Raw genomic sequence first — 119,721 nt, 5'->3', positions numbered from 1 at the left:
TCTAATAAATGCCGGAGCCTTAAGTTTAAAGAAGCGACGTGGTGCTTCCTGACTATAGTCCGGTCTGGACTCTGGACACCGGCTGCTCCGGAGAGCTTGATTAGCCAACTCACCGCAGTTGTGGTAATGATGCACCTAGCTATGCTGCGCTGAGCTGCTCTGCTCTGTGTCCCATCTCTTTCCTCCAGCTGAGAGCCGGCAAACCCCTGCCGCACTAAGCAGATGAGCGGAGCAGATGAGCCGAGCAGAGCCAGCACATGCACATGGAAAAACAGCATAAGTTACACAATGAGCTGCTGCATAATTTTCATGTTATAACGTGAAAAGTTTATCGTTATAACAATAAACTTTGCAAATTAAAATAATACAGTTTTGGCCTGGGAGGGAGGGAGGGAGGTGGTGTGTCCAGGCAGAAGAGCTCTCTGCTGGGGTGCGTGTGGAGCGAGGGGCTGGCGGTGTGGAGTGCACCATTTTGGTGCTTCAAGTTCCTCTACCACCTTCTCTTTCCCACATATGGAGGACTTCGATAGGACAGGTGTTAGCCAATCAGAGAGCTTGTTCCCATGCTAATTTGCAATGTTTTACCCAACCAACACAAGACCCCCAAGAGTCACAGAATGCTGAATGGAGAGGTGATATGACTTTCCAAATCCAATTTCGAATTGGGTCAAGGAAAGCAGCAAGGAAATGGATTTGAAAATGAAGAAGAAAGCGTGGGTCACATTCCAGTGACCAACCCAAGGTTCTCAATGTCAAGCCCAAGCTTCAGTCCTGGGTTTCCAGCGAGTGGCCAGTGCTATAGAGACTCAGCGGTCCAACAATCCAGACCAAAAACTGTTCAGGGCCACAATGCCTCAGCTGCCCAATACCCCAGATCCTCAGCTGCCTTCAGAGGTTACTCGCCTACGCCGTCTGCCTCCTGCTCTGCCTTTACGAAGGCGACTCGCTTTCGCCGTTGGCCTCCTGTTCTCAGCCCATGCTCGGTCCTTCAATTGTTTCCAAGTGGCAACCCACCATGACGTCACCCATTGACTTCTCGATGCAAGCAGCGGAGACGCCATCTGCTGGTCATCCCAGAAAATACGGGCTTCAGGCACTTCATTGGCTTCACTGTCCGGACCTGATGTAAATTTTTATATACTAGTCTATGGTTGTTTCCCTGTGACTCATTTCCATTCTTCTTCTTTTATATATATATATATATATATATATATATATATTATATGTCGATTACAGCAGCAATATCCATACAGGTGGAACATCTGCATTTGCTGAGATGTAGTATATGGTGGCAAAAATCAAACTTGATTGATCTTGGAGGTCATATATGATTAATATGCTGTAACAGTATCCCATCACTATTTTATTTTGAGTTTGTGAACAAAAAGCCCCATCAAGTGATGTGTCCAAGGGGAGTCTACATGGCTGTAGGCCAGGTGAGCGGAGATTAGAGCATCCTGGTGTGGGAGATGGAGTAAGGGAAGATGCAGGGGCCGGCTGTGGGATCCAGAGGAAGCAGGACTCATCCCCTCGGGCATCTTCTGACTGTGCCCGATTGATGGGGAAGAGCTGATGAGCTGAGCTCCCAATGTCACACTCCAATTAAATAACTCACAGCTGAACCCAACCCCCCCCCCCCCCCCCCCCCCCCCCCGCGATTAACCTCCCCATTCTTCTCCCTTTCACCTTTCCCTCTATTATCACCCACCCTCCCTCTGTGCTGCCTCCATGTATCCTTTAAGTTGAGTTCTTATTTAGTCCAGGTTTGTATGCTCTTCTCCCATTTATTTTGGCATTATGCACCCTTAACTCCCATCTATTTAGCTCCTTTCCCTTTTCCTCCCACAACACTATGCATTGTCCAATGTCACTAATTTCTGCTTTGCTGACTGCTCTTCCTGGCAAGACAGACAGAGGCTGCTCTTTCTATTAGTTTGGTTCAATGCTCCCTTCCTAGATTTCCAAATAGGAAAGACAAAAAGAGCAGCAATACTGTAAAGTATTCTGTCTCAAAAATGCTTTGAGCACTGACAACAATACTAAGACTGCATACTGCAGATACAGCGGGGGTCAGTGTAGGTCTAAGGTTCGATCCCCAGCTCCTCCAGCCAGTGTCCTTGGGCAAGACACTTAACCCTAAACTGCCCTTGACGGCTGTGCATGGTGTGTGAAAAAAAGCACTGTATATAGAACCATTTTATGAATATGTGTCATTGAGAATAAAAAACTACAATATAAATGCTAATTTCTGTTAGTAACTAGGAATATAACTAATAATGTTTGGTTTCCCTGATGTAGTTCAGCCTTGTGTTGCATTCTTCTTGTCACCACAGGAGCTCGGTTTGCAACAAATTTCTTCTAAGACAAAATCCTGAATAGAAATGGGAGCTCGGAAGGGCAATTAATAAAGAAATAAATTTAATGGATAATTAAACTTCTATTTCGAAAGTGTGAATTCTGCACGAAAAACAAAATCGAATGTTGAGTTCTTGCAAAATGCATCAAATGATTTTTTTTTAAATTTCCCTGCTCCATACCTTTCAGTATTTAATTAATTCTCAAGGTGAACAGAGGCTGAGGAGGATGTGTGTGTGAAGGTGTGAAGAATTTTGTATTGATTTTCTTTTCATTTTACAGTACATGAGCCATCTGCTGCCAAAAAACTTGGCAGGTTTGAAAAATTCGGTTCTACATCCCCTCTGCCAAAAACGCGGCGTGTGTTCCTGGCTTCTTCCCTCGCCAACGTATTCTGGTCAAGCTATTTCGACAGGCACTCCCCGCTCCAGTCAGCGAGGATTTGGCTCAGATGAGAGCCTTCTCCCGTCGCGTCCGGTGCTCTGGCTCCTCGCTGCTGCGCCCCCCTCCCCGCCGCTCCCTATGTTAGAGAGAGAGAGAGATACATGCCGAAACCCTGCAGCTGGGGTTCCCTGCACCGAGGCAGCACTGCGCAGGATGTCGAGGGAGAGGGAGAAGGAGAGAGAATCTCAGTTGCCACATCCCTGACACGGTTGAGCATTTACGCGCGATCAAATAGCAGATCTCCTGCAGCCCGGCTCTGCCATCAGGACTAATTTCATCGTCAAAACTTTTCAGTGCTTCATTCTGACACGAGCTGGTTTTATCCATTCGGTGCGTGGTGATGAAAAGGCTCAACTTTTACAAGCAGACACCATCCGCACGGCGGTCAAGTTATTCCATCTTCTTTTGGTGAGTGAGTCCTGTAGATTGTAAACGTGTTCAATCACGTTCTTGCTCCCACAGTGGTTCTTAGTGAATTAATGGTCTGCTTTGGTATTGCGTAAATGTTTGTCCCGTCGCTCATTCTGTAATTAGTATTCCGTGGACACGGGTTTCCTGCGGCGGCCGCGCAGGGATTATTGCTGTCGGTGTTTTGGTGCCACCCGAGTCCCATCATGTGCGTGTTTGCCACCATCCTCCGTCCGCTTCTCCTTCATTTCTCTGAACCCAGGCGCCAAGATGTTTAATCGATCTGCGTCAATGATGCGAGTGTTTGTTTTTTTATTTTTTATATTTTAAATTCACTAATTGTAGGAAAACGACTCGTATGGATTCAGGAACAGGTGATGCCCTGCCAACTTTTTCTGCATTTTGCAGCTATTAGCATGAGGGTCAGATTATTATTATTATTAGTAGTAGTAGTAGTATATGTGAAGTGGAAAACCCACACGCAGTGTAAAAAAAGCAAATTTAATTTAAGTCAAATAAGGAATTAAGGATTTTCAAAAGTTAAATAATGTGTCCTCTTCTCATGTTGAGAAGAGTTATTAACTGCAGAACTGTGTGGAAGCATCCCAGAAACTGGCAGAAAAGGTTGTAAAAGTTACACAATTTGGTCAGTACCCAATACCCATCTTATGAAGATGGATATTTTTTGCAAGTATACTTTTAGCAACATGCATGAAATTATTTGGGATCTCAAGCTTTGCAAAATGCTTTACCCGTACTGCTTGTATTTCTGCCTGTAAAAACCTGAATTAACAGAGTGAGTGAAATAGACAGATTCTTGCTATTTTATAATTTTGCTGCGAGGACGGGGACATTTTTTAATCTCAGTTTAAGGACTTTTTAAAAACAGTATTTCAGCAGCTCTTGTAAAAAACTAAAAAAAAACATTAACAGACATGGCCTTTGCTTTTCATCACAGGAAAGTTAATTAAAATAAGTGACCTTTTTCCTTTAGCAGTTAATTATGGCAGACAGCGCTTCATTCTACAACTCTCAGGTATTTTACAAAAATGGCTAATTCCTGTTTTTGTTTCCTGTTAAAATCACTGCCGTCTGCAGCTGCACATCTCTTAACAGTTATGTTTTCCCCACGCCGCGCGAGACACATACGCAGTGTTAGTCAGCTTCAGACCTACGAGTGAAGGATTCGAGATGAATTCAAATAAATGCGAGGTGAGGTATTAGAAATGTGTGAGTAATGACACCACCCTTCAACCAGAGGACTCAGGTTCAAGCTGCTGAGAAGGTGGTCTCCATGTCCTTGAGCGAAACACAGAAGACCCACCATCCCTTGTTATTGTCGCTGCGTACAGTAGTAGACCCCTGTGCTCTAATTTCACTACAGAGGCAAACAAAGAGGGACAATCCTAGATCTCAAAAATCGATGTAATTCAATTTCTTGATAATTTAAATTTAAAATACTAAAATGCTGCTTTTTTGGGGGATAAAAACAGAGCTTCAAATGTCAGTAAAACATTTATAAAAGTTGATGTTCCCGCTGGTTTCCTTCAGCATTTATTCTAAATTAATTATAGTATACTATATACTCTGGTAACTCCATTAAACTGCCTTATAGATTTTTTATTTTATTTTTTTAAACCAACAACTTTATTTCAAGCATGTGAAATAAAGTTGTTGGTTTAGTGTGTGTTGTGTTTTCTGGCCCATGAGTGACTGCACGCCAAACGATCACAATGATCAAGGAGAATATGGATTAGAGGAAGCATGTGATTGGTTACTGAGCTCTGTAGCACTGGTAATCCTGTTGTGTTGTGTGCGGCAAATGGGATTAGGACAGTGTGTGTAAGAGAAACAGAGCCCAGGGGACGACTGGGAGGCTTTACATCCACGGCTTTATCTCACATTTGCACTTAATTTAGTGCCATCACTTTGACGCCGGCCCACAATCAGTCTTCTTTCTTCACTCTGACTGTTTTGAAAGGGTGAATCAGCCAAATGGTGATTTCTGTCCTGATAAATGAATATTTTTGCGTGATAGGAAAAATCACCAGTGGGTTTTTTTCTCCCCATATCAACAAGGTTGAAAACCCACGAAAGCCCTTACTGCATTTGACACCAAAACATTTCCAGTGCTTTAAGGAAAAATGACCCACCACATCTTCTCAACAGAACACTAAAATGGACTTAAAATAAAGAAGTAAATACTGTTTGACATCTGGTTGAAAAAGCACATTACCTGTGTTTTCAAATGCGTGCCTTGAGGTTGCCCTTCTTCTTTACATTTCCTTTACTGTTTTGCCTGCACAGTACGTCGACAGACTTGGAGAGATCAGGCCTGCTTTGAATTTCGACCAAGTGAGATCATTTATCACAATGGGGCGCCTTTAGGGGGGTTTCTTTTTCAAAGTTTTTTTCTACTCCGTTGTCACATTGTTTGGGGTTGAGCATTTTCATATCAGTACAGAATTATGCTAATGCTCTGCTTACTGTCAATCACCTGACACCAACAGGAGGTAGAAACAGGAAAGTAGTTTCATGAAACGCTACTGTCACATCCATCTCTTTGTTTGCTGGTAGAGCAGCTAATTTCAAGCTAGATTTATTGCTGTACACTTTCCTTCGTTCAAATAATAAACCTTACAAATGTATTGAGAAAATGTACTTATCGGCAGCAGGAACTTCCAAATAATACACATCTGAAACTTGACGGTAAATCAGCAAACACAGATTTAATGAAAAGCCAGTATCTGCTGAGCACATTGCAACACCCACAGTCACATTAGTGTAATCTTCACGGTCTCTGTGTGACGAGAACTCACCTGGAGGAGAAATATATCTCACCAGGTGGGAAAGGCCCAGCAGAGACTTTACTTCCTGTGGAAATTAAAACAGTCTCCCACAACAACTGCTGGTGAATTTTTCCGGGCCACCATCGTGAGTCTCTGACACCTCCTGTCGTACTGCTGCACTGTGAGGTTCAGAAGCTGCTCGGTGGCAGGTGCTGCAGCGGGTACTTGGGACCACACCTCCACCTCTTAGTCACATCTACACCAGTCATCTGCGTAAGAAAGCCTGAAACTGGAGACTCATCCCACCCTGGACACTGCTAGTCCCCCCCACCCCATACACACACACACACTGAATAACTCACTGTGCACTTACATGCACTATAATATTAGGACTGTGGACATTTGTATATATTGGATATTTTTAAATACTTTATCTTGTTGCTGATATTTATGCAGTGTCTTTCTGCTGCTGCACACTAAAGAGCTGCTAACACACTTTCATTTTTAGTCTTATTGACCACTCAGTGAGCTTTACAGCACAAGTCCCATTCACACAGTGATGCTGTTTACCGCGCTTTTTCTGTCACATTCATACACTTCAGAGGCATTTTAGGGTTAAGCGTCTTGCCTAAGGACACATCGGCATGTAGACTGGGGGAAGCTGCGATCCAACTGCCGACTCTACCTCCTGAGATACAGAAGCCCAAGTCCAGACACTCAATTTTGATTTACAATGATAAGCAACAGAAAAAAAAATCAGGGAATCATCTAATTTTTTGAGGCTAGAATTTAACTTTGATTATTGAAAATAGTGACAGATTATTTTTCTGTCAAAAGACTAGTTGATTAATTGACAAATAATTTCTGTTTTATTCATACTTAGACCAAAAGCTTCATGCCCTCTTGGGTAAAGTTTTGTCTTAATTGTTCTATTGCTCCTTGACTGCAAATTAGAAAAAAAAACCTCTGTGAATATTGGAGCTGGACATTTTTGTCTAATTGAATGTTCAGGATGCTTCTCACAAACGGGCGATAATCATGCTGTTTTTATTCATTTCCTTGTTAATTGGCACCAGTCAGGATGTGAGGTATGCTGCTTTTATATTTGCTAGGGGTAACAAAGGGGAAGTAAAATGAGAACTGGAAAATCTGTGTGCAGGTCAATGTATGCCAAAGCAATTACCTCCCTCGTCAAGGATCCTGTCAATACTCTGAGTTGACGGGAAAGAAAGAGAGGTCAGTGAGGAAATAAATATATGTGCGGGGAAGCTCCAGATCCAGTTTCACAAGATCTCCTCAAGTTCACATGGCATTTCTGAGTCAGTATCGTCCCAAGGCATCACATACATTTACCAGCGAGCTTTGTTGCTCTTCATCTTCACTGATTTCATGTTGTGTCTTTACACCATCCTCTTCCACAATATTGGAATATTTTAGGGAGCTGCTGGAAATTATATGTCAAATGAGACTAATAATACTGACAAAATTATGAAGTTTGTTCAACTGTTTAACCACTGAAGAGTGGCAGGATGTGTTGTGACATGATGAGCATTATCTCTTTTTCTCTGCGTTGACGAGTCTTCATGTTCTGTCATCACGCAGCATGACGGCGAACAAACAGCTCGGAGTAGAGGTCAGGAGCGTTTGGGCCATCATGCTGCTGTCAACTCAAATTGATGTTTAATCTCGGTGATGAGAACCCGCCACACAGATCATGTGGCTTGTTGAGTGGCGGGCCCCACCGCCATTACACCATGATCTCATACAAGGAAAATGTGACAAACTGATGACCTTGGTGAGGTAAAGCCCAGATCATTGGGAACCAGCGGATTGGCATTTAATTGTTATTCTGTGCAGACACTATTCACATTCATTTGCTGTGGAAACTCTTTGCTTATGCACATTGAAAAGCCACCAGGTCATTTTCCCCCTCATCTTACCCTAATTAACATTCTGACCTCACCCCGATTTTGTGTGTAGGTGTGTACATGAAGGACATTATGTTGATTGTATTCATTGTCTATTCATTTTTGACCAATTTCTTTTTAATATGGGAAAAAAACGTCATTACTGTTGCATCTGCAGGCACATCATTTGATGTCCAAAGTGACAGAGGTCACAGGAAATCTTGCTGACAGTACTTTCTCTCCTCTCTCCTCTATATCTTTGTCTCTCTCTTTTTTCTCCCTCTCTCTTTTCTGATAGGTGCCAGTTATACAGCCTCCCCCCTTGCCATCGAGCCCGTTAGCCAGGTTTGATCTCAACTCCTTGGCTCCAAAGTGGAGGGAATTACCCCCACTTTGAGTCTCCAATGAGAAGAACAAGAAGAGCAACAGCGGGAAATGCAGAGCTTGACTTTTTTTCAACCCATTAGCTCTTTGTCTGACTGCTACTGCTTTCTGGTGAAATAGAGGGTCAGGACTGTCTGGATAAAACCCTGAGGGTTTTGACATTTCAGCTTTTCTGCCTTTTTTTGTTGTTATTATTTTTTTCTTATTTTTTAATCTTTTGCTCTGCTTCTGGCCTCTGTGCCTTTCGGAGGCTGCCCAGATGAAGGGGTGGTGTTGCTCAGGCATATGCAGAACCCTGGCTCTCCTGTCAGCCCTGTTCCCCTCGTGGGAAAGGTGCTGCCTGGGGCTGGATCCCAGCGCTGGGGATCTGGAGAAGTACCCACAATCTGATCCAGACCCCTGGGAGGTTTTGCACAGGCACAGACGCAGCTGGGTATGGAACCAGTTTTTCGTATTGGAGGAGTACACAGGAAATGAACCCCTCTATGTTGGCAAGGTAAGTGATCTGTGTCGTTGTTCATGGTTCAGGATTGTTCCATGCACAAGAGAGTGTATTTACAGAAACAATGATTTTGACTGAACCTATCTCTAGCAAAAAAAACATTACATTAATACCTATTTTGTCCCTATTTTTGCCGATTTGGAACCAGGATTATGTGCATCTGTACAATACAAATATCAATTACCTCACACCATAATGACCTGCAAAATCTGGGACAGCAGGGTGTATATCCCCAGTGCCTTATATAATGTCTGGGAAGGTATTCTTTATTTATTTCCAGCCAGACCGAAGTATGGGCATGTACAGATATGTGGTTTCAGTTCAGAGGCCAGTGTACCACATGGTAATCAGTCCTCAGGAAAGGTATATGTTACTCCAATGTATCTTTATACAGTAGGTGTTCTGCCAGAGTGCAAGCAGATAGAGCAAAGTGTAGTGGATGTAGTAGAGCTTTGGCAATAATCCATCCATCCATCATCTATACCTTTTTATTCTTAAAGTGTGGACAGAAGGGGGGAAAACCCTGGACAGCTTACCAACCCACCACAGGACAGCTAAACAACAACAATAATAATAATAAAAATGATAATAATAATAAATATAATAATAATAATAACAACAACACTGGTTGAAACAACAACACATTTCCAAAGCAAACTACATAAAATATGTGCAATAGATAAATACAGTAAAGGATTAAAACATGCTTATACTGTGTTAGCTTTCTACAAAACTATTCAATTCAATTTTATCTGTATAGCACCAAATCAAAACATCCATTATCTCAAGGCACTTTACATAGTGAGGTCAAGACCTCACAATATCACAGAGAAACCCAACAATTCCCACAATGAGCAGCTCTGAGACTGTGGAGAGAAATAACTCCCCTTTAACAGGAAGAAATCTCAACCAGAACATCTGCTGTGACTGGTTGGTGAGAGGAGAGAGATGGGGGAGAGACAATAATGATACTGACATAGATGAAATGATGTTGTTCATAATAATAATAATAGTAATGGATTTGGATCCTGTAGCTCTGGGGCCTGTACTACGAAGCAAGGCTACTGGCTTACCATGGTAAGTTCAGGAGTAGCTTCGTGACGTCGGGGGTAACTTCCAGGTTAACCCGTACTACGAAAGATGGATAGGTTTAACCTGAGGGATGATACCATGGTAATTTACCCTTGATCTTAAAACTGCTCCGAGCAGTTTTTGTTCGTGGTTAACTCAGTGTTTACCTGCATAAGCCCCACCCATGTGCACAAGGCAATGCAAGTTTATTTATATAGCACAGTTCAACAACAAGGCAATTCAAACAGCTTTACATTAAACCATAAAAGCATTGGGAGGAAACACATAAAATCACATTAAAATACAATAGTTAAAATGACAAAATAAAAACATGTTAAAGTAGAATAAGACAGGTGAAAAAATTCACAGTGCAGTACAAGAAATGCATAGAGAGTATTTACTGAAAGGCAGCGGCAAACAGAAAAGTCTTCAGTCCTGAGTTAAAAGAACTGAGAGTTGGAGCAGATCTGCAGTTTTCTGGGAGTTTGTTCCAGATATGCGGAACATAAAAACTGAATGCTGCCTCCCCATGTTTAGTTCTGAGTCTGGGGACAGATAGAAGACCTGTCCCAGACCATCTTAGACGTCTGGATGGTTCATAGCAAAGCAGAAGATCAGAAATGTATTTTGGCCCTAAACCGTTCAGTGCTTTGTAAACCAACAGTATTATTTTGAAGTCAATTCTTTGACAAACAGGAAGCCAGTGTAAAGATCTGAGGTCTGGAGTAATATGATCTACTCTTTTGGTCTTAGTGAGGAATCGAGCAGCAGCGTTCTGAATGAACTGCAGCTGTCTGATTGACTTTTGAGGGAGACCTGTAAGGACACTGTTACAGTAGTCGAGCCTGCTGAAGATGAATGCATGGACAAGTTTTTCCAAATCCTTCTTTAATCCTTTATATGTTCTTTAGGTGATAGTAGGGTGACTTTGTAATCATTTTAATGTGGCTGTTGAAGTTCAGGTCTGAGTCCATGACTACATCCAGATTTCTGACTTTGTTTGTGGTTTTTAACAGAACCGTTTGAAGCTGAGTGCTAACTTAAAATTGTTCTTCCTTGTCTCAAAAAAAAATTATTTCAGTTTTGTCTTTGTTTATTTGAAGAAAATGCTGATGCATCCAGTCGTTAAGTTCCTCAATGCATTTACTTAGTGCTTGTATTGGACCATTGTCCCCAGGGGATAGTTATATAAATTTCTTTGTCTTCGTCTTTGTAATTATGGTAACATTTTGTCGTTTTCCATGAGCTGAGCAAGTGGGAGCATGTAGATGTTAAACAGTAGAGGCCCGAGAATGGAGCCTTAGGGAACACCACAAAATTTTTGCCCGTTCAGATGTGTTGATACCTATAGACACAAAGTAGTCCCTGTCTTTCAAGTAGGATTCAAACCAGTTTAATACTGTGCCAGATAGTCCCACCCAGTTTTCCAGACGGTCTAGTAATTGTCAGGAAGGAGAACAGGAAGCAGCACCCAAATGCAGGATGTGGCAAAAAGGGATATTTAATACTAAAACGAACAACTCAAAAAATCCAAACAAGGGTGTCCACACTACGTAGTAAAAAGGAAAACTGGAGCCAGGGGAAAACAAAAAAAAATCACAGTCAACATACTCGGGGTAAACAGCAAAAACAGACAACAGGAACCGACCAGGGAAAACCACAGGAACAGACGACTCAGGACAGACTGGGGGAAAAACAACAGTCGATCTGACACAGACAAAGAGACTCAATACACACACGGTGGGCGGGGCAAATAGAACACAGGTGAGACACATTAGGAACAGGTGCAGACAATCACAGGTGCAGGAGACACAGGAAAAACAAAGTGAACAGACACGAGACAGGGAAACAGGAAGTACAAAAACTAATTCAAAATAAAAAAGGAAATACAAAACACAAGATCATGACAGTAATGTTGTAAACAAACCCAATTGGTGTCGGCATAAGGAATGAGAGAGGATCACTCTGCAGGGGAGAAGGTTTAGAGATCGTCAGAATCCATGGGGACTCCAATGATGTTCTTTATTAAACATATTCATTTTCTTTGATAACTTCTGGTCCCAGAGGTCCCCGATGCCACTCAGCGGAGTGATGCCCTCACTGTGTCTTGCTTACGGCTAATTTGCCACCGGACACTTTTATGTTTTCCATCGGTGATGCTGATCATGTGATCAATAATCTTGTATGATGTGGAGTTCGCGGACTGGATGCGTTTGTCGTGTTCTGACATTCACAGAAAATGTTCTCCCAGTCAATTAAGCTTTTTATGGAATCACAGACTTTTCAGTAAAAAAAGTCCAGCCTATTTTTAATATGCATAGTATAAGGCTGACATACACAACATATATTTTCTAAAGGATTCCCGAGAATGATTTGTGCTGTTGACAATATGACTCATAAAACATTCAACACGTGCAGCGAAAGCAAATATTTCCCTCAAACACCACAACTTGTGATCAAATATTTGCTCCACCAATCATTACGCAGTGATCAACAAAATACAGCATCAATATGAAACAGTTAAAAAAGGAACCTTACTGTCATTTGTGACATTTGTTACAGTCTGAGACAGTTTCTTTTCTCCCACAATGATTTTTATAAAACCTCCTGCTCTGCACCCACCTTCACTGTTTACAATTTTTAGTAAATGCTCAGTATGATATAAAAAAAGTAAAGTTTCATTGATTTGATTCTAGTCTGTAGGTCTTTATGTGACATGTAAAACCTACAGTTGCATCTAGACTACAAATGTGGACATTCAAATGTGGTTCAGCTTTTGTTCTGCACATTGTGACTTTTTGTCACATAGATTACTTGATTACATAGAGCAAGACAGAGGTGGAAGCTTTTTATAGTTGGATAAAGACTGAAGCTGAAGGAAGATTTGATCAAAGCAGCTTTACACAGGTGCATTAGAGATTCATACTTATACAAGTAATTTCTAGCAACTGTGAACAGATGTTTGGGATACTTGTGTGAGTTATGAAGTAAATACATAATTCAATTGAATTCAATTTTATTTGTAAAGCGCCATATCACAACATACATTGTCTCAAGGCACTTTACATAGTGAGGTCAATATTACAATATTACAGGGAAAATTCAACAAATCCCACAATGAGCAAAGCACTTGGCGACGGTGGAGAGAAAAAACTCCTTTTTAACAGGAAGAAATCTCTGACAGAACCAGACTCAGTTGTGGGCGGTCATCTGTCTCGACCGGTTGGGGTGAGGAGAGAGAGGAGGAAGAGAGGAGAAGTGGGCAGAAAGAGGGTGGGAGGAGAGACAGTAGGAGAGAAGAGAGAGAGAGGACAGTTGTACAACCGCCGCTGTAATCTCTACCAGACTGATAATACTACTACTACTACTACTACTAATAATAATAATAATAATGACAATAATAATGAGGGGTTTGGGTCCTGCAGCTCTGGGGTCAGAGATACACTAGGAGAGAGAGAAAACACAAACAGGGTTAGTGACATGTACTGTAAACATACAGTTTGGGGGGAGAGAGGAGTTGTATAACAGTTCCTTTAATCTCTACCAGACTGATACTTATAATTACGGAAAAACTGTCAATTATAAATGCAATGATGTTATTAATAATAATAATAATAATTATAATAATGACGGGTTTGCATCCTGCAGCTCTGGAGTCAGAGATCTACTAGGAGAGAGAGAAAACAGAGTAAGTGACATTTAATGTAAATACATGGGGGCAGAGAGAGAGAGAGAGGGAGGGGGAAGGAAAGAGATGCTTATGATATAAGTTCCCCCAGCAGTCTATGCCTATAGCAGCATAATAAAGAAATGGTTTATTAAACACCTGAGCAGCTCTAACTATAAGGTTTATCAAAGAGGAAGGTTTTAAGTTAAACTTTAAATGTGGAGAGGGAGTCTGCCTCCCTGGTTCCAGAGGAGAGGAGCCTGGTGGCTGAAGGCTCTGCCTCCCATTCTACATTTACACACACATAACACACCAGCATCATACTTGCAGAGTCAAAGAGCTTTATGGAGAATATCTTCACTCATTATCAGTTAGGAAAGGACTGATTTCAGAATAGTGGAGATGTGTAGACATTCACGTATCCTAATTATTTTCACACATTGTAGTCCGTGTGTCCTTACATCTCAATCTTATTAGTTATTAATTAAGATTCTAGGGTAAATATGACAAAAAACTACTTTTCTCATTCCCGGACACTGCTGGTGCCACAGAGTCATGTTTAACCGTTGCAGTTAATTTCAATCAGTGTGCACAAGTGGATGAAGACTAATTAATTATTAGAGATTTAACAGAATGATATGTGACATCGAGTCTTGATAGAGTCTTTGGCGCTTGGACTCAATGGGCAGATATTGTGGTCAAGGGCATCGGCCCTGAGCAGCAGCAGAATAAATCCCCCCCAAGGAGTCAGACACTGGTGTTGATGACGGTTGATTGACTTGCAGGGGCTGATGAAGAGATGAATCTGAGGATGCTGCGGTGTTGATGAGGAGGTGGAGGGTGTCTGTAACAGCAGCACGAGGGAGCTGAAGCAGGGAGAGAAGACACATTTAAAAAAAGACAGCAACAAGATGAGGGTCTCACAAGGCAGGTGTGTGGCAATGTTATTGGATAGGAGAGGACAGCTGTTGCACATTTCGCAACCTGGAGGATTCCACTGCACCTTTAGGTTCCTTAGTGAGGACGACGTCTGTAAACACTTGTGGAGGAGAGTGTGGTTCTGGCTCTCAGCGGGAGGAGAGAGAGGCGGAGCGGAGCGGGCTCAGTGGGAGCAGTGCCAGGTGGGCTGAGTCGGCTAATCATGCCCCCTCTTTGAGTTGGACTTTGGGCCGTGCACCGGAGCAGCAACTGTTGGTCTTTTCCTGCTTGGTGTCCAGACCGTAGTCAGGACGCGGGGGGGGGGGGGGGTGTTCACTCTCTCCGGGACCAGCCCACTCACTTTCCCCAACAGTGTGGCAAAAGACTCACCGAGACTTCTCTCTAAACTTAAGGCAATGCGGCATTTATTAGATTGAGACAGACTGCAACCGGCACTGCACATCAACTTCTACCGCCAACTCTCTCTCCCTCCGGGTCTAGCCAAACTCAAGGAACACTCTCTCTCTCTCTCTCTCTCTCTCTCTGTCTCTCTACCACACACACACACATCACGCTCACACTGTACACACTGCTTCCCGACTGGAGATACACCATTCATACAACACTGCGCAGCTCAGGGCACAGGAAGTGTCTGTCAGAGAATAAAGCACAGACTGTGAGTGTGCTTTGTGCCGAGGGAACTCACTGAGGTAATGACACTGGTTAAAACATTACATCGCAAGTTCTAGATATCTCTTTGGGAGTAGTCGTTTTCATTTTGGGGGACAGCTCACACCGTCGGGACGGTACGATGGGAAATATTAGTGGTTTCGGAACTGTGACTTTTTGATACCGTGGTAAACCTTGAAACCCGTAAACTGGCCCATGTCTCCCCACAGGACATTAACAGGCTGATTCCTTATTCATAAATGTGTAGGGATCTGCATACCCTCATGGAATTGACACAAATTCATTAGCTTGAGCTGTTTTTCTTTCTTCTGTATATACAGTAGGGTCTGAGACATCTTACCTGTTCACTTCAATGTACAGGCATGTAGCATGGTAATGTAAATCAATTGATATTGTATTTTTGGAGTTTTAGTGGTAGTATTAGCAATCTCGTGCAGACATAGCAGCAGCCATGTAAAAAGTCTGACCGGCTACTTTACTTCTGACCTCATGCCAAAGCTCGATCTAACCCCCGTCAGAAATATGAAAAATCTGATTAATTTACTCCCAGCAGGCAGAGTAGCTGGCTGGGAGCTTGAGAAGCTGTCACGTTATTTGTTCCTGTACATCATAGTTGTCACACAGTGTGAGTCTGTTTGGTGTCACAAGGGCACGCTGCTGCTGTGGGACACCCTGACCTCACGACTCAGTGTGAGCGACATGGAAGGTCCTGGCATGTTAACAAAATGATCTCACTTGATATGAATTCTTCATGTAGCTTCAGAAAAAAAAGAAGAAAAAAAAAGTAGTTTCTCTGAAATTTCTTGTAGATTATAGGGTAAAAAAAACATGTTTACATGACCAGTAATTTCTTTTGTCGGATGTATCCAGGTATCCAATACGGCAAACAATCGGAATCTTTGTCAAAACAAAAACATTTCTGCTGCACAATTTGATCCTTTGTTTGGTTGGAAGCAAAGGAAAATATGATATAATCAGTGGGGAATTGGAAATCATCACTTTGGCCTGGCTGCTCCTTTTGCATCTGCAGTCTGCTTGGTTTAATGCATTCTGTCAGATTCCGAATTTCACAACATAATATCTAGTTATAAGTGACTGGTTACGTGTGCTGGCCTGGAGTCAGCTGCAGTCACATTAAGGCAGAAGAAACATACATTAAAGAACCTCAAACTACACAGGCTGCTTGTTGATTCACATATTTTAAGGAGAGAAAACACTGGAGCCACCCAACCACTTCACAAGCACTTGCTGGTACACATAATGTGATTAAGGATTTCTGCAGGGTATCAATGTGACTAAATATTTGTGACAGTAAGTGTTGAGATACACTAATCTGTAGCTGAAAGGTGTCAATGTCAATGTCAATTTTTTATGAATAGCACATTTCATTACAAGTAAACCCAGAGTGCTTTACATTAAAACAAATCATGAATAGAAATAAGAATACACTACAAGCATCAACGCAACAAGACAATCAACAAAAGCAAACAAAACGCAAAAGTGCCACCATACAAATTCATACACACACACACACACACACACACACACACACACAAATCAATGTTTAGATATTTGCTTTGTTAAGGTACCAACACTCCTCACTTTGGACTATTTTTTTCCTTTTATTCAATATCAGTTGTATAGCTGCCGCTACATGCTAGTAAATAGATCTGTTCATTTTCAAGTGACTGGAGACATTCACAACCCCTGAGCCAGAGAGCTGCTTGACATCAAAGAAGGTACAAGTGCATAGACACAGACCTTATGCTAAAACCCACTTATTTACAGAGATGTCATCAAAAGTGGCAGTCTGACTAACCATCCGAGTAATGGATTGACTTATTTCACCTTATAATTCAGGCTGCATTCAGGGGCTATTAGCCCGCACTCACAAAGAGTACAAATAAAGTAACCTCAATGAGAAGCAAGGAAATGGAAAAACATCTCTTGATGGAAGAATCTCATAGCTTTTTCTGCCCCATCTTCAAGTGACTAAGATAAAGTAGATCGCATGTTTTGAACATTGTTTAGGAAAAAGGATTGTTTTTCTTCCTTGCAAAAAGTGCTATGCTTTATCATATTTATTGCACCAACCTTTAGATTTTTTTTGTGAGGATACATCTTGAGTCACTTCTGACCTGGTAGCGAGATCCTGCTATTGTGACTATTTTAGTTTAATAGTTAAAAATTGGGAGCATCGGCATCACAGATTGTCCTACGTACTGTATAATTACGATGGGTCGAATTTAACATGTTACTCTGCAAGCAATTTGATTAGCATTATATTAGATGTTCACTGTAAAATGGGTTAGAATTATGGTGCAAAGTTCAGTCTTGATAGCATCTGCTCACACTAGAGCCGCAAACATGACAGTGTAGATGGGGAGCGGTGTGAGCAGCATGTTGAGCCAGAGAGGAGCACAGGGGGAAATCATACACACCGTGCCCAGGGACAAGCGCTCTAAAAGGGGAGAACTCATGAGGCATCATGGGAACCTCTGTGATGGTGGGGAAGCCTTTATTTTAGCCAGGCAATCAAGGGGATTAAAAGAGCAGCATAAAGTAGACTAGAGGTTAGGGGAACAGACAGAAGACGAGTATTGTTCACACTTGCACTCTCTCGCTCACATATAGGGCTCGGGTCAGAGTCAACGTCAGCGGGGCAATTCTTTGATGAAGCCCAGTACAGTGCAAGGTAAAGTTGAGGTCAGACTGTGCATTTGAGGCATTACAAATGTTTGTCTCACTGAGATGTTGAGTTTCCCCATCTCTATTATTTCTCCTTTACTCAAGGTGCCTTCGGAGAGTTGCTCATCGTGTCAAGAGTTTTTTGAGATTGATTCATTATGTATTACCCCCTGCCGCTTGTGGGACCCTGGGTTGAAAGTCTGTCAAAACATCATTGAGTTTCATTCTAATAAACACTGAAGCTCCATAGAAATGTGATTATTCCACACTTTCAGCAGTAGTCTAATTTCATAATAAACGTCTGAGTGAGAAACCCGGTTTCCTTTTATATGTTACAGCAGGAAAAATAATCTGGTTAATATAACTAAATGTGTTTAGGTGAAACAGTATTTCTTCACCATGTATAGTTATCCTAGTTTCTTGGCATTGTAGCGTATAACATCATGTTGGAAAGCACCACTGAGGGAACACACTATGCCAGTTGTTCTGGATAAGGGAGGTACTTCTGTAATAATCAGGGGATACATGAAAGATTGTGGTAGTAGTTCAGCTAATTGGAAAAAATCTGGAGAGGTAATAGGATTTAAAAAATGCATACAGTATTTTTGCAGTATGCGATTACACATTTGTAATAAGAAGGGGGGGGGGGGGGAGAGAGAAATACCCCTACAAAGTGGCACAAGGCTGATCTTTAGTGTCCCAGAAACGGGCAACTCCAACATGCCTGACTGAGTTATAACGCCTTAAGATGACAAAATGTCACCAAGAGATGAAAACTGTTGTGAAAAACTAGATACTAGAGTAAGCAGAGATGTCTTATAGCTAGTAGAAATGCGTCCAAAAGTCAACAGAAAGAAGGTACAAAATCTGCAGTCATGCTATTTCCTCCATGAGTCTGTAGCTAAATGCTTACATAGCCATACTTAATTCAATTCAATTCATTTTATATAACATACATCTTCTCAAGGCACTATACATGGTGAGGTCTAGACCTCAGAATATTACAGAGAAACCCAACAGTTCCCACAATGAGCAGCACTTTGCGACTGTGGTGAAAAAAATCCTTTTTAACAGGAAGAAATCTTTAAAAGAACCAGACTAAGTCGTGAGCGAAACATCTGCCGCGACCGGTTGGTGAGAGGTGAGAAATTTGGGAGAGAGTAGTCCTACTGTATATATTCACAATAACAACACTAACATACGACATTTTTTAGAAGGTGCAATATAATTTCTGCTTTCAATTAGGGTCGTGTTTACAGCGTTCATTAGAACTGTTCATATGAAAGTGGTAAGTTAATTTTTTCTTGGATTGTAAGTGAATATAATCTGCTTTTAGTCATATACAGTTTGTCATTGGAATTTTATAATACATCTGAGGAAAATGTTGATATCCCAAATGGCCTCATCTTTGTTTAGTTTTTTGCCCCTTTAACCTGCCCCTGGACATACACACATGCTTTTTATGCAACCCAACCCCCACACTCTCCTCTAGACATTTACCATTCAGTGGATGAAGGGACCCTAATATGCTAAAACTGTGGATGCATCGGCCGCCTCTCTCTGTAATTAATTTCAGTCGTAATGAATCATAGCCCCTAATCCTCAAACCACCGATATTTCCATATTTCCACAGGGCGGAGAAATAACGTACATGTACTGGAAAAGCTGTTAGTACAGCCATTCTACTACAGCTTTCCTTCTTGGCATCTGCTGTGAAAGTATCACAAACAAAGACAGAACTCACTTTGAGCTGTGTGACATACTGTATGTATTTCTCAATGTTTTTGTCAAGTCTTGCTTATTTTTCACTTTCTGGTTTTGTGACTAGAATAACAACATGAATTTGCAATGGCCCATTGATTTGTGGAGAATAATCTGTGCAAAGTACACAATAGTGTCAGCAGACAAATGTTGTTGATTCATAAGGCACCTCTGTACTTTTGCTGGTGGAGGTGTATTTTATCATTTGCAGGCCTTGTTGGTTGCAGCCCAAGATACTGTCATTGGTTCATTGTGTAAAAAAAAACACTTTACAGCATACTTTGTCTTTTCTGTTTTGATTGGCCACAGACAGAGAAGTGTTGCAATGCGGGAAGTCTGTTAATTATGATTTCTATCTTTGTCTAACATGTTTGAATTGTTGTGTTGAATTTATTGCAGTTTTCCTTTTTTACGCAATTGAACAAATTCCCTAATTGCATCAGAGAATGTAAATATCAGCTTCTTATTCAAGCTTCTATTCCTGCCTAATTTTGTGTCTTCCCAATAAATCATGTGCTACTGGAAAACAGATTTTTCTTCTGGGTAGATTGGATGGTGTTTTTTGGTCTCTGCATGCCTTTTTGTTAAATAATTCCATTTATCCCTGGTATTACTATGAATGTATGTGTATCTGGATAAATGGAATCAATCAATAGTTCTTTGTTTTACACTAGGTATGAATAAACATTCTCACCACATAACTGTACAGTCTTAGTATGCAGGTAGTTAGGTGGGGCTGGTGAGCTGTTAACAAACAGATCAAGGGAACAAATTTAGACTTGTTATCTACTTTCACTACTTGTATAGTACTTACAGGCTTAAGCAAGCAGAAAGACGTAGTTAGGTGCCCCTTCAATCTCCTGGATCTGGTTTAAATGGGGTTTAAAGCCACATTCAGTAGCACGGTATGAAATAGTGTGTGTGTTTATTTGAATGGAGCCCGTCCCTTTATGCAGCAAGGGTACTAGCAAAGTATGACAACCCCAAGTTTCTGTGCAGGCAGTGTGAGAATAGCATGGTTGGCCAGACTAATACTCAAATGCATATTAGTCTGGGACCTCTCAGTTCATTTTCGATTTCTAAGAGGCGTTACCAACGGACGCAGAGTGGATAGACCTACAACCAGTGAGAGCAACGAATCATGTGACGTCTGTTGAGCAACCAAAAATGTCAACAGACCAGAGCAGGGAGGAGATGATGTGATGATGATTCCACAATGTCTGTGAACGAGTGTTGCCGTTTTTGTAGGAGAAATGGTACAAGCCCCGCCCATTATCAGATAATCGGTTGTGATTGGACTGGCAAGTTTTCTGCAGGAGAGAAATCACTTTCCAATGGAGGAGATCCATAGTCCATAGAGTTTGGCAGAGCAAATGAAATGAGCTCCCAGAATTCATCAGGGTCCCAGGCTAACCACCGACCTCCCCGTTTGTGGGACTTCCCTCTCTATCTCCTGAATCACAGCCGCCCCAGCTCTTGCTACGTAGGGTATAGCAAGTGTGTGTGAATGGGCGAACGTGATCTGTGATGTAAAGCAGTTTGAGTGTTTGTAAAGACTAGAAAAATACAATATAAATGCAGTCCATTTACCATTTAGCATTCCTACTGTTTACTTTGCTGTTGCTGTGACAAAAGTACTTACCAAATAGGTGCCACTGTGATATCTTTCCAGAGTCGAATAATCCTGTGTGTGAGTATTACAGATTTTTTAGTTTATAAAGTTTGTGCTAATACATTATGAAGACAAAGAGATATTGCACTGGATTGGTTAAGATCTGATGGTGTCCTGCTGCTAACGTGGCTTGAAAAATATGTCAATAAACTAAATGACTTTGGATCATGAAAATCTATCAAGGGAAGCTAGGTGGTTTTGTTCAAAGGAATTTCATCTAAAGCCTTAGCTAAACAGCCAAATCATTTAATAAATAATCAGAATGCAAAAAGTGAGTATATATTGCTCTTTCCTTATCTGAGGTACATGCATACTGTAAAAGCATAATTATTTAATTCAGAACTTGTGACACCATGATTTTGGGAATTTGATCCAGTTAGGATGAGACTTTTGGAGCCCATGGCTAATTCATACCACATATTCAGTTTCAGGAACAATAGAAATACATTATTCTTGACTGCTGCTAAAACACTTGTTTTCTCATAGCCAACTGTATTTTTGCCAATAAATGTCACTAAATGTCACTAAATACCAAGGACATTTTCCAAGTTTAAAATTTAAGCATGTAATTAAAATGTAAAATTCCATCCTTAAAAACATTTATATGGCATGCTCATAATCAACAACAACATGTATGTTTGATCTTTTTCCTTTTCTTTTTTGACACATTTTTTCATCAAAATGTAACTTTCTAAAAAACATACTGAACTTGAATTTCCCTCAAAAGGCCCAAATACAGGTAACAAGTATTATGTTGTTGTTGTGTCATTTTGTTTATGTTTGAATATAAGAAAAAATAAAATAACAATTTGATCACAACAAAAAAGGCCCAAAGCTTTAAACTGTTGGTTGTTTACATCCTACAGAATGTGCAGTATATACTAAAGGTGCAAAACAAATTATTTCCCCTCCATTTCGGCCAAATCTCACTCCCTGTAAGACCATTATTTTCTTACCAGTGGAAATTGCTTTGACAAAGCTAAATTTCGTTAATTTTTGTGGCTTTAGAGAAGTTAGAGGGATTCTTGTGAAGATATTCTGTTCTTGGAATCCAGCCCATTTTCTATGGAGCAGATGAGTTCATAGTCTGACAGAAAAAAAGGTATATAAATACTATAAATTAAATTACTATTCATACATGGGAAGGCTGCTGACTTGATAATTGTCCAGAAGACAATCATTGACTCCCTTCACAAGGAGTTTAATCTACAGAATGTCATCACTGAAAGGACTGGCTGTTTGCAGAGTGGTGCGTCAAAGCATATTCAGTTTACTGGAAGGGAAAGTGTGGTAGGAAAAGGTGCACAAGCAACAGGGATGACTGCAGCCTTGAGAAGAATGTCGAGTAGAGCCGAATCAAGAACTTGGGAGAGCTTCACAAGGAGCAGACTGAGGCTGGAGTCAGTGCATCAAGAGCCACCAGGCACAACGTCTTCAGGAAATGGGCCACAACGTCAGAAGCGTCTTACCTGGGCTAAGGAGAAAAAGAACCGGACTGTTGCTCAGTGATCCAAAATCCTCTTTTTGGATAAAATAAATTGTGGAAATCTAGGTCCAAGGGTCTGGAGGAAAAGTAGAGAGGTACAGAATCCAAGTTGCGTGAAGTCCAGTGTGAAGTTTGAGCAGTTGGTTTGGATTTGAGGTGAAAAAATATTATACACAATTCAATTGTTTTTGAGATGCACCCTGCATATAATTTTGTAATATTGTATTCCCTTCGATATTGGCATTGAAATATAGCATGTCTGATACTTGATTTGGATTCAGATTACTTTATAATCCCAAAGGTGCAATTCATTTTTCAGTCTATCCAATCCATGTAAATAAATAAAATAAATAGATACATAACTAACAACAGCAATCAAACATCAACATCAGCATCGACATCAAAATCATCAAAAAGCCAGTGACAACAAGTGCTGGTTGCATTTAGTAGCCTGATAGCTGAAGGAATAGCAGATTTAGATTTAGCTTAGTTTTATTTACGGGCGGCTGTGGCTCAGGAGGTAGAGTCGGTTGTTCACTAACCCGACAGTTGGCAGTTTGATCCCAGTTTCCCCTAGTTTGCATGCCAATGTCTCCTTGGGCAAGACACAACCCCTAAATTGCCTCTGACGGCTCTTCCAGCAGTGTACAAATGTGTATAAACCTCTGCTGAGACTTCATCTCTTGGCCTCGGGGTCTTCTCAGCAGATAGTGGCATATACAGCAGAGATGTCATGCTCACCCTGGTGCTGTCTGTTGTACTTAGGGCAAAGGCACAGGGACAGGAACAACACAACGGTTTTACACTAGCGTGAGATGAAAACAAAGTTGATTCATTCTTGACGGCTAAATTGCCAAGTGTCAAATGAGCAATAGATGGAGCATAGTAACCCATACCATATATACATAAAGGAAAGACATCTTCAGCACAAATGTCCAGGTTGTCAGCACTGTTCAGTGTTTCCTTCATATGTTCACATTTTTGTCCAGGGAAACAGGGGACTAGATAGATAGATAGACAGACAGAGATAGAATGTGTATTTGTTTCATGTACTTACATGTTAGTAAATTCAAAGTCAAATACATAAAACCACATCAGATTCATAAGTGTGACTTGGACGTTGCTATAAGCACTATTTACTGTACAAATCAGAAACTTGAAATATGATAACTCCCATATGAATGCATCAACAGTCATAGCAGGACTTGGTCATATGAAGTGCATCTCTGTTTTTATGCATATTTTCAATTCAACCAGTGGTGGGCAGACCAACTGACAGACATAGCTGCCCTAGTATTGTGTTGGATCTCACCTCCAGTCCTTTGTGGATTTGCTGTACTGCTGTTTTTCACATATTACCACGTACCGTACTTCTTTCACAGGTGATGTGACTGATATATGGCACTAATACCACACCAGCCTCTGTCTCATTGGCCCAGAAGATGTCGGAACTTCAAAGGCTCATCAGAAAATATCTCACGCTTTAGCAATGACTTTTAGTGAAGGCCACTTTCAATAAATGTCAAGCTCCAAATATTGGTAAACAGTTTTAGCTCTGATCTAATTTCAGCAGGGCGATATATGCAACGATGTTCACATATCTGTACAATTACTAGGGTTCCACTTTGTAAATGCCACATTAATCAAATGGAACGCTGGTGCGCAAGGACCAAATTTTGATTTCAGAAGTTGGGGGGACACAAGTATTTTTAATAAAACTCTAACTCTTTCAGTTCACTGTGTTTTCTAGCAGTTCTTCTAGTTTTCTATTGTTACTTTTAAGTTTACTGTTCCCTTTTTTGGTTTGACTGGTTGTAAAGCATGTAGCAAAAATGATCACCCAATTCTGTTTCACCTTGTTAGTCAACTTCACTCCAACTCAGTACCACCAATTTTACACTTATTTTTGGAATATGGTAAACAGACCTCATTTACATAGTACCACCCAGTGGTGGGCAGGTCAAACTGGCAGGAATATCACAGGTGGGGAGAAATTGAATAAAATGTCCATAATTCAGTACAAGTAGTCAAGTAATTAATTTTATTAAACAGAGAACCACTGTCATTTTTAAGCAGGAAGAAAATCCTATTTTTGATATAAATGAAAAGTGAACAATTGAAAGTGCAAATAAACTGGCTGTACAGAAAGCCAAAACAGAGATTACACGGTTAATCAAAGAAGAGCAAAATTCCTACCAACCGACGAGCAAAGGCCGGTACAAAGTGTTGTAGAGGAGGAAGCGAGGCTCGCTGGAGGTGTTTTTCCATCTCTCACCAGTCTCTGTCATCTCTACTGTTGCATCAAAGTGGTTGAAGAATATTTTAGTCTATATTTTTTAATAATGTTTCCTTCGATTCCCTAAGTTTAGTGAATGACCACAGAAGGGTCAACATTTCAGCTCATCCAAAGCTTCCAAACACATGTTGTCTTCGATCATTGGCAGAGATAAATTCCTGGCAGATTTTCTTCCTGTCCAAGGCATCAACCCTTTTTTGGTGAATGTGACAAACTGCCACATTGTTCAGGCGTTTCTGCTTCATGCAGTTGCGAAGCCAGGTCTTTAACCTCCTCAGTGCGCTGAAACTCCTCTCAGCTTCAGTAGACGATGTTGGAACAATCAACAACAGCCTCACAAGGACCTCCACCTGATCAAAAAGACCTCTGACTTCAGGCAGCATGCCTCTCAGGATGTCTGCTGCTCCTGTGCTTGATATGTAGGTGTTCTTTGACTTGAACATGGCTAACTGCACATCCAACATCCTCCTGTTAATCTCTGGATACTGGTCTACAATGGCATCCCTTTTTCCATTTACAAGCACATTCTCCAACTTCTGAAGAATTTCAAGGCTTGTTTGATGAAACCGCTCTCTGAATTGCACATCTGCATCTTGAAGAACACCCTTCTGAAGTAATCAACAGAAGCTGCTGGGGCATGTGCTTCAGCTTCACCAGCTAGGCGTTTCGGTGGCCTGCGGATACGAGGCATTTAAATTGGGCTGATGTTTAGTGAGGTGACCAGCTCTGTTGCACTGTCAAAGATCTGTTGGAATGTTCCCTCTGTTCTTTTCTCTTGCAGAGCTGTCTTGACATAATCTACTGCAGCCTGCATGCCTGCAACTGTGATGGTTCACTTTTGTAATGATTTTTTGAGGCATTCCATTTCCTCAAGAACTTACAAAGCAAGATGGAGTCCAAGCACTGTGTTCCCTTTCTTGAATCTGTCGAGGAGACCATTTGCCTTCGTAGCTGTTTCGGAGCCACTGGTTGAAGCCATCTCCTCCAAACTGAGCAACATCATACTGTTTGACTGCTGCGCCTCGCACAGTCCACCGTGTAGGACACAGTGGCTTCAGTGTGGTAAATGATCCAAGTTCAGATGTGGCAATGTTGCAGAAGATGGTCTTGAACTTTCCTGAAAGTCCAAACAGATGCCCCAATTCATGGACCCACTGCAGTGCATCACGGACGACAGATGAGGCTGCACAGGTTGCCTGTGTTATCAAATTAACACAGTGGGGACCACAGTGTACGAACAGTGCCAGTGGTTGTGCTTGTGCAAGATAGGCCTGTGCACCAGCATATTTTCCGGACATATTTGCTGCTCCATCATATGTCTGTCCCCAGAGCCCATCGAGAGACAAATTGAGACGAAGCAGCACATCTTTGGCTACATTTGCTAGGTTTTGTCCTATTGTGAGCGACACTTCATATAAACCAACAAATACTTCATGAGGAATTAGGTCGTGGTCAACGTAGCGAAGACAGATTGATTCCTGTTCGGTCCCAGTAATGTCATGTGTTCCATCAATAATGATGGAGTATTGCAACTCTGGTTGTGATCTGATTTCAGTGGCTATATCTCTGACAATGTAGTTTGCCATTATGCTCAACAACTCATTTTGGATTTTGGGGCTTGTGTAATCATGAGAACGTGAATTAAGCCACTCCAACAGGATGGAGTCATCATCTGATCTCAACCTGAGTAACTGAGAAAGATTTCCTTCCTCAGATTCATTGCCTCTGAGAGCCAGGCCTTGTCTGCCTAGGAATTGCACACAGCTCATGATCTTCATCAAGCATGCCCTTGCCTTTTGCTGTGATGCTGCCAATGCACTAGAAAGCTGAGAATTAATTGGATTTGCTTTTTGACAATGTGTAGTAACTGCAAGCTTATGAGACTTGCTATTTGTATGATCTGTAAATTTCTCCACAGCCTTTTTCCAATTTCTGAACCCAGCAGAGACAAATGCTGAATCAGTGTTTTCGCCAGTGAAGACTTGTCAAGTTGAAATGCTTTTACACAGTAAAAGCACAGGACTCCATTCATACTATGACTGTAATGAATCCAAGGAAATTCTTTAAACCATTTCTCTTGGAAATGTAGGGTTCTGTTTGCAAGTTATGGAACTGCTATTTCTTTTAGATTGGGCTGATATGGCTCAGTTATCTGATCCGGCCCTGCTCCTCCATCTGCTCCTTTACTGCCTGAGCATCCACTGACCCCTGGCTGCTGCTGATCGAGCTAAGATAAACATAACAAAAGGTGGAATATCTATGAGCAACTTATCATTTAATTAATTACAATAATGACGAAAAATATTGCCAAATATTGCCAAACTAGTTTATGTCACTCCCTCCCTACTGTGAGTTCCTGACCCAGCTCATGAACTCACTGCTTAGTCGCTACTATTTCTTACCAATAAAATAATACATTTACACATTTACACAGACTTTTTAGTACACCGACCTCAATATAAAACTGTACCTGGCCAGTTTGCTTCTTTCATCTGACAAAATATATAGATGCATGGTGTTTGAACTTTGAAAGCTCTGATACAGATTATCATCACCCTAACATTTGTCACAATGCTTAATCTCATGACTAACATATGTTTATTCTTTCAACCTCACCTGTGAGCCTCCAGCCTCTCCTCCTACAGCTCCTCCTCTACCTCTCCTCCAGCCTCTTCTCCATCTCCTCCAGCTTCTCTTCCTCTACCTCCTCCAGCCTCTTCTCCTACATCTCCATTAGCTTCTCTCCCTCTACCTCCTCCAGCCTCTTCTCCTACATCTCCTCCAGCTTCTCTTCCTCTACCTCCTCCAGCCTCTTCTCCTACATCTCCTCCAGCTTCTCCTCCTCTACCTCCTCCAGCCTCTTCTCCTACATCTCCTCCAGCTTCTCCTCCTCTACCTCCTCCACCCTCTCCTGCTCTCCCTCCTTTTTTTAAACAGTTGATGCCTTTCAACATAAAAATAATACATGAAAATAAGTGTAAAAATGTGTGTTAAAAATCTTTGCATTGTTGAGGCTCTACAGTTATAATAATAATAATAATAATAATAATAATAATAATAATAATAATAATAATAATAATAATAATAATAATAACAATACATTTTATTTATCAGCACTTTCAATAAAAACTCAAAGACACTTTACAAGATTATTGAGAACTTTGTAATTGATGAGGAGGCTCTTGAAGTGGATATGCTGCTTTATTGGGAGCCAGTGAAGGTGTTGCAGGATGGGTGTAAGGCATTTCTTTGAGTAACTTACACTTTGACTGGACATAAGAGACTTCTAAAGAAGTCTCTTATGTCCACTTTTCGTTTTTTAGACATCCTGGCTTTGCTGCTGTGCCTCATTACCAAACACACGACACATACGCACGCACGCACGCACATACGCAAATGGACACCGATTCAAACGTTAATGTAAATGAAACCTCTGATATTACAATCCTTCTAGCTGTCGTGACCCAGGCAGAACAAACGCCCAATTTACCGTGGCAGATTAATCCTCCGGTGTGCAAGCAAGATGGAGTGACAGCGGGGACGGCCAATCACACAAGAAATGGCAGAGTCAATCGAGGAGCTTGTGGGCGGTCTAAACCAAGGGAAACAGGCTTCAGCTTGAGCAGCCGTTTTCCGCTTGGTCCTAGTGCTTGACGGGTCTCTGTTTACTATAGCGTAACATTGTTTTTGGACGGTAAAAACTGCAGGGGACCAAAACGGCCTTTTGAAAAAGTGCAGGGGACATGTCCCCTGTGTCCCCCCCCCCAAATTACGTCCGTGCTGGTGCGTCCCACTGGTGACGGCAGTATTTATTCCCACCTACCCTTTCACTTCATGTCCACCTCATCCAAATGTTGAACCCCTGATGAGGACTTGTTTCGCTCTGGGAGTGAAAGCAGAACAGTCATAACTGATGACATCTTTCTGTGGATCACACTCCTTAATTGTCCATAAAATTTAAAATAAAAATATTGCGCCAGAGTTATGAGTAAATAGTTTTCTCATCCTCCTCTCTTTGATGCATACTTTTGAGCCAACATTTGTGTGCTTTTTTTCTCTTCAGTTTTTCTAAAATTAGCTTTAATGATACTCACTGGAGATTGTGTGATTAAAATGAATGGTCCCTATGGAAGAAAATAGTTTAATTTGTCTAATCTGATGTTATTGTCATACTAAGCACTCAATGGTTGTATTTTATTTGAATATTATGATAAGACTAGTAAAGGTATGGAATAATTAATTGATTGCCATCAAGTGTTGGAAGACTAAACATGTTCAATATTAAATTAAAAATGAATACACAAGACCGTGAAATAAAAACAAAATACAGCATATCTCAAATTGTGCTGTAAATGTAGGTCATTATCATGAAATGTTATTTAATCACATCTTTTAGTGAATTGCAGGTCATTTTTGTTTCATTTTTCATTCATTATAATTTTTATGTCTGTCAGTCAAAACAAATTTCATATATATTTGGGGTTTTTATATTGATTTTTAATTTTTCATCAGAGTTTAGGAAACCTTTTATTCTGTAAAATGTTTTGAATGACAATCATCTTCAATGGTCAGATTCATCAGAACAACGGAGCTCTTTATTTGAGCAAACAGATGTAGTTACTTTTTCAAAGAGTGTATAGTATAGGGCAGGGGTCTTGCGTTTAATTTGACGACACACATATATGTATATATATATTAGTGCCGTCAAATTGAACGCGTAAATCTTTATGTTAATTGTGAAATATTTAACACATGCCATTCACGCATTTTGTTTACTTCTTGACCTGTGTGACAATGTGTGCCGCATAACCATTAGCCATTATATATATATTTAGACTGCTGGAGACATCTTCTAATAATTCAAGAAATCTTGAGAACCTTTAACCTTATCAGTCTCACACATGGCACGTGTGTTGTTTAGAAAGCGCAGTGCTGAATTTGGATGCACGTTACAATACATTTTGAATAAACAGCTGATCAGCGCTCTGGCAGCTGGGACTCATCAACGAGAGAACTGGGCAATCACGACAAAGGCATGTTGTTCTCCGGTTCAGAATTATGTACTGAGTCGAGCTTCACCGAACTCTGAGTAATCAGGTGAAAAGCTGTTTGTGCAGCAGCGGGGCTTAGGAACTCTAAGGACTGAATCCTGCACAGGGCTCGCTTCACCCCCCCGCAGACCCCACAACGCCTCCTCTCACGTCCCTCGGTCCATTGGGTACGCCCCCACGCCGATCTGTGCAGCCTCACTGGGGATTGTCTCCCTCACACTGGTCTCGCTTGCTGCTGCGCATGCACATTTGAAAAAAGAAATGTCATCCTTGTGGCACCCCCTGACATTCTGCGCCCGAGGTGACGACCTATGTCCCCTATGCCAAGAACAGACGTGAGTGACGTGTTGGCGACCCCTTGTATAGGGTTTGTTGAAATAAATGTTGAGATACACAATGGAAACTGGTTCTATTTTGGTTAAGGTTAGGGTGCCTTTTTACATTCACATTAAGTTTTAGCTGATGCTTTTGTCCAAAGCGACTTACAATAAGTTCAGTCATATCAGGGGTAGGCAGGTAGCATTAAGGGCCTTGCCTAAAGTTCCACACTGGATTTGGCCATGCAGAACTTCTGTACCAAAGTCAGTGGTGTAATCCACTGAGTTATACCAGGGCTTTTAGAGCTGCTATTAACATTCACATTGACATTATCAATTTTATTTTAAAAAAATAGCACAAATTTTCAAAAAACAAATGCTGGCTATATTTTTCATAAATCGCAATGAAGAGCATACAATCCTTACATTTCTGAAGTTGGAACCAGTTAAAGCTAAAAAAATGATTAAATCAATATATACAATATAAAAATCTTTGCTGTATGATATCTACTGCACTCTACTCACAAAGAAACTGTTTTTTTCTGTTAAAGAGTGATAAATATTAAGGTCATATCAGTCTTGTTCTAGAAATGGTGTGATGTAAATGTATTGTTATAAATAATTTTTTTTATTTTTATTTTGTATCACCCTCTTTGGTCATCTTCATTATTGATGTAACTGTCATCAGGCGGTCACCTCAGAGTGCTCCCAGCGACGAATACTCCTAGTGAACAGGTTTTTAATCAGAATAATGTGTGTCAGACACCATTGAAACCTGATTGCTGTGGAAAGGCTGAGTGCATGTAAACACAAGACGGAAAAACTAATATTGGCGATTATGCGTCCTCCAACCTGTAAAAAAAAGTCCAAATAACAAAAAGTGTACAAATATGAAAAGTGTTAGTAGAGGAAATGCTAAAATGATGGTACTCTATGTGATCATTTTGCAGTTGTAATTTTTTTTCTTGCCAATAAAGATTTTGTCTTCAGCTGGTATAGCTTAGTGGGTTACACGGTCTGAGCCAATCAGAGATAGAGTATGGGTGAACCTGATAAAACCTTGTAGGCTATATTACTCCTTGAGCAACAAAAATGAAAAGAACTATAATTGTTTGTTTTATAGATAAATGCTTTGTAGATGGATGCTGTGCCCGTAACACCTGTCCCGCTTCACCACCTGTCAACCCTGGAGATGGCCTCATCTGAGTCAGAGTCAGAGCCAGAGCCCACCACATCCAAACAGGCCAATATGTGTTTCAGAAGGAATGGCTTGTCATATTTCCGTGTCTCAGATATAATAAAACAGCCAATATCATGCATTGCATTTATTGCAAAGAGTTCGGCCAAAGCATGGCTGGCAACACTGCTTTTTTTGTCGGAGCATCGACGAGCATTGACCATCTAATAGTTGTCAAGATAATATATAACTCATCTGTAGGAATCATACATGTTTCAATGAAAAGTTTTGGACAATTCAACCAGTGAATGATCAGATATTTAACACACTAATTGAGTTTGATATAAAAATTTGCCCTGGTGGTGGCGCTAAATGAAATGTCTGTGGATCACTGAAGTCATTGATGCCCTGGGCATCATAAATATCTGAATCAAATTTCCTCCAGTAGTTGAATAATGTAATCAAAACCTCATGGTGGCAGTAGAGGAAGAGTCAGGGGATCAACAAAGTGATGCGGATTCACCCTCTGCAGATAAAACATGTCTGTACAAAAATGAATGCATGTTATGATCGTTCTATGAGATATTTCGCTGTGGACACAGTAGACTGACCAACATTGCGATTTACAATCATCTGCTGGAATGACTACTTGTATTGGATGGATCTGTCATCCCTTCATAGATGAGTTCTGTGAGTATCAGCTTTCTTTGAAGTGCTGTCCCGAAAACCCTTCACATGCTGTTGCCCAACACTTCACAGTTTAATTAACATGGCAATGATGACTCTCAAGAGTGCCGTGCAACCTCACGTGATCTTGACAGCCCCTAACCACCTGCAGTGGTTTAAATGTCTTGGAACTCCCCATGATCAGACAGTAGAACTGATGATGGCTTTTAGATGGCTTGGAAGACTAAAACAGCAAGTGCAGATGCACAAATATCTGTGTGTATATATACACTGAACAAAATTATGAACGCAATACTTTTGTTTTTGCCCCCATTTTTCATGAGCTGAACTCAAAGATCAAAGACTTTTTCTATGTACACAAAAGGCTTATTTCTCTCAAATATTATTCACAAATCTGTCTAAATCTGTGTTTGTGAGCACTTCTCCTTTGCCGAGATAATCCATCCACCTCACACGTGTGGCATATCAAAATGCTGATTAGACAGCATGATTATTGCACAGTTGTGCCTTAGGCTGGTCACAATAAAAGGCCACTCTAAAATGTGCAGCACATGATTTTCATGTTGTACCATGGTTGTCATATTACAGTGAGATCAAGAGTGTAAAAACAAGGCTGATAAGTTTAAAGTAGTTGCTTTGCCACTGTAGCATCCTGCTGTGGGGATTCGTTGACTGCTGAAAACCTTTTGTGAGGTTTTTTTTCATATTTCTTAGAATAAAATGAGACTTACCCTTCTCTGTCACATTTCTAATGAGAAAATATGGTCCTTATACTCCAAAATTAAATTCTAATTAATAAAAAAGCATCAGGAATAAATTGCTTCATTTTTGACCTTGAGGAAGGAATTTCATCTGATTCTGTAAAACCTTAAATTCCTTCAGATAGCAGCAATTGTTTCTTTAGAAAATTAGACAATTGCAGCATTTTTTGAACTCAGGAAAGAATCAATGCAAAGTGACTCACTATAGAGGGAAGAAGAATTGGCTGGGTGTATAGAACACCTTCAGTATCTGGTTAGTATCTAGGCAGATGTACAGTTGTAAATGCTGTCAGTGCTAATAATACTTTTCTTTAATGACTTGCCATAAATGACAACTTTGAAATTCTGATAGATTGCAACCTAAAGTCTACATGCGTGTAAAAAATCTATCTTAAATCTTGACTGCAGCTCTTCAAATCAAATAAATCTTAATTTAGCCTGATAAACGGAAGTAGTTCAACAATGAACAAAATGTTGTTGGTATGGGAATGAGAGGTTTTACATATTAAAAAGTTTGTAATCATACACTGACACCAACTTTTACATTACACTATATTCAACAATAATTATCTCATCAGGATTTTTCTGATTTTATTTATGCTTGTCTAGTTTTTTTTCTTCATTGTATTTTTCCTAACATTAACCCGCAGACAGGAGGAATAACAACAGTTATACTACCAGCATGATCGACTCTCCCTTATACAAAAACTTTTCCTCTAAGATACCTCCTTCAGTAGGCTGTCCGTTTCTAGCCTGTATTCACCTGCAAACTAGGATCCTTTTTGTGACAAAAGCACTTTTATTCCATTCCCCATAATAACTTGAAAGGGATGCCTATTCCCATTTTCTGTTTATGTTCATCTCTGTGATGAAGGTGGCAAAATGCATAGTGATGAGGTAAAAATTAATATTATTAGCATACTTTATTACAAACCGTTATGTTATACATGTATAAAACTATTGGTCAAAGCTATTATGGAAGATATTACTGTTACTTACTGTGTATTACACATTAGTACGAATAAGGGGTGTAACGATACACATATTCGTATTGAACCGTTCGGTACGGGGCTTTCAGTTCGGCACACGTTACAAACAGAACGATTCGTTGTTATCCTAAATATAGACATGTCAACTCATTACGCCGACATCAGCCTAGCGTGTCAATAGGTGGAGCTAGAGGGAAACAAGGAGCAACACACAGGCTACAATGTATCCGCACAGCATTTAGGAGCTGTTCAGCTGATTCAAACAGGGCAAAAGAAATAACTGCGGCTTTTGGTTCATTTATAGCCGCGGATTATTGCTTTGTATAATAAAACAAAATCCCAAACAGAAGCACCTGTCCGAAGCACCATGAAGCGGTCTGCTCTGACTGCAAACAGCAGCACGTAAAGGGCTACACAAAGGTAACGGCACATTACCTCACCACACAGCATAACTTGGCTGTGAATGCCCGTCCCTAGTGGAGGGTATCTTCCACTGCAGGTGACATTGTCACATCAAGCAGATTAGTGCTGTTTACAGAAAATGTGGACATTCTCATCTTTCTTCTCAATAAACTCAGTAAAAACAGAGTTCCATAAATAAACAAGTTTATTTTGTAATTGTATGTAATTTGTTACACTACTACAATACTACAATTTTTTTATAAAAGGATCTGCTTTTGTTTTATATGCTGCTAAGGACATTACTCTGGCATTTGTACTTTTTTGCTGTATCGAAAACGTACCGAACCATGACACCACTGTATCATATCGAACTGTATCATATCGAGACACCCAGGGGAGCTGACTGAGGTCAGAGGTTCAATTCAATTCAATTGTATTTATATTGCACCAAATCACAATATACATTCAATCAATCAGACTTTATTTATATAGAACTTTTTATACGGAAAACTGCAACACAAGTGCTCCACATACAATGACACGCAACACAAAAAGAAAAGATACCCCCCACTCTACGATAAACAAAGACACACATACACACACAGACATTTATTTACAATCAAACATATAATGCAAAGCTTAAAAGAGCAAAAAATAAAAAAAAACATTTAGTAAAAAGATGAACGTGGAATCTCAGGAAAATGCTGTCTCGCCTATTTGCAATGACGAAAACACTAGAGCCAGAGTTAGAAGAAAGACAAAAACTCAGTAAAAAGAAAAGTGAAAATTGAGAATAGTAAAAAAAAATTATATATATAAATACATATAAGAGGATGAAATTCAGAGAAAAATTGTACATGTTAATATAATATAAATTATTAAAGGAGCATTAAATAAATAAATAAATAAAAGGATTAAGATTAAATTAAATTAAGCTAACAGTATATAAATATATAAAAACAGTAAAAAGGCTGAAGACCAAGACCATCAAAGCTTTAAAAAAAACAGTAAAAGGACTTAAAATTGATTCTGAAGCTCGCGGTAGCCAATGCAGAGACTTTAAAATGGACGTAATGAGTTCTCTCTTTTTGGTTTTGGTCAACACATGTGCAGTTGCATTTTGTAGAAATTGTAATTTACCTAAAATACATTTCTTTTTATAAAGTTTGTGTGTGTTTGTAGGTTCCATGGTACTAGTATTGCATTCATATTGGTACAGCTGCAGCTGCTTTGTATTTCTGTTCAACATCAGAAATGATATGGCAATATTTTTTTTTTGCTCTTTTGTATGTCAGCTTTCACTGAACTAACAATCATTAATCGAAACACTATCAATAACTTCTAAAACCGAGTTGTGGTTTGGACTTGAGCAGTTTGCTTTTCTTTGGCTCTGACTTTTACCAGCACAACACACAGGCCTCCCAATTGTCTGCTATCGTATGCACTACAGGCTATGAGTGCATTATGATTCAGGGTTTTATTAAGCACAGGGCAGTGCATTTATACATTTAATTGATACCCACATTCATCAAATTTTTTTTCTAATGCGACAGACATTTGATAAAAACATTGAGTCTATGATCTTGTGTGAATATATTTTAGCATTGGCGATCTTGACTCTAATAGTTTTCTATGAAATTCAATGTAGTTAGATCCATTATGTCTTTGGTGTTATGATTCAATCAGTAGGTGAAGATATGAGCCGCCGCTGTCTGATGGAGACAAATTGTAAAAAATAAAATCATTTAACTTTGATTGAAATCAAATTCACTAATTAAGATAAACTTTAATGTTTTAGCATGAATAATTTATTGTTATAACAATAAACTGTTCACGTTATTAAATGTTATAACATGTAGCGTCATGATGGAAACTGAGTGCGGACGAAGAATGGATAGTCCCAAATTAAGGAATAGGATATGGCTCATTTACACAATTTGATGAAGTTCTACTTCAAGCTGGAGTTGAGGCTTGACAAGTTTCTGCTGTTATTGCGCATGGTGGATGATATTGTGATAAACGTATATTAAGAAGGATTTTTAAAGTGCATGGGGCTACTGCATTAAAGTACTGCCGTAAAGTTTCAAAGATATTTAATGATTCAGACTTTCTGGATCAATAACTAATGGACAAAAAGTTGTTGAAACACAAGCGCAGCCTCCCTCCAAATCAGAGTAATATAAACAATGAGCTACGGCATCATTTTCATCCAAACGACCTGACCTCCAGGCTGGAGGAATAACGGCGTCTCAATGAGCAGCCGGCAGTGAGACGAGTGCGCAGGGACCACAGGGAAATGAAAAAATTCAATAGGTTCAATACTATGCGCTGTAGTGTTATTAAATAATCCCCTCACACATTAGTGGTCTTCTCTTGCTCAGACTACAACTCTTATTTTGGAAAAACATGCTCTCAGATCAATTTTTATCAGGAATAACATTGACTGATTCACTCCTTTGCAGTGTAAAGACACCAAAATCACCCGGGCTGTTGTGGTGAGACTACGGCTCCTCCAGGGAAAACTTGGACGAGGCAAAATTTATGGAATGGAAGCACATAAAGTGTCAGGGACTCCAAGGGCAAAATAATAAACAAAAGAACCCCACACTGACTATAAAAACAGCTCTATTGGACTACAGAATCAAAAAGAGAAAAATTACTAAGTTCCATAACTAACTACCAATCAGGAGAACCCCTACTTTAAATTACCAAGACTAGTTAACCAGGCACTACCTACAAGTAGTCAGCACTCAGCACCAATCAATGATAAACTAAACAGAGCTGTATAAATGTTTTCAGCTATTTAAAACACTGTTTCAACAATGGTAAATGGTAGCAAATGAAGCACAGGCGTGGCTGATCCAAACAGAGGGGCGTGGTAGACCTAAAAAAAACAATGAGAGAAGTCAGAGGAAATAGTCAGCTGCAAATATGACTTGACCCCTAACAAATTCTAACAAAAGGTTTCTCGTGGTTTACAGTAGTATCAGATGTACTTTTAAATATAGTAAAAGTTTACCAAAGTTTGATACCAAGAAAGGCCCCTTTTCAAAATGGCGGCCGTCAGGTCCTTAAAATGACCATTACTCCTTTGTATTCCTCCTAGACCAGGAATACTGGTGCCTGATACATGTTTTGGCCATGTAATATTCTGATTAGCATATTTGCATGATAGATAAGTGATTATAAGTACAATTATATATTAAAGCGATTGGTTACAAGCATATTTATGTGAAAAATAAGTACAATTTCCCTTAAGTAATTGCATATTTCTCCTTTATCATATCGTTTTGCCTTGTGGTTTCTGTGGTTCATAACCATTCTTTTGATTCAAATAAAGAATAAATTCATTAGAACTGTGTGGTACTGTAAAATTAGTCAAAACAGGGCTGCCACGTGAAGGCTCAGTACCGCTAACCCCTTTAATTTTTTGGTGTTTCATTTTTTTATATATATTTTTTATAATGCGTTTAGTTTTTTTGCCTTTTGTTTTTCATATATTTTTTTAATACTTTTCTTATTTATACATATCTTTTTCTATTTTCTTCAGTTGTTTCCTCTTATTCTGGTTTATTTTTTATACTTTTTTGCACTGTGACCTTCACTAGATTTACCATTAGTCGTCACACTCTTCCTCCCATAGAGGTTGATTATAGTGATTCTCACAGTTCCCAACTTGACATTATCCCCAAGCAGGCATACATGGTAGTCCATATGCCCTGCAACTGCACGGTTGTGTTCGGCAGGCAGTTGTGCAATTCCATATGGTTCAGAATCTGGGTTTGTCAGAGATTCCCTCATTTTGTCTCAAAGATGTGTAATTGTCAACTGTTCCTCATCTTTACTCTCGAGGTAAGAGCAAACTGTCATGAATGCCTTCTCCCGATCTTCATTTTTGGGCCGGCCAGACTTTCTGCGCTTTGCCTCTGGGTCTCTCTGGAACTGTATCGGTATGTTATATCCGTTACGAAAACTATTACTGCATAAGTGGTGATAAACACAGTCTGCAGCATGTAGATCACAGCCATAATACTCAATCCTGCCTTTCACAGTGAAAGCCCATTGAACAGCACGATTGTCACAACACTGAAGAATGGACACTGCGAGCGTATCAGTCTTAACACTACTTGTGTCTTTACTTCCATGTGTTATCGTAGTCCCACAGAAAAGACAACGGTTTGGCTGTTGAAAGGACCAGTTGCTAATCTGGCACTTCTTTTTGGTGGCTCAACTTTATTCTCTTGTTGAATTTTAATGTCTTTTTTATTTATGTACTTCTGTCGACATTTTGAGTGTACTATTTCACCAGCGGAAATGTGTACGTCGTCGCCTCTTTGTACACTTGCATTGTTGATTCCATCAGCTCCCTTCTGATGAACGTCAACCACATCAGAGCCATCTCTTAAGTTTTTACAGCAAATGGGGCAAGTTTCTTGGTTTACAACAACATGACTCATGGTCAAAATTACATTTGGAGTGTACTTTTTCCTCAAGCTAATTCAACAATGTCATCCTCTCATCATGGTTTAAGTAGTCAAGGATGAATTTTGTTCGAGCAAAATGGTATACTCTGTACTGCCAACAACATTTCAATGAGGCAAGCAATATCAAATGTCTGTATTCTCTTCCACCATCTTGTGAATTGCTGAAAATTGTGAATTTAGTTTTGTTGGGTTTAGTATAATTCCACTTGTATACTCAAAAACATATATAGAGGATGCATTACATATGTATTACCTTATTCAAATTGAAATGAGTGACCATTTTAGAGGGTTCACACAGGCCTCTGCTCGGGCTAATTCGGAGTTGTTTATGATCAAAGTTATACAAATCCAATTTAAGTTACTTTTGGGTGCAATAACTTTTACATTGAATGTCAAGTCTGTGTTTTAGCAAAAAAAGGGTATGTGTCCAAAAACAAATACTGAGTAGGAGTTAAGGCGAAGACAGACCAAGACAACTACCGATCGTCGCCAGAAAATGGAGTAGGACGATTCAGTTAGCTCCAGTTTCCCTGAAAAGTGCGAAGAACACATATAGCCGACTACAGACTTCACCGGATGTTCTGCGTTTGCGTGAGTCATAATAAGCCTCCATACCGACGCATCCACCTAGCTCCCGCAAGCGGAAAATAAAGCTCTGACTTGTCAAATTCTGCACATTGGTTAAATGTTGAATATTTAGATAATGCAGCACATGTAGTGAGCTGATAAGGAAGTGCAATATATTCATCACATACCAGAAATACTGTGTGTGGGCTTGGATCCCCTCAGATCAGTCTGTAATCTATTTGTTGTTAATTTGCTAGCAGCAAGCTGCCATTACATGTAATTGACTAGGGTTTAGTTAGCATGGTTGCTAGGGAAGTTATACTCCATTATTTCTACTCATATGACTCATGTCACCGACCTCTCCAGACTCTCCGACGCGATTTTCGGCCCGATGTGTCCTCGCCTCTACATGACAGGCTAAATCGATCTCTGGTTCACCCCAAACAAAGATTAAACCTTACAGTAATCTCACAAAATCATTTATTCCATGTATGTAATCATGTCAGTGCAATTTAGACAAGTCCAATGGATTCATAAACCCTGATAACTTGGGGTTAGACACCAAGATTACTTGGCTAGGTCAAATAATGAAGGAGTTAGGATATTTTAAGGGCTTCCTGCCCATCTTGGACGCCATCTTGAAAATTACACCTTTCTAGTGGTCAAACTTTGGTAAACTTTTAGTATGTTATTAAGGACACCTAAAACTACAAAAAAGAGCTGAGAAACTTTTTGTTAGAATTACTTTAGGGTTAGGTTTTTTTTTTTTCATTTATGCAGCTGCCTAAAAGTCAGTGCAGAGCCAATGTAGCTTATGTGAGCAGCTTGGAGCCCACACTTTTAAATGAGTTACTACGAACATGGCTTCATGATTCATAAATTGCATCTGAAATGTTGGGAGGTGCAGGCAAAATACTGCTCAGTAAAAGTCTAAAATAGTGATTTGATCAAAACATTGCCAAATTAGTTTTGCTGTAAAAAGTTTACATTTCAATAAACAAATTATAATTGATAATAGTAATTGAATAAAATGCTATTGCAGTTTGCCACTCAAGAATGTAAATTTATATTCACTACATATGAGAATATAAAGCAATATTAGTTCTATATTTGTTTCCTTTTTTCTCTTGGGGAAGTTATGGCACCAGGATGCACTAAGTGTGGAGTGTGACGCTCTGGGCCAAGTGTTTGTGTGTGTATAAATACTGTAAGAACTGTATGACAGAAATGAAAATCTTTCAAATTGCTTTACAAGGCAATCATGCCCACATAGTCAGACATTTAAATAAAAAACAAAGAAAACAGAACACATGGTAGATAAGGGATAAGGGACATAAAGAGTAAACATGGTAAAAGTTTAAGAACTGAGCTTGATTGATGGAATTTAAGGAGAAGAGGGATAAACCTATATGTGTATGGATCCCATGCATCTGCACACTGCGTCACACTTCACAGTTTCTCCATGGTGATTGCTAATTTCCCACCTCCCAGCTTGAAATAACATGGAGAGGCTCCTCTCAGAGCACATCACCATGGCCACTCACCACAGTATGGCCAAGTGAATAGATGAAAAGCTGATGTCAGTGACAGCTGCATTGACGCCGCCCCGTCTGCATTTTTAGCGTGTTCTTTTGTTGCAGAATGACCCGTCTTTGCTCCTTTTTATATATGTTATTAAATGACTCTGAGCTCCCTGCTGACTTTACATATGGCACACTTCAATTGTCCGATAATAACCTACATTTACTGGCAGCTTAATGATTTGAGTGGTATGATGAATTTTGTCATTTACTCCATGGGAATGATTATTATCTTCAGGTTTCTTGTTTAACACCATCATGTATGTGGAATTGATTTGTCAACATCAATCAATTTGCATTGTATTTTTAAATTGTTTGTGATGCAATACTGCACTACCTTGCTTGTATGGACCCTGTTTAGCCCTGCTGCTCAAGCATCTCCATGAACCATATAGAGGGAGAAGGTTGATTAAGGGCTCTTGTGAGAGTGTGGCCTAGGATTGTAGTTTGCTCTCAGGTTGCCCCCAGGTATTTACTTTTGTATCCAGTTTGGAATGTGCACAGTCCATTTCATAAAAGAAAATGTTCACACCTCAAGAGACAGATGTGAATACAAACCATATAATGAGTGTTTTGGGGGTTTGAGCCATGTTATTGAAATTTATTTTTTCTACGTCCAGTGTTGTACAAAGCCACATTAAAGGGGCATGAAATAGAATTTCACACCATCCAATGTCAGTTTTCGTTCAGCAAAGAATGGCAAAAATTTATATTAAAAAGACAAAACAATCTTAACACGTTGTGCAGTAGTTCTAGTGAGTGAAAGGACAAGAATGCATCAGTGGGTTGTTATGGGTTCTTTTATGCTGTCTGCCCGTCTCTCTTGCTTGAAAGTAAACAAGCCAAGACAGAGCTAACAGGCTGTTCCCTGGAGAACTGCCCGTGTACTATGTGATGATAAGTGTCAACACTGTTTTCAGAAGGATTTGTGTTCCGATCCCACCCTTGCCATGTAGCAAGGTGTGTTACACTCACATCAAGGGAAGCAATGGAAATAATTAGAGAGCATTTATATATTTCCAGGGCAAACAACTATGATATTCAGTAAAAGTAATATGAGTTGAAACTCGTAATCACCAGAAAAATGTGCAGTGAAAATGTGGCAGACCAAACAGTTCACTGAAAAGCCCACATAGTGTGCTTGGCCCTTGACCTGAATTACATGCTTTGTGGACTTTCAGCTTTGTCCTCCTTGTCCATGGCATTTTCCTGGAAACAAACCGCCACGGATGGCTTCCTCATGATTAAATGTTGACTCTCTCCACGGCTGACAATTTACCTCAAGTTTGCTCCTGACAGCAGGAGATTGTGAATAAACATGGTGAGCTCCAAAAGAGAGGTGGCATATACATGCTGAAGCTTGAGGACACAACCAGTGCAATCATTGTGCCCCTAACACGGCATCCATCAGCCGGCTGATGGATTCCATTAATGAAAGACCCTAGGTGTTGTATTCTCTGTTCAGCATGTCCTCCTTCAGTGCTACCAATATAATATTGACCTAATCAATTGCCAGCCCTGCAGCGTCGGCTTGGAACCTGAAATACCATTGTTATTTATCCCATAATGATACTTTGACATTTACAGATAAATTGAAAGAGATTCAACAATAATCCTGTATTATACATTGTATTATAAAAAGAAATGCTGTTCATTGATCAATCATTAATCAACAATAGGGATAATACTTAATTGAAAAGCACCATACACACGGTGTGTGTGTGTGTGTGTGTGCGTGCGTGCGTGCACGCACGCACGCACGCACAGACTAGATGGCTGATTTCTAATGGTGAGTTTGAAGGTCGTAGAAGAACTAAACAAGATGGTGGTAAAAAAAAAGAAAAGAAACCACAACAAAATGGCGGAATCTAAGCTGACTGGCCGATCTCATGCTGTGTTTCTTTGTTAAGGCCACTTGGTGTAGGACAAAGGTGCCAGGTTGAAACAGGGCTGAAGCCCCTTTAACACTGGCCAAAAAACCTGTTTAAACCCGCTAACACCCGGCATTTTCTGCAGTGTGAAACGTTTAACCGGCATTCAGCCCCGGGTCAAATGACTCTGCAATAGACCCGGGTAATAATCTGCTTCACCTCCGATCAGCATTGATGTGAACGTCACAGGCGGGTGAACGCGCTAATATGCGCGATGACGGAGGCAACGGAGGCAACGGAGGCACGACTCCTCCGTCGGTAACTGCTGCCTCACCAACTGTAGTAAAGAGACCTCTCGCATGTAGCTAGCTCGCTTAGCCTAGCTTTGGCTCGTTGGTGGTAACAACTAAAACAATCCAGATCATAGATGAGGTTTAGAACGGGGCACTTTATTTCAACCCTTCGGCGGACATACACGGCCTCATCAGGCGGTCTCTCATTACAAAGTGGCCATAAACTGTCGGTAACATGGATGATATGCGGAGCCATTCTCACTGTGGCTGCAGCTACGTACACAAACACTGCCAGCAGCGCCAACCTTCTTCTTCTCTCATACACACACACACACACACACACATTTCAAAACCCATATGGCCACCTGCTTAAAGGGCCATGCATGGCTCGTAACACTGCGCTGAGTTTGTAAACTTTGAAAGGGTGACAGTGACAAGTACAAGATATAAGGTAGCGTTGACCACCAGCTCACTGGCTACCATGATACAATTTAAAAAAAATTTTTTGACCCGCGTCTACAAGGTAATTTTGGTGTGAAAGAGGTATTAGTTACATGATAAAAAAAACCTATAAACAGAAATAACAATAACGCTAAATTAATACATTGAGTCAAAATCAATACCATAAACTACCAAATTTAAACTTTTCTTTAGCTGTGTTGTGCTATGTCCAGTTGAATTGTCAAGTACATGGGAAAAGAAGAAGCATCCTTTTGGTGTGCTTTTTGTTAGTCCTTTTGTCTCTTCACAGAGTTAGATGCTTGACACTATCTCTGCTTGGTGGCTCCTCTTGCTTCATCAGCTTGCAAGACTTTGTGTCATAGCCACTGATGTAAAACCAGACATAACAGCCTTGAGTGGTGCTTGGCAGCCTCTTGAGTCGCTGCCTTTTCGAAATTGTAGCAGTCTGCTTCAGGCAGGCCTACTTGAAGTCAGGATCCGCAGAGAGCAACACTGTAGGACAGAGATGTTGACTCCCTAAAAGGGAGCCAGAGAAAGAAAGTGAACGGAGAGCTGGGGTTTTATTGGCCTTGGCTCCTTATGGTTGGTTCTGTGACACACTTTGACCAATGGTATCTGGAGTTTGGAGCAGATTTCAAACCCAAGGTATGATAAGGTGAAGGACCCTGGGAGTCCGAGTTTTAATTTTTTTTTTTAAAACCATAGATGAAGTGTTGAAATTTCTGTTCCAATTGAAGCATTGTTCTGTGCATATTTCTCAAAAAAAAAAATGATAATCATGAGAAGTAAATTGCCTGAAACGATCCCTAAAAGCTACCTCTACATGCCTTGCCTTTAATTGTGGCATTTTGTCATTTGAGATGATGGGCTAAGATTGACAAGATTGATTGTAACGAGTCGGAAGGGGACCCAAATGCAGCACACTTTGGCAGGCAGACAGTCGGTAATAACTTATTAACGGACAGTTCAAGGCAAACACCGTGGAACAAACTTGCTTCGTGGGAGAGCACGGAGTGCCTGGGGCGGACACGCCGTGGGAGACGGCAGGGGACGGTACCACAGGTGGGGAAGCAGGCAGAGTCCGTTGTCGGGGGCGGAAGGCTGGGTCGATCACCGGGACAGAGACAGAGCAGACAGGTCGAGGAGCAGGCAGGATCCGTCGTCGGGGGGCAAAGGCTGGGTCGATCACCGGGGCAGAGACAGAGCAGACAGGTCGGGGATAGGCGGGGTCGATACCGGGGAATCCGTCCGGGGAAAGGCTGGAGAGACTAGTACGGATGACATAGAACAATCTGGCGATGAGTGCATGGTGGAGAGAAGTATATATACCGGACTGATGAGTGCTCTGCTGCAGCTGCGGTGAACAGGTGAGTGGAGTTGAGCTGATGAGGAGGGAGTGGCCGGCAGGAGGGGGGAGGTGCAGGAGAGCACGCAGGAATTGAGAAGGAGGGGAAGATGAACTGAGAGGGGAGATCATGACATTGATGGCCACCAGACAGCTTTGACTTATAAAAGGATAATTTAAGGTTGGTTACTTATCATAGTGATTTTAATGTTCCATGACATTTTGGAGTTGAGAATTGTTTTCTGCAGTCGTACTTCGAACAGGGGTGTTAACTCATCTTTAAATTCATGACTTGTTCTTCTGAGATTAAAACTCTGTCATAAACAGTGGCTTGTTATTGAAATTTATTTTTCTACTGGCAGTGTTGTACAGAGCCACATTAAAGGGGCATGAAATAGAATTTCACACCATCCAACGTCAGTTTTCGTTCAGCAAAGAATGGCAAAAATTTATATTAAAAACACAAAACTATCTAAACACGTTGTGCAATAGTTCTAGTGAAAGGACAAGAATGCATCAGTGGGTTGTTATGGGTTCTTTTATGCTGTCTGCCCGTCTCTCTTGCTTGAAAGTAAACAAGCCAAGACAGAGCTAACAGGCTGCTCCCTGGAGAACTGCCTGTGTACAATGTGATGATAAGTGTCAACACTGTTTTCAGAAGGATTTGTGTTCAGATCCCACCCTTGCCATGTAGCAAGGTGTGTTACACTCACATCAAGGGAAGCAATGAAAATAATAAGAGAGCATTTATATATTTATATTTCAAAGATTCCCTGATAAAAATGTATCTTGTCTGACTTCTTTGTAGACCCGTAATTATTTCTCTAATTGTCTTTCTATGGCTCATTGTAACAACTTCTATAAATATTTTTGACTATACTGTCTTAAATTTAACAAAACTTGAATTTCATAATGGTATCCCACATTCTATGAATTGACAAAACATCTGCATTGAAGATATGAACTCATGTGCTTCCAGTTTTAGGGAAAGATATTCTAATCAGCCATAAAAAAGGACTGATCTGTAGCATGACTCTTATTGTTATCAGGTCGTACACAGAGATTTTTGCTATCAGTAGTGGATAAACTCCAAGCCACACTTTAAACTTTGTGGACTTCTTTAATAGAAATGAGAGAGAGTTTTGATACAGTGTAATATAGTCTGCCCTATGTAATACAGTATTTCATTTAGAAATTGAACAGAAATCATCTGATCTCTTTTTATAACAAATTGATGAAAGGAATTGCAGCATGGAACACTGAGTCTAGCTGTCACTCAACAGAGCAACAGAGCACTCTATTGCTATTTAAGTGTTGCTTTGAATATTGGATTATTCACTAACAGGAAGTAAAAATAATAAATAATATCAGTATCATTCAAACAAAGAGAGTACATAAAGTTGAGGGTCCCCATTGGGTCAGACATACAGTACATTTTCTTGAAATGTTTCCTTGTGCAGCTTTATGATGTACATTTTAATTGCTTTGCCATAAAATGTTGGCAAAAATGCAAACATTTGCAGAGCTCTTATTTTACTTTGACATTTCTGGCCAGAAAATGTGAAATATATTACTTCATGGTTTTATTGATCAAAACACTATTTTCTATGTGAGACAAGCAAGATATTAGGGGTTTTAATGGGAGGAAAAAGGTTAGTTAGATCATTTGTAATGACCGCATGCATTAGTTAGCTAATCACAGAGGCATTAGAGTAGTGGCAGCATTTGATTTAATTCCATTATTTGTAGGCAAATGCAAATCATGATGGGATTTTGGAGCAAAATTAATTCATGGAATTCATGTATAAATGGCACATGCTCTGTTCTTTTGAGTAATCTTGGATGTTTGTCTTATACACATGATGTTTAGTTGCTTGTGTTGTTTTATACACATGCTGTAAATATTAAATATTTAATAGCCTTAAAAATGAGATATTTATACATTATATTAAATTAGATGAGTGACATGAAGTATACAAAAATACATCAAAGTTGACCCGTTCAATCATTAGTTTGTTATCTTTGAATAGGCAATATGAATTACCAAGTTAGTGTGATTATTTAATGATTGCTAATGGAACAATGCTTTAAGAAAGGAGACACTATGTAAAGTGCCTTGAGACAATGTATGTTGTGATATGGCGCTATACAAATAAAATTGAATTGAATTGAACTGAACAGTCAGCAATCCATACTATAGCAAGTCAAGTGTCAACACTAATATATTAAGGTTACTTTTGGTATAGGTAATTAACTGTCATATATCCTTACCTTGACACTGATAATGTATTTTCTTTTAACAGCTACACTCTGACGTAGACAAAGGAGATGGAAAAGTGAAGTACGTCTTATCTGGCGAAGGCTCCTCCTCCATCTTCACCATTGACGAGAACACAGGAGACATCCATGCCACAAAGCGGCTAGATCGGGAGGCACAGGCCTACTACACCCTCCAAGCTCAAGCTGTAGACCGACTCACTGATTTACCCGTAGAGCCAAAGTCTGAATTTGTGGTCAAGGTCCAGGACATCAATGATAATGAGCCTAAATTTCTTGATGGACCGTACTTGGCAGGGGTACCTGAGATGTCACCCTTAGGTAAGCCTCCTCCCTATATCTGTCTCAGTATAATTACATTACAGTCTGCTCCTCTCTTTTTCATATATGTTCTCCACCCTTGCACTGTAAGTATAAGAATCAGTACATGTTAATCATATGGGGCACAATTTAAACTACATGAAGTACCTCTTGTACATGAGCTCCACATCAATTGAGGTTTCGCAAGGTTAAATTACTTGGACTAGGCAAACTTCAGGAAGGTGTACAAATTAAGTGATGGACTACAGCATTGCTGGTTATGCTATGGTACCTGTGGATTGCACTGTCACTGAATTAAGAAGAAATGGTTTGATATAAAAAAGAGCCAAAAGTGCACAGGCATGTTTTCAGCTGGTGCTGGATCGGTACACCTTTGTTCATTATATGCATGCTAAAATTATTTGACGGCTGGCGTGTACAGCAGCTTACCATTCACCTGGCCTTCACAACACCAACTGTGTGCTTTACCACGGTTGTATGAAAGCTCCCATCTCGTCTGTAGGTTGACAAGAGGTGTGACGGGCCAGGGAGTGTAAGCATCACCTGAAGAAAACAGTGAACTTTAGGCAAAAGATCTGAAAATAGCTTGCATGGGGACAAATCACAATTATAAGCCATCTCCATGAACTCCCTGCCCAAGACGCATGCCAACTGCAATAATTTGCATCTCCTATGGCTATCAGCAACGACGTTAAGCATTTAGGACTACATGAATAAAAACAGCTTTAGGAAGACAAAGGAAAGTTTTTTTTAAATCATCAACCATCAACGACCTCTCCATCACCATTGAGAACTCTTTGGTGTCTCCAGCTCAAACTGCAAGGAACCTGGGTGTGACACTGGATTCTCCCACACTAGACCGCTCCTCCGCACCCTGCACTGGCTACCGGTGGTGGCTTGAATACACTGGCACTGGTACTCGCCTATCGTGCTGTGAGTGGCTCAGGCCCTTCCGTCATCCGAAAATGGTCAACCTTACACCCCAGAGCCCGTCCGCTCTGCTCTGCTACTGCTAAACGGCTTGCTATGCCCTCACTGCGTGTTTTCTGTCCTGGTTCCTTAATGGTGGAACGAGCGCCCAATTGACATCAGGAGTGCAGAATCCTTTCAATGTTTCCATTGCAGACTGAAAACTCACCTGTTCAGACTGCACCTTACTCGCTGAATTAAAAAAAGAATCTCAAATGAAGCTGTTTTTGCCTATTTGATGAATGTTTATTTCTCTTGTATCATTCACTTTTGGGTAATATCTTCATGGTTGAATGCACTTATTGAAAGTCGCTTTGGAAAGAAGCTTCTGCTAAATGAATGTAATGTAATAATTTATCCTTTGCGTGATGGCATGATTAGTTATTTATGATAAGTAGGTCAATTGAAGGAAGTAGCTACATTTGCAATCATTGTTTGTTGGTACAAGACTACAGCTGGCAGCGAGGCTGAGGTACAGTAATAATAATCTAACCTGTGTGGAACATGATAGTATGTACAAAATGTCATGGCAATCCATGCACTAGTTATCGAGAAATTTCACTGCAGTCTATCCGGTTAATTTGTTTAAACATATTTATGTTTAAAATGGTAGACATACCAGCATATACATATATATATATATATATATATATATATATATATATATATACATACATACATACATACATACACACACACACACATATATATATATATATATATATATATATATATATATATATGTGTGTTTGTTATGGCTGCAGCTAAGGATAATTTTTGTATCGTTTTATCCATCGATTCTTTTCGATTAATCAATTAATCTAACAATTCTTTTTTCGATTAATCTAACGATTATTTTCTGTATAGTCGATTAATCATTGGGTTAACTTACCAATAAATAATGACGTCAGAGCTGCCAGTAGGGTAGTGACAGGTAGCCTTTGTGCTAACGGTGCGGATTTATGGATCAAAACACAACTTATTGTTACATAGCATTAAAAGTAAGACGTAGTTTATGTTTGTCGCTCTTTGCCACATATTTTTGTGTCGCTTAACTCATGTGACGTGAGTATCTGACTTTGCAGCCTTTTCCTCCAGGGGAGATGTGCGACCGGGACTCACCCTGTTTACTTCTTCAACAGCGGGAAAAAACTTCTCATTTGTCTTTAGACACTGCAGCATTCATGAATACACAGACTGTAACCTGCACCACACATTCTGTACTGCAAATGACTCGCCTAGATCACTGGGGATTTATCCTTTGCGTATATATATATATATATATATATTCAATTTCAATTCAATTTTATTTGTAAAGCGCCATATCACAACATACATTGTCTCAAGGCACTTTACATAGTGAGGTCAATATTACAATATTACAGGGAAAACCCAACAGATCCCACAATGAGCAAAGCACTTAGCGACGGTGGAGAGAAATAACTCCCTTTTAACAGGAAGAAATCTCTGACAGAACCAGACTCAGTTGTGGGCGGTCATCTGTCTCGACCGGTTGGGGTGAGGAGAGAGAGGAGGAAGAGAGGAGAAGTGGGCAGAAAGAGGGTGGGAGGAGAGACCGTAGGAGAGAAGAGAGAGAGAGAGGACAGTTGTACAACCGCCGCCTTAAATCGCTACCAGACTGATACTTATAATTTAAAAATATATATATATATACAATTGTGTTTTTGTTATTATTAGTGATAATATTAATAATAATAATAATAACAATAATAATAATAATTTGGTTCCTGCAGCTCTGGGGTCAGAGATACACTAGGAGAGATAGAAAACACAAACAGGTTTAGTGACATGTAATGTAAACATATCGGGGGATGGGGGTTGTATAACAGTTGCTTTAATTTCTACCAGACTGATACTTATAATTAGTGAAAACTGAGGAGAGAGAGAAAACAGAGTTAGTGACATGTAATGTAGATACATGGGGGCAGAGAGAGAGAGAAATCTAAAAAAGTGGGAGAAGGAGAGTACGGGAGAGGGAGAAAGATGCTCATGATATAAGTTCCCCCAGCAGTCTAGGCCTATAACAGCATAATAAAGAAATGGTTTATTAAACACCTGAGCAGCTTTATCAAAGAGGAAGGTTTTACGTTTAACTTTAAATGTAGAGAGGGTATCTGCCTCCCTGACACAAACTGGGAGCTGGTTCCAGAGGAGAGGAGCCTGGTGGCTGAAGGCTCTGCCTCCAATTCTACTTGGGGAGAACCACAAGTAGTCCTGCGTTTACAGAGCGAAGTGATCTACTGGGATAATATGAAACTAGGAGCTCTGTAAGATATGATGGAGCTTGATTATTAAGGGCTTTGTAGGTTAGGAGCAGTATTTTTAATTCTATTCTGAATATTACAGGAAGCCAATGCAGAGATTCTAACACTGGAGAAATATGATCTCTTTTTCTAGTTCCTGTCAGAACTATTAGACGTGTAACAATACACTCTTGTATTTCTAGTGAACCGTTCGGTACGGAGCTTTCGGTTTCTGCGCGTCAAGGTCTACACAAAGCTACCTGACTGCAACAGCACAGTACCTCACTGCACAGCATTACTTGTCTGTAAACGTCTGTCCCAAGTGGAGAGTTCATGGAGGAGGCCATCAAGTTGACTAATCTTGTAACCTTCAGATTGTCATGTTCAAGCACAAAATGTGATTAAATACAAATGAGCAACAACAATAACAACATCCTGAGGCCTTTCAATTAAGCGGGTGTGTTAGTAACATAGCTTGAGTAAGAAAGAGTGACCTCCATATTGATAAAACATGTTCAATATGGCACATAACAGTTTTATCAGCAATACTTTGAAAACACAGAAGTAAAATTCCACATGTTGGTCAACAATAAATGGAGGGTGCTGAGCATTAAATTCTTTCAATATCCTGTTTCATGGTGGTTTCAATGTGAAGTCAGATGCATCTGAATTTACATATTTATCACCTCACATATGCCAGCACAGACCTCTAGGCTAAGAATGTTGATGAATGATGCATGTTTAAAAACCGAGTCAAGCGAACTTAAGGTCTGATTCAGCCGCGAAGGCCATAGGCAATCTTTCCACAAATTGGGCTCAGAGTACATGGTAGCCAGTACAAGGCCTGTTGAAAATGTGTCAGACAAATGAACTTGGCTGTCAATACACAGAAAAGGGTATGACCTTTCATTGGATTTAAATGATACAAGCATCAATTTTGAGAGAACTTCAAACCTAGAGATGACTTTGTGTTCATCCAGAATCAAAAAATTCCATTTACGTATGTAAATGCAATTGCAATTTTAAAAAGTAAAGTTGGAAGAGAGGGCTTTATATTTGAATGTATTTTTTAAAATATCCATTCAAAGGGGACATTTTTGACTAAAGCAGGTGTTGAGTTGCTCTTAAAACCTGCAATAACTGATGCTTTGCTTCTATGAGGCACTGGCAATATATCTGTGTGTGTGTGTGTGTGTGTGTGTGTACTGCAATTCCATTTATTTGTATAGCACCAAATCCCGACAAACATTAGTCCAAGGCACTTGAACATATGTAAGGTCAATACCTTAGAACATTACAGATAAACCAAACAGTTCCCACAATAAGCAAACTCCCTTTTAACAGGAAGAAAAAGTTTTATAATGTTTCTCCAAAACCCTCTTATGTTGGACCATTTCCAGTACGTGTCTATAAGTTAATACTATACCCAACTTAAAAAAAAAAAAAACTTAGATAAACTTGCTCCATGGTACAACACACATGCTCACACGTGCTTTCAAACAAGTTGTAAAGGATGTGGCATTCTTCGAAACCAAAAAGATTTTCACCTAACCTGGAGAAATACTGTAATACTAATTACTTACAGGAAAGCTCTCCGAATATTCCATAACCTGTGGGCAGCCCAAGCTTTTTGACACAAGTTGCCATTTGTATGGAGAGGGCTTTGCAGAAATTTAGGGAGGAGGTTGGACATAAGCTTTAGCCCCAGTTGGCACAACTCTTGTTCAGAGGAGATTTGTTGGAGAAAATAAAAGGAAGAACAGGTAAATTTTTGCGGTGTAGTATTTATTTGTGCGATAAAGCACAAAGGAGCCTGCGGCAAAACTCTTGAGGTGAACACAGTTTAAGAAGTAGGCTTAGTTTTAACTGTTTAGATTAAGGGTTTATTTATAAATTGGATTGAAAAATTACTGCTACCTCTTGGTCTGTGCTTCAAGAATATAAGAGTCCCTAGGAGGTGGTGATTCATTTAAACTAACATTGCTGTGTGGCCAGGGTGGCTCAGTGGATAGAGCAGGCACACATATACTTCGAGGTATATGCCTCGACGCAGAGGTCCAGGGTTTGAATCCGACTTGTGACGATTTCCTGTATGTCTTCCCCACTCTCTCTCCCCTTTCTCACCTAGCTGTCCTGTCAAATTAAAGGCGGAAAAGCCCCAAAAAATAATCTTAAAACAAAAACCTAACATGGATATACCAAACTGAAGATTCACAGAACACGAGTGATCACAAGAAAGTAACTTCACAGAAACAGAGACACATAATGGAAATCAAAGAATAAATAAAAGACACAATCTTTGAAAGTTCACCAGAGTTCATGATCCTAGCGAACCATGACCATGACAAAGCATATATGCAGCAGGCATACAGTGGGAGTAGGATTCATTCAAGGGAAGCAGTGCTTTGCTTACAAAACAAGCATGAAGATATATTTGAAGGATTACACAGTCGACAGTCAGCAGGGGGTACAGAGGCTTAAGTAACCAGAGGATTAGAGTACAAGGGCTTGGAATCCCGTGTCCAACCCGAGATAAGACAGCAACTGGGTACAGAGAAGGATGTGTTCACACCATGAGCACTGAGATGATGGGTCACCCTCACCACTACACTCCGCCAGTTCTATGAAGGTCTTCATCACAAGTTGTGAGAACAGCAGAGGGGTAATATATTGCCTCTCTTTGTAAATATCTGCTCAAAGCAATTATCAGTGTAGTAAAGAACAGAGAAGGGCCCAGCACCTCTTTCTCCTTGTTAATTCCTTTTAAGATGTCTTTAAATCATTAATGGTCACAGGCCTGCTCTGCTGATGAATGGGTTCAATATAGAGGATATCATGAATTTAATTAATTAAAGTAATTATAGGCAGTGCTCATCCATACGCATGTAGACCTTATGGCATGAGGATCTGAGAAGGCTTTTGTCTTAATCACGACAAGGATGTAAAATAAAAGACAGAGATTGAGGACAGTTGGAGGCGTGACATTTGCAAGCCTTGGCTCTGTTTCGATGTGGTGAAGGGCCAAAGGAGCAGTTTGAGGGATAATTACAAGCACAACAAAAATAATGTCAACCCAAGGCGAAGGCCACAGCTCTTGAATATACTACCGACCTGTTCTATAGCCAGTTGTCATTATTCCTCTAATTGAAAAGATCAAATATAGGATAGCTGTTTAATTCGGGGAAAAGGTGTTCCGGATTAAGGAAAGTTGGTCTAAATTAGCATCTGTGTTAAATTAGTTCTACTTTACATTGTGGGTTATGAATACAGGCTACACTCTGTGGCCACTTTATTAGACACACCTGTACAATCTAATACCATTCAATGCAACAGCCTTTCAATAAAATGGTAAATGGAATGCTTCTCTAGTCTTATCTCTTCTAAAGTATATCTAGCGCATTTTCTATCAGTCATGCATCTCGTTCACATGCTGTAGGTACAGCCGTCAGGGCCAATATGGATTTTACTTGGGCATGTGAAGTGGACGAGCTGGGAACCATCTGATTAATGAACGACCAGCTATACCTCCTGAGCCACAGCTGCCCCATCTGGCTTTTTACAAAGCTAGTAATATATAATTTTTGGTTAAAGTTGGTGATTTAGTTTAATACAGTATTTTTATCGAGTGTTGCTTCTAATTTTCTGTCATCCCTATTTACATGTATGAGTGTCACGGCTGAACAGGAAGCAGGACCCAAATGCAAGGGTGATGAAAAGATATTTAATAATAAAAGAAAACCAACTAAAGGTGTCCACAAAATGCAGCAAACAAAGGCAATCCAAACACTGGAGCCAGGGGGAAAAATGCAGAAACAGACCGGGGCAAATAGCAGGAACAGACAGGAACAGACCGGGCCAGACAACATGAAAAAACAGACGATCCAACAACAGACAAAGGGAAGCACAGAGACTAAATACACACAAGGAGGGCAGGGCAATTAGAACACAGGTGAGACACATTAGGAACAGGTGCAGACAATCACAGAGGCAGGAGACAGGAAAAAACAAGACACCAGAAACTAGACAGAGGACAGGAAGTGAAACAACACAATGAAGTAATTCAAAATAAAACAGGAAATGAGAACACAAGATCATGACAATGAGGTTGCAAAATATACAAAACATTCATAACCCTATCACTAACTCTGACCTCAATGCAAAGTCAAAATACCTGACTGAGACCTTGTACACTGCATGCCCACCTGCACCCAATGGAAGGTACTGACTGTCAATCACAGTTTCCATGCTCCAATGCATTCAGTCCTTTTTTTAAAGTTCACTCATTCTGCCTGTTGTTTTTTCTTGGCTGCCAGTTGGAATTTCTGTTCGTACTTTACCTTAACGTTACCATACTTAATGGCCTTATGCCCACATTCATGACTTATTCAGATACTTACAAATTAATAATATGCTTGACTCTATATCATTGGTCTCTTGGAATGTTTGCGGATTAGGACATCCGATAAAGCGAGATGAAGTATTTGACTGGGCATATCAATTCTCTCCCCATTACACAATTAAACATTTATTGTCGTAATACGGATGCTCCAGCTTTCTTCGTAAGGCGTTTGATTTGATCCCAGATAACGATTCAAGCCATTTATTGATTGGGGGTGATTTTAATTGCTACCTTGATCCATACTTAGACAGGCTTTCCCCTGGCCCTCCACCTAATATTCATGCTGAACAAAAACCTTAATAATTTGATGAAATACAAAAGAGTGGTAGACATCTGGAGACTTCAGCATCCATTTGATCGTGATTATTCCTTTTATTCTCATGTGCATAACTCATATACATGGATAGACTATTTCTAAGTTGATTCTAGATTAATCTCTAACATTGACCACACCAAGTATCACAACATAATGATTTCAGATCATAGTCCAGTCAATCTCAACCTTCATCTGTCTCTCCCCCGGGGGGGCCTATAGCTGCCGTTTCAATCCCTCTTTGCTTATGGACCAGACATTTAAAGAACACATTACAATGCACATCTCACAGTTCCTTAAGACCAATGACAATAGGGAGGTGACCGACTCAACATTGTGGGAGACACTCAAAGTGTACATCAGGGGAAAACTGATTTCTTATGAAGCCAAATGGAAAAGGACTAAGAGAAGGAGATAGGAAATGATTGAGAAAGAACTGCTCGCTGCTGAATTGGCAAACAGAAACTCTCGGCTCCAGTCAGATTATGGCAGATTAAACAATATTCTTAAATTTATATATGAATACCTCTCCTATTTGGGAAAGCAGGTCTGCAATTTTTTAATTCAACTTAGGCAGAGAAACTTTGAGTTTTGTGACAAACCACATATGTTATTGGCTAGGCAGTTAAAAGGAGAACTGGCCAAATGAGCCATTTACAAAATAAATTCAAACTCTGGTCAGATGCTAACTGATTTAAAGGAAATTCATAACCGATCCAGATCCTTTTAATCAGATATTTACACCTTAAAATCAACAGCCACACAGGAAGATATCAATCATATTTTGACTCTCTTGACCTCCCACAACTTGAAGCACTTTTTCGGGAGAATTTGGATTCAGACTTTTTGCTCTCTGAGCTACAGGAAGCAATCAAATAACTTTCCATCCAGCCAGTTCTCTCTGCAATGTGGTGTCCGCCGAAGGGACCCATTGTCTCCTCTGCTTTTTAACATTACATTAGAGCCCCTGGCAAATGGCATTAGGTAACACCCAACAATGAAGGTATCCAGCTTGGTGGTGCGGAGACCTGCTTCGCTTTATATGCGGATGACCTTTTCGTTTGTTTGGCTGACCCAGCAGTTTCTGTCCACATCCTACTGAATTATATGAATTCCATTCATAAAAAAATTACCTCTTAGAGTTGCGAAGGATTGTTTCTCTCATCTTGGACTTAAGTTGACCAGTGACCTGAAGCATCTCTTCAGATTGCCCTTATCCATGCTGGCCATGCTGCCCTTATCCGTGTTTGGACGGGCTAATGCAATCAAAATGGTGAGCCTACCCAGGTTTCTGTATCTTTTCCAAAACCTTCCCCTATGCAACTTTCTTTAAGAAGGATTCTATCATCCTGCCTTCTATATGGGGTTACAAATTTCATAGTATAGCCAAGGCTCACATTAAAAAAAAAATCAAAAAAGGAGGTCTAGGTCTTCCCATATTAAAACATTACTACTGGGTAGCTAACTCCAGGGCTTTCGTCTACTGGAATTGCAAAGAGGCAGAAACAGAAAACATTCCTTCATGGTTACAATTAAAAGCCTCTGCTGTCAAAAGTTCTTCACAACCTGCCCTTCTGTTTTCCGGTCCTGCCGCGGTAGATTTCAGAAAAACTTAGAGAATTATATACGAATATTTAATCAGATAAAAACTGCTTACCGGAACCTCAATGTTTCTGTTAATGCTCCCATCTGCCAAAACCATTTATTGAAGCCTGGACAAGTAGATGCTATGATTACTTTCTGTAGAGACAGCGGTATTAAAACCTTTTTAGATTTGTACATTAATGGCCAGTTTGCGTCATTTAAGCAATTTAGGACAAAATTTAATTCCGGGCAGCTGGTATCAAATGATCTGAACTCAGAGATAACAGAGTTCTGGGAGGAGGCTATGTCCCGGATCTATTGCAGTTCTATTAACTCACGGTAGAGGCTAATCCAGTACAAAGTAATGCATATACTGCATTATTCAAAAACAAAACTGAACCGCATCTTCCCATCAGTTTCTCCTAAATGTGACAAATGCCTCTATACTGAAGAATCACTAGCACATCTTTCTGGTGCTGCCTACACTACATAATTTCTTGATGGAGATCTTCAAGTGGCTCTCAAAAGCCTATTCAAGAGACATTCTGCCCTATCATGGCTTGCTATTTTTCGTTGCTCTACAGTAACTATTGAGTTGTCATTTGACTGACAAGCTGCTCTGCATCTAGCAATGCTGGTTGCTAATAAGCTCATTCTCCTGGCTTGGAAGACTACCCACCCACCCTCTGTTAAACAGTGGCTTAAGGAGATGTTGTCCGTTATACAGATGGAAAGACTGTGCCTGCATAAGAATAATATGAAGAACAAACTCTTATTAAGAATTTGAGGCCCTTTTTTGTCTCAGTGCCACATTATTCCACCCCCATAGAGCCTTTGACCTGTCTGAACGTGTAAATAAGTGTGGTGTCTATTTACTAATTCTACCTCACTAATGAGATGTTGAATACTTTCGCGTAATGTCTGAGAGACTAATGTTACTTTGTAACCTGTCAGTCGTAAAATATTGTTTCATATCGTGACATGTTCTGTTTTGTCTGTTTTGTGTCCTGTTACTGTTGTAAAATTGAAAAAAACCCACACATTCAGTTCCTTCAGTAGCTGAATAGATAACATAGCATTGCCAGATAGCATAGATTTGCAAGCCAATCTGTGTCCTCAAACAAGTTGAGCATTGACTGGCTTTGACTTTTATTACATTGACGTTGTTCAAAACATCATGCAAAACAGGACTCATTTTCTTGGTGCACGTGCATATACGCATGCGTTACAGATGCACGCGTACACATTTTCGAAGCCTTGTAGACTAGCATTTGCCAGAGCCAGGTTGGATTGGCTGTCGCCACACCACCTGGTCTGTGGTACCTAGTGCACACACACGCACACATAATCAACCACTTATGTAAATTTATGCTTGTGTAAAGTTTATGTTTGTAGTTGTAGCTTCTCTTGTTTGTGTTTTTAGTTTATAACTGAAATGAATGATAGATGTTTGTTTAATTTAAGTACTATTGATTGCGAATTAAAAAATGAGCTTAGATTTAATTGTCTGTAAAATACTGCGCATATTGTGTTGTAATAACTGCTGGTTGCAAGGGGCCAATGCTTGGATTCACACCTTGTCACCTTGACACAAATGTTTTTTGTTTCATATGCATGTATATTCTGTACGTTGTACAGAGATTTGATATCAGATATGTTCACCCTGTCACATGAAAAATTAGTTGTATTTCTACATGCAGAAGATGGTCCTTCATTTGAAAATACATTTCGTTTGTATTAATATGGGTCAAATCCCTCAAAACAATCATATTTGCATTGTGGTTGTGCACTCAGGAACTGTTTTGTGTTTGACAGTCAGATGCAGCCTTGATATGCAAGTGGTTGAAGAATACCTGTTTCCCATACAGATTAAGAATGTCGTTATTTTCATCACCCAAGATGCAGAACTGTTTAGGAAGCCTGTTTTGTACACAGCTGTGGGGAACAAAAAAAAATCTGATCCATCATGTCAATGAGGATGGACACATTTTGAAGGGACACAGACACGGAAAATTGAGTAGCAGATGACAGCTTTGTGGAGCAGAAAGAATCTATGCAAATTTCTGTTTTTTCATTTGTTTTTTAGACATCCACCTCACCCACCTTTATTACCTTTCATATTGACATTATTGTTTGAACATGATGTTCTAGAAAACAAACATTTTCTGCGCTCCATCTGATTCCATATTCAATGTTAATTTACACCCTCATCTACTGTGCCTTGTACAAAGTGATTTTAACTATCAACCTGTGATCAAGACTTAGACATTGCCTGAGTTCTCTCATACAGTCATCCGTTGACCTTGGTGTTTTAAACTACCTGTAATATAACCTGCCATGACAAAGAGGTGATGATATAATCTAGATGTCTTTCTCCAACCAGCCTGGTGATAACTTCAGCTTTTTTTCCTTATTATTTTGTTCACATCTAGGGACAGAGCCTGTTATTTCTGCATATGGCCAAAATGGAGGACTCTAATCTTAAATTGCCATGATCACTTAATTCTGTAAAAATCACAAGTTAGAAAGGGATTTAACAATATTTGCTTCAAAGTAAAGTATCATGAACTTGTAAGAGTTGTCAGATGCAACAATATAAGCTCAGGCTAAGCCAGATATAGTATGTGCTGTTAGCCATTAAAGGGAATTATACAGGCATAAACCTGTTATTCATCTAGCCATCTGGAAAAGACCCACTCAAGTCAAATGGTGTGTCTTCATTTTCAAGGTTATTTCATCAATGTCCACTGTTGATGATTTCACCACTGCCAAGTATGGCACTAGGTACTATAGGTGTCAGCTGTACTGACGAACAGTCTACCAGAAAATAGCCTGTATCATATTGGTTGTATTTGATTATTTAACAATTTATTACACCCATATTCACTAGATTATTAAAGGAATATCAATTATTTGGAGTAAAAAAACTGTTAAATGAGCCAGTTGGAGCAACAAGGCTCATTTTTTATCCAAAATGAATGACCTATTGCTATTGATTATAATTGATTGTCACTGATTATGTTCTCTGTGAAATCTTCAAATTCTCCTTTGCATTACCTTTAGTCTGCTCATGTCACATCAACCCTGTTAAGTTAATACATTGAAAAGGGAATGCAAAAGGAATCAGAAATTATTATTTCTTCAGTTCAACAGATAAAGAATACCATTTGTTTTATACTGACCCATTTACTGTTATAATGTTATCAAGTTATTATGGTGAACTGTTGTGTCCATGGTAGACCTTTTGTTTGGGCATGTGCTTTTAAATGAACCCAACTCATAATTTGTGAGTTAGTGTTGGTTGGTTCATAATTTGTTTACCACTTAACAGTGACCATACATTGTCACATAAGGATTCTTTGTTTGCGATTATACTATATAAACACACAATTATGGACAATTATTCAATTTCTGTGAATATGTTTTTCTAAATATTACACACTGTAGCTTTAAGCTTTGATATCCGACTAAATGTCCTCAACCAATTAATATGATTTGCTACAAAGATGCAGAATGAATAAACAAAACTGAAATACTGATTTAGAGAAAGAGTTACTGGTTTCTATGAAGTACTACAGCTGCGACTGTATTCCATGTCTGGTGGTGTTGAGCCCCACATTTGGTGCCACTATGGCTGTCATCTCTGCCACCCTGGGTCATCCAATACACACACAGAGAACAGCCACCTATGGTAAATCTTTTTTATTAAATAAATGGCAACATAAAACAAATCAACCTAAAGGCAGTGTGACTTCTCAGACTGTCTCTTCCTCCTGGAAGCTTCTTCCACATGTTTTTTTAACCAGGAGAGTGAATAGACAACTGAAGTCAGGTGTGCTGATCACACCCATGGTGCAGCTGGGGGTTCTCTCCTGAGTGACCTCCACCCTCACAATGTGTTCAACTAGGGACCTGAAAAAAAACAGTTAAGGAAGTCTCTTGACTGACCATGGCATGGAAAATTGCTGGAGCATTGGTTAGACCAAAGGGTATCACAAGTGTCCTCCTCTCCACCACAGCTACAAATGTCCCCTGCTTGCAGCCTATTACAGAGCCAGCCTTCTTAATCAGTGATAGCTTAATACCTGGAGTTGCTGCAACAGGCTGCCACCTAGCATTGTACCATTGCTATAGAACCAGTTCACCCAAGTGAGCAGATTTATCCCTCATAACTAGCAATCCCTATCATTCCAAAGCTTCATTGCTTCAGCTGCAAGAGTCCAAAAATCTACTGCCAATTTAGCCACAGATTTTGTTCCATGACAGACTTTAGCAGGCTTTACGCATAATCTGGATGGTCATAAATAAAAAGAAACCTCTCAAAACTCATCAAAAGAAATGTCTGTGATGTATTGTGCTTGTGCCCATTCCAGAACTTTCACTCTTAGTAAGCCCAGTTTACCTTCACATTATCTTCACATTGTAGGATGAAGACCCTACATTTCTTCACCTCACTATGGAAGGGCTCAGGTTCGGTGGAGTAAGAGTTCCGGAGAGAGTTGACCAGACATGGGGTCTGGAGCGGAATTGGGGCAAAAAATGCATGAGCCCAGCAATTTAACTAATGAGATCAGAGACTTATAATGACAACTTTTGTGTTTACCACTATCTCTCTCAGGCCTCTATCAGCTCCGGTTTCTCTGAAGTACTTATACTTAACAGTCTTTTATCCAGGGCTGGGTGCGAACAGGAGCAGTGTGGCTGGCTGCTTGACTGAGGTGCTGAGGCTGATTGAGGCAGCGTAGTGCAGGCTGAGCATGGCAGACAGGAATCCTGAGCTGAATAAATATTTAAATATTTTAGCACAGGCTGACAGAGATCCGATGAGTCAAAAACTAGTTTTCAGTTTAGTCAAAGCATATTCCCACTATGATGAACAACGTTCTGACGAAGAAGTAATGACTATTTTGGGCCTTATATACTGCAGGTAGTAGGTCAGGCTGAATGCTTGACTCAGAAGAGGTGAGTAGTGGTGTTGGCAGGAGAGCCAGAAGACCAGAGACCATGCTCAGTAAGGCACACACATAAAATTAAACTACAAATAAAGTAAACATACATCCCAACCAAAAAGACTAATGAAATTATATTAGTATATTACATTGCATTAATTTTACTGACGCTTTTGTCCAAAGCGAGTTACAATCATCGAGGCCCACACTGGGAAGACCTGGAATCGACCCGACCTTCTGTAACCAAAGTTATTTATTGCTGTTTTCAAGTATTTTTTTGTTGATATGATGACTATTTCAGCATTTAGCTCTGTTTGATTTGGCTTCAGGATGTTGTCTTGTAAACTAATGAAGGGATGTCTGCCCACAGGAACAATGGTAGTGCAAGTGGCAGCCACAGATGCAGATGACCCAACATATGGGAACAGTGCTAGGGTTGTCTACAGCATCATCCATGGACAGCCGTACTTCTCGGTGGAGCCCAAGACAGGTGGGTGCAATATTTTCCAGTGATGGTTAATTAATGTAAAAGGTGGTGAAACTGGTAGCGATGGCCACTTCTGTAAAATTGGTCTAAAATATACACAAAATAAATGAAAATGCTGCTCTTGAACAACTTAGGGCGGCTTTGGCTCAGGAGGTAGAGTCATTCATCCATCAACCTGAGGGGTTGACGGTTCCCAGCTTCCAGACACTTAACCCTATCATGAATGATAGAAAAAAGTGTGGTGAATAGTAGCGCTGTCTTTCTGTAGTACAATGTCTGGTGTATTAACCTGGCACAAAATCACACACATACTGTAGACACACACACACACACACACACACACACACACACCAAAATACCACCCAGCCACAGCCCCTGAGCCCTGCCAAAGCCTCACTGCATGCTTCTCATCTCTGCCGGACCACGACTGATTATACTTGTCTCTCTTTCCATCTAAGGAGAAGGAGACAGGATTTCATCATTACGAAATGCAGTATTGGTGAATGGCCGTCTGAGAGGTTCAGTCCATGTGAGAATGGATAAAAGCATGTACACATGCTCTATTGTTTGACATGGGTAATTTTAATATGTCCTATAGTGTAAAGAAGAATGCTGATAGAACATTATGTTGAGTGTCAATAAGGATATACCATAGGCTTTTTTTTAAGCAGAATTGTTAATGTCTGGAATTCAATTTTTTTTAAATGTATATACATTTCTTAATATTTTTTAAAATAGATTTCTCCCATTCGTGTGCTCCCTGAAAAGGTTTGAAACACAACTGTAATTGAAAGAAAAATTAGAAAGTGTTGACTCAGTTACCTTTGTCTTCATCGTCATTTAGTTACCTTTCTAGAAGAACTAATTAGGGGGGAAAAAACAAATAGGCTACTGAAAATGTTCTGCTGGTTTCGTTTAAAAACCAAGATCCCGCCATTAACTATGCTGCACCTTTTACAAACTTGCCTGTGACTTATTTGGAAAGCCGCTTTTGGATTATACATCAAAAGTTCTACCACTTCTTATTCTAAAAAATTGGAGGCTTGGTTTATCATTTATTGTCCAGGAAAAATTTGCAAAACTGGTACAGAATCTATTGAAATTGTAACACCTGCCTTTGGGCGTTCAATGACTATGTTTGCAGTAACACTTGAACCCATTGGTGAATCTCAACTGCGACTTTGTGACACCAACACCAATTAGAGTGAGAGCAGAAATTTTCTTATATGATGTTCCACAGCATGTCTGCCCTATGAAATCCCAATTAATCTTATGTGTTTTTCTGAGACCCATTCAGCCCAATGACCAGAGCTCTTACTTTCACACCATACTTTCAATACATGTTGACGTGTATTTCATTAAGCTAAGTGGATTCTTTAAATCCCAAGGTTTATATTTCAAAAGCTTTACTAGTTTATAATTGCTAACTGTAAGTGGCCTCTGTTCTTCCCAACAGTATATAGTGGGAAGCAAGGAGGGTGAGACGTGATACAGAGTTTGCCAGCATACATACAGTGTTTTGTATTGAGCTGTCAGTGAGCTTGAAGCATTTGCCGTGGCTACCTTTGATCTGAAGAGTGACAGTAACTAGTAGATGTAGATTTTGACATAATTTTCCCGTTTCTGATTTTGTATCACAAAATAATTTAGTAAGGAGTGTCTCTGAGGAAATAAGTAAATCAAACAAATTTAAATATAAGACAGACATAACACAGGTAAACACAAAATGCAGTTTTTAAATTAAGGTTTTTATTATTAAGGGGAAAAAAATCCAAACCTACATGGCCCTGTGTGAAAAAGTGATTGCCCCCTAAACCTAACAACTGGTTGAACCACCCTTAGCAGCAACAACTGCAATCAACCGTTTGCGATAACTTGCAATGAGTCTTTTACAGCGCTGTGGAGGAATTTTGGCGCACTCATCTTTGCAAAATTGTTGTAATTCAGCCACATTGGAGGGTTTTCGAGCATGAACCGCCTTTTTAAGGTCATGCCACAGCATCTCAATAGGATTCAGGTCAGGACTTTGACTAGGCCACTCCAAAGTCTTCATTTTGTTTTTCTTCAGCCATTCAGAGGTGGACTTGCTGGTGTGTTTTGGATCATTGTCCTGCTGCAGAACCCAAATTCGCTTCAGCTTGAGGTCACGAACAGATGGCCGGACATTCTCCGTATGTGTATTCCCATCTGAAGTGTACATACGTCCTTTTTTTACATTCCTTTTCGTATGTTCTTTTCTAAATTATCATATTTAAGGGTCCCATATTTTAGACATTTTCTGGTGTTGTACTTTTTTCTTGTTTTCATAGCCATAAGAATAAATATTGGCCAATTCTAGCACCAAAAAACATTTCAGTGTGGTTATATATATCTCCTCTCTCATAGCCTCATGGTTGAAAGGGGATGAGGCTGTGCTTGATATAGGAAACCCCATGGGTCTAGACAGTGGTGGTGGTTGATGGGATGTACAGTAGAGAATGCTGAGGATCTGAATGAGACAATGAGTGGATATTCAATTAAATTTTTTTGTATGGCACCAAATCCCAACATAAATTATCTCAGGGTCTTTACATACTGAGATCGAAACCTTACATACATTTATATTACTGAGAAAACCCAACAGTTATCCTAGGACTGGATATGGAGACTGGAGGTGATTGCAGAGGAGTTCCCAGTGAATCACTGAAATGACACCTGACAGCAAGAGAGAGAAGAACATACGTTTGACAACAATGACATTATTGCCTGATTGAGATTATTACCTGAGAGGTGCTTGAAGATACACTGTACGAGAAGCCAAAAAAGGATTAAAAGTAATTATTTTTCTATTGTTGGGGTTAAAATGTGGAAGAATGCCAAAAATAAATAAATATGTGTAATTCACTTTTGGTTAAAAAAAAAAAAAAAAGATTTCCAAGGCTATTTTTGAGGGTTACAAGTTTGAATGATTTTTTAAAATTATTTCTTATCATTGATTATTTCAGAAGTGTAGTTTAGATTGCAAAGAAAGTAGGCCAGCATAAAAAAGCATTTTGCTTCTTTCTAAACCTGTTCAGTCATGACTTCAGACGAAGACTGTTTAGACTTTGTTTATACTGTCTATATTGGTTACACTTGTTGTATGTGTGATGATGACAATCAAAACAATTCAATTCAGATCAAGGCAAAATCTGATTGGATTACCGAAATCGCCCACAGTCAGCTCAATTGAACAGCTGGGGAGAGTGAGTGTTGTGAATGAGTGGGTCATAAAGATAGTCTTCCTGATTAAACTCACGCAAGCTTCATTACAGAATAATGAGATAATGATAATTAGCCAATCATTCAAAACTACTTTTGTGATAACATGATTACAATTTTTATTTGTGGCATGTTATAAAATAGTCTAACAATAGTAAAAGTTGAGTCATAAAGATAGAGTAGTAGTAGTCATGAAGTCAGAAAAATGACATAGCAATATAAATTTTGCTAACATTAGTTAGCATTAGCCACCATAGTCTACTGGTCAAACAACAGGTTTAGCTGTATTATCAGCAAAATCCCTGAATGTATTGAATCAGTCCGAATGCAGAATTTTTTTTTTCTTTCTTCCTCTACTTTTTATCCGATGTTGAATATTGTGTTCGTAGTGGCTTTGAAAGGAACCACACCATTTTTGTAAACTATTATCTTTAACATATTGTCAATACAGAATAGACATTGGCTCTTAGGCCCCAGCCCCGGATTGAGTGTCGTTGGATGAGCGTTGCGCTTCTGTCTTTGCAAGTAACTAATTAGTCCCATTTGCAGCACACGCCTGGGCCATAGCAAAGAGTGACTTTGACAAAGTGCCTGAGCTGAAAAACACTCTAAGCTCCACACTGCAATACTGCACGAGTGATTGAGTGGCAGAGGGCTAATGGTCAGAGGGGGATGAGAATGCATCTCAGCCAGTGTTGTGTGGGTAGTACCCTGGCTCTCATTCACCTTAAAAGTCTCATTACTCTGGTTCTTAATCCCAAATTGAATCTGCAAGGTGCCCTTGGGAGAAGTACAGTACTTAATACTGAATAGCTCCAATAACTTTAAAGAAATGCATAATGTCAGCAAAAAACATAAGTTGCATTAGCTAAAGGTGCTCATTTAAGACAGCATTTTGTAATATATTGATTGATAGCTTGTCGTTTAGTTTGAAGGTGAAGCTGACATAGTAATGCTGTAAAGGACTGCGTTCTAATTGATGGCAGACTCAAGGAGGTTTGAACAGCTGTTTCCAGCTCGGTACACCTTGGTGATATGGCAAGTCCTTTAGAGACAATTATCCACGCACATTAACACTCTAAAGCATGCATGCTCACAAACCTCAATGGCAGTAATTACAAAAGAAGAATTTAGCTGGTAGGAAATGCCAGGTACGTGGGTTATAGGATTAATTACATTCTGAAGGGGGTATTTAAGATGTGACATGGCATGCCTCGCAAAACGACACTAGCATGACATCTGAATATGATAGGTATGGTGTATGACTGAGCTTTGTCTGGGATGGAGAATCTAATTAAACTGAAAATGCTTGAATAAAGGAAAGGCCAAGTCCAATCCTTTTGTACACAATAGCTGCTCTGGCTCAATGTGAAAACGTCGACATCAGGTCATGTGGGTTGCTGTGATCAGCATATGATTAAAATCTTAGCATTGCCTTTTTAAAATCATGTGTGCTTTTCTTTCCCTTCATTTTTAAAGCTGTGTCATTCTGGCAACAAGACTCTTGTTGTGGCACCTGCCCTAAATCGAGGGCATTACAGCTGAAGGCTAGACATAAATCTGGCTGCCTCCTAATGTTTAGACAGCTAATATAGAAAAGAAGGTAGAATTTATTTTATTCTTATCACAAATAACTTAATCAGATGTGCAAAGATAAACACACCTCCTTTCATCTAAACAAATGCTGTATGATCTACTATATGCTGGATGTAATGATACCTTTTTGGGTCCTTTGTACTGTTCATTGAGCCCATGATGCTACAGTATAAAAGTATACCAAACAGCTATATACATATACACACACACACACACACACACACACACATATATATATATATACACACAAACACACACATTTATAGACATTGATCACCCCTGACAACATTGAAACAGTTATAGGGTTGTGGCTGATCAGTGTAGTGACCCATGATTCGAGCGTAATACTCGGAATGTCCCTCAGTAATAAACTACCTGAGCTGGAGGTTTTATTCCCCGTCTGTGTGTCATGGGATCTATTCCTTGTAAGTGGACGGCCTGAGGGTTCAGCAAATCACATACCACACCCTTCATGTTTGAGTGTTCATCACCTTCATCATTACCTCTCATAGCGGCACCCATAGCCAGAGGGTTCCTCCAAAGTCTGCACTTTTATTTCGTCTTCCGAAGACAAATGTCAACTATCTAAGCTTTAGCAGGGAGCATGGCCCACCCGTCTGCCGCCAGTGTTGTGGAGACAGCTAGATAAATGCATGGCTACAATGCGTCTGGGTTGCACCGGAGGCAAGGAGTCACAGCGCAACGCAAGGCTGTGCCGTTATACCGACAGAAGGATTTTAATCATCGCCTCTCCCCAGGAATGACACCAGCGGCACATGGGGTAACAGAGATAGAGAGCAAGGGGGCTGGCACCCAGCAGACAAACAACAGCCTTGCAACATTGCTGTTTGGATTAGCATGGCGCTCTGTGAAAAATGTGTGCTCCTGGCCAGATGGGAAGAGAAACATGTCACTGTTTTTATTCCCTCTCTTTTTTGTGTCTGTGCTGGAATCAGGATTCATGGCATCATTACCAACAACCAATCTCTCAGGCTCCAACACACCAAGCTTATATTAAATTAATATATCAATTGTGTGTAAAGAATCATTGTCTCACTGCTGGCAGCACAAACGTAACGTCTTTTTATTTCACCTTTTAGGAGTCATCCTTTGCAGCTGTCATTATAATCCAACCATTATCCAGCTTCCACCCAAGCTTTACTTCTCCTGGATGTTTGAAGATGCCTCTTTCAAGTGTAGACATCTATGCTCTGTCCCTGTGGTGATATTCTATGGAGTAGATTACAGGGGGGGAAAAGTGATCTGTTTGTGTCTGCCTAGTATTAAGGGAGTCTTTCCAGATTGAACGCTTGAAGTAACCTTTCTGGTGCAACACAGTAAACAGGGTTCACAGGTTTGTGGGCAGCCGGCACCAGAGCTGTGGTAGAGCTCTTTAATTGGCAATAAACATACACTGTGGGAGAAGCAACAGAGAAGTGATGGATGGACAGATGAAGGAAGGATGTAAGGACTGAACAGAGCAGACGTGTGAATATCCACAGCACACTGATCTAAATTGTCAGCATTTTAATGTCGTGACATGGTTTGACTTGCCGTTGAGGCTTAACCAAAGGAGAGAAGGGCAGCTGTGTTTTCCCACTGCTCATTATTTGATGCACGCTGTAATGCCATGTCTTCTTGGGCAACAGCAAAAGATCATTGCTTTATTGACCACTTCATCCCACTGGAAGAGACTTTAGATAAAAATCGATGGACAGCTCTGTTGGACAGCTGTTATTTAGCTAACAGAGCCATTTAGTTAAATAAGTCATTAACAGTTTTCAGCCAGCGGGACTGTAATGAAATCAATAAAGGATGGCAGAGAGAGAAAATTAAAAACCATAATGAATTTTTTTCATTTTCAAGTACAATAGTCTTTTGTCCCATTTTCTTGATATGTTCATCCTATTGTTCCTGGATTGCCTTTATTTGTGTGTGCATGTGTGTGTGTTTGTGTTGTGTGTGATATCTTCTGCTGTCACAGCTTGGGAAAATAAAGTACCTATCTATCCATCTATCTATCAATCCATCTATCTATCTATATATCTATTCAAAGAAAGAGCTTTTACTAGCAAACAAGGAGGCATAGATAGAGAGGAGAAGAAATTTGTGGGCAAGAAGATCCTCAGGGCGCTTGGGCTCGAGGCGATCCCAGCTGACATTGGGCGAGAGGGCGGGGTTCACCTGGGACGCTTCACTCTCACATTCACACCTATGGTCAATTTAGAGTCTCCAAGTAACGTAACCCCATTCTGCATGTGTTTGGATTGTGGGAAGAAGTCAGAGAACCCAGGGGGAACCCACACAGACACGGGGAGAACATGCAAACTCCAAACAGAAAGTCCTTGGTCAGGATGCGAACCCAGAACCTTCTTGCTGAGGCAACAGTGCTAGCCACTACACCACTGTGCAGCCCAGGATGTCAATTTAAGAAAGCAAATATACTCAGCTAATACTAGCAGTCCTTGAAGTAAGATGTCCACTTTGGGTAGAAACTTGGTGAATGTGAAGGTGTCAAAACACTAGTTGTGGCTGTAAATGTAACAGCTACCAAAAAACATAGCACAGTTATATGATTGTCTGTATAATGTCCCGTCAAGCTACTCCTTCCATTATATGAAGTCATTTGACCTTTGCAAAAATTATGATTAATACAGCCCTGAGTTTTTAAAAAAAAAGTGTACGTACATATGTACTGCTTCAAATCAGTTGTTGAAACCCGCAAACAATGTTGTATTGTTATGTCTAAAAACAAGAACAGTCCTCATCTGATTAAGAATTCTGCAGTGCATGTGATGCAAAAATTAGCTGAGAGTGGACCTCAATTACATGTTTCTATGTAATTTAAAGGATTATAAGATTCTTCAGGTGCAAACTCAAATGCAAAAGCCTCTATTGAGCTGCGTCATCAGGGTGTGAATACAATAAAGCCACTAAACATCTGTCATTTATTCAAGAACTGTCTTTGTGAGGCTTTTAATTAGTAATCTTCCATGTTCTTTAGGAATCTTTAATAAATGCCATTTAATGAATGAAACACATTGTGTGGTAAGTCATTAACTTTGAAAGCAACAGTGATTGCTTTTGAAGGATTAGGGAATTTTTCTTTGCATTTCAATGTGTGGTGTAAGTTTTTTTCTAGAAATGTGTTTTTAGTCAAGAGATAAAGATGAGATTAGAAAAAAATTCATTAAAAAAGGATTTATCTTCAAGCTTTATGAAATTTTGCTTTTGTGTATACCAAAACTTGTCTTGACACTAGTTGTTATATGCAGTAACTCAGGTACAGACCAACTGAATGCCAGTCATATAATGTCAGTTTTTTCATATCTCTGATCCTTTTCTGATACAAATCCAACCAGACAAGGTGACAGACAGATAATACCTTCCTTAGTGGCTTAAATATCCTTTGCATGTGCTCTTTTCTCTGAAATTGTCTTCACATTAACCGCATCTTATTGAGGCTACTAGACTACTAGTAGCCTCAGACTACTAGTAGCCTCAGACTACTAGTAGCCCCCTTGGAGTGTACATAAGAGTCACAAATCATAGTGTAAACAGAATACCAGTCATTATGGACAGCCCTGATAAGCATCAAGTCAGAAGTTCTTGCAATAGCTACTTGAGGGGTTGATGTCAACAAATGTTTCGAGTCTGAATCCATATATTTTAGACGATCCATTATGGCATGACTAGTCTTCGAGGACTTGAGTGGTCTGCTGGCCAGCTAGATTTGGTAGTTTGAATAATTTCAGGGCATGAAGTGTAACTTTCTTGATGTATTTTCATCACTTTTTCTGTTTGTTACTGTTCAAGATTTGTTTTGTTATGCTTATGTATGAGAAACCAACTGTGAGCTGGAGGCATTTAAAGCTCTGTGGTTAGTAAAAGTTCAGACAGACATAAATCTTCTTCAAAGAAGTTAGACCAGCTAAATGCATATGAACACAAGAGGAACATAACATATTTGCAAATTTACTTAGTCTTTGACAGTGGATACGTTAAAAGACTTGGCACAATCCAAATTACTATTCGATTGAAAACAAAAAGAACTGTGAGCACTAAGCAACCACGTCTCAATAGTTTATTTTATATATATATATATATATATATATATATATGAACATAGAAAAGTATTTAATAAACAGTTCAAATAATTAGTTAAAAGTAATGAAAAAAACAATAATTTGTTTTCAATAAATGGTTGGAATTGTTTAAAAGAAATGGATAAATAATGGGGCAAACATGCAGAGACAAACAATCATTCTGACCTACGGTCACTCTCCAATGAACCTAACCCCAATCTGCATGTGTTTGGCCTGTGGGAGGGAGCCGGAGAACACGGAAAGAACCCGCGCAGACACGGGGAGAACATCCAAACGCCACATAGAAGCCCCCTGGTTTGTTGGTACGAATCAGGATGTGTGTGAATGGTGTTGATGAAATGGTAATTGAGCTAATTCCTCTCTGCCTTTCTACTCAGGGGTAATCAGAACAGCTCTGCCCAACATGGACCGGGAGACGAGGGACCAGTACGTGCTCATCATCCAGGCCAAAGACATGGTCGGTCAAATGGGTGGCCTCTCCGGCACCACCTCCGTCACCGTCACACTCACCGATGTCAACGACAATCCGCCTCGGTTTACTCACGGTAAGACTCCAGTTCTGATTTGCCCTATAGGGTCAATTAAACTTGTCATGTTCATGTCATTATTTTCTACTCAGCAATCAGAGTACAAAAATGCCAGGGTTTGCAGGGTTTTTGTTTCAGCTCAAAAAGATCTACAATGACTGAAAAACAATTGAACCCAGAGAATCCAATAAGGGCATACTTTGTACCAATGAATGCAGTGGTACAGAAAAGTCTGGGTTTTTTATCTTAAAAATTCTGGAGAATTTGTTTTCCTGTACTGTGTGGTAGAATAAAGTTGAACAGAAAATACTCATCATCGAGGTAAACACACACATCATTACTCACTTATTAAATCCTTTCCATGTTTTCCTGTACTGTGTGGTAGAATAAAGTTGAACAGAAAATACTCATCATCGAGGTAAACACACACATCATTACTCACTTATTAAATCCTTTCCATTACATTTTTTCTAAGGTTATGTTAACCACATGCCCTCTTTATTTCTGTAACTTCCCTGGATTTGTATTTTTGGCAAACATTTAGATCTTTTTATGAAAAAGCTGCCTTCCTGCAAGATGTGCACCACACTACTCCATTCTTCATCATAGCAGGGGGCTCCTTTGGCCTTAGATACCAGGAATCCAGGCTCCATTTTTTTGTTGTCAGACTATTTCACGAGTTGCTAATGGGTTCCAGGCTAAGCTGTAGGATTCAAAGGCATGCAGTACTTCTCATGATAATCTGAAGCGCTGGTTTACTACTGATAGCCCAACCACTGTCTGGGTGGTGCACTCACCACTGGACTGTCGCAAAGCCGTAAATTTGCTGTCCCCTGGGAGGAAAGAAAGATTCACGTTTGCACAACAAGTCATCAATGCTATTTTTTTTTAAAAAGGAGACTTTTGAGGATTTCTAGGTCTGTTGTCACTCACAGGGTCATGGGTCAGAATTGATAGATGCTTGTGAGCCGATAGAGTCCAGGAACTATAGCACGTCCTTGGAGGTAACGAGTGGAAAGAAGCCAAGGTTAGCTACATCATGAGAGGACAGGCTCTGTGTGTGTGTGCGCGCATGTGCCTGGCGTGTGTGAAAGTGTGTGTGTGTGTGTGCGCGCTTGCGTATGTGTGTGTGTAAAGGGGCAAAACGGAGGGAGGAAAGCAATTTTTTTGTCTTTTGAAGAGCTGCTATTCCACGGCAAATTAAAAAGCCATTATAAAGATTACATGCCGGCAAACAATGTCAGGCAGATTAGCATTTAGACAGTGGCTGAGGGAGACACCGTGAGGAACACAGAAAGGTCTGGTAATGAGCTCTACCATGGTGACTGGGAGATTATGATTATGAATATGATTCCCTTCTTTATTCTTTTGACTACTTTAAATCCGAAGGGTCAGACAAAAGCTCAGGGAACAAATTGGAGAGGTTCGGAGTAATAGAATCTTAGGACATTTCATCCTGTAAAAAGATACTGTTCCAAAAGTTTTTTTTTCTTCACATATTGTCTCTCTTTTTTGTTGAAAGGACAAGCCATTACATTCAGACAGCATTTAGTGAGTTCTAGATAGCTAAATATAATCTCCCAGTTGATTCAAGCTGTAAAAGTTGCAAAATCTTTTGCATTCTCCACTGCCTAAACTGTAGTGTGTGTAAAAAAGCAAAATGCTTTATTCCACGTGTCACTACTGCTGTCTGCCTGCATTAGTCAACATGAATTTGAGGAGCCTCTCAGCCAAATGAAAGCTAAAAGGGTATAAAAAATCAGATCTGCTTGAAGGTGAGTTGGTCGTGAAATAAGTACATCCATTATGTACATCTGCTGTCCATTCTTTTCCAGAGAGCTATCAGTACAAAGTGCTTGAGTCATTGTCACTGCAATCTGTGGTGGCAAGAATCAAAGCAGCTGATGCAGATATAGGCTCCAACGCAGCAATGGACTACTGGATCATGGACGGAGACGGGCCTGGCATGTTCAACATAACAACAGATGATGATACACAAGAGGGGGTGATCATTCTGCTTAAGGTATGGCATGAACATCACGCTGCAACATTGTTTTTATAAAACTTTTCACAACAAAAGGTATGACTTCTTGGTCATTCTGTACACCACCATAACTGCTGTATGAACATGAAAATATATATATCCCCAATACATACATATGTATACAAAATATTAATAAATAAAAATAACATCCAAGCAAAAAACCTAAACAATATTATCTCTGTCAGAAGCTAAAAATCTTTGTTCCATAACTTTCTGCACATAACTGAGAGCGAATCCTCCCTTCTGCAAGTCATTGAAATACAGGAAAAACTTTTCAGGCTGTTGGGTAAAACCCTGTGCACAAGCAGCTGGTATGGCGATAGCTGTTGCTTGTAATATAGATTGGAGTTGTGTGACACAAGTTACACTATGTGTTTGTCTATACATTTTGCTACATGAAAAATGTACCACAACATTAAATACTACATTGTTCCTATACTTATTATCAGTATATACTCTATACAGTACTACTGCACTGTAGCTACTCTATGCCAGATCTACACAACTCTAATATCTTGGATTAATTTGGGCAACATCATAAACTTTGTAGGTTTAAGATGAGAGCTATCTTTATTTATCCGTTTTTGGAAAGGCTTGGCTTACATATTTACTACTTAAAGATAAGGCTTTCAATGTTAAATTTGTCCTATCATCAACAAATCAAAACCAACAATGAATTGATCCCACAAACAAATATTCCCAAGGTATGTCAAACCTTATATACTGTAGCTTATTCTTCTTGCCATACCTCCTTTGTTGTACAAAAAATATGTAAAATATTTTTTCAATCCCCAACAAGTGCACTATTTACTTATATTTACTGTTCACATGTGTTTCCAGATTCACTGATCTGTAGACAAGGCAGAATAATGCTTGGTCACTGGAGTATATTATTCAGGTTGCCTCTCCCAGTTTTCCCTCACCCCTTTTCATCTCTCCCACTGAGTTTCAAAATGTCTTCTGCACCTTTGGATTAAGTGAAATGACAAATCCACAGTGACTATCTCCAACACGTCTGATCGAAGTACACAACCCACGGTCACTCAAAGATTTACTACCACAACAGCTCCAGCCTCGCACTATCAAAAAAACCAACAGACAGCAGAGCGATCACAGGAGTGATTGATGAAGGGAGCAGTTTGAAAAGCACTGCTCTAACTAACAAAATCCAGATGCTATAAGTAATAGCATTGGCATTCACCAACTTTACTAAACACAATTTCTCCATACATACACTGACAATGAAAATGTCAAATCAATTATTTTCTTCATAGTATATTATGTGTTGCAATGGGGAGTTTAATAATCCAGACAAACTGACAAATGTTTCAAAAGCATTCATTTCACAACAGTTTTCAGCCACACATCAGCAAAAGACTTTGTTTAAGTCAGACTGCATTTTAAAATGTTATGGTTCTATGGAGGCTACATCCTTAATAAGGATCAATACCTCAGCATTTTATGGCGCATTTACTGATTTACTTGTGTACATACCTTCACCCATGACTGCTTGAAAATGTGGAGTGATTATGGTGGTGTAATCCTTATATTTCCATCATAAAACTTTTTTATTGGCCACTTCATTGGTCACCTCTTATATTTTGATAAGAAAAATTAAGATCTCTCACTCATTTTATGTATTATTCCTGTCTGTCTCCTCCAGCCTCTAGACTTTGAAACAAAGAGCAGCTTTTCTTTGAGAATCGAAGCCACAAACCGGAATATTGACTCCAACTTCTTGAGCTTGGGCCCATTTAGCGACACAACATCAGTCAAAGTAACAGTGCAAGATGTGAACGAGCCACCCATCTTTTCCTCACCACTAAACAACATGGTTGTTCCAGAGGACGCCAGAGTGGGCACCTCAATTGGGAGGGTCTCTGCCCATGATCCAGACACCTCCAGCAGTGCCATCAGGTACTAACCACTTGCTCACATGCTATAACATAGTGCTACAAATTCAAAATCTATTTGTTCTCTCAGCAACTGGAGACTTGAGACTATATTTATTGAGTTTGGTTTGCCATAGAATAAATGTACTCTGAGATTCCCAAAGGACTGTGATAAAACCAAAGTGCAGAAGACTAATTAGTAAATCCACTAAACTATTCCTTATCAACTACGATCACAACAAATTTGTAGACCCTCGAAAGTCCTTGTGTGGCTGTAACAAAGATGTGTGGCAGATGGTGGGAGGGCCAAGGAGTGCAGCATTTGCGGGTCAAGGCTCAACACTACCATTGTATTTATTACTCAAAATCAGCACGCACGTTGCCAATCTGTGCAATCAGTCCCTACCTATTTTGCATTAATTGAATACATATTGAATGAAATTCATGCTTGATCTGTTAGTAATCTTAATCAGAAAATCGAATTACTGCACCATTGTAGCTGTAAACCTCTTTTTGCTCCCGTGACTGTTATCAGAATCTGCAATTTATTGCCCTACATCTGTTGAAATTAAAATTATTGTGGAACTAATACAGCCACAAGAGTCAAAAATTACACTGCAATAATACCCTTTGGATGAAGGCTAATTGAAGTTGTAATCTTTTCAAGAAATACGAGTTGCTGTGTATTGAAAGGGTTGGATCAGTGTTGTGTGCTGAAGGACAAGTAGACGATCTTCAGTTATATAGAAATTGAATACAGTTTTGTTTCAGTCGTAGTATAAAGCTCCAAGTTCCTGTTTTCCTTTTCTGAATTTCAAATTATCTGTGCACTAGTGTTAAATATCTGTACTTTGATTGAAAAAATTGTATATGATGGTATAAGTGTGGGCCCAATTCATAAAAATTTGTTAAAAGCTTGTAATGTAATAATAGAAGGTTGAAGAAAAATAATCATTCTGTCCTTAAAAACAGAAGAGACATTAAAATGTCAGATTAGTAACACCATCAAAAACGATATTCAAAAGTATGAAGGTTGTTTGTTTGTGTCCAGGTACTCCATAGACAGAAACACAGACTTGGAGCGATTCTTTAACGTGGACGCTGTGAGTGGGATCATCAGCACAGCCAAGCCTCTGGACAGAGAAGCCAACTCGGTCCATAACCTCACCATCTTTGCCATTGAGAGCCGTAGGTTACTCACAGACTACAAGACTCGTCAGGTTTAACTGTTCAATCAACCCTTCTGCCTAAAGGCGATGGTTCAATCACAGCTTAAAAACCATAACTGTGGCGTTTGATGTTGTTCGTGCTTTTTAAGCTTTTTTCCGAAGCTAGAAATGCAAAAGTGTAAGGAATATATAAGGAGGAAGGATATGAGGAGATGTGCATCTTTTTTAAAGTAAGGTCTAGCATTTCCTTAACTTACTAAACTGAGACTGAAGACATTGTTAACAAAAGAAAAGAAAAATAGAAATAGAAATGCAAGTTTATACTGCAGCAACCACAGCCAACATTGCTTGATCTCAAGCAGTTCTTGTATTATTGTTTGAAACATTAAAGAATCAGCCAAACATATGGCTATATATTGTTTATCATAAACCTAACTAGTTCTACACACCAATACATAAACAGTGCAACAAACTACAGTGTGTAATCATACTATATATATGTTCATATTCAAAGCCTTTTATAATAACCTAATTTTAAAACAAGTCAGCTGGAATTATAATAAAGTCAGTCAGTGTTTTCAAACAAATGCAACTGTCTTTTGTTTCTTCTAATCTGCTTTTGTCAACTTCTGTCTGAAATCAAAGACCCATTGTTTCCAAAATTACTAAGAATTTAGAGCAGCAATTCTGCCACTGGGGTTTAGCCAATAGAAGTAGCTTTTTAGTTTGTACCTGAGCTATATGAAATCATTAGATGCTTTCTGTGCTCTTCTTCTTAACATCTCATGCCTTCTTTACTGTGGACAACACAGTTGTTGGGGGTGTGTAGGGGTGTCAGGGAATGTTAATTCATGCACAGGACGGTCGTTATGACCTCCATGTCTCTCTGAGCTATGGCGATGAGATGCTTACTAAGGGAGGGCGATTTCACCCACGGGGTCACTATGTTAATTTGATGTGAGGAAGTGCCGCGTGCCTTTTTTTGTTCAGCTCTTAATGCATCCAAGGACACAAGTGCCTTTCCCCCCCCCTATCATTCCACCACCATCAAGAAAACACAATTGACAACAATCATCTACATACAATCTGCTGAGCAATCTAGAAAGTTCAAGTTAAAAAAGACAGCCAGCCTGTCAAGCCTGGCAGCTCCTCTGCTTTAACATCTTCAGACTGAACAGTGACTTTTTTCAAATCCATTTTATCACTCTTAACTTCAAGGATGTGTTTTTATTTACATCTAACGGCACATAGACACACTCCTCAGTTGATTCCCGAGTGTGAGCTCTTGCCTGATATAGCAACAAAGAGAAGGCAGCATGTATTAATAGCTACATGAAATGTCACGACAGTCCCTCAGGCATGAGGTTTTGGCTTCTGACACACTGACACTCGGGCGCCATTCTCAGCTGGGAACATCTTCGAGTTCATGGACTTGCAGCAAAATCCACTGCCCTGTTTGCCTTATGAAAGTATTTATAGTAAATGGGTTCTTTGTAACTGAAGAGGTTACAGCGACTCTTTGGTTGAGGGATGTTGTGCATTTGAGCTGCAGTCACTCACATTTCATGTCCCTCTGCCCAGACCACGGCAATGACAGCAAGTCTGGGGCCTGAGGCTCCATGCGTCCTTTTTATCATCATCAAATCAGCCGGGCCGAATGTCAGCGCATCATCTCTGGCTGGCATGGCGGCAACGCCTGGCTAAATAATCATCCTGCACTCAGACGCCGCCGTTTAGCCATCAATGCGTGTCAGGCAGACTGAGGCGTGAAGCCTACTGATTGCCCACCCAGCCTTCCCCAACAACAAGCCTGCATCGAGTGTAATCACTTTGGCGTTTTCCACAGCGAAGAGGACACCAGCTGTTAGGAGCACACACTGCATATTTCATTACAGCAGCATTTTTTTTCTCTTTCTTTGTGATTAATTAAATAACATGAGAAAGATCCATATTAAAAAATGTGGCCATGTGTATCAATGTTAAGTTAGGGCAAAATTACTGTGACAAAAACAAGTAACAAGAATAGACTATCTTCTCTTTTTCTCTTTCAGAGGACCCAACCCAAATTGGAAAAAGCATTGCTCTCGTCACAGTTATGGACATAAATGATAATGCACCGGTCTTTGCCATAGACTATGAAACTCTCCTTTGTGAAAACGCTATGCCAGGACAGGTAAGACCAAGAAATGTCTCTGCAGGTGGTCAAGCTTCCATTGTTTTTTTCGTTCCCTACATTCACTTGAAGTTTGACCTACAAAGAATCTCAAAGCCATTAAAACTCTTTCTTGTTCCTCAAAACAAGTCCACAGTGCACAGATCCTCTCCACAACTCGGGGTCATTCCTAGGAAATTACTGAATTTGTATGAGACACATCCTTGAGATTTGATAGCAGGTAATGTAGGTGGTATTGTTTATTAGAGATGTAACTCTCATACCTTACTGTCAAAGCCAACTAAAAAGTGCTTGACTCTGCCTGCAGTCTTAATCCACATTAATATCACGGATGGGTTCTGCTGTGGTTTGACTTTCCGTTTGAAAGCCTTTGTAATTAGACGATCACCACAGAAAGGTTAGGGTTTGAAATGCATCACAAAGTCATGAAAACTGGAACCTGGGATATTTGGTCAAGGAAAAGAAGCAATAGCAGTTCATCTCATATTCCGCGTGTTAATAATTTGGCCTTATTGTTGCTAAATGACTTTTGTATCTATGGCAACTATTTGTCTGCTGTTGGCATTTGGAAAACCCAATCAGAGGTGAGGGTAAAGGAGGCGTGTAGACCTGACTAAGTACAATTGATCAGAATGATGCATTGTTTTGGAAATGGCTATTAGGCCATTTAAACATGTTATTTGCATTCATATTTCAGAGTTTGTCACTGTGCTCATGGTAGGGTCAACAAAAAAAAGTGAATGATTTCATTTGCAAAAATGAGAGACAATATTTCATGTGTGCATTTATTTTTGTGCATTTTGCTTGTGTTTTTTTTTTTAATGCAACGAGGTTACAGTGCCCTACAGGTATTCTGACAATTCAGGCATTGTTGTTGTCTATACATTTTGGTGTTTATATTTGTCTCACAACTGTTTTGTTAAAATCAAAAAAAAGTACCTTGAGTTTTGTGGAGATATAGCTACATTTTAATTTAATTAGACAGACGGTAAGTTAAAAAAATAAAACAGGAAGTCAGGGAAACAAACAAAACATGAACTAAGAGCGGGAACAGGATGTGACAAGTAATTATTGAAGAATGAAGTGTACCACAGCTGAATGTCTATTTTCGGTCAATGATCATGCCCCTTATCCTGACTTTCAAATGCAGCAGATGATACATTTCTCCACACTGGCAGTGGTTATGGCACTAAGACTTTGACAATACTGGAACAAAGTCATTCCCAAACAATCAAACTAGCCCCCAGGACATAGCAACAGCCATGGCCCATGACAGCATCATCAGCAGGAACAGCAAATCTGTAATTACTCAGCTGAAGCAGACAAATTGCTTACACATTGGCAGGGATAGCTGATCTATGATTTCACGTGACAAATATCAAGAAATCCCATGTGACAAAATTGTGAAGTTATGTAAATTAAATTTAGGAATTTGTGTTTCACGTGATAAATTCTTATTTTTATTAAAATACAGTCTTCTGAAAGGGCAATAATGAAGTGTATTAGTAAGGTTGTACTTTCAGACTGACTAATTAAGGCAGGCAAAATTCAAATGTCATGATGAAATTTACACTCAACTATACATACAGAGCAAAGGGAAAGAGAGGGTTTGACATTTGAATGCAAAAATAACTCATTTAGAATTAAAGCTGCAAGCAGCGTTGATCGTTGCCAGACCACACCATACAAATTTCATGTTTATCAAATGATGATTGTTACAGAAGTGGATGTAGCCTGTGGCCAGGAGGTGGCGCAACGACCATGACTCCTAATTGGCATGTAGATGTGCCCAGGCCAGGACCCTTATCAAATATTTGAAATTTGGAATAGATTTGACCATGTGTAGTGAAGTTATAACAGCTTATTTTCTCATGGCAAAACATTGAAATTCGCCACACCTCCATGGCAACACCGTTGGCCAATAGCTCACAATCTTCTATAGAAAGAATCAGCAAGGTCTTAAGGCCATTACTGAACACATTTGAGAGGATGTAGTCAAAGGGAGAGAAGGAGTGCATCTTCTAAACACTCTGGTCAAGTTTCAGGTTGATCTGATTAGCCCCCTCAGAGCAGTTCGTTAAATTATAACCCCTGCAAAAAAAAAATACATTCATTCAATTCAAAATGGTTCACTTGCTGTGGGTTGTAGGGTGGTGCCCCAATATACTTTTTTTTTAGGTCTGGTCATGATACATATGCCTCCTAAATTTCATCCATCTAGGTTAAACCTGAGGGAGGGGCTTCAACTTTGCCATTTTGTAGGTGGTGCTATTGAGACATCTTGCCACGCCCAAGAGTTTTTGCCTATGGAAACAAAATGGCAAAACCTGGCAAAAAAGAAAAATACTTACAGAAACAATAGGTCCTTGCACCTCAGGTGCAGTCGCCCTCCGGTGGACTCTGGGGACACCGCACCTCCAGTGCTCAGGCTCTAAAAATCCTTGGGAAAACAATAGGGCCTTGCAACTCCAGTGCAGGCGCCCTTCAGTGGACACCAGGGGCACCGCACCTCCATTGATTGTGCCCTAATTACATCTAGTTGATTCCTAAATAATTAAAATGCTCCTATTGTGTACTGTATGTCCGACAGTAGCAATGAATAGTTAGCTGTACTAGCTTGTTCACAGCTCCGACAAAGATGAAATAATATTTGCCTGTTGGGACCAGAGTTGACTGTGTGGCTCTGTAGCACAGATTAACTGTGAGTGCAGGGATGGAATAACCTGCCATTATTCAGGCCTAATTAAAGCCGTCTTCTAGCACTTGGTCTCTCCTGAGATGCAACTTGTTTACGGATCATCGGTGCGTCTGTCTTCTGCCATAATATTAACTGATGTTATGATGGGGTGGAGGGGGCAGTGGGAATGTGGTGTGTGTGTATGTGTGTGTGTGTGGTGGTGGGGTTGATGTTGTACAATCACTTCAGTGTAACCATTACATACATGAGTGGAACCCATTTGCTCCCCTGCCCCTCTGCACTCCTCCAGCATCCCCAAGGAAGCTCAGCAGCCCTTAGACACGTGTGAATGTTCGTTAGTCAACAACAGAGGTTTTTGAGACTGCCAGGTGAGGGAGGTGAAGGGGGATCATGCCACAATGACTGGTGGTGAAAGAGACAGGTGCATGCCTTTGTTCTAAAAACAACAGGAAGTTAGGTATTTTCATCTGGCTCATTTGCCAATGTGGTTAGTGGTTAGAACTTCAGCAGTGGCTGTGATACACAGCTCATGGAAGCAATTAGGGTGTAAAACCCTTAGTGCCTGAGGGCTGCTATTTGTGTCAAATATCGCACTCCTCCTGCAAGTAATAACTCTGTCTGATCCGAACACAAAGACATGATAAACAACGTTTTTGATTCAATATGATAAGCACTTCCCAATGATATCATTATCTTTGATGTCCACTGCGAATAAACATCTATAAACTGACTCACAAATCTGAAAAAAAATTGGTTCCTTAACTCCTGAACTTTCCTGCCAGTCATCACATTTTTGAGATATCTTCAATATCAAAGTAATAAACTGATAGTTGTCTGAACATCCATGGTATACACTGAAAATAGCCTATCTGGCATGACTTTTAATGGTGCTCAATTTCCCAAAGTGGCTAATGTAACCTGTACAACTCTGGGCAACCTGTTTTCATTTGCCCAAATATCATGAGAACTGTTTTCAAATCTCAAACATATACAGACATGAAGCTCAAATAGTTCTAATTTAGAGCAGTGGAAGAAGGGTCATTGAAACCCCTTGTCATGAACATTTTTAGTGTCATTTTTCTCACCTATTTTTCTCACCTAATCAAAACTCCTTTACTTGCCACTGCTTACACATCTAGATTTTAAGATTTCTTCAATGTCAAAGTCATCCAGTGATAGCTGCCGGTACATCCATTTGTGCTGTGTGAACTGGACCTGCTAATAGCTCATTCGGCATACTCTTGTATTTAATGTATTATTTTTCCCTTTCACAAACAAAACTACCTCACTCACCGCTTTTTTACGATTGCCTCAGCTGTCGCATCAATCACAGAAACAACAGAAAATGTCTTCACACCACCAGTTGTCATTTGCGTTTCATCAAGATTGGGGATGAAAGAAGATTTGTCAAAGTGCAAGGGACAAGGAAAACATTGGTATGGCAGCATACTGTCTGCTCTATAAAAAGATGGAATGTGGAGCAAATTTAATCTCAGATCACACCAGGAGATCAGTTTAGCCTCAGCACTTCCGGCATGTCAGGATCATGCCAAAAAACATGAATGTCAGCAAATGATTTAGATAATGGATGTGAAATGAGAGAGCCAGCTTAGAAAAGGATGAAAGGAGATTGAAAGATGACATTTGTTGAATGGCACATACTGATTGATATTAGTGTGTGGGTTTGTGTGTGTGTGTGTGTGTGTGTGTGTGTGATTGCAGCAGGGTGAGATGTGTGAGCGGGTGCTGTTGGCTTGTCAGTTACAGGTGTCACATGTGGGTGTCGTTTGGGGCGGCGATGTCATAGGAAGCCATGAAGGAGCAGCGAAGAGTGAGGGGTGTGAAAACTAGCCCCGCCATTTCCTTCCTCAATACAACCCCTGGTGACAGCTATCATATCGCCATGGCAACAAGTGCCACCTATGCAATGCAATGTTTATTTTTACTCTTCGTCCAACTTTCTCTCTCAACTCATCAGCCAGCAGGGCTTTATGTGGCTTAAATTTTCAGACTCCTGTTCAAAATGATCAATGGTAACTACACCTTTTAGATTACTAGTACTACAATTTAGATTTTAGAGAACTAGTCAAGTCAAGGCAGTTTAAATTATTTAGCACCAAAACACCCTGAGACAACTACTCAACAGTAGTTGTCTCAGGGTAGAGACAATTTCCACCATGAGCAAGAACTTGACAATTGTGGCAGAGAAGCTGACGGAATAGATTTAACAACCAGTGCCGTGGTTACTCTGCTGGTGTCAAACAGAGGGAAGTGCAGTCATCATAGCAGTCACAATTTGAATGAATCTAAATTACTACATTGGAGTTTATTTTTTTCTTAAATCAAGTTTTTCAATACATTTCACTTTAAAGTCAAAAGTATATTTAAAAATTATAATTGAACCTCATATCTTGGGCTGATACCATTAAAAAAAAAAAATATATATATATATATATATATATAAAAAGAAGTGTAATAGCCGTGTTTTGTTACAACTACCTCACTGTGAGGAATATACATGTGAGCTCTACATCTCTCTTTTTCCATTAAACAGAATACGCTAAACTGTCTACACACAATACTTAGCCTTTATCCTGTTTTAATGCAAACTTTAGATACATGACAATTTTGCTACTTATTTCAGTTGGTATCTTACAAGTATTAATATTCAATAGCCAGTCCTTTTTTTCTCTCACATTCATGCTCTGCCAGCACAGCCATCAGAGGCAAATTAGGGTTAATTGTCTTGCCCAAGGAAATTTTGGCATGCTGATTGGGGGAAGCGGGGATTGAACCACGAACCCTCCAGTATGTAGACGACCTCTCTATCTCCTTTGCACCAGTGGCCCACATCTGCATTACTCAGTGATGTATGATGCTATGATGAACATTAAAAGTAATGCATTTACCACAAATAGAATGTTGGTGAGAAGTGTTGATAACTGTTGTCAGGTGTCACCTACCAAGTTGTAAATGTATGTGACTTCTATTTTCATCACTTCATTAGAAGTAAAGTCACTTCTCACCTCACATTAGCTGATGACTTTGAGGTAAAAGAAACTTTGCTTGACAATGTTCCTGACCGCGGTTCCATCAGGGTTGCAAGACAAACCTCTGTGGCTGTGAGGTTGACAGGATTGAAACTTATTCCTGCAATTTTATCTCAATTACTTCAGTAATTTAGTATGCCACTTACACAGGGCTGACTGCTGATCATTTTATGAGCGCCACTTACATCTTAACAGTATTACTTATGAATGCTTTAGTAATAATGAGATAATTTACAGTAACAATGTTTTATTTAAAAGGAAACAGTCGCGAGTTTAAGTGCTTTAAGAATAAAATCATTAATTTAAATTGTGCTTTTTGCAAAGTAAAAGGCTGTATTGAATTTTATTGCAATTTCCACCAAAATGTTGCTGGTAGAGGTGCTACAATTCCATCAGTGCATCTGTACCTGCATATTTCACGCATCATGCTGTTGTTGAGCTGTTGAGTGTTGCAAGTTGAGTTTGCTTTCGAGTCAGAAAACGTTTTCCTTTTCCCTGCAAGCCACCACACCGAGAACATTACATACAATACAGGGTGTTCCCTTCTTTGCAATGTATCAGTCAAGTAAACTGCCTGAGCCAAAATGATCTCAAGAGTAGGTTTGTTTTAACACAAGATCCTCTGCTGATTCGCTGCTTGAATTGTCCACATCAGAAATTGGTAGTATAGAGGTCAATAGGGTCTGAACAAGCTTTTCTTCATAAAAAAATTAACCACAGACCAAGCGAGAATAGTAAAAGGACCTAACTCCACGGAGATGACATCCTGCGCAAAATTGTCGCCATCTCATATTATTATTGCTATGACAAAAGCCATGTGTTAGTTTTCCACTCCAATAACTCTTAATCTCACACACACACACACACACACACACACACACACACACACACACACACACAGGGGGACCAGGAGCATGGGTCTGGGGATCATGACACTGTCTTTATAAAAATAAATTTATCATCATGTAGTCCTTGTATTCAGGTTTTTGAGCAGCCTATATCAATGATCATTTTACTATTTTAAGAAAAGGAAAAAAAAGGAAAATAATTAAATCACACATTTTTGGACCACCCTTTGAGTTGTTTCAGTCCAACCCTTTGCTGATTGATCTGGGCAGTCAGACAGAGTGTCAAATGTTGAATGGTTGAAAGTGACATATTTATATTTAAATAGCCTTTGTTTTGATATTAGTTCCAGTCAGATATTGGTTGGAATTATTTTTAAATATATGCTGAGTGTAATTGGCTGCGCTTTCATTATTATGTGTATTCTCTAATTTCCTTCAAGTGTACTGTAAGGGGTGGTTTCTCAGTAAGGGCTGTCCTTGAACAAAATGGTCCTTTTGTCTTTAGGAGCAACCCTCTGAGTTGTGCATTGAAATAGTCCTTAATTTGTAATAATGTAGGTTGAAATGATCTGCTCAGCTATGAAAATGTATTCATCCAACCTGTTTTCATACATTGTTGAACTTGATGCTGGATGATGCTGTGCGAGTATTGAGAAAAGCTGATTTAATATTGTTTGACCAGGTTTAATGATCCAGAACATTTGTGATGTAAGCTCCATCAGTTGCTTTTCCTTGTTGGCCTTGTAGGCTGAAACATGCTACCATTTAGGCTCTATAATGATTTTTAATAATAAAAGCCCATTGTCGACATTAGAGTAGACATTAGAGCTAGTCCAATAAATTGGTCAGGCCAATATGTTTACCGATATTATTGCAAATATACCAGTATCAGGCTTTGTGTTGGAAATTGCAGTGCTGAAATACGAGGCTTGAGATCAGTTAGACATTTTTACATAGTTGATTTGTCTCTTGTAAAACTACTACTGTACAACTAGGTCCCACCTAGTTGTATCTTGGCAACAAGTTTCATAGCAAGATTGTTTATTATATGTGTGTTGGTTACAAACATACTGCCAAATTTTGATAGAAGTATTAAAAACCCAATACTCATTATGATATGGTTTCTATTGTATTCTTTTAAAGGGTCACAGCCCAAAACATTTTGGAAATCACTGTGTTAGGGCCACAGACTGTATATAAAAATGGTTGTCGTCACCGGGTCTGGAAAATGAGGCCAAAGCAGAAGTGCCTGAAGCTTGTATTCTGTAGAATGACCAGTAGAGGGCAACTCCACTGGTTGCAAAAAGGAATCTTCTAGTTTCAATAGAAGTCTATGATTATATACGATAAAGCAGTGTATACATTGGAGAATGAAGAGTGATTGACAGCTGGTGTAGTCCGATCAGTACATGGTTGAAGGTGTAGTTGGGCGCTCAGTGGATGAGCTCTCTGTCAGACCCTCTTCCTCTATTTGCAAAAACAACAAGATGACGCTGGTCAAAATGTTAAACTCCTGGCTTCGAAAAGGCAGTTCACAAACCAATGAGTGACGTCACTTTGGGTTGCCACATTACATTACATTTTGCTGAAGCTATTATCAAAAGCGGTTTACAATCATCAAGGGAGGTAGCATGAAGGGCCTTGCCTAAGGGCCCACACTGGGATGACCTGGAATCAAACCCAAATATTCTGTAACAAAGTTAGTGGTGTAACCTACTGAGCTATACCAGCTGCTAAGGGTATTAACTGTTTTAAATTGCTTGCCTTCTCTTTATTGTATGTCCAAAGATTGTATGCAGATGGCAGATCTCCTTAAGTGTAACAATGAAGTTGAAAATTGAAAGTAAACAGATGTTTTTGACATTTACACATAAACTAAGTGAAAACACCAGAAATTTAAAGGAAACAAAATAACACAAAGTCAGTTAAACTTCAGGGATCCTGGTGCAGGGGAATGCCAGGCCTCATGTGGCCAGGGCGTGAAGGCAGTTCTTGAATGACAAAGGCATTGATGTCATTGACTGACCCTCTCGTTTCCCTGACCTAAATGAAATTGAGCACCTATGTGACGTTATGTATCCGTGCATTCAAATCCGCCAAGTAACTCAACAGACTCTCAAGGAGTTCACTGATGCCTTGATCCAGGTCTGGGAGGAGACCTCCCAAAACACCATCCAGCAACTCATCAGGAGCCGAGACGTTGCCAGGAGTGTATACAGTCACTGAGTCACGTTCTGAGTTGCCGTGATAAAATTTACACAAGTTGGATCAGACTGTGATTTTGGTTTCCAGTGACCGTTGATACGCCATATTGTTCTCAAGAAATTACACATTGCACATCAGTGAAGATTTTCAACGTGAATAATTCGTTCATCAAGATCTGATGTGTGATTTAAGTGTACGTTTACTTTTGAGCAGGCTATTTATCTTGATTTGCCTAAAATTCGCATAGTCCTAACGATAGTGATTTTTTTGGAAGCTTGACTAATCAATGCAATTTGACAACATATCCTCACTTGATTTGCTGTACCTGTGAGTGTGTGTTGTACCATGGCTCTCTGTTGTTTGCACATTCACCTCCTCCCTCACCAAAGCTACAAATAGAGACACCTTTGTCCCTTTTTATCCTTTTTGATCTGTTGCACAGCCATGTGTAAACTGAAAAAAAAAACGTTTCATTTTGTGATTCATAGGCCTCCTCAGTCTTCTCTCTTTCCTTCTGACAGGCACTAGTCTGTTGATGCTGTGAATTTCTTTCAACAAGAATTTATGTCTACATTCATGCCTCTCTCCTCCTGTCTCCTACTAAACCCATTGGAGAATTCCCCACCAAAGATTCTCTGGAACGCCTTGCATAAGAGCCACACTAATGAAAGGCATTATACATTACAAAGAGTTAGATTTAAGGATGATTTGCAGTTCTTTCCCTCAGCAGTGAGGAATGGAAACCTTCCTAGAGCTAAGCTAAGAAACCATCTGCAATATTCAAAAGACATCAAAGGGTTCAAATTGTGTATAGGATTCATCATCAGTGTACGAACCACAAAGAAATGTTTCTATCAGATGTGACATTTCCATAACAGAATGAAAGGCTTGTGAGTTATTTCGATCAAAGAATCAATGCCAGCTTTCCATGATATGCAGCAGAGCATGCACAAGGTGCATGTTGAGATGCTCAGTGGTAGACTCTACCTGTCACTAATCCAACGCTGACACAAACATTGCTTTTGTCTGCGTATACACAAGATATCCCACGTTCTTGGGCAGACAACCCTTTTGCTCCCAAGATAAATTTACCTTGTGTTGCAATACCAAACAGTTTTGGTTATTTTTTGCTGATAAAAGAGCCACTTTTTTAATTTTGTAAGAAACAGAGTAAAATATTCATGAATTGTCACCCTGCCTGCCAGTTTTAATAATTGGCAGGATGTGTTTACCACTTACACCAACACCTGACAGCTTGTAACCAGCAGCATTTAATCACAACTGATAATCCATGTCTTTCCCCCTCTTTTCTTTTTTATTCAATTATTTTGTTTATGTCATGATGTTAGACACATCTGTTTGGGGCTGGGATATGCAATAATTTTGAGTGATTTGCTTTTACAAATCTCTTGGATCTCGTTTGATCTTAATTTATAAGGACACTCCTGCTGCATCACCCACTTTGATGGCCATTCTATCATTTGTCATCCATATTGCGTTTGTGTGTGATATGTTTCTACTGTACAGCACGTTGTGAGTGACATTTCTTTTTTCTTCCTGCAGCTGAACTTTTTCTTTCTTTTCCTGAAAAGAGAACTTTTTCTTTCTTTTCCTAAAAAGAGAACTTGATTTTCAGATAACATGTTTGTATGATTAAGATAATTACAGTACTTGTGCTGGTGGGTGCAAATAGATTGGTTCATGTGATGATTGGATTTCTCGTTGTCAACACTGCTATATGATAAAGGGGATGAGATTCCTTTTAGTCCTTGGTTCAGAGGATAAATAAAATGGGCAGAAGCAAATGGAATTAATTTTTTTATCTTTACATCTTTAAATACGTGTCTTGCATTGCCTAGTGCGAAAGCTGTCCTTATCGTGAGTCATTTGCATACTTAATTGTATAGTAGGAATATCTGCCTGCATAACATATGCATTTATTTTTAACAGCTTCAGCATTAAATTCATTAGACTGACCTGACACTGACTTTACTTTCTTAATGTCCCTAGTAGGCAGGTCTCACTTTACTTTAGATATTAGAATATGAAGAACGTGCAATATACTGTATGCATTAACCCTAGTTGTGGACAAATTTCACTCACAGGCTGTTCTGCATTTCTGCCCTAATGGTGTGTCCAGTTTGGAGGGTCTATTTGCCACGCAAAGTCTATTAATATATATAAATTTGAATGTTTAAATTTAAATGAGACAAATGTGTTTTATTATATGTTACTTTTACTGTACTGTACCCTAACACCTTCGTTAGGGACTCCTAGTTTAAAAGTAAAAAAGGAAGGAATGGATTTTCTAGTACCCAAATGCAAAAAAAAGGGTAAAACATTATCACTAACTATGTGATGAGAATAATCGCGGGACAATAATTTGCTTTGGAAAAAATCATTTTCCAAAAACCCCTTACGAGTTTGCCAAGCTCTTGCCAAATAACTACTGTACTTCAAGAGAGGAAATCACAGCCAAACATTAAAAATAAAATATTTTAGCTTTTTTTCTCCAGTTTACGCATTTGGCCTATTAACGACAATGCATGCATCTGTGTATTTAAATCTATGAGTGATTCATAAAGTGATGCATATTCAAAAGGTTGCACAACAATTCTTTCCTCAAACTGATAACATGAGGGACAACAGCTGCCAGCTCCTGCTGCATGCGCACATGAAACAATCTAAAGCTTGAATTAGCCACTAATCAGTCAGTGAGATCTGATAAAGATCAGGAAGGACACAAAGCTTGAAAACTAATGTTGTTCTCTTTCTGTTGTCTTCAGGTAATCCAGACCATCAGTGCGGTGGATCAGGACGAACCTCTTAGTGGTCACCGCTTTTATTTCGCCCTCGCTGCATCTGTTGCTGGCAACCTTAACTTCACTCTGCGAGATAACAAAGGTCTGAGACTCTCTATGCGATGCTCTGATATTCCCTTCAGGCTAACATTTCTTACCATTACTTTGTGATCATATGAAAGTGTCTCTCAGCCAAATTCACAGACAAATCTGTAAGTCTGGGGTATTTGCAAGTCTTGAACACAATGTATTGAGTTCACTTTCATCAGAAATGGCATTAGGAGGTAATAAAAAGTCTTAGTTTTTTCTTCTGACTACCATATTTGGGTCAAAGTTCTATTCTTGTTATTATTTTCATTAGGATTTATTGTTATAAACTTCTGTGAGGTCATATTATCAATTGTATTTCCAACATACAGCAAAGTTAGGACTGAATGAATGTGAAACAGGCTTTAAACAATGGTGAAAGAAGTACTCCGATTTTACTTCAGCAGCAAGACAACAATCTAACGTAAACAGTCGGTTACAAGAAAAACCCGACATCAAAAATTCTAAAAGTACACAAGTACTAGCAGCAAAATGTACTATAATCATCTTGGGAAAATCTACTCGTCATACAGAATGGACCTTTTGTGTGTTCAGTTATGGCATTCCTAAGATGGTTTCCTTTAATCTTATGCAGACAAGATGAAAATCTAAAAGGTAAAGTATCATCTTGTAAAACAAGAAAATAAAGTCTTAAATTTGAAACTCTGAAGTCAATCATCAAGCTATTCCTCCTGCTAGTCTGGTATACAAGTATAGTTCATTGTTCATTTGAAGCCAGTAAAGTTGATATGCAAATGACATCTGCTCATTGCTCTTCTCTGCAGACAACACGGCGTCCGTGCTGACGAAGCGAGGTGGTTTCAGGAGACGAGAGCAGCCTGTGTATCGGCTGCCCGTGTTGATCGTGGACAGTGGGAGTCCTGCCCTCAGCAGCACGAACACACTCTCAGTGCATGTGTGTGACTGTGACGCCGACGGCGTTGCCTCGTCTTGCGGAGCCGTGGCCTACACAGCGACTGGCCTGAGCACCGGCGCTCTCTTGGCTATTTTAGGCTGCATCATCACACTACTGAGTAAGATCCATATGACCTCAGTGTCAGAGATGCAAGTCCATGTCACAACTCTTGTGGTGTGTTTTAGCTGAAGAGATTGGTAGAAAGCTCAGAGTAATGTACTGTAGCATTTATTGACCACCCAAAGAGCTTTACCGTACAAGTCACATTCAACCATTCACACACATTCATACATGGCCAGTCCAGCGGTCAGGGGCAATATAGGATTAAGTGTCTAAGGACACTTTTGCATTCAGACTGGAGGAAGTGGGGATCGAACCACCGATCTTCTGATGATCCACTCAAACTCCTGAGCCCCAGTCGCCTTCATACACATGGTGTGTTTCATATTTGGTAGAGGTCATTTACATCCAGAATTTTATTTTTGCAGCTTTTGTCATTGTTCCAATGAGATATGGCATTTTATTTCACATTCTAATTGTGGTTATTCACCAACATAACTGATCATTGTGTTGTATGATTTGTATGAAGTATTTGTATTCTTTACTTCAGCATAAGTAGCCACAATGGGATGTGAAAATTCAGCACTCTGATTTGTACTTGAGTAAAAGTATAATTTGAAGAACTAAAATGAAATTGCCTCAGTTCACGACAAGTATAAAATTCATAATTACTGTCAGAAATGATTCAAGATATGTATATGACAGCAGCATACAGTAAAAGCAGATATATGCAGGAAAGCAATAATACATGCAGCAATATCAGCAGCTAATAGCCATTAAAGTTGCACAGATCACAGATGCAGGCATCGAGCATCCAAACAGCAAATATTTTGCTTGGTGAAGTGAAGCAGTGAACCGCAGGATTTCAGGGAACATTTAAACCATCGGGGAGCGTCGCTGCAGTCACAAGCTTCTGACAACAGAGCATGAAAACTAAACTTTGACTTTGAGATGTGTTTGTGGTTCATATGATAAATTACAAGTGAACCAATGCACAGAACACGGGTAAGTAGCAGCAGAAAGCACAACACAAATATGTGTGAGTAGCACTTCAATAGAGTAGGAATGGTATTGACAGCTTATTACAAAAGGTGTGTTGGAAATATGTTGTAACAAGTAGAAAATGTCAGTGGGTAAAAGTAACGTACTTTTCTTTTTTGTAGTAAAACAATAATTGACTATATTAAGGTACTCCTACTTTACTTGAGCATTTCCATATTATGCCACTTTATCTTTCTAATTTACTGTATTTCAGAGAGAAATATGTTTTTAGTTGTAATTGCTTGTTACTTTACCAATAATGATTTTACATTAAATCATGATATGCATATTAAATACAACACATGGTTAAAGATTAAATCAGTCTTTCATGAAGTATGGTTAAGTTGTTTCACATAGATAGTTTTTTGCAAATAACACTTTGACCACTTCCAATATTTAACAAAAACATAAACAATTGAAGAAAAAGTCTAAATATTGAATATGTTGTGGAGCAGAATAAATTTTTCCCATTCAGCCTCATCTTTGCTCTTCTGCATTCTTCAGTCGGTTATGTGACTGAGAGAAGCTGTGCTAACAGAGCTGCATCTTGAGGTCTTGCACAGGTTAAACCTGGAAGGAGAAATCTTCAACTCATATTTCCTTTTTGGTAAATACATGTGACTGAGGTCAACCGGCTCTGAAAAGCAGCAGGAATGTTTACAAGTCAAATACCCATGAAATCCTGAAGTACGATCAATTAATCAGTCTTCATTCTGGGTTCTGGGGGAAATAAGAGTAATTTTATTTAAGTGTTGAGTGCAGCCACTGGATTATAAAACTGAATGAATATGAAAACTTCATTTTTGGTTTTTCAAGCCAGTATCAGAGATGTAAGAAAATGACATTCTTCATCCACGGATGCTTAGGCTGTGCTGATGTTACTGCATATTCAATATCTATTTTTGTTGTTGAAGATATTTATAGTTTATGTTGAGTCTCAAGCAACTTATTTTTATTGATAGGAAGTAGTGCCTGAAGACAGTTTGAATCAGTGATAGAGTTTTAGATTTTAAGGCTGTTTCCCCTTCTCAGGGAGCAACCCCTCTGTGTCCGTTACAGATTTAATGATGATATTTAGTGGAAGTCATAGTATGGAATACTGCGTTTCAAGGTCGCACACCATATGTTAAGATGTCAGGAAAGACACTTAAATAATAATTCATTTACATCCCCTTATAGATGATGCAGCACTGAGCCATCACCTCCAAGCTACATTATTGCTCATGAAAACCCCACAGACAAAGCATCACCCCATCAAGGCAGAGTCAGAGTTTATCAGCAATCTTCATCGAACGCTGAAGAGGATCTGAGCAGCACATACAATAACTGGGACATGTTCTGTGATGCGATCCAACTTCGCTTTTTATTCCAGTCCCCTTGAAGTTTCCCTTCCTTGAGTTGTGACGAGAATACTTTTTGTGATTAATTAAAACTTCAAAAGACCAACAGGGGGACATACTGTGTGTGAACCCTGAACCTGCCTTTGCTAATGAATGCTGCTCTATTCTGTTCAGCACAGCCTCAGGCCACAGACTTAGAACTAATGGCCTCCAGTTTAATATACCTCCACGCTGCCTTGTCTGTGTGTGTGTGTGTGTGTGTGTGTGTGTGTGTGTGTTCTAAGCTGCCCCCTCAGTCTGCTTTGCTGAATTGGATCAGCCTCTATTCTTCTTTTCCCTGTTCCATCTGTAGCCCCTCCCCTTTCCCTTGTATTAACAGCCCACGTTTATTCTGACCTGCTTTGGCCTTTAAACTAGACCATGAGACATTATCCAGAGTAAGACCCAAGCTGTGTCTCCCGGCAGACCTAAGCTGCTGTCAGTCTTAGATATACTGTACTGTGTTTTTATTTTTGTGTATTTTTTTGCAAATGTCGTTTTAACCCTTTTTTAAATGATACAGTAGATTTTGGTTGATTTATCTAAACTACTGAGGTGATCATCATCTTGTTAAAATCCAGTGGCTTCTTTAGTACTGGTCAGCTGTTGCTCCATTCTCCAGAGGACCAAACAGACATTACATAGCCCTTAAAATCTCAAGACAGTTATTTCTGCCTTATCAGACTCTTCCTTTAAATCTACATTCTTGTTCTCTGTTCATCTTTGTTATGCTTTTTAAGATTGTAAATTTAGTCATTGCTTTTTGATGTTTCCTGACAAACAGCCCAATACAGATAAAGGCTTCTGGCTCTCACATGCAGGAAATTTGTCTATTACAGGAATCAATTACAAAAACACAAGTGATTGTGAGCTACTTCAATTCACATTGTATAAGGGGGCCCACAAGGGACATCAGATAAGAACAGATTTTTTTCTTCTTCTAACAAATCAGGCCCATATTACACAATGTAGCCTGCAGTATTTTTATGGCAGAAAAGGGCAATAAAGTTAATGGAGCAAAATCCTTTTCACAAATTTAGAAATACAAACGATATCTTCAAGAATACAATGAAAGGGGAAATATCAGGTAACATAACCAGGAATATGAGAAGAAATGTAAGAATAGAGAGCGAACGAGAAAATTAGGGGACAGTGTAACGACAGAGGAGGGATGGGTGAGAAAGTTTTGGGGGGGGACATTAGTGAGCATTATTGATTTATATTTAAACTCAGCTAATGTTTGAACATAATATCAGATGTGACTGAGCCTTGTTACATCAGGAACAACATGGTCCATGACAGTACATGACACCAACTTTTTTTTTCCATCTGAGCCTTGCCCACCTGAATTCAGAAAAGAACACAAATACAGAAATACTCAAATAAAGTTACCAAAGCTGTAGGAAATTTTGGCAGTGCGTTTATGTAGGTTTATGTCTAATTACGTTATTGCTCATACTAAAAGATGATTGACAAAATGAGTTTTGGGGGTATTATAACATGATATTTCACAGAGGAGTGAGTATTCACACTTCCTTTCACTTCAGACAGTGTCACAGGTGATGATTGAAACATCTCGTAGAAATTGCATGAATCATCAGTCCCAGTCACCAGTGCATCCATAAACATTCTAAATTTAAAGGACATTTAGTGATGCATGCTGGTAAGAATAGAGGAGCATCATTGCCTTGTTCGAAAGCAATTTTGAGAGGGTAGATCATTGGAACAAAAAGCCTTTGTAACAGAAAACTGATCTTCTTGTGGATGTCATCAGTAAGTGTGTAATGAAGAATGGGACTTTTGTCATATCGTGGTTATCTGTTTCTAAATCAATACAGATTTTGATAAAATCTGCAAAATATTTCCTCACCGTCCGTTAGCTGTCCGTTCTGTTTGTGTGGTGGAAAAAAAATCACTCCTGGCTCTGGAAATCGAAAACAAAACAAATGGTGTGGACCACACCTCACTACACTGTATGCAGTTTGTAAACATCACTTGCTGCCCCCATAAGAGACGTGCTAGCAGGTGGCGCTACAGCTCAGGCCTTTTGGCCCTCCCTGCAGACCGAGAGTCGAGGTGATTCTTGGCAGCGACAGCCAATCGCGTTTCAGTACGCTCCCAAGAATCTGCCAAGATTCGGACACGATGGCCAATCGGCGCTCACGTCCCTGCCAAGATTCGCACGTCGTGCTGCCAAGAATTGACCTATCGTGACATTGAGGGGCAGGACACACTCATGGCAGCTGGAATCAAAACGCCGACAAAGCGAAGTGGATAACTTCTCATCAAGACTGTGAAAGTAAGTTTATCTTTATAGCGGCTGTCAATATAATACATCGGGGAATATATGTACCGGTTTATATCTCTTAATGTGGCTCGATAAAGCTAACAGGTAGCGTGACGGTGACGCTACTGTATACAGCGAGTGTAAACAGCAACTGTAAACTGCGATTTTGAGACATAGCACGAGTGGTGATGTTTGACGATGTTAGCGAGCTGAGTCTTTGAATGATCGCTCATTGCATCATTTCATCTCAGTAAAGCTAATAGGTAGCTTGTTAATAACGTTACCTGTTGTTACAGTGACGCTACTGTAAACAGCTACTGTAAAAGGCGAGTTTGAGATGTCGTACGAACTGAAACGTTTGGCCAGTTTCACGGTGATATATCTGCTAAACTAACCTGCGTGTTGACGACGTTAGCGAGATCTTTCCAAGAGCAATAAAAAAGCAATAGTATTAAAACAAAACCAACATTACAAGATGTTAAAGACTGAATATAACTGTCTGGGAGTGATACACAACTGCCTTAAGAATGTGTTACTAAATATATTTTTTCCATCTCATCTAATAATTTCCTTTTTTAATCCAGATGGAAGGTGTGTTTGAGGGACTTCATTGTGCTCTTTCCTTCTGGCAGATTTGCCATTGCTATGAAGGAAGAGCAATATGCTGCGAAAACTTCCACTGCCACCTCCCAGGTCTCTCCTCCAAAACCAGCTTGCTGCCACTTCCTCTCTCCGCTCCCTAATGCTTGACCAGTACTGTTAAAAAGCTGTGCCCCCCCCCCCCCCATCAAAAGCCAAACCTTTATGTTTGTCCCGCCATTTGTCTTTTAGCTTTGACCAAGGCACACGCACAGCCCTCATCAACCCTCACCCACCCGTCTTCGTCCACTGAGGCAGCCGCAGGGCCCTCACCCACCCTCATCCTCCCGTCCTCATTCACTGAGGCAGCAGCAAGGCTCTCATCCACCCTCACCCATCCATACTCATCCACTGAAAAGCTTCAGGGCCCTCACCCACCCATCCTCGTCCACTGAGGCAGCAGCAGTGCCCTCACCCTCCCATCCTCATCCACTGAGGCAGCAGCAGTGCCCTCACCCTCCCATCCTCATCCACTGAGGCAGCAGCAAGTCTCTCAGAGCCTGCATAGATTCCACCCAAACAGTGTCTCGAAAGCTTGGAGCACTGCTACCTGCGCTATTTGGGCCTGGTTGTGTTCCTGCATGCCTGTGAGTTGGGCGGGGTTGTATTGCTCATTTTGTTATTGATGTTGCACTGTTTCCTTTACATTTCATTTCACTTTTTAGAATAGAGTGGTTATGCTGTCTGTTATGGCATTAATGTAAAATTAGTGCATAGTACACATCGGAGCACCAGATCGAACAGATGGTGACCAGGACGAGAGTTTGTTTTACTTATTTTTGATCTTGTTTAATTATGATACCTTATTTAAGATTATTATTGTTAATATTGTTTGTTTCTAACATTAATATTGTTATTCATACTATTGTTATTGATATTGTTGTTAGTGTTGTTATTATTACTATCACTTTTATTACTATTATATGTGTAGTAGTAATAGTTATAGTAGTAGTAGTAGTATCATCATTATTGTTTTCATCATAATTGCCGTTGAAATAAAACGAGTTTGGACATTTCAGTGTTTTGATTTCTTCTTCTTCTTATTGATACTTAGTTATTATTATCTCTTCACTCTCACAAGGCAAGATTATCTGAATTTTAACTAAGTAGATAAATGACAATAATTGTCATATTTCTTGGCTTCTTCATCATCACAAAAGGTGTTATGTTTGGCCCCTTCATAATTTTATTTAACATTAGATGCTCCCGCACATATCTACCGGTAAACATCATTATAACGTAATCGTAACGAGCGGGATTCGAACCGCAATCGGAGGGCGCAGTTTTGGTATTTGTTGGTACCTTACATAGACTAATGCGCTATATCTTTGGCCCAGTGGATAGTGCGTTGGTCTCCCATAGCCGAGGTTGCGGGTTCGCGCCCAGAGCAGAAAATCACAATAACAACAACGAAGAGAGAGACAATCTGTCTCCAAAATCACTTACTGCCGCTTTAAGTGTCTGGGCTGAAAATCATTTTATCAGGAGCCTTGGTACCTGATGTAGATTGACTATTTATATGCTTGGCCATCCACTTGCTCATCTTAGTAGGACGTGATTGAACGTTGGCCTGTTTCCAGTCTGTCACACACTGTGGCTGCCTTCTACTCATTAAACCCCAAAGAGTTTCGCTGGAAAGCCCTGAGAGTATTCTGTTTCACTGTGCCACTTTGTAATTCACTAAATTGAAAGAATTTAGACTGACTTGAGTAACTAAAATCATAGGAAACAATCCTCCTCAGAAATATTTGGTTTGTCCGTCTCAAAGCACTGAAAAGGTGTCATGATGTTAGTGTAATATTTAGACTAGAGGGACTATTCAAATGATTTCACAAAAAACGTTGTGTGGTGATACTAGTGCTGCTGCTGAAGGGTTCCAGCAATCACAAAATAGCCAACAGAGAGCTACCCATTCATCTTCTGCAGGCTTTCCATGTGACACTTTCCTCCCTTCCAACTCTTCCATTTGTTCCCTTATTAGAGAGTGTAGTGTTGGAATTTGGTTCCTGGGCCTCTTTCTCTGCTGCCTGCAGTAGCTTAGCGGCAAGATGGAAAAGAAATATGGGCCCATTGAACGATATTTCACTGGCACCAGCTTGACATTGATGAATAGAGGATCATTAGACATTTGCCGGTTTGCTTGGGCGTAGAGTTATTTTCAGCAATAATTTACGGGGGAGCGAGCCGGGGCTGGAGGAGGGCTTCTGGTAAGATCTCAGAGGCCACAAATTCCAGGTCTTGAAGCAAAATGTAGGTAGTGAAAACCAGAGACGGGCACGATATATTACACTTTGGTTTGGTTTAGGAAACTCTGACCGAATTTGCAGACGTGCCCCCACAGCCCAGCCTGGCGCAGCCAGACTAATACTCAAATGCGTATTAGTCTGGAACCTCTCAGTTCATTTTTGATTTCGAAGAGGCGTTACGAACGGACACACACCAACATGCCTCCGGACGCAGATTGGACAGACCTGCAACCAGTGAGAGCAACGAATCATGTCACATCTGTTGAGCGACACAAAAATGTCAACAGACAACCCCCCCTAACCCTTGATGATCTGATGACGATTCCACAATGTCTGTGAACCAGTATTGCCATTTTTTGTGGGAGAAATTTGAAGATATCATGTACTCTTAGTCAAATGCTCATTCATCACCTGCAGCATTGGTTGTTTACAAAAGTCGCTTCTCTCTGCGTGATGGTACAAGCCCCGCCCATTTTCAGATAATCGGTTCTTATTGGACTTGCAAGATTTCTGCCCGAGGAAAATCTCTTCTCAATGGAGGAGATCCCGACCGAGTCTGGCAGAGCAGATTTAAATAAGCCCCTAGAATTCATCTGGGTCCCAGTCTATCAACGTCACATGAACTCAAGTATGATCCAAGTGTGTACATTTGAACTGATGTCAAACTGAATACTTTCACTCTCACAGGCTGACAATTTAGACCATTTGCTCATTACTCATAGTTAACTATTAATACCCCTTACCTCAGTTACTTATTAGATTTGACACACTCATAGCAACATATAGTGTAATTTATATTTTCTCCATTTGTTTAGTCATTGTGCATGTACCTTCTGCAGTAGAAGTATCATTGGTTGCAGGGACTCTGGAAGCCAGTTAGTGAGGGGGATGATGACAGAAAGTCGCAGTTAAGCAACATTTATGATTTTAGTTTTAAAATAAGTTTAAATATAATATTTTAATTCTAGATTTAGACCTTTTACATTACAAATCACAGATTCTTTCTGAGACATATCAAACCCATTATTACCACCACTAAAATCTGCTATCCTTTCAGTTCATGCCTAATATTGTCTACATTACATATGTATTACACAGAAAATTCATGTCGTCAAATATTTAAAAAAAAACAAAGAAAAAACAGGAGGATGTTAGGCCTACTCCTATGCTTTCCCAAAATGTTACTCTCAAAAAATGAAATTAAAGGCAGGGTACGTGATTTCTGTGAGAAACACTTTCTGTCATATTACTAGTCACTCTCCTAACATGCCGATAGCGATGAACACATTGAATGATCTGACACTGAAACGAAAAAAAATCCTCATCTGTGGCCGCCGCTGGAGTGTAAAAGACACGACCAATCAGAGGCACCAGGCATTCGAAAGTGATTAGATGAACCGGCTTTCTCCTGCCTGCGCGCACTCTGCTCGTTCACCACACAGTCGGCCGCGTGACCAGTGTCCTGCACGGCGTCGGCAAACAACCGGAGCTGCCGCCACTGGTGGCTGCTGCCCCCGCCGTCGGTCGGTAGCAGACGAGTTGCTGCACTGAACTAAAGAAGAAAAGAGTTGCAGAACGGCAGAGAAAGTGTCTACAACAGCTTCCGGTCGCAACAGACAGAGCAGTGGAGACGACTATGGACTCAAAGAGGTTGGAGACTACAGGAGGAATGAACAGAGGCAACATCGGGTGGCTCTTCACCGCTGTCGTCAGCTCCGGGAGGAGCAGAGGGTGAAAGGTAATTTTCTGCTTCATTTGGGTGAAAGCCGTTTATGTTGTCAAACTGTGAAACCAACAGAACTGTTGGGAAGCTTGTGTGTGTATCAGGCATCGCAGTTTTCTTCGCTGGAGGACACTAGCCAAGTTAGCTAACGCTATGTTAACTTGTGTGTATCTACAGCTAAAGCTGCCTGTGTGTTCGCCGGGTGTCATCACTGTCTTTATGAGCAAATGTCGTTTGATTGTTTATCTATATCCGCTCTGAACGGGACGTAGCGTTACGTGTGGGTGTGTGTGGGTGTGGAGTGGGCGTAGTGACAATGCCCGGTGTGTGTGGCTAGAGTCTTGTAGTAGGATTTGATGTGCATGTTGCAGTCTGTGTGCAATAATAAATGCTGCAATGCCGGGCATGAGGGGCGAAACCGTCTCCCTGCTCCCAGACTACGGTCCGGACGACGGGCAGGAAATTAAAATGAAAAGTACCGTTCAATGTAAGTTAATATGAACATTTCACTAAGTTGACCTCCTTTCTCTTATACCAGGTACAGCAAGTTGTACATGAAGAAGTCCAGGACCTGGAGGTTGTCTGCCACGGACCAGAGCAACGACAAGACGATCCCGTCAACAGCTAGAGAAGCAGGTCAGCAGAGGACCAGGTGAGTCGGCTCATGATACTGTAGGTTGAGCATGAAGTGGTAACATACTTGTGTACAAAAGCTACTTTAAAATTCACATGGCAATGTTGTAAAAAATTCCAAAGTGTAAACATTTATGCCAGGTCGGTTGTTAAATTTTATTTTTTTTTTACAGATTCTGAACCTCAGAACTATTTATGATCTTCAATATTTATCTAAACAAAGTCATAACCCATCTATATGAAAGAGTGGCTGGTATCAATTATACTTGGCTCCCACAAAAGGTGACAGAAAACTGTGTTTGTCACTGCAGATAATGCTGCTGCAGTGTTGTCAGTCTTTTAAAGTAATGTTGATCGATTATTGTGATATTCTTTCTACAGGACCACTGCCTAAGAGTCGACAACAACACAGCCTGACCCGTCAGCCGACAGACCTGCTTTGACACTAGAACTAGGAAACCCTGTGCTGACAGTATCTTCTTTTGTTGTACATATGTTGTTTATGCTAATATTATAATATATATTTGGTATATTGTATGATGTTCCAAAAAAAATAAACAGGTGTCATGACACATTGTGTTCTAATTATTTGTGCAGCTTGGAAAGAGGTAAATGTAATGGTTGGATTGTTTATGCTGAGAGTATAAGGAAAAGGCCTTGAACAACAAGATTTTTATTCCAATAATATAGAGCAGGTCATGCAGAACATAAATAAACATTGGTATTGCACAAAATACTGTGTGCAAAGGGGGTCATGAAGTTGACCACAGCACTTTCTTTCCACGTCTGAGGGCAGTTCTGGCAGACACAAGTAGGTTGACCTGCAACTGGACAGCCCGGTGGAGCAGCATCTGCTGATGTGAGGTGTAGTAAGTGAAGCAGCAGGCTCGTGTCACATCACTGCTCCAAGCTCAGTCTTCGAGTTCTGGCCTGTACAGTAACACATGATTAGATCAGATACATGATAAATGATTCGATGTATGATTAGATACATTGAACAAAGTCTGGAGTAAACTCAGTCTGAGCCAACAACACTCATTGTGGAAGCTCTGACGTGCTAAACAACATGTGATGAGTCCTACAACATCCACCTTCATTGTGTCACAGACAGTAACAGAAAAAAGCGCAGAAAGCTCTGCAGGTGCTGCAGCTGTTTCATCGTCACAATATGGCTGAAATGTGCTGAAATGTAAAAATATAAACTCAAAACAACATTGTCCGTGTAGAACTGCTAACCGCAATTACAGTTCCACGACTGTAGGGGTTGCTACTGTCATAATGTGTTTTAGTTTCTTCAAAAAGCTCCATATCATAGCATGTGTTCCGCTGAATGGCACAAAATGTGTGCTCGTTTTCAGAGTCACGTCTCTCCCTTTCACTGCAGTGATGGTTCTGCTAATTGTGTCAATGCATCGGAGAAGGAAGGAGCCTCTGATTCTTGAGGAGGAGAGGGACATCAGAGAGAACATTGTCCGTTACGACGACGAGGGCGGGGGAGAGGAGGACACAGAGGCCTTTGACATGGTTACCCTTCGCAACCTGAATGTCATCAGAGACCCCAATTTACGGCGAGATGTCACACCAGATACACCTACATTTTTTCATTACCCATCAGCTACTCGTCCATCCCATAAATCCCTGCCAGACAATGTGGTGTTTCGAGAGTTTATTTGGGAGCGACTTCAGGATGCTGATGTGGACCCATCAGTGCCCCCCTATGACTCTCTGCAGACATATGCTTTTGAAGGCAGCGGCTCGGTAGCAGAGTCACTAAGCTCACTGGAGTCACTAAGTACAGACTCAGATCAGAACTATGACTATCTCAGCAACTGGGGACCACGCTTCAAAAAGCTGGCCGACCTGTACGGCAACAGCGACAGCACCAGTGTCTTTTCATAACCCCTAAATGTCTCTCTTAACATTTAAATGAGAGGAATTTATTGTCAGAGATAATATTTGTCTGCCTTCGTGCACTGGAGGAAAGGATTCAAAGACAACATGAGACTGAGAGATAAACACTTTGACTTCAAAGGTTTTTGGTTTGTTTACCTCCTTATATGGATTTTCAAAAGTATGCCATGGTGAGTTTTGACACAGACTTCAAAAGTGGCTTGAGTGAGGAGGAAACCTTGTGTGCAGAAGACATTAAAGGTTTCAGATTTTGGAGTTTGAACCCAACCATTAACTGCAGAATGCATACATGTTGGAGTATTTACAGGGGGAGGCAGCTGTCTTTTCATTCCAGCGATGGGCACCGGCCCAGCACTCCTGTTTTGATGTATTCCTTTGCCATCTTTGTGCTTGGAAAAAAAACAACAACAAAAAAAAAAACCAACATGTTAACTTGTCTGTTCATATGAAATTTCACAATTTTTTCCGTTTTGTTCTATTCTTTCTTGGTTGGAGGGGCAGGGTAATGAGGGGCTGTTTTCATACACATTATTCATGGAATCAGTCATACCTCTCAACACTATATGAAAAGTGCAACTGCACACAAAATATAAACACCTAGTAGATGTGCTAATGAAGTGTTGTGAAGACATAACTTGTGCAAATTGATTTCTCCACTTGGTGAAACAGGAAAGCTTATGATTTCTCTTATTCTCCCAACAATACATTTTGCAGTGTAGTGTTTGTCTAAGTATGTTTTTTTGCTTTTTTCTATTGCCAGTCCAGTGAATGATTTTTGAGCTGAGTTCTGCTTTTATAGGAGGGTGGGTTTGTGGGCGTCTGCCACGTCAGAAAACTCTGCTGAAGAGCTGTCCTTGTTGTGCTTGATTTCAAAATTCTTGCCACCTAGAAAATTAAGTGGCAGTCTTTACTGGGGTGAAGTTGCAGTTTGTAAGTTAAAGAATTTTACTTCGGTAGTTTGCAGAGTCTAACATTTATTGTCATTCAGAAATGAAACCAATAATGTTCATGGTTTATTTGTTGAAGGCAAAAGGACACACTGTACCAAATTGGGTGTCGACATGTACAACCAATATGTATCATTATTTATTTTGAAGAGGCAGAAATGTGCAAATTATGTTTTTATCCATTTCCTGAAAATAAAATTGCCATTCAGTTCCTTAAAAGACTGTCTTTCTGTCCAAATAGATAGATATCCCAAACTGGAAATTATGATGCTCCAGCAACCAGCATCTGACAATACTGATCGTTGATTTAAAAAAGCGGTGGTAATCAGATGTAATGTATTTGTGTCACTATTAAATAACATTTCCTCCAAAATGTGCTAAATGCTGTTAAAATGCTTTTTGACTCATACATAGCTAAACTTTAGTATATTATCAAAAATTGCTCCATCATCAATCATACCATGTGTCATTTAGGTTACTGCAAACTTTAAACTCTCACTTGTGTAAAATTTCAACATATATTCTCTGTGTTCAGTGTAGCCAGGACCCTGAAAACAAAAAACGTATCTGACTAAGTCTATGAAAACTGTAAGCCAGTTTTTGTTACCTTAGCTATTAAATACTCCTTTTTCCCTTACCTTCATTTAAGGTCCTGCTACTTCAAACATGTGACACTTAGACCTACTATATTATTTAACTATTATTGATTAAAATGAATAGTACCTCATGTTAAATATTTTAGATGAAAGCAGAATTGACCATAATACTAATGCTCTTGTATTTAGCGAATGCAATAATTAAGTGCTGGACTGGCTGCATTTGTTTTTATTTATTATTGTACTAAGACCTAACTATACTATTTAACTATTATAAAAAATATACTTTATTAATTTAAATGAATACTACCTTATGTAAAATATCAGATAGAAGAATTTTACCAGCATGTAGCATATTATGCATAGGCTACCGCAACTCGCCAGGCCCCCAATGAAATCACTGACCCCCTTGACGGCGCCACTGCAGGTGTGAAGCCCAGCCAGGTGCCCAGAGAGGAAGCCACGCCCACTGTTGCACCTACTGCCACACACACCAACTGGGAGGAGGAACTCAAGGAGAGGTCAGCCAGGAGTCACAGCAGGAGCCGCAACACTGATAACAGGAAGATTTTTTTTTCTCAAAAAAATGTATCTAAATTAATCTTTTAAATATACCATGTGCAATCTGTGTCATGTTATTGAAATTACCACAACACCATGACATGTTTTTGATGGCAGCTACAGCATTTTCATTTCGGCCAAGTCATAGTCATAGTATTGTGAAACTGTGTAAGAATTACACAAAGCTCCTGTTTTGTCAATTTATGGTGACAATACATGAAATAGTAATGCAGCCACAACTGAAATAAATGGCAGCTGATACAACAATTATTCCGCACTGATGTTAACTCGTAAGTAACTGATAAATGTTTAAAGCCCTCATCATTCCGAAAAGACAATTGGAAATTAAAAATTAGGATAAAGTTAGGCCTCTTTCGACTGTCCCATACTTTCCATACTACTTTAAATTACTATTAATCATCAGTCAGAATGAAATCATAGCTTTTTTTCCCATTTTTGTCATTTGTGAAACACTGTTATCTGCATCAATGACCTGCACAATGTAGTAGATTTTAGTTAAACAGTAGACGACTGTTGCTGTTTTTACATTTTGACAGCATTCAAAGTGCTGAGAGATTCAAAGTGATGCAAGAGATTGCAAGGAACTTTTTATGCGTCTTTGCTTGGCAAATATGCCACCTCCTTACAGGTATTGACATAGTTTCCAAAGCTTTGAACCCGGCAAAGACAAAACATCTGAGATTTTTTATGAGCAAGTCAGGTTTAACCAAGGTCACTGTGTTTTGTCATTATGGAAAAGCTCATGTGCAGAGTATACTTTCTTAATTATTCACTGGTTACCATACATAATAGCCTTTTCCATCACATATTTACAACCACAACCATCAGTTGTGACAGCTACAAATTGCATGTAGAGGTTTTTTTTTGATGGAAATCTGTGGATGAAAAACTCCATTGATTTGGACAACTGGAGTCAAAGAAAAGAAAAAGAGAAGCAGCCTGAAACCTGAAAAATAAAAAAAATTGTTTCAAATTCGGAAAAGCAGCATTTGTGAAAACACAACAAATATAGAAAACCATTTGCAACAAGGAAAGTTATACAGGAAGTGTTTTCTGTTGGATAATCAGCAACATTGCTTATTGTGGCTACAGTTAGTGATGATGGTGGCACACAAATTTTCAAAAGTTAGATCAAAAACACAAGCAGGGTCAAAAACTACCTAGAACGCTATAAAATCTCTGTCCATTTAACATTTAACCTAGTAAATGATAAATGGACTGTATTTATATAGCACTTTTCTAGTCTTGTCACATTGACACACACTGAAACATTCACACAACGCTGCTACTTACCGCACTATTTCTGTCACTGTTGTGCCTCGAGTCCAGTGGGTAAATAAACTGCGGCCTAGATGTAACCTCAAAAGCCTGAATAAAGTTAGGCCTACTGTAAATCCAGCTCTAACAAAGGAAAGAGCGGTGAGATCCTCACGGCACCGCGAGGGGTCCCGCAACGGCAGCCGCTTCCAGGTCCAGACGTCGCCCTGATCAGGTGATCCTCTGTCCTACAGAAGAAGTAACAACTTCTAAAAGTAGATTTTGTCCCATCCGAGCCAGGAGGACCGACCTGCCATCGCCGCTACCAGCGCCTCCGCCACATCCCGAGGACGGACTGCACACGCCTGTTCCCCCATTAAGGAGTACAGTAAGAGGCTAAGCTCTGGGCAGAACTTAGGCTATTTGAAGTGTGTTTTTGTAAGTTTACTTACTGTGTACTGTTGTGAAGTTTGTACCGGACCGCCGCATCCAGTTTATCGCTACTATAATAACTGAGTTGCTTGATTGTAATTTGTGTCCAACCACGTCAGACTATTGTGTCTTGCTCTGCCATCGTGTCTGAACTCAACATACTGTTGTCGGTTTTAAAACCAGAGACATGTCTGGCTCATCAGCTGAGCCGCATGTCCCTGTGACACAGACCAGGTGCTGGATCTCAGCCATCATCGCATTAACCTTACTGCTGCTTTGATTGCTTTAGCCGCCATTTAACTTGAGGTCTCGCGCCCCACCTTTCTCTTGCGCCACTTGACTTCCCAAGTCATGTGGGACATCTTGTTCCTCCTCCCCTTTTCACTCGCACACACACTGACACACACACACACTCTTGCTTGTTATGTCTTTTCGTATGATTTTCATATTATATATGATTTATAGTTTAGCTATGATAGACGTTTATCAATAAAGAGTAGTTGTTTTTGTGTTATTTGCATGCTCATCGTTATAAAGGCTGGTTAACACCCTTCATTTTTTAGACTGAATTGACTATTTGGTTATTGGTACCGGTTTTCGGGTGGTGCACCATTGCTATTAAAATTGATTAAAAATTAAAAATTCCCTGCTAAATCTCTTTTCGTGATATTATACCAAGATACAGTCTGTGGATTACATACAGTGTTCATGAGATATCTGTTATCTAAGACTGACATCTGTTGTAAACTCTAGTGCTGATAGTCGTTGGGAACAGATATTGATTTTGATTGGCTATCAAAATCAACATCTTAAGAAGTGTCTTAAATGCCTGGTGCCTGGGGGTACGTTGTGAGTAAACGGGGACCCTCTGTTATCAGGGGCCTCAATCTGGACCTCGGTTGATTATTCCTTTTGGCCCTGACACCTGAGGCTAAGTTAGCCCTAGGCAACTTCAGAAGCTTCACAAAATTGTCATAACCATCATCATCAAAAAATTGACCTGACCAAAAGTTGCCCAAAGAGGTCTCACTCTCAGTAAGGAAGACACTTTTTCTCAAATTGTCTTCTGGGACACCGTTAAAAGTCTGACCTCTTGGCTGTTAATAAGCACAAGGCCCTTTTAGCAAGTCAGCTCGAAAATAATATGAGTATATCTCTGCAACTACAATGTCTACTTGAATAATCTTGTTATCTATATAAATTAACACTGGTGAGATTTCAGCGGAGGTTAAGATGTACAACATAAATTAAAGATTTCACGTTCACCTGTAAAAAAAGTGAATCTCCCCTATGTATTAATGTAGATGAAGCCCAAACCCCTAGAAATCCATGAAACAACATTTGAACATTACCTGTACCAAATTTCATGCTGATAAAGTGAAGCTGTGCAAAATTACAGGCTTCAGTAGGGACATGGTCATACGGACTCTCCAAACTGGCATAGCTGTTCCAATTGAGGTTTTCTCACTGCAAAACTCATTCAATTTCTCTTATATGTCTCTGTAAGTATTTATTCCATCTAAATACAACTGGTTTAGAAAAGACAGGTGTGCGTCTGTCGTGGTGAAACTATGCATTTCTAAAGATGGACTACAAAATGCGCATCTATGCGAGTTCTTTTAGACTTATTCGCCGCCCTTGTTACATTCATAGAGGCTTACATTCATTCACCAGCCAAACTGCTCTGCTACAAACTTCCCATCTCTCTGGTCATCCGTCACATGTCTGACGCATCATCAGAGTACCGTTGCGCCAGCTACCATCAACACTGGAAATATCGCAAGACCTCTGCACTCCAGCATGGGATCCCCGCTCTCTTGGCTGGATACATTTCGTGGAGTGGATTCCAGTCTGCGCGGAGTGGAGTTGCGTCCTGTACAGAGATTCACCCCACAGTCATTGGACAAATTCAAACTTTTCAACACTCAATCCATCAACAATAAATCCACACTGATTGAAGAACACATCAGGATTTGAATTCATGTGTGTGACGGAAACCTGGCACCAGCCGGAGGTTTACTTTCCCCCCTAAATGAAGCCTGTCCCCCTGGCTACAGTTACCTGGAGGCAGCTCGCAGCACTGGCCGCGGTGGTGGCCTAGCTGTCGTTCACCGACAAGACCTAGAGCTGTCCCCCATCTCGTTGCCTGCAACATCTTCCTGCAACTGTCTTGCATTTAAATGTAAGCCCCCCATTCCCATGACTGTTCTCCTTATCTACCGGCCCCCTAAACCCAACTCTGCTTTCATCCCAGAAATGTCTGATCTCCTCACAATACTCTGTACTACCTCTGCCAATACCATAATCCTGAGAGATATAAATATTCATGTCGACACCCCCTCATGTCATCCCGCTGCCGATTTCCTTCAGCTGCTAGACTCCCTCAACTTACAACAACATGTTGATGTCCCCACACATTCCAGGGGACACACACTCGATTTGTTCACCTCTAACTTCGCCCCCATCAGCAACCGACAGGTTTATGATCTTGGTGTTTCAGATCACAAGGTTGTGTCAATGGAGCTGCCCTTTCCTTCCCCCCACGCCAAACCAAAGCGACAGATCCACTTCAGAAAGTTGAAAAACAACCTTCAACTTCTCTCCTCCGACTTTACTGACTTGCTTTCTGTTGCTGACTCCGTGGATTTCTACAACCAGTGAGCATTCTCCTGGACCTCCACGGCCCCTTAACATCCAGGTCAGTCTCATTCACACAATCAGCACCCTGGTACACCTGCGAGCTGCGAAAGATGAAGGCGGCTGGGCGTGTCGTTGAGTGGCGGCTCAAGGCCTCTGGACTGACTGTTCACAAACAGGCATACAGGGAACACAAGAGGGCGTATGCAGAAGCTCTGAGGGATGCACGGTACAGGTTTTATTCCACCATCATCAACAACAGCCCCGGTAACTCCAAACAACTTTTTTCAACAATAAACCACCTTCACTTGCCCACTCGGAGACCACCGAGAGGTGGAACATGCACATCACTTTTTTCAAACAAAACGTTAATAACATCCGCTCACACCTCTCCGCCACTGCTGTCCTGCACCTCCCAACTGCCAACCCATCTTTTGAAATTGTCCAGCCCCTCTGCTCTTTCTCCGATGCCACACAGGAAGAAGTGGAGGACATCATCAAAAAAATTAAGGCGTCTACATGTGCACTGGACCGTTTCCCTTCAGCTCTGCTGAAGGCCAACATCTCTGCCGTCTCTCCATTCATCACCAAGATTATAAACCACTCCCTCCTGGTCGGCCATATCCCATCTGCTTTAAAAACTGCTGTCATCAGACCTCTTCTGAAAAAACCCACTCTGGATCCAGAAGTTCTCCAAATCTTCCATTCCTATCAAAGGTTCTGGAAAAAACAGTTGCAGCACAACTTCATGATCACCTCAAACACAATAACCTGTTTGAAAAGTTTCAGTCTGGTTTGCGCCCTGGCCATAGCACAGAAACAGCCTTGGTCAGGGTCACCAACGACCTCCTGATGGCAGCAGATACTGGTTCCCCATCTCTACTCATCCTCCTGGACCTAACAGCTGCTTTTGATACAGTAGACCACAACATCCTCCTCCTCCGCCTGCAATACACCATTGGACTCTCAGAAAATGTTCAAAGCTGGTTTATCTCATAACTGACCAGCAGAACCGAGCACGTCGCCCTGGGCAAAGCCCAATCACACACCCACAACATCACCTGCGGTGTCCCTCAGGGCTCTGTGCTGGAAACGGAAGTCATCTTAGTTTGCACACCACATCAGCTCCGCCTTTCCACCACCACCAGTATCACTTTCTCTGGCCAAAACATCTCCCTTTCCACATCTGTCACCAACTTGGGCGTTAAAATGGACCCTCAAATCACCTTTGACACCCACATCAAACACCTCTGTAAAACATCATTCTACCACCTCAAGAACATGGCTGAACTCCATCCAACACTCACCCTGGCAGATGCAGAGAAGCTCGTCGACGCCTATGTCACCTCCAGGCTGGACTACTGAAATGCACTCCTCATCGGGATCTCTGGCAAGAGCATCCAGAGACTACAGTACATCCAGAACAGCGCTGCCAGGATCCTGATGAGGGTGCGCAAGAATCACCCCATCCTGAAATCACTTCACTGGCTCCCTGTCCCACTCAGAATTGAATATAAGGTCTCCCTCCTCACCCACCAGTGACTTTACGGACATGCCCCCCTTTACCTACAGGAACTCCTCACCCCCAGACCTCCTCACGCACACTCCGGTCTGCAACCACAAACACCCCAGAACCGAGCTCTGCAGCATGGGTGGTAGGGCCTTTTCATCTGCTGCTCCGAGGCTGTGGAACGCCCTCCCTGACCACCTGAGGGCCCCACAGACTACTGATGTTTTTAAACGAATCCTAAAAACATATCTTTTTAAAAAAGCTTTTTACTAAATGTATTTTATAGGTTTTCCTTTTAACTATTTATTGACCTTGATCTTTTTTTAAATTTAAATTTATTGACCTTGATTTTTTATAATTGCATTACTATATGCTCTGTAGCACTTTGAGATTGCTGTAATGTAAAGTGCAATGCAAATCAAATGTATTATTATTATTATATTGGTTCATGTTTCGCATAATTATATGTGATTTGTTTCACCTGGCTCATAATCAGGATCCTAAATTTGTTGTCTCATTTAGAAAAGGTTGGAATCTCACTCTGCAGTAGCCTTTTGGCTGCAAGAGCAACACGGGTGCCTGGGAGCATTTATCTAAGTTTCTCTCTCCACTTTATGGTGTTCTGTTAATAGATGTGATGTTTGTACTTTAATGTAATCAACATATTTTTTTCATTTTTTATTTTTTATTAATGATGTCTTATTGTAGATTAAACTTAAAAATCCACAAAGATTAAATAAGTTAAAGGGGCAGTTAGCAATTTTGGAGAGAGTTTGTCTCTCTCTTTGTTGTTGTTGTAATTTCCCTGCTCTGGCCGGACCACGAACCTGGGTACTTGATGTGGGAGACCAATTCACAAACCACCAGGCCAAAACCGGTGAGTTGTAGCGCCATATGCCAGGTCTTCTCTTAAGGTGTTTATGAGTTATGTTTACAGACTGCACACAGTGTTGTGTGGTGCGGTCCCCACAACTTTTTTTGTATTCGATTTAAAGAGTCAGGGCTGAGCTGAAAACCCTTTTTTTTGGACACACAGAACCGACAGCTGACGGACAGTGAGGAAATATTAACAGGTTTTTACAAAACGTGTATTGCTTTAGAATTGCTTACAGTCCCTTTAAATTTTATTCATGCATTTGTGCCAGAATATAGTGCATTGAACAAACAACTGCAAAAAGTATGTATTTTTTTTTGTAGAAAATTAATCATAATAATTCATTATGAATATTAATGCCAAAAAAAATCATTTAGGTAGATCTTTCAGCCAAGGTTTCAGACATCTACCTGGCATGAGTAAAAGATGCCCTCCTAGAAATAAGTTGTGATATGAGCTCAATTCTTAAGCACACTGGGGACTAAGTCATTGCATATTTATGCATGTAGGTGAATATTTATTTCTGCAATTGCCCAGCACGAAACAAAACTCCAAAGAAAGTCTGTCTCTGTTTTCTTGGTCTCACACAGAACAAAAATAAAAATAAATAGTCTGGTTGTCCATCCTGAGGTTCCTGTTGGTGGCAGAGAAATGGGGCCCCTGCTGCGGCATCGGCTGGACGACTCCTCACTGCTCCTTTGAAAAAGAGAAAAGGAGGGAAAGGAAGATCAAAGGCCATCGCAGCACCATGTTTTATTTTCTGTCTCTCAGTAGGGCTCACAGTTTGCCTGCCTTCAGCAAGAGAAATGTCAGACCTGAGGTTTGTGTACTCAATAGTTCCACCAAAAGTAGACTGGGCCCAGACCTGGGCAATATAAATAATTCTCTTGAGAGGTATGTATGTGAGTGGGAGTGCAGCAACAACTTGCTCCTTGAGCGCCTAGGGAACACAAGCAGTGGAAAAGTAGGTCAACGTACTGTGATTAGGGTAATAGGATGTAAAAGAGGGGAAATTAAGGAAAGGCACTGGAGAAGAGCTCAAATTTGAAGAAATTGAACAGAGTTGTAAATATAATGAATGGAAGCGAAATAATTGTGAAATTTGATCATCACGTTAAGCAACCCATTAAACTTTCAAAGGCTGCCAATCTGCTTGTCTCAGAAAGGCCACAATAGCCTCACTGTGAGACCAATTCCACTCTCATTCAAAATCAATTCATGTTAGAGAGCAGCACATGTTCAGCTCGATATCATGTCATGTAAATGGACAATATGTAGGTTTTTGCTGTTCACAACAGCTGTTTACTTAGAGTTTAGCATCATACTTAATTTCTTTATGTATCAAAAGATGTATCCAGCTGTTGAACAACAGCACAATTAACACTTCCCTACTGAGCCGCTCCTGCCAAGAAACCACGTTCAGTGGCACAGAAAACGTACGTATAGTACATTTAAATGCTGCATTTTTTTTTTTACTATATAAGCATACCATTTGCTGGTCAGGTAAGTATTACATTTTTGATAAAAAACTAAACCTAGAAGACCATTTTTAATATTAGTTTAGTTTATTTGATCTGACCTTGAAAAAACTGAGCTTTGGAATCTTCTAATAAATGAAAGTACAACCCTATTACGTCATTTAATTTGTTTGCTTGGAATGTTGAAAGAAAATCTTTTGGAGCAAAGTGTCACACAATAATTAGAAAGAGTAACAACAGCAGTTGCCATTCATATTGGGTCATTCCTTCCCCCAATATCATATACGCATTAACATGTGGCCACATGTAGACCATCAGTACAATGATGAATTGTACTAATTTGAAAACGATACACTGAAGCCCTCTCCAGTGATGATTTGCAAAAAAATGTCAGGGCAACTTCAGCATTAATGAGCCATAATTGACATAGACCCAATTAATACGCGTTGTACTTTAATGTAGGTTTATCATCATTAGCCAAGCATGGCTTGATATAGCACTGAATATGTGGGTGGCATAAGTGTTTGTTTATCGTGTAGACATGGAAAATAGTTACATGCTACAACAGCCGTGGAGGAGGGGTTGTTTCTTGAGGCCTACATGTGCCATCAGGAGGGACTTCAGGGCTAATTAGATCTCAAAAGACTTTGTAAACTCTGGAAGGAAACATGCATATTCAAACAAATAGCACAACATTACTTAAGGTGTTGGGGGGTTTTCATGTGAATTATACATTCAAATCTGCATGAAAAATAAATCATCTATCAATGGTGCTATTATAACGAATCAGCAAAGGTTGAGCACCACCTTCCGTGCATTTTAAACCATTTGTTAAAACTGAGTCCAAGAATTAAGTGTGACTCCATTGTAGAAGATTCCTTCCTGTCTCTCTGCTGATCGTTTTGGCTGACATAATTAATGGAAAATATTCATCAATCATGTTTTCTGACATCCTCTAATTTACATATATTTACATGAAGCAACTGAGCAAACAGTCGACTCCCCTGCTTAATAATTCACTGGTTGTTTTCCTTTTCCATTGTCATTTCAAGGTGTGAGCATGCCAGGTTTATCCAAATAAAACCGAATAGCACAATGAGAGGATGGAATTATCCTAGTTGTATGTAATTGAGTTTGACCAGGTTCCTGCTCAGTGTCGGTCTAATCTCCCCACAGTGCTGTAGTCTCTCTCTACGGGAGACAAGGAAGCCGATAAACTTTGAAGCTTGGACTGAGGACCTGCACGCTGCACCTTCTGCATTATTCATGATGCAGGGACTATAGCATCTTCAAATGGCCTGTCATTTCCTTTTACCCTCCATCACAATAGCCATATGCTGCACACATTAGAGAAAGGGATGGGGAAAAACAATCTGCAGCTAAGACAAGCAGGATCACATTCTAACAAATACATTCAGAGGTAAAACCACACAAGGGTATACTGTCGGATTTTGGGGAATTCTCAAAAAATCTGTTTCAATCTGGTGCTATTCAAAACTAACCTCCCAACACTTGCACCCCACACAACGACTATACTGATAGAGTAAACACTAAGATATCCTTGTCCTCGTTTCAACTGGAGTGACAGAAAAGTTATGATTTTTCCATCAGATGCATTTAAGTTTTGTGGCATTTTTGAAAAGAGAATTGTTCTCACAGGAAACGAAAGAAGTCTCTCACATTGAGGTGCGGTTCATTTTTTTTGTTTCCACAGTTAAAGTAAGTGTGGAGGCGTAATCGTTGTTCAAGTATGAGCTGCATGGTCTTCAGTTTCTCAGTTCTCCTATCAGATCCATGACATTTTGTCAGCCACCCCTGAGTCCTTTACGCCACTGTTCCACATGTTATTTGTATTTACCAAGTTTGTTTGCGTGACAAAATCGCACAAGACACGTCCCTCTGAGGTAATTGGGATTGCCGTCATTTGGCCTCCCTAATGTCTACCATTCAGCATTAACATATTATTAGCTCTTTCTGGGACCGTTCACTCAGAAAACTAGAGGTGTCTGTAGACCCTCCATCAAAATGGCAAAACTGGTTGACACCTTCTCTTTGTCATTCTCAGGGTGGAGATGGGCGTGGGAGTAAGAATAGTGTTTCAGGTGGATTTTGATCTTATTCATTTGTAAAACTTTGTATTTGTGTCTTCAGTGGATGGAATATAATTCACAAAGAATAAAATTAATGTTCCTCTCCCTGACCTTCAACATAAATTAAAAGGATGCAGCTGATCGTGGAACGTGATAAAATTGCATATGTGTTTCCCGAGGGCTGACATGGATTCTCCTGAAATTACATCAGTCTTAAAATGATTCATTAATGCGACTGTAAAAACCCTGTCCTTGTTGAATGCTGGGGATGAACTACACTGCCTTGATACCTAATGGCAAAACATCTGCTAGATTGTTTCTGCACTGGGATGGATTTGCTGCAGCTCTAGCATTTAGTCTTACTAAATAGCTTGTTTAGACACTTATGATGGCATGAAGTCAAACTAGTTTGTGTTGTTGTCTCACTAAATAGGTGGCTTCTATGAAGCAAAGCTCTTCCTCATGGTAATTAGAGGTTAAAATTAAGTCCAGATATAATAAAAAATGTGCATTGGCACAAAAAACTTTCTTTTAATTGTGTCCTTTCTCCTGTACATATAAAATACTTTGAGGAAGAGTAATAGAAGAGGAGGAGGAAGAGGAAAAGTATATAGTGGATCTACATTAAATACAGGGTTTCCCTTTGTTGTAAATTCTTTTTTTTCAATTGATAAATGTATACTTAAAAACATACACTTAAGTACTGCAAACATAGCCTGGGAATATAAAGGAAGAACATCATTATGATATAAATGCAATTTTATTTTTATTTATATATTTCACTGCACATAGGAAGCACTAGCACGTGACTAATAAATCCTTGAATCATTACTTTAAAATTAACATTGAGAAACACCACAATACCAAACAACCTTTGATATAGTGTCTCTATAATTTAAATGTATGTAGTTGTCATGATCAAAGAAGTAGTAGCTAAGGTTATTATCTGATCAATCTGTCAATCAACAGAATATCAGTTATCAGCTATTCATAAGTTCCAGACAGCAATTGTGAGGATTTTCTGCTCTTTCCTATTATATCGGTGTATCTATTTTTATATATATAAAAGCCAATAACAGAAATCAATAACAGAAATCTAAATGCACTTATTCAGGAGAGTAGAACAAGCATAAAAAGTACAGTCAATACCAGTCACAGGCATGAAGTTAAAGAGGGTCCAGAAAAATGTATAATACTATTCAATACCATTAATCAAATATTATTAAATTCCTGGTCATTGATTGATATGCAGAACAGGGCTAAATAAAGTTATCTGGACAGGGGACGCATTTGAGCTCCTGAGGGGATCAGAAAGTCCCTTTACAGTGGTAAAAGCTGTCTAATGCATGCTGTTATGTGTTTCAAATTCAGCAGATAGAAGGAAGCTGATCCAATTCCCTGCATCCTGCAGGTAACAGATCTGCATTTCCTCTGCACTTTGATGAAACAGCATCCAAGCTGTCCACCCCAATAACAGCCCCTCTGATTTTAAACCATGCCCTGACAACTCTCTCTCTCTGTGCATGTGTGTGTGTGTGCATATATTAAATGTGTTTGAGTGCATATGTCTGTGATGTATGTCTTGGGATGTGTATGTTTATGCTGCTTTATAGCAAGAGTCATGAAGTAAAGTTTCATTGTTGGTTTGGCTTTAATTTAAGAAAATAATTACAGCCTATCATATGTTTATGACAATAGGAGTCACAAAAAAATAATACAAAAATCCCCATGTAGAGCTTTGATAACTTCAACGTCATGTAAAAATCTTTTGGGACGTCTCCTAAATCAGATGCTTTTTTGCTTTGCTTTTTCGAACTGAAATCCTATTGTAAATCACAAAATGTGTGACCTCCAATTAACATGTATTGTTATTTTTAGGTGGAGTACATGCCTTAATTTTCAGTCTTTCATATGGCATAGCATACTTTTTAAAATATTTTGATACAATTCCCATGTTATTCAACTTGCTATTATACATTGTTACATCGCCAAAAGGTCCAGAGGATGAGGGGAGTAACAAAGGATGTAATAAATCGTGATATTAAAATCAAGGGATCAGAGATAAAGGTAACCCAAAATAACAGTTTATTTGCAATAAACAACAATAATCAATAACAAAAAGCGAGCTTCTCACATGAGGCCGATTCACCTACAACAGAAAATACAAACAAAGTTAAATGGACCCAGCCAGGCCAGCCAACCACAACCACCTCCAAACTACGGAGTCACAAACCCCACCAGGTCTTACCAGACATGTGAGAGTCTCAACAGACCCACAAAAACACACACAGCTCCCACAGCTGCAACAGGCTCACTTAGGGTGAGAGAGAGCCTCCAATGCTCCCTTCGGATACTTCGTAAAAAAAGGGGGAGGGCAGATCCTGGAGGGAGGTAAAAAAAAAGAAACACACACACACACAGATCCAACACAGCACTACGGCTGTAACATACATACAGTATCATATTGTTGTGCTTTGACATTGGTAACCACTAACCACCACCACTGGCACAATTTGTCTGAGCAATATAGTTGATCAGTTTTTGATTTAATCTTTATTTAATCAGACAGTCTCATTGAGATTGGGATCTCTTTTTCAAGAGAGACCTGTGAACAAGAAACATTCATAATACAACAATCAACATCACAATAATACAACAAAAAGGAATTACAAACAGTTACAATAATCATAAAAAACACTTGATAATAAAGGGGGAATGTAAGACTTTAGCTTAAGGGAAGTTTGTAATAAATCCATTCCAATGGTGCATAGTATCTGAAACAAGTTCTCTCCCTCATCAACCCTGTGCCAGGAGTACAATCTGGGTTCTGACCTAACCCTTCTTCTGCACAACTATTATTCAAGAACTTTGAAAATCCCACCTGCCTACTGTTAGCAATATTCCTGAGCCCAACTCCTCTACCTTTTGGTAACCTAGTGTGAGTATGAAATGTTTATGTAGTCATGGAATATTTATTGCATATGTTTTGTGTCACCACAATGCCAATAAGACATGGGGGGCAGGACAACTTTTATGTGGGCAAACTCAGTAGAAACCACCCTATATAGTGCAGGGCTGAACGAAAGAGAGACAAACCTTAGATCTCATTCTGCATTGCATGCTTTGCCTGTATTTGTCGTACGATGAATAAATCCGGCCATTAATGAAGAGTCAAACTTGTTGTTCCTTTCTTCTCTAATCCATAGTTATTCTAGCTACTGCTTTTTACCTCCACACCAAACAGTAATGTCAATGCCATTCACAGTCTTACAGACATGGTAGGGCAGCTAGGTGCTGAAATTGGAGAATCCATTGTTGCAAAGCTGATGTCAGCTGGTGTTGTAAACATGAGGAGTGACATCCAGACTACCCCTACTGCACAGAACACTCACAGTGATGTTCAAAGTCAAGACCATCCACGTGACAGTCCATGTCAAGTCTGAAAAAGGACTGTAGTCAT

The 119,721-nt window shown here is 39.9% G+C and overlaps 1 protein-coding gene across 1 annotated transcript; it reads left to right on the top strand.

Annotated features, from left to right (window-relative positions):
* Window positions 1-2,743: 2,743 nt before the first annotated feature.
* On the top strand, window positions 2,744-105,016 carry cdh7a (cadherin 7a). Its single transcript, XM_035611969.2, has 12 exons — window positions 2,744-3,207; window positions 8,202-8,783; window positions 47,328-47,622; window positions 62,471-62,590; window positions 71,907-72,074; window positions 73,892-74,079; window positions 75,764-76,017; window positions 77,044-77,180; window positions 79,213-79,334; window positions 90,922-91,039; window positions 91,809-92,057; window positions 103,332-105,016. The coding sequence occupies exons 2-12, from the start codon at window positions 8,547-8,549 to the stop codon at window positions 103,844-103,846; spliced, it is 2,403 nt and encodes an 800-aa protein (XP_035467862.1). The 5' UTR covers window positions 2,744-3,207; window positions 8,202-8,546; the 3' UTR covers window positions 103,847-105,016.
* The last annotated feature ends 14,705 nt before the right edge of the window (window positions 105,017-119,721 follow it).

This window comes from Scophthalmus maximus, chromosome 16, assembly GCF_022379125.1.
Source record: "Scophthalmus maximus strain ysfricsl-2021 chromosome 16, ASM2237912v1, whole genome shotgun sequence".
NCBI lineage: Eukaryota > Metazoa > Chordata > Actinopteri > Pleuronectiformes > Scophthalmidae > Scophthalmus > Scophthalmus maximus.
This window is presented reverse-complemented; position numbering and strand designations above follow the sequence as displayed.

Bases quoted from the DNA above. Each gene is read 5' to 3' on its own strand.
- cdh7a (XM_035611969.2), top strand. From the start codon at position 8,547: ATGAAGGGGTGGTGTTGCTCAGGCATATGCAGAACCCTGGCTCTCCTG. The intron at 72,075-73,891 runs GTAAGACTCCAG...ATTCTTTTCCAG, and splicing joins TCCGCCTCGGTTTACTCACG to AGAGCTATCAGTACAAAGTG. The intron at 79,335-90,921 runs GTAAGACCAAGA...TGTTGTCTTCAG, and splicing joins AAAACGCTATGCCAGGACAG to GTAATCCAGACCATCAGTGC.